Source organism: Scatophagus argus, chromosome 15, assembly GCF_020382885.2.
Source record: "Scatophagus argus isolate fScaArg1 chromosome 15, fScaArg1.pri, whole genome shotgun sequence".
In the NCBI taxonomy this organism is placed as follows: Eukaryota; Metazoa; Chordata; class Actinopteri; family Scatophagidae; genus Scatophagus; species Scatophagus argus.
In genome coordinates, this window is record NC_058507.1 from 8,829,988 (window position 1) to 8,972,206 (window position 142,219).

The following is a 142,219-nucleotide window of genomic DNA, read 5'->3' on the forward strand; positions in this document are numbered from 1 at the left end:
ACACATGACATGTGGTTCACGTGACAATGGAAACTACTCTCTCCCATGTTAGTCACTGTTTGCATCCGAGCTTTCCTGCCTGGCTTATGCCAAATTACTTAAATAGACAGTATGTCATTTTTTCCACTAGGGGTCTCCCAATCATCCATCCATCCATTCGCTCTATTGCTTATCTGTCGGGGGGGGTTATCCAAGGTGACTATGGGCAAGAGGCAGGGTACATCCTGGACTGGTAGCCAGTAAATCGCAGGTCTGACACCCAAAGACAGACAAGCACACATTCACAGGGGCAACGCAGAGTAGCCTAACGTGGGAGGAAGCTGGAGTACCCTGAGAAAACAGTGCACAACCACAGACGCCACTGCTGCCCTGTTTCTCAATCAAAACATAACAAAAGAGGCAAGCAGTGTGGGATCATGTGAGTTGTTATCTTCATTGTTAAACAACCACAAATGTACATGACAATGTATTCAATTTACTCAATGTACTTGAATTTCTCTCGGGATCAATAAAGTATCTATCTATCTATCTATCTATCTATCTATCTATCTATCTATCTATCTATCTATCTATCTATCTATCTATCTATCTATCTATTCACGCAACACAGGTAAAAATGTTCACAGACAAGTTTTTTTTTCCTAACTCTCTGACTCTCTTCCCAAAGTTACAGCAACAGATGACCAAATGGAGCGCACTGTTGACTTGAGAAAAATTACAGATTTCTCTATTGGTACTCTAGATACTCTATTGGAAACATCTGGGTGAGTGGACAACTCAAAAAAGTACATAACAAAGGTCTTTGAATGTAGAAATGTTACATTATTGATTGATTATATCTTTAAATTGAGGATGTTATTTTAAGAATCGCACCAAATAACTGAACAAATGGCTCAAGCAGCATAAAAATAATGCTCTCTAGTCAAAAAACTTCCCTCAAAGCAATGTACAATGTAAAAAAAAGCATCTTAATGGTTTTAAGTTTGACACTTCAGTTAAAACCCCCACGTCTCCTTTTTGACAGTGGGAAACAGGCCAGCATGGCTTACAGTACAGGATGGTGCATTCATGAACCCAGAAAGAAGGGCACCTTTGTGAGGAGGACGAGGAGTGGATGACCTCCTAACAGCCACTGGGTGGCAGACTGAAACACTTTCTGGATAAACGAGGTGCTTTGCTTACAAGTTTTGTATCATAAATGGATATGTATGCCACAAATGCGGTTCATTCATTACATGAAGTGGAAAGGAAGTCACAAGCACAATGTCTTGTTTCATCATCACTTTCTGGTCACTTATATCAGAAATAGCTCCTACAGTGTTTGCTACAATTAGGGAGCCAATGGTCATCTGTTGCAAAAGAAGAAGAGGACATCTTTTTGAGATAATTACCCTCCAGCCACATAGATGAGTTGGGTTCCACGGTTAGGTGCAGGGGGCAGCTTCCTCAATGTCATATCCTGGAAGATTTTAGACAGGAAGTCCTTACAGGAATTGGCCTGGAGTTAAAAGACAGGACAGTATAAATACAAGTATTTACACAAGTATAAATCTATAAAGAGAAGGTGACTGAGTTAGCAGTGAAAGAAATGAAATAAATATCAGAGAGACAACATTAGGTCATCTTTGTGAGCTCAAATCTCAGCTGTCCAGTAGTTTACCTTGCTGAGGATGGGGCAGGACAGGAGCTGGTTCTTTAGGAACTTAGGAGGCAGAGCGTAGATGTGAACCGCATTCAGGAGGGCATGTAGGTACTGGGATCTACCCTCCATGTCCCAGCGGACCCAGTCAGTGCAGGCCTTATACACCTGACGTGGATTTATTTAGACATATCAATATGTGGTTTGTGATGCAGATCTAGACATCTTTTGGCACAAGCTGATGATGTCATAGTACACCAACATTCAAAAAACTGCACAATATATAGCACTATTCTTATGCTTTGACCCAAACCATGGTTTCATTTTACAATTTGACAACAAAGAGGCAAATTAACAAAACACATAATAATATTAATAGAAAACAGGGTTTCAGAAGAAGCTGAACACACACTTTTTTGGTGCGACATGCCAGTTAAATATTCATTAGTTCAATTAATGTCACACACCTCAGACTCACAAAGCACCTTGAGACTGTCCTGACTAATGAGCTCCAGCAGCTGGCAGTGAGAGAGGCTGAAGAACTCATCTTCTTTAGTCACCTATGAAAAAGGGGACGGACAGATAAAGGCATGCTGACTGTGCAGAATTTAGTCCTTTTTTCAGATTTTAGTTTCTCATCTGGCTCTCTTTTCAAGTTATAATAATATCCAGTGAAGCATGAGTTAGTGGGTGTTAGTGTTAGAGTCAAGCATTGCAGATAAGACATCCACACACTTACAAAGGTAGTTTCCATCATTCCGGACAATGTACTGGCAGAAAGGAAAGGAAACCAAAGTGCCAAGTTTGGCTTTAAGACAGATCAGTGGCCACTGCATTCAGGGAACCTTTAAACACTGCAGCCGAACTGTTCCAACAGTTATCCCATCAAATGCACACTGTGACTAATTCTGTATGAACGATATAAAGCAGAGAGCTAACCAATGAAATGTGATTCTGAGGCATGACTAAGTAGAAATGCATACAAAATGCATATAAGCTGTATTGGTGTGTTGTTGGGTGACTTACTGCCTGCCATGTGCAGTCTGCGTACAGTCAATAAACATTTATAAGATGCAAAGACAGAACGAAAAGTTCTACAGCTGTGCTCGCTTCAGGCAGAGATGGCCTCCCAGTCTGACACCATTGCTAAGGTGAGCGCGCTGGGAGCAACAGTGGAGGAGCTGAGGATGAAGGACAGCGGGAAGCTAAATAAAAGCTCAGGAGAACTCAGTTGAGGATGTAAGAGCAGAGCTGGACCAAACGAGTTACCACGGTACGAAGATCACGCAGAGTAGGAGGAGAAAAAAAGCTGGTAGATTACAATGGGAAACAATCTGAACAAAAATGATCACAATTATCACTCTGGTGGAGGATAAGAGGGACTCTGGGAAATGATCTATGGTAACTTTACACTAATTAACATTTCATTTTTAAGGGATCAAGGCTCGGTAAAAACACTGAACGTGACATATTTGCTTAAACTTGTGTGTTTTCCATATTTGCACCTCACCTCATTGAAGTGTGTATTGATAAACTCTCGGCTGCGCTGGTGCAGCTCTGTGCAGCCGATGTCCTCCGCGAAACGGGCGATGCCGATGACGTTAGAAGGCACCAGCTGCTTGATGAGGAAATCGCAGCACGCTTTGGCCACATCCTCCATCTGAAACCTTGCAGAAAGCAACAGAAAAAGCACACACACAAAAAAAAGATTCATTCTTGTATATTCTCCTCTTAAACGTATCATTCAAATATTATTTTAAGGATTTTACTACTGTGAGAATGTCTTCAAATTTCAGCTGTGCTCAGTGACTCTGGATTATTTTTCCTGCACTACATGCTGTTGTTGTTTAAATGCTGTTTGTTCACCTCATAGCAGCCAAGAGAAGGTGCAGCACAAATTTCTCTCCCACTGTGATGTGGGAGGTGTAGGCAAAGTCTATCAGTCTTCCCACCACCTGGGGGCAGACATCGCGCAGTGTGACCTCTGGGGCGTAACACTCTCTGAAGCTGCTGGTGAACATGGCTCTGAAGTAGGGGCTGCAGGAGGCCAGGACCACCTTGTGCACCTGGATTAAAAATGTATTTGATGAAACACAAGCACTGCAGTTGCCATACTTGGCCCACTTCTATGAAGCCACACAAGCGACAAAATGCAGTAAAAGAACATTAAGCGAGTCAGAAATACATCTGAATACATAAAGTATGTAAGTATGAAAGTAAAATAATGAAAATAATAGTGAAATAATTATATTGCAGTATAAAATAAAGGTTTAATCATCTCCAATCAGATGGTAAAAAAAACAAAAAGCTGTTCAGTTCTTCCCTTCACCATTCCATTGTTAACATATTCAAACTTAATTTATTTCACTCTTCTAATTATCATTCATTAGTTCACTTTATTTATCATTTCTTTCATCAGTTATCTACTCTGACAATGCCTGGCCAAGATCTCTGTTAGAGAAGAACATAAATGACTAAGTAAAGCTTGATTTAATTATAATTAAATTAAAGTAAGTAAGAGTAATTTAATTAAACATCATTAAACTGACTGAGAGCTACCAAGATGGTGTGCAGATCCTGTCTTCATGCGTTGTTTCCCATTTTCCCCTACACATTTCCAGTTTTCCCAACGCCTACGTGAGATGAGACGGCCTGTGTTTAGACCAGTGATTGGTCGAGGGTTTGTGTGTGTGTCTGTGTAACAAAGCTTGATGAGGCAATGGAAAAATAACTGGAAGCATAACACACTGAGCACCAGCTTTAGTGAGCTGCTTTCATCACCAAACACCAGCCATTACATAGAGTCTATCATTTATATGCTGTGCTGGATAGTGCACACATTATGTTATGTTGAAATCGTCTAATCTCGAAGGCGTTTCACCTTAAAGTCGACCGACTTGTCCTTGTATGTAACATGCAGCACCAGGTCACACAACATCTCCTGCTGTCTGAATTCCTCCATGACCTTGAAGGATCTGGAAGCGTGGGTCTCCACCGTGTAGTCGAGATACCCCGACCCATGCATGGAGGGGACCGCGATAGCCGTGAAATCAGAGTCACATGTGGGACGTTTCTTCCTCATAGGGCATTGCATTCTGGGAGAATTCCAGATTTTTTATTTATTTAATAATTACCCGTTCAGTCTTACAGTCTGTTAAAGTTTTTGGTTCTTATCCCATTGGGGTTAGACTTTAAACAAAAGAAATTCCTTTGGTCTTTAGTTCATCAACATAAAGGCTCCAGTGAGCAGATATCCTTAGTCCCCCCATTTTCATATTTAACACAAAAATTCATTCAGTATGTTGACATGTCCCAAGAAATTAGTGAACAACGTGGACAGTGTAATCCATCTATCCATTGGTGATCCCAGCCACAGTCAGCAGGCAGAGCAAGCAGTCCAGCGGTCCAGAGAAAAAGCCAGATGCTAAGTGAAATATGTTCAGCTCAGATGTTACTCTGCTCAAATATGGCGGGTAAGCAAAATTGAAGACTGGTCCCTCACCAACAAGTCCAGGCTCCAACATGACTGACAGCCTCTGAATCAGGATCAGAAAGTTCCCAAACTGAGTCAAGTCATGATCATTAACTTGCTGTTGGTCCACATTTCACAGGATTCAGGGTTTTGAAAGAAATCCATTCTAAAACTTCTGAGTGTCCTCCTCAATCTAGTGCTCCACAGGGGGAAGAGGAAGTGGCTGGCAAATGAGTGTAAGATAAAACGTATCCTGGCATGGATCTCTCTTACCCCGTCTGTTGTGCAGCTTGTCCTGCAAAAAAAAAAGAAAGAAAAAAAGAAAGCAGACAAAACTAATTAAGTTAATAGGAAATATGACAGACTTTAAGTGGACGGTAAGAACGCTAATGGAATAATGCGAATATGTTGTTTTTCCCCTTGTGTCTGTCCGTGTGGGTATGTGAGTGTCACACACTTGGGGTTTCACTTCCTTGCAGCAGAAATAGAAAAGCCATATTCAGTTCAGCTGCTTTATGTTACAGCTCTCACCCGAGGAAATGGCCTCTGTGTTTTGAGTTCGGATTATTCAACAGAAAGATTTCCTTTAACAACTTGTAGAGTAAAACGTTCAAGTATTCGGCCTTTAAATGGGTAACGTGGGAAGTAAAGAAGAGCTTAAATAAATTCATTTTAGTTATTTTAGGGGCCCTGATACAGAAATAGAACCCATGTTCCCGCGCTTGATTAGACAAGGACTATTGAAGCCGCCTGTTCCTTCAAGTGTTGGGATGCTGTCTATCATTCTGCTCTCAGGTTTTAGCGAGGGCGATGTACACAGCACTCATTACTGCATTTTGTATGCAAAAAACTGGCTGGTCTTCGCTGTCTGTGAGACACGACAGTGAAGACCAGCCAGTTTTTGTTTGTTGTTGTTTAGTTGTCACCTTTTGTATTTGTTTATCCATAAACTTTCATTTCATTAAAGTTTCATCATTTATTGGAGTTGCCATTGTATTTAAGAGCCATGCTGGATTGGGCTTCTGGTCCACATCTGACTCAGTCTAGTGACCTCCAGTTAGCAGTGAGCTCAGAAGATCTGCTTTTAGTTTCTGCTGCTGATTTTAAATGCAGGAATGTAACTCATTCAGTTTCTATTTGTACCTGTTTAATTTTACTGTTTTGTATCTTGTATATATTTATATGCTTGTCTTGAGTAATTGTTTTATTCTGTATTTTCACTACTTTGCATCTTTTTATGGCTGTTTAAACATGCAGAAATGTTCAGTCAATACAAATAATTTAACCAATTTGTTGATTCAAAAAACTTTCACCTGGAGCCATAATAATAATAACAATCCATCAGTTAATTACGTCAGGCTGAAGTCACACATCAGATGGTTTAATAGTCTGCTTTTTTCGCTCTTACATTATAATTAACTGAATAATTTGAGGGGTTTTGGATTATTAGATGGACAAACTAAGATTTGATTATCTCAGCTTGGAACACGTGATGATCAAATGTAATTGCGTTTAAGATCAACTGCTTGTTCAATTAATCGAGAAAATCGGCAGAATAACAATGACAATGAAAATAGTCTGTGGTTACAACCTAAGGTCACAAGACCTCACAGAACTGGTTTGGCCGTTCAACAACAGGCTTTACAATCAGTCAGTCAGGACTAGTTCAGTTTCCTTCCTGCAAACACTCAAAGTGTGTGAGTCACACAGAAGAGACAGCAGCCGCTTGATAAACACAGACTGAAAACTCATTCATGCTATTTACAGCAACACAAGATGGATGTATGAATGTTTTCACATTCACACCCACCTGTCTTTCTTTTTATGTTCTGGGCAAGTAGGAAAACCACTTCCTGAAACCTGTTTGACTATGTCTTAACTAAGTAGATGTCTGGAAAACAAAACTTAATAAAAATTATCTGCCCCTGGATAGAATATAAAAGGTGCATCTGACTCTAATGAAGAATTAATTGAGAGTCTCATCAGAATCTTGTCAATTAAAATTAGTTGATAAAATGTCAACTTATGACGACAACTCGACTGACACTGGATTGCGGAGATCTGTCCAAATACATTTTAACTAAAGAAAAAACTAGGAACCACTACGTCAGCTGATATTTGTTTTTCGTATCATGAACATACTATAAATCTGGCATCTCTGTACTGCAATTTTATTTGGTGAATCTCCGGGGCAATACACCTCAAATGATCAACACACATCCATAAATGTGGAGGTCAAAAAGGTCACATTAAAACGATGCAGTTGCTGGCATCATTTGTAAGCAAAAAACAAACAATACAATTAAATACACCTATTTCTTATTATGCGTATGCTCAATTACTAAATTTGGGATATTTACATTTAATTTACAATTGCAGTCCTTGAGAATTACCTACAAACTCCTCAAATATAAGGCTTCATAAGGTTTCTGTCTTTACACACCACCAGAGCAACTGCACATCCAGCAAACACATGAAATATCTGCATTCCAGAGGGTCTCACGCTGCTACTGCGCGAAACACAACAAATCAGCAAGAACCGACTTCCGCTGTGCTGCCTGTTGAATACTGTGCATTCATCTGCGCAGAAACCTTTAAAATCAATCGCAGTAGATCCAGTGACGAAACTACTCGACCCCTCAAGGACCACAGGCTTCAATATTTGTTTTTCAGTACCTACAGCATCGATCAGATATTGTTCACCCAAATATTTGGTGTGTTGTACCAAGTAAAGCACAAAAAGTTTTATGGTTGTTTTGGTCTGAGGGAGTCCAGCTTTGCAGAGAGTTGCACAATCAGATCTGTTCAGCCTCGAGCCTTTTCTGTTGGTCATATGACCAAAAGTGTGAGATAGAAGGGGAGGGAGAGTGATACAGAGAAAAGAGAGGTTTTGAGGGCAAAATACAGTGATTAAGGAAAAGAAAAACAAAGCAACAGACGAGTAAAAGACCTGAAATTTAGCTGAAGGCATATTTATGAAAGAGAAAACAGTTCCGGGGGGTACTGAGGGAAGGGAAGCAGGAGTTATTCATACAGTAAAGCCACTCAGTTTTCCATAAAGGGCCATTGTGCTTGGATATATCAGCCTATCCTACTCTCCTGATCAGGCTTTAAGGGGGGTTAACAGTGAAATCCTGTGTATGCACAGTACTCAGAGCTTGGCTGCTATATAAAACATTGCTGAATCCTGCAGGAACACTGAGATGACAACGTGACACTCGTTCCGGCCAGTTTATTGATTTCAACTACAGGTTTCGAAATGTTTGACTCGGGTCCTGACCGATAACGCAGCAGGTGGTTGCAGTGTTTGCTTTTGTCAGATTTATTTCTCGAATGGCTGTTTGGAAGTCAGAAGAAAACCCTGCAGATTAGTGGGGTTTCACTGATGAAAATGTGTTCTGACTCAAGAGGCTTTGATTTAGTGATTTCAAACAGGAGACTCATGGTATCAATCAGATTAAAACGGGACACTAAAATATCATTGTAACTTTGATTTTTTTTTTCATAAGCTTTTCATAAGCATGCCCAGCTTTGTGCAGAAACTGAAAGAAGAAACAGCTGGCAGAGAGAGGCAGAGTTAACCATTTACAGACTGTTTCTGTTGGCAGATGGGCTGCGAACGCGTCAGCCTGCGGCGTCAGCTTTGACCTAAATGTACAACTTGCTACAGGACTTTGTAGAAGGGGGTCGAGACATCCTCGCTTAACCTTAGAAAATATGCTGTCTAACCATAACTGCTGAGCTGTAATGGCCGCACGTCTTTCGCAGTGTTTTGTAACAGCAGTGACATAAGCTCTTCTGCCCTGTCATCTTTCAGCTGCCCTGACAGCTGATTGAAGTCAAAGATTACTGATGGCAAAGCTTTTATTCCAATCAATAAGAGAAGAGAAGTATCTCTGAACAACATTGTTTGGGAGGTGAAAGAGTTAAAAAGAATCCACTGGAGACAATCGGCGGTTAGAAAGTTCAGCCAAGTGCTGCAAACTAACTACTGTGACCTAAAATAACAGTTGAGAGGGAAACCTTACAGTGGCACAATGTTGACTCATATCAGAAATACTGAATATGTAAAATGCAGATTTATCAGTAAAAAAGGACATTCTCTTGTTATGTGTGGTATAATGATAGCCAACATCAACATCTGGGAAAAGGCTGAGCAACTTGTGTATTGACGTGTATTGACATGCAAAGTCTCGCTCCACTGGGGCTTCGCAGTGTGTTGCAGTTCATTTTCCCATAAAAAAAGTTAAAGTAAGTAAAGTACAAGTTAAAAGTATTTTGTCACCTTCATTGATGAGTGATATTTTCCTGCAGGGATTTCAGTGACTGGTTTTATTTTATCTACAGCTGAAACCGCTATTTGCTTAATCATTTAGTTGACTGACAGAATATTAATTTGCAGCGAGGCTATTTTTGAAAATTAATAGTTTTCAATTTTCAAGCAAAAATGCCCAAACTTTAATGGTTCTCAAACGTGAGAATTCAGTGCTTTTTGGTTGTCTTAAAATGAAAGTAAGCTAAATGTCACTTAAAAATGTCACCTTGGGCTCTATGAAATTGTTGACAAGCGCGCTTTGAAGGCTAAACAACTGACTGACGATTGACTGATGAAGAGAACAATCTGGAGATTAATCAGCATTGAAATGCATTGAAATGCAACTGTTGGAGAATAACTCTTCCTCAACCAGTCAGTTAATGGCTTAAACTGTCTAAAAATGACAGAAAAATCCTCAAATGTCTAACTTACACTGATATAACGAAAGGAAAATCAGAAAATTCTCACAGTAAAAAAACTCTGGAAGGGAAAGTTTTGACACTTCGCGAATGATTTTATCTAATTGATCTAATCTGATTTCAATTGTGGTGCATTATTATTATTTTTTAATTTTTTTTCAGGAGGATTCTTCATAAACTTAACAAATGACAAGACGACATTTGACTCACGTAAAGGACGGCGAGCAAAAAGTTTCAATTCCCTTTAAAGAGTCTGCGCACTACTGAGGAAATAAGCTGAACGGTCGACAACAACATGAAAACTACCGGATATGCTCATCCTGTGCAGAAATACTGCTATTACCGCGCTGTGGTAGGAAGTACCACGACAAAATGTTACAAGTGCTGCCGTTAAGACCGCATTTAAACACACGAAAACCGCGTTTTGACATCGCACTGATTCCTTGAAAAGGGCGCGTCCACTCCGCGTGTAAAAGCGTCGGACACTTTAGACACTGTGACAGCTGACAGCAGATTCACTCACCTAAAGCAGCAACGCTTTCAACGGCAGCTTTTACAACTCCACGATCACACGGGAACACACGACCGCGGAACACTTCGCTGACTTTACGCACAACCAACCAACCAACCAACCGACCAAACCCGGTCGTTGGCTCAAGCTCTTTCCGTCCAGCGAGGAAGCCGAGAGACGCGTCTCAGGCTCAGTCAGACTAAAAAACGCGGAGCTGTGAGTGCTGCTGCTCCTCTGCGACGTCCAAACGCTGTGGTTATGTTGGTGGTGTTGGGGAGGAGGAATCTCTGCATCAACATGACTCTGCAACTCTGGAGTAGACAACACTGTGCGGGCAGTACGCATGTACGGAGATCTGCAAGGCAGCAAGTCAGGAGCAGCATTCCTCAAAATGAAACCGAGCCTCGACCAGGTGGGCAGGCCAGTGTAAGGGATTATGCAGCTGTTGCACTGCAGAAACAATAAAATGGTATCAGGAAAAGTTGGGCATTCCCCCGCCCACACACTAAAACACACACTCAGCAGAACACACTTTAGAGGAAATCCGCAGCGTTAAGGACGGAGTTTGAGTGATTCATGGATGGAAATAAAACAGGCTCTGGACCTGCCCATTTCATGTGATGAATCATCTTGGCCGAGCGTGATGTTTCTTCTTTCAGCAGGCGGTAAATCCTTCGAAAACATGCTGAACATTTATATAACAGCTGATAAGATGGCACCTCTTTTGAATGTTAGGAGAGGTAAAGTTCACATCATACTTCACACAGTATTCCCTTGAGTTCGACCATTCCGACTTCTGTCCAACTTTTGCATGTGGTGGAGAACAATCTGCACGAATACCTCATGAAGACCTGTTTCCTAATGAACACAGCTGGACAGACTCTGGCAGCTGCTTATGCAGCCACTCTGCAACTGCCAACAGTTTGTTTCGCCACAAAAATAGGAGAAAGAAATACATATATACAAAAGTAAGGAGAACATCTGCTCACACTTCCGATGTTAATTATCATCAATGTTTCCCTTATAACAGGCTGTATGTAATAATACAAATAATTGTGTGTGCTTTTGTGGTCTAAAGTTTGCTCACTGCACTGCACCACCTCCTCCAGGTGTTACCAGACAAGCTGGGGGTAAAACTATAGCTCTCCCCAGGGTCTCCGCTTCCTCCTCAGAAATCCCCTCAAAGGGAGGTGGCTGAGGGCAACACGCGAGAGGGCATCTATCAAGAGCTCCTCTCAAGTGTTTTTTTGGTGTCTACCTAAAGCTGGCGACGGTCGTGATGTTTGGAGCAGAATTATCTGGAGGAGTAATTCAGGTCTTCGTCGGTGGATGGAGTTTGCTGTGCTGTGCTGCTGGCAGCTCGACTGTGAAAGTTCATTCTTGAACTTTTAAATGGGGTGAAAAAGAGCAAAACCCTCAAACTCAAACTCCACCTGGAGATGAAGACCGTGAGATGAAGCTTAAAAACTTTGAACAAGCCGACACTGTAGGTGGACAAGGAGTTATTATTATTATTGTTTTGTTATTTCTGCGTATCTTCAGAATTTTTCAGATACGGATTATTATGTCCTTATATTAAATAAGCTATTAAAAAAACAAATGTATTATCTGGAAAAAAATACACTAGCACAAACACAGAGGTGTTTTTCTTAGCTCATGGAAAGTTGATGTTTTAGAGACACATGACAGTGATCTTAATTTTTGACTTCTTTGTGTTCTCTGTTACAAAGTCTAAATTAGTCCAGATGATCCTGTAGCGGCTGACTGGTCAGATTAAGTGAAAGAATTTGTTTGGCAAGTCAAGCATGTTTGTTATCAAGCAGACTTAAAGAAGACAAACACTCTTTCTCTGAACAAACTGAGAATGAATGACTTGTAATGTCAACCAATGAGCTCTGTGTCTTTAATGAAACACAATCACAAGCTTTTCCAGATCTTTGAAACCCACTAGCATTTACAGTTTCGATACGGTTTTCACACTTAATTCAAACCCAGGTGTTATGAAATGACAGCAGCTGTCTGCCAGTTAAACATGGGCGTGTGTTTTTTCACCATAAGTCTACATGTTCTTTTGATAACATTATTAACCACACTTCTAACACCACACCCACTGACGTCAAGAAACTAAAATCATTTGCAGATATGAGTCCAGGATTGATGAGTCGAATCATATTATATAAAGGGTCTGGTTCAATAGAATTTTCTGTATAGTCGAATAGATGCTAATTGTTTTTGTTTTTGACACAAGAGATGCTGGTTATCATAGTGGGGAAGAAGACTGACGAAAAACTAAGAAATAAGTTGCAATTTCAGGGTTTCATTTTGATGTAATTTAACATTTGTAGCTTTGGTTTGCTCAGATTTGTGTCCTAACTTCCTCGTCCTTCATGCATTCGATTTATACTCAGCACAGCACAGGCTTTTCACAGATTTTGATTTTGCAGTGTTTCTGTGGGAAGTTTTGTCCGTTCATCCGTTACATACACCAGCAATAACCAACTCTGCTGCAACGGAGCTATAACTGTCTCTTCTTAACTCACATTATGGACGATACACGCTCATTCACAGTAACTGGCTCTTCTGGCTTGTAAACATTTTACTGAAAGTGATTCACAGCTGATGATTCATGTTATGATACAGACTGAGAAAATGAAGGCGTAGTGTGTCTGTGCATGCACATGTGTTTCCATAAATGTTTTATATTTACTTTCTGTGCCTCGCAGACTGTAATATCTGACAAACTGTTTTAAGTCTCAGTCTTAAGCAGTTGTACACTGTAAAAATACTAATTTATGTCACTTAAACGAGTGCTTCCATTGAATTATCATTGAGCTCCTGCAAAACTGCAAAACCAGAGACATCATCTTTTATTTCTTCCATGCATTCTTCTTCCCTGTTAAAAGCTGTTGCCCTCATTACCTACAATGCATCTCAACCACTAACAGGTTGGTTGGAGATTTGGGTGTGTTACACAAGTAGCATCTAATGTAGCCTCAAGCAGAGTTGAGGAGTGGCAACAGACGTCTGGAAAGAGCATTTCTTTCCAAAGTCCCATCCAAATATTTTTTGTGTGGCGTAATTGCTAAACAGACGTTGAATAAAATCCAAAGTTTGCTTCTTAAAGTAAAGACATTCATAAGTAGATATCAACAGCAAAATGTGTTTAAATGATCAAAAGTAAAATATGCTTTTGTACCACAGCAACAGGACCCCAGCTGAACATTTTCCGCACAAACTGGAACAGTTTTGGTTAATTCACTTTTATTGTTTATTTGGTCAGGACTATTTAATGTTAGAGAGAAACATTTTCAAGAATGCATTGGTACTATGCCATTTTAATGGTCTATTATTTTATATTATTTTCTAGTACTTCTTGCCATTAACAATATGATTGTCAATGTCTTATATTTTTTGAACTGATCATGTGTTACATTCTTTCAAAGAGTCAAATCTGCTGCCTGTCCCAGCCTGTAAAGAACTCTGATAATTCATAAAGTTGCCATTCTATATTTACTCTTTTGCTAAATTTACAAAAATGTCTAATAGTTTACGAAATTACATCCCTCAATGTTTTTTAAATTTTTCATTTTCACTGTATGCAATTCCAAAGAATGTTGATGAATAAAGTACTACCATCATCATACAAAGTGAAAGGTATACATTGCTAGACAAGTTCAGATATTGTGGCCAAGATTTAACAAATTGTTGTTTTTTAATGTAATTATTATTATTATTATTATTAATAATTTACAAGTAAACTTGGGTGGGCAGCAGGGGGCACTTTTTCCCCATTCTGCTCTCATTTTCTCCTCTCATCCTGCCCTCATCATCTCTCCTCTCCTGCAAAAACGATCAAAACCAGTGCAGCCTAACACTCTTGTTATTACATTTGGAAGTATAATGCAAAGCGTGTGACATTGATTTGCAGGCCGTCTGCCCACAGCCGTCCAGCAACGGCTTCTACTGGGGTACTGCAACATCACTTGGACAAACCAAGACCATAAAGAACTGCAGTAAACTACACTGTAATACTACATCCATCCATCCATCCATTTTCTATACCGCTTATCCGTCAGGGTCGCGGGGGGGCTGGAGCCTATCCCAGCTGACTACGGGCGAGAGGCGGGGTTCACCCTGGACTGGTCGCCAGTCAATCGCAGGGCCAACACACAAAGACAGACAACCACACACTCTCACACTCACACCTAGGGGCAATTTAGAGCAGCCAATTAACCTAATGTGCATGTTTTTGGTGTAATACTACAACTGGTAGTAAAATTAATATGAATTGGTTTTGATTTTTGACGTTTGGTGCACAGCAGATTGTCGCAGTATAACATTTTTTTATATATTCATATATTTTTCATATTAATACATTGAGAGGGACGCTTGAAATACTCCATTTCATTAAAGGGCCTGCAAAGATAAGATATTTCTTTATTAGTGCTGCACAAAAGTCCACAAAAGTCCATTAAGAAACATCACAGATCAGCAGAATGTATCGCATGAGTATTCGGCAAGCAGAAGTCAGTGTTACATTATTATATGTTCTATTATTGGTTTATCACTACTGATGCATTAATGTAAGCAGCAGTTTACTATTTTGATTACTTTGTTGGTTGCTTGATTGTATTGCACCACTGGAGAGAGTTGTATTTTTTTGACAAAAAAAACTTTCACAGTGAAGAAGTGTGTAGAGATTTTTTTGGAGGAGCAATGCTTTTTAATTTGATATGTCTGTATCTTAAAGAACTTGAAATGAAATGCTATTGTTGAGGCAGATTTCCTTTGGTTTTTTTCACACCTGTGGTTACACCTCTCCCCCAGACATTGTGCTCTAGTCCATTTACTGCTACGAGGAAGTAATGAAACACAAAGTACAACAGCACAGTGACACAGCACAATTGTGGCCACGTTTCAGTTCCCTCATGCTGATTACTCTTCTAACCTCTTCTGCATCGATCTCACCTCCTTCCTCTGCTGCCTAAAACCTCCCTTTAATCTCTTTATTCCCTCATTTGTCTCTTTACACATTTCAGAATGTCTTGTTATGCTTCTCCTCTCTGTTTCCAGCCAGCACAGGGGAAGTAATGTGTGAGAACAGAGTAGATTATTCTAGGCATCAGATTATACGTCACCACACAAAACCACTTGTGCATGTCCTGCTCATACAAAAACACCTCGTTAGTTAGCTTCAAATGAAGAGCTGCAGTGAAAGTGCTGCTCGCTTTGATGGGTTGTGCTTAGAGGAGGAACTGCAGGATTTTACCAAACTTTGTGCCAGTGTGATAATGAGGTGAGAGGAGGGCACTTGACATCGTTAGCTGTGAATGTGCTGCCCTCTACTGTTTCAACACAGAAATACAGGCTCATGTGAAATGTAATTAAAGGGACACTCTGTCGATTTTAGTTTTTATTAAGATATTTCATACAGTTAACAAATAAAGTACATCAAGTACATCATACGTCTTTTCTATCATTCATGGTACTTAGGGGAACAGGTAATACTGGAACCAATAAAAATACAAAGAGTGTAACTGTCTTCAAATTTTCAGGTATACCTATGATTTGATATTATACTTATATTAAGTATAATTTTGTGTTAAAGTTATGCCTATGATCAGATATTTTTAAATATACTTAAATCAAATATATTTTTGAGGTAAATGTACTTTACCTGAGTATTCTCATTTCATTTTACTTTCAGATAAGGGGAGGTGGGAAATCCACCCAACAAAATATTAGAGAAATTAAAATTAGCCCCACCCTCACCAGCTGCTATATTAAAATGATATGTACACAATAATTACAATCCAATATTATGATATATACATTGTTCTTCTGCAGAATGAGTACTTTTATTTTGGTAGTTCTAATTTATTTTGATACTAATACTTTGATACTAATGCTGAGGTAAAATTTTTGAATGCATGACTTTTGCTTGTAGAGTATTTCTACATTGTGGCACTAATACTTCTACTTCAGTCAAAGATCTGAGTACATCTTCCACCACTGACCACCATGGCTACAATAAAGCTATGATGTATGTTAATATGTAAACAGTGTTGAGACAGAATGTAAAATGGCTATTAATTTATTGACAGCAATACTGACTGTACATAAAACAAATGTGAAACTGTCTTGCTGGTAGTTTTGAGTGCTATGGTGTGGTCTCAGTAATTAAAATGTATATGGATCACTTCAATAAATCAGATTAATAAAAACTGTAAATGTTGGGTATCAAAAAGAAAGTGACATTTTGTATTTTTTGTCAGAAAACCATTACAAAACATCAGAGGATTAAGAGTTTCTTTTCAAAAACTCTGGAAAGCTGAAAGTTTAGCCTTTCTAACTTGTTCTGAACATGACTATACAGACATTTTCACATTCAGATCCAAGTTTCAAGGGAAATTTCAGTACACTAAATGATTGCAGAGATGAAGATGCAGAGAAACAACAGCACAAATCTGTAAAAAAAATATATCTAAAAATACTTATAAAAGTAGCTCCATCAGTGTCATTTATGAAACAGTTTAATGTTGATTATGAACTTCTTTTTCAGCCTCTGCTAAAAAAATAAATAAAATAAAATAAAAAAAATACAGGTAGCCATGATCGACACAAGTAAAATAAATAAATAAATAAAAAGTGTTGTATCCCACATCAACAACGTGTCAACTTTAACAAAACACCCACAGCCTGTAGAGTCACTATTCCACTACCAGAACTGCAGGATTCCTCAAACAAGATCGTTATCTTCTCTTTCTTGGTTTTATAGCGGTTTATGCCTTGATGCGTGATGCCCATCACCGACAACACATTGGGTCCAGATGGGAGGCAGAAAAAGAAAGAGAGAGGGAGAGAGAAACAGAGGCAGAGAGATAGAGAGAGGGGGAGAGCACAGTTGATGTACATCTGTCATGCATTATTGCTGCGAATGCCAGCGCTGCTATCCTGGCTTTAGAAACTATGTGAGGAGGGGGTTGATGGGTTCTCCTTAAATCACAATCTGATTTCTCCTCCTCCTCCTCCTCCTCTTCCTCCTCTCCACTGCCGCTCCTTTTTAGTGACTATATCAACACACACACACACACACACACAAAAACATTGTCTCTTTCTCAAACATCGGGTGCTTTCTTTCTTTTTGCCTTCCTCACACACACCGACATGCATACACACACACACACACACACACACACACACACACACCACAATCCCCCCATGAATTCCTCAGGAAGGAGTCAGCCTTCTTCATTCCTCTGGACACAACTTTTCCTTAACAAGGTACTGACGGTCTTGACCTCCTCTTCAAACAAACCCTTCCCTCCAATCAGGGAGGATTGCAGAGCAGGGCTCAGCCGAGGCCTGTGGGTATTACAGAGGAAACGTCCTGATTCTCCTTGATTAGCTACTCCCTCCCTCCCTCTCTCTCTCTCTCTCTCTCTGTCTATATTCCCCCTCTTTCTGCCCCCGCTCTCTCCCTCTCTCCAAATATCTCTGTCTCAGTGGCTTTTGGCTCTCCCGTTGTCTCTAACTCAATCTCAAACTTCTCTTTCCTGTCTCAGTCTACTCACTGTATTTTCTTTCTCATCTTGTTGTCTCATCCATTCTTCTGATTATTTCCTTCGTTTGCTGTTTAGAGTTTTCCAGCCTCTTGATGATGAACTTCTTATCTATTTGTCATGAAATAATTACTCTTTAAAACCAGGTATGACTATCAAATGTGAAATAAGAACTGACCTAAGCTTCACCAACTTTTTTTTTTCAATTTTTTTTCCTTTTTTCTCGCTCAAATCTTGTTTTCCAACAGTAAACACCACAGGAAACGTTTCAAATAACTAATATTGATCTAGCAGATAACCTTCACAATAATCTCATTCATCCCTGTTGTTTATACCAATTTATGTTATTCTAAAAACGGTTATGGGCTACAAATATGTCTTTCTTATTGAAAAAGAAGGTTTGTGAGACTTTCAGGGTGTAATACTCATAGAGATGCACAATTTAAAATATTATTCAAATGAAGGAAAACCTCCTGTGGCTGCTCATAAGAAATTTGACTGTAAGACTGAGAGATGTGTGTGACAATCTTATGACTTTCCACATTTTACAGGGGCACTTTTTTTAAAATGTCACCTCAAATTTCACCTCATCAATCGCAGCTGAATATGACTTCCTTTTTCATCCAAAATATTGTTATACGGCTGTTAAAATAGTTATGTGCTCATTCATCTGATGGGTTCCCTAAAGGCAACAAACTGCAGATTACAGAGAATATGGAAGAATCTGATCTGTAACCTGCTGCAGTCAATTCTGTGACTGTGACTCTATGGAGTTCTTCTTTTTCTAACAGAAAATAAATGCTGTGTACAGAAGTCGTAGGTGCAATTATTTTTTAATGCCGTTATCTTAAGATTACGAGTTAATTATTGAGTCATCTTGAGATAACAAAATTTGTTTTCTCCTGATAACAGGTTAATTTATCTCATTAGCTGAGAAAACAAACTTATCTCAAGAAGACGAGATAATCAACCTGTTATCACAAGAAAACAAATGTTTCCTCTTATTCCTCTTATCTTATTATATAATGTTTATCAGCAAACAAAAGCCATGGCAGCTGGAAATGTCAGATCAAAGGGTACCCACTACTCCTTAATCTGATATTATTAGCTGTTATTGTGTAAATATATTTACATTACATTGATATGAAGGTAAACACTCATATTCAGATCAAATCACTCTTACAGCAGATGGCAAAAACTTTACAAAAAGTTCAGATGGTTTGCTTTAAACTCCTAAACCCAACCTACAGAACAGTGTGTTCATATCATAATCGTATCGTAATTTTTTCAATATATATTATCTCGTTATGTTGATATAATGGCTGTTTGTTTTCTTGAGAGGTAAAACAAACCTTCATCATGAGAAAACAAGCCATGCTATCTCAAGATAACAAAATAATTAACTTGAGAGCATGAGATAAGGACATTAAAGGCAGGCTAAAAAAAGCTAGAATGATCCCTGTAATTTTAAACATAGCATAGGGAAGCAGATTTATGCTTTGTTAAGGTGGTATACTGACTATAGACTCTTACTGTTATCTTGCAGATAGCATGATGTAATACGTTTACAGCCATGCTAATGGCTCTCTGCATGGCTGTACATCAGCACAGCTTTGAGCTAAATGCAAACACCAGCATGCTAACACACTTACAGTGATGCTAACAGGCTGATATTTATCTGGTCCAATGTTTACCATGCTTGAATCAAAGTCTGGGGATCATCAAAAACAACTACAACTCATCCTGAGAGGAACACAAGGGCGTGTGCTAAATTTCACCACAATCCATCAAATAGTTGCTGAGACTGACCGACAAAACGACATTAGCGCGAGCCGTGCTGCTAGCGTGGCTAAAAAGCTGCATTAGAAATGGAGTCTCGTCAGCTCTCCACAGAGAAACATCCTGTCAGACATGTGACATTGGTTTACACTTCATGCTGTGGCTCAGTTCAAATGGATTTAAGGCCTATTGTCCTTGCATGGCTGCCATTACTAAAGAGCGGGCTTCTTCATCTAACTGCAGCACTGCTTTAACTGCTCTCTTGATCTTTCTGTCTCTCATTGTCTCACTTTTTGTCGCCATCTTTGTTTCTGCCTCTCAGCACTTTGTCTTCTGCTCTCTGGCTGTGGTGTTTTGGATTAAGGACTGGTCTGGATGGAAGATGTGGTATTATGTGTGGCATATGTGTGTGTGTCTGACTATAAGCCTGTGTGCTTGTCTTTGTGCGTTGTATGTGAGCAGGAATGTGTGGGTGAGAGATTACATGTGCGTTGATGTGCGAGTGAGCATAAAAAATGGAAGACAGCAGCAGCATAAAGCACAACAAGCTGAGACAGTGACACAACATTTTCACAGACAGGACGGAGGAGGTGACGCGTATCCTTCATAAATCAACTATTCCAACTACGACAGTGTGAATAGGCGTCCGGAAAGTGACACAACAGCCACAACAGTGTCACGAAATTCTTTTCACATTTCCTGGACAGTAATGGCGGGGCACGAGCGGGAACTGCCCCTCGAACAAGAGTCCCCTCTGAGTGAGGAGAAAGGGGGACATTGTAGGCCGGGACCCAAAGGTCATCATGGTTGTTAGGTTCATACTCTGCCTGGACTCCTCCTGACTCACTGCTGGTCAAACCAGAGAAGTACGACCAGGACTAATGTGTGTATGTCTTCGGCCACCATTAGTCAAACATTAGTCACAGTGCCCATTTAGGTGATGAACATGAAGAAAGTTTCTGGCCTCCAGACACATTCTGGGACCCAAATGTGGATTTCTCAATCCCACTGTGACCTGATATGATTGCATTTCCTCTCCCTGCAGTGTCCCCTTCCACTCTGCTTGTCTCCAGGGTCTGTTCAAGACGCAGCGCTGTTAGACTGGTGGATTCCTGCGTCCTGCTGACATGCTCAACTGATACCAAATTTGTGCCTGAGGGAAACTCTTCCTCTATGGAAAAAAATGACTTCTGTGGAAAGGAAAGTTGCCCTCCTTGCCCTTTTCCTCTTCTTCTTCTCCTGTAGAAATCGATCTTAAGCTTCACTGGATGCTCAGTGCCGATTGGATGACGCATGATGGGGCATTTCACATATAATTCACTTCTATGTCAAGAAGCTCTGCCCATTTTCTTGATTTTTGATCAATCAGTCAGTTGGCTATAGATAGTCTTAAAAATAGTCCTACTTATTCTTCTGTTTCTGCTGAAAAATATTTCCCCCATAATCTATTTAATTTATCAACAATACATTCTGATTGCTGCTTAGGATACACTTTAGGTACACTAACTGCCATAGTTCTGCTGTAATTTGTGGCTTGTAGTTTCTTTAGTGGTTGTAGTCCTGCATGTATCTTTCCTGAAATCTTAAAAATAGCATGGATAATAAAAATATGTGCATTTATTAATTATTATTTTATATACTATGCAAACTTCCCCATGTTAGGACTATTAAAAGATTATGTTATTGTTAAATACAGATATTTCTGTCTTTATTTACCTGATGTTGTCTGCTCCTATGCATTTCTTTGCTCTATATTTAGTATAGGTTGTATTTTTCAACTTCATTAACTTATTATTAAAAATAAATAAAGTAACATTCCAGTTTAAGTTAAAAATTGTCAATTTGGCTCTCAAACACATTATGTCTCTTTCAAAGCTTTGGAAAGTCTGATGCACACTTTCAGGGTCCTGGTATTATGCACGGTTGCTCGCTGTCGCACTCTTATGGCTTACCGGGACATCTAAATGGAATGTAGCCATCCCTTATGTTATTATTACCACTTGTACTTTTCCTACTATGACAAGTGAAAATGTCTGCAGTGAAAAAAGCCTGTTGACTTAACTTTGTGGTCCTCTGATTGGATAATCCGTCCAGCATCTGCGTGTATATGGAACTGTTTCTTGTTTACATATTTGACAAAGGTCATCTAGACCAAAAGGTCATGTTAAATAAATATGAAATAAATCAGCAGTAAGTGAGACAGTTTGTGGGTTTTTTGGGACTTCATGTTTTGACTCACGCTTAGTCACTGTCTATTTAGCAATAGTGATCGTGATTTTCACGACAATGGAACTGCGAGCAAACCAAACAACATTGTGACATCATTGTGTATGTTAAAGCAGCCATGAAAGAAAAAGCAATTTCATGAATGTAGATCCCCTTAGAATAAACAACAGGGTCAAGTTTTATGTGAAGTATTACAGTAAAGCCAATCTCCACTTTAAAGCCACACTATGTAATGTTTACTGTCTAAAGGCTGCTTTCACGAAGATGTTTTGGACTGGTCTTTAGTGCCTTCCTACCACCAGGCTGAACTAAGAGCCATGTTTTCATAATGATCAGTGACACCTGCTGTCCAGTGGCACAAAATAACAAAAAACCCTAAAACAAACCAAAAACCAACAACGGGAAAACATGGCTCATAATTTGTGATTTGCTGACGCTGTGAGCAATGAGAAGAGAGAGGGTTTTTAGTGATGGCAGTAACCTGATGGAAATATCCAGCACAGAAGTCATTGTTACTGAGGTATTGCTCTGCACTTCACTTTGTTGAGATTTTATGCTACTGGGATTTATTTGTATTGTTAGACTCCTTGCTGAATCCTCCCAGCAAAATGTCCCTGTAATAAAAAGCCCCCCAAAAAAACCCCCAAAAATCACAACACAAGATGATAGAAGCTAAAAAGTAGCATAATAGAGCACATGTAGATAAGCCATGTGAAATCGGAAAAGTGACCCACTATCCTGTTTTGATGTGTGTAAGATATCCTACAGGTAACAGTACAGGCACTGCTGTGGCTAGTTTTTGGACCACAGATCATTTCATTTGTTTAATTTAAATCCTCACAAGAGCAAAGTGACATCCAGGTTCAACAGGGAGGCCAACGGATTTTGTCAATCAACCGCACAAATAACCCACTGAAAATATGGATAAGGATATTGGGGCTAGAGTCATAGCACAGTTTTATCAAATTTTATTATGTCTGAGTCAAACCTGCTAACTGAAAGAGAAAACATCACGACTGAAGTGCTATTAAAAGAGGGCCTGTGTCACATCCTTCACAGAGACACTTCAGGATTTGAAAACCTTTCCTGTTACTCCCAGCCTCCTACGGTGAAAAACTGTAGTGCAGAGACCTGAGGCATGGAAAGTAACAGAGACAGAGTGATTCAGTGAAAGTGAATGGGCCTGACTCCCATACTCATCACTGAAGGGGGGAGAGGTTGGAAAAGAAAAGACATGAAGGAGCAGTGAAAGGACGGAAAGAGGGGGAAATGACTGTGCGACTGTGTGGGAAGAGAGAGGGAGAGAGAGAGAGAGGGGAGGGGCTTAGAAAGTATGAACTTGTGTATGATTAAGCTGCAGGAAGCATTAAGAAGGGAAAAGACTGCAAACTGGACGCGGTATACTCACCCGTTTAGACGTTTACAGAGGACGAGTTGCCTTATGGCTTCTCAGAGGGAGACTTTTTCCACCGGGTCACACTTTTTCTAGCGCGCTCCTGCACTCCTGAGAGTTGTCTCGTTAATAAAATCCGGAGCATTCAGCTTGAACCCGCGCTGTTTTTCCTCTTTCCACTGTGCGTAATTTTTCTCCAGGATCGAAAAAAAAGAGGCGACATCACAACAACACGCGGACGACGAATCGGGACAGAAACAAAACCAAGTGTTGGAAAATGAAGACCTTCTTGGATATCTGCTTGATTTTCCTCACGCTGCACACTCCCGGCGTGCTGTCCTTATCCACACGTAAGTTGCACACAGATGTCCACCGATGCGCAGAGTCGTGGTCTCGGCTGGGCATGGGGTTTTGGTTTGGCTATAGGCTGCCTTTTTGGACCACTGGGATCAGTTTAAGCCATGTGTCACACGGAGGTCTTACTGTAAATATCTCTGTGTGACACTGTCCTGCTCTGGTATGCATGGGTTTAAAGGCAACAGAGGTGCCAAAAGTGGATTTTCACAAGGGTTCGTTCAAACGTTACAGTTAAACCACAAGCCTGTGATATGATCGATAAAATCGTTATTTCAGGGGGATATTAGTCAGTACAAATATTACAGATGCAATACAAGTCTTGATAAAAATATAATATCAATATTATAATGGTGTCAATGTGGGATAGGAGTATTACTCAGTGCAAACCTTCCAGAAACACTACAAGCCCCGATAAGGGCGTTATATCATATGGGATAAAATGACTTTACTTATTACTAATTTTGGAAGGACAAATATTGAGTAAATAAGGCAAGACCTGATAATAATATTACAGGGATATTGTAGTGATAATAAAAGAGGATAAAGCACTAAAAGGCTACGTTAACTCCTTTAAAGAGCACTGAGGATACAGGTTTTCCATAGGTGGAATAAATCAACACAGGATTATGTAAATTCCTTATAGGAACATATAAGACAGCGATATTTCCAGGGGGATACTCTATATGAAAATGTTTCCAATACAAATAACTCCACAGATACTTTCCTTACATGATTTACACAACAAGGGCTCACTTGACTGGACCCATTGGACTTCTGGACACATTCAAAAATATAAAACAAAAACTTTGTCCACTTGACACGCCGTGTTATTGATGTGCTCCTGCTGAAGTATATTGCTTGTGTCCCTGCAGAGAGGACTCATCTCCCAGAAGGCGGAATTTCAACAAGTCAGGCCATAATTCGTTTAACACATGGAGGGCAAGGGGGACGGGGGGGGGCTTTACGAACCGCAACAAAACAGTGACATCATTTGCTCAGGTTTTGGAGAATGTTAACCGGCAGCTTAATGCACACTAACATAAATAAATCAAAGTTATGTCCGCTTCCCCACGTTAAGTGGCTGGATTAGTTTTTATGGTGAGCTCACTGGCAAAGAGCAGCTCCTCAGAGAGGACCTCCTGTTATTCATCCAGTTTGAAAGGCGCTAATAAAAGAAAGTATACTTTTAGGGTCTTGTAGAAGACAATGGGCCTTGATCATAAGCTGCCCTGCTGTTTATTATAGGGCCTAATAGGTCATTACTGTTTTATTTAGTGTAATGATGGAGGGTACTTCCCCTTCATTCGGCATGCTGTGGTTTGTGTGGATGCCACTGAAATAAAACCGTTTAAATGTGGAATTTTCTTACTAACATATAATTAGTTTTTAGTGCCGCTCATAATCCTGTAAACGTTGAGTTTATATGTCCTGTTAGCGCATAAAGAAGTATTTATGCTGGATATGATCATTTAACACCAAATATTTCAGTTTTTTAACCTAATATGTCTCACTTCTCCTGCCTGCGCTCGCCCTATTCTGATTTAACGTTCGACAAGATAATCCCTACTCTCTCTATGAATCTATGTAAAAAAAAAAACAAAGTAAAGAAGAAACAAAAACAAAAAACATGCACTGCTGTTCCCTCGATCTCTTTTCAGTGGTGTTGCACAGCTCGTCATCACTAAATGTTGCGTGACTTCTTCAGCTTGACTCGTCCATGCTGGCCCCTCCAAACGTCCCACAGGTACATCTGTTGTAGAGGCAGACAGAGGAAAGCATTGGCTGTCTTTGGACTGATGCAGTAGTGAGTAAAGAGTAAACAGTTCCTCAGAAAACAAGAGAGGACGCCACAGACCTTTGAAGGCTGACAGCTTAAAGAAAAGTCAGACTTAAAGGCAACTGTGAATGTCAGCGGAGACCTCCGACTCTCACTGAAACCCAAATTAAACATTTTCCTTGCTCAGCTCGCCCCGTAACTCCATCCATGCCCTGCCCTGATCAGAGCTGTGCAAGCAGCCTCAGCCTCTCCAAACAAATAACACTTTACAAGCCATTTCCTCTAGCGAGTGTGTCAGACAGAGACAATAAACAGTAGTAATTGTGTCTATCACTGTGGTGTTTGAACTGCAGGAGATGGGGTGATGTTCAGGGGCTTCGCACCCCGCTCGAGGCCAATGCCCCGTCCTCAGTGCCTGGAGTACATAAACACTGATTGTTATTCAGCTGGAGCAGCATATTATTGGCTAATCACAGACTCCTCTTTAGTCCGCTGTATCCAGTGACGAACACAGCCGACCTCTGTGCGTGTGTTTGTTTGTGTTCATGTGTGTGCATAAATGTGTGGAAGTGGCAGGTCAAAGCTCCAGCTGGGCCTATGATATCAATACTGTTGAGGAGTTTCAGCTGATTCTTCAAAGGCAGCTCCTCCATAAAGGACCACACAATGTCTGTCAGCGTCAGCCTGCTGGCCGCTGAATAGTTGTAGCCCCGGGGCATAGATTTGTAGTGGTCTAACAAAGTGTCGACGCTCTCATTCACTCGCTGTTCAGTCAGTCTTCACCGAAGTCACCTCACTTACGCGTGTTCATCATGAGGTGTACACAGGTGGGCAACATTTTTACAAAACCCTCCGGTCTGCAGAAATAAACTCGCCCTCTAGATCGCTTCTCTTTATCTTCCATTGTTTTGTTCGCCTGTGCTCAGTGCAAAGACTCGTCCACGGTCGGCTTGTACGTTATAAGCCTTTTTTTTTGTTAAGGAGGATTTACATCAAGATGTCTTTTGCAGAGTTTGCAAATTACACACACATTATCACAACAAGCGAGTCAAGTTACACACACAGACAAAGTGATTAAAACATCCACAAATATGATTAAAAATTTCCTTTAAAGTCAGAGAAAAGAGTGCCTCGAACTGCAGCTTGTTTAGATGTCATTTGACAGTAAAAGATGATGAAAGATAAATTATTATTTAAATCATAATTTTATTTAGCAAGTTTCCAAGAGTTTACTTACTGTTTTACAGATTTAAAAACCTAAAACTGCAGGAAAAATAAGCAAAGTAAATGATTACTGTAAGCCACACGAGAAAAACAAACAGGGACAAGAACTGCTGAAAACAGAAATAAAAAAAAGAAATGAAAACAAAATTATGAAACCATTAAAACAGTTAAAATCTCAAAAACAAAAAACAGCAAAAATGCACTTTTTAAATAGTACTTGCTTTACATTATCAACAAAAAATTTTCTGTACGTTCCTAGTTTTCAGAAGGATTTTAAATTTTGAACATCTGACAGCATGAAAATCATCCTGCTGAAGCATAAAATATGCTTGCTAAGTAATCTGTCTCCGTGAATATTTCCTCAGCGTTGTTTTATTCTCATGGCTTTGTCACAGTTTCATCAAGTAGCGTCTGTTCTTTTTCCTGACGTTGTGTTCCAACATGTGAGATTTCAGAGTTAAAGTTTAGAATTAGTTTTTCATAACTTTCATGTTTATTTTACTTTGCTCTTATTGTTTTTGTACTGAAATAGATGATCCAGCAACATTTTTTAAAAACCTGGGTACAATAATTTGATGCTATATGTTGAAAAAGAGAAAAACAACCTACTTTTTTTTTTTTTTTTTTTCGACTCTGGCATTTCTGAAAGGGGTCCTCCGGCTATTTATGATGTTTCCATAAAGTTGGGGGTCTGGGTTGAGTGCCATAATACTGTATCCTACTTATCCCACAATGCAACTGTAAGGCATCTTTCATTAAACCTTCAACGTCTGGAAAACAAATTTTAGGCTCCACATCTCTTGTCTGTAATGCAGGCTTTCTGTCCAGCATTTGAATTTTCAAGAGTGACTTCAGTCATTATCAGGGTCATTTTCTGTCCATCCTGAGCCACAGAAGACCCAGCTGCTGCTTTCACATACTGAATAGTCCAAAGTGTAAATTTGTCTGAGGGCTCATCAGCTGCCATCCTCTAATGTCCATCTCCTCGTGCCCTCCAGATGTAGCAGTAATCTACCCCCAGGACCCTGTCCTTCGAATGGGGTCCAACCTGACCGCCAGTTGCTGGGTCCACTCCGACCTTGGCATCCACGCCAGCTCTCTGTTCTGGACGCTCAATGGTCAACAGTTGCCCAGCTCCCTGTATCGAGTGCTGAGCCCGACGAACCTCAGTGTGACACTGGCTGGACTCAATGCCTCTAGGCAGACGTCTGGTGACAATCTGGTCTGTCACAACCACAAGGGTCACATCCTGGCGGGCTCCTGCCTCTACGTCGGGAGTAAGTTGAAGATTGTCAGCAGCTATATTTGATTTTTCAGCTTGATTTCATTCACACAGAGGTGCATAATTTTTTATTTTTGCATGTTATTAGTATATTTATTTGGCCGCAGTTTTTTCAGGTGGGAACATGGTTTTGATTCTCTGTTGTTAAATGTGAGGGAAAGCGGTAAATTAAGAGTAGACCATGAGTGAGAGAAGTGGCACAACAAAAGGTGAGAGGAGTGAAAAGAAAATTGGAATAAAGGGAAACAACAAGGAGGCAGTGGGTTTTTAGTGTGCAGCTGTATTTTATGTTTAGTATTCCTGCCTTCAGGCCTGCGAGAGGCCTCCATGAGTGTGTCACTGTGCGACCACCTGTGTGGTCCATTACTCGCACAATCACTCACAGGACACGGGTCACAGGACATTTTACACGTTTGAACTTCTGCACTTGTGAGGACAAGCGTTTACATAATGCATTGCCTTGCCCCTAAATATTTCCTGGGTGATCTTGTCAATATGGTGCTTTTTAATAACCTTTGAAATAACCACATTTGCTTAAGGGGCAAAGATATGGTTCGACATATTGGGAAATATGTTTATTTGCTTCATTGCTGAGAGTTAATTAAAATGTCTGTTGGATAAATATGTGTGATTAATTTTAAGACTGGAAGGCTTTCTTCAGTCTCACTTTTTGCCAGCTTAAACTCCATGAAGTCGATATTTACAGGCAAGAAACACTTAACATTTTGGGTTTTGTTTGGATTACACAGAAAGAATACAGCGTGTTCATTATTGAGCTTTAGAGCTTCTGACTGGCAGGGGTTTTTTTTACCTTCAGAGGTCGGGCTATCTGTTTCCACCTGTTCACAGTCTTTGTGCTAAGCTAAGCTAATATATATATTTATAAAAATGTAACGCTATGAACCTAATAGTACCCTGAACACTAAAACCAGTCGCACCAAGCTGATTTCAATTTTTGCCTCATGTTTGTAGTTGTAGTGTATGCATACCAGTTGTGTTCGTGTTGTTTTTGCAATTTTTTTTTAAACTGGCATCACTACAGCACAATCTAACAGGGCAAAAAAAACACAAGCAGTCACATTATTAGACAGGTTTCATGCACTTGGAAGAAAACTTAATGATGCTAAAACTTAATGATTGCCAAACTTAATGATGGAGGAACACATGCTTTCGTTTTGTCAGACACAAACACAAGACAAACACACACAAGGAGATGCAGTCTGGATTGTGATCTTTGCGCGACACTGGTTTGAGCACCCTGTGTTCTGAGAGACGAGGAATGTTGGCAGGGATCCCAAGCCTGACCAAATCAGACCAGACAGTACACACACACACTCACACACACACACACACACACACACACACACACACACACACACCAATTAAGAAAAAAACACCAATTTCTGAAGAACATCACTAGTGGGTGAATTACACTCAGGAGGAAAAGGGCTGAAGTAATGGCTAGAGGTAACTTTGTACCTTCACTGACCTTACATCTTCCCTCCAACTTCTCTCTCTCTCTCTCTCACTTCTGTCTCTTTACCAATGTCTCTCGCTTTATTTTCACCCTCCCCTTTCTCCCCATCTTTCGATCTGTCCCCCTTTCTGTCCCAGTGCCTCCAGAGAAGCCGGTCAATCTGACCTGCTGGTCCAGGAACACCAAAGACCTGACTTGCAGCTGGGCTCCGGGTGGAAAAGGAGAGACGAACATCAGCACACAGTACAGGCTCAAGTACAAACTCAGGTATATACACACAGCTATATATATATATCTCAGAAAATCTGTCTTTTCGTTAAATGAAAGAACAACCATACAACTTTCTCTTTCTAACAGTGTTGTGACTATAATTTTCATCAAGGATAAACATAAATTCATTCATAATTTTTTGAAAGACTTACAATATAAGTGTATTTTTAGGGGGGTTGCGATACACCGGCGTTGATGATACCCCTGAGAAATGACATATTGACATTGTGTTAACAATACATATGTGATAATACCATGTAAACAATTTAGTGCATGTCTTACTTTTTAAAGGCTTCTGTGCAGTTATCATCACAGACTCTCTCCACCTCTCTCCACCTATTTGTCAAAAAGGAGAAAACACACAATAAAAAAACTTAAAGAGGAATTTAGCTGATAGCACAATACCATTTTTCAGTTCACAGTAGGACAGCAGCACTCCGATGCTAACATTACCCTAAACTCTGATACTGTGGCATCCAGGATGTACTTCATAGTGGGGGAATACTACACAGTAGATTTACCTGCCTTGAGCACCATATAGCCATAACACTTGGTCACTCCTGTAATTAGTTAGCTAGTTAGCTAGGTATGCTAACTGTTGCGAGAAAGCAGATAACCACTCTGTTAAATCAGTTGTTATTACTCTTGTGGTTTGGTTTTGGATTTAAAAAAAAAATGACCCTCCTACACCCTCCAAACTCTGTATACAGAATGTTGTGCTTACTACAGCTCCTTGAACATTGCTTCAACATGTGGAGAAAACCAAAGTTTGACAAGCCTGCCATGCTAAGCTAATGTTTGGGTAATTGGTAACAGTCACTTGATAGCATTTCTGAGTAGCCTAACTTGTTCTGAAAAGTACAACATGTGACTATCAGCCTGTAATTGAAAGGAGTGGAAAATAAGCAAAGCCACCGTTGGACTCAGATGGGTTAAACATCTATCATGGTGAGGCTACTGCGAATGTCAGAAACAGCATATTTCATGAGATTTTTTATGGTACTGAAACGCCTCAAAAACAAGCCAGAAACAAGCTAAAGCTGAGCTGGAAAAAGGACAAAATACCTTATCTCTTTGGCAGACTTTATTTCAAGAAAAATAAAATCTGCGTTTGCCAGAGGGTGAAGCCCTTCAGAAAGGTTCAATTTCATGAGAATTAGGAAAACAGGTTTTCATCTGGGAACGATACATTTTCAAAAATGAGTTTCAGATGGCTTGTAAGCTCTATTCACATTTTTTAATACTTAAATCAGCTATTTAAAAACACCAAAAGGGAACCTGACACGCAGTACCCGCAGGCATGCTAACTGAAGATCTTTCACTTACAGTCAGATTAGTGTAAATAAGGACTTAATAAAACCACAAGTGCCAGAAAAACTCTTAACCAGTAACACATTATATAAAAGATTTTATTCTGTCTTATTCAAGAATATTGATCCTGACAAGGTAATTTCAGTATTTTTTCCTTTTCCTCCCAGATGGTATGGTAAGGAGAAGGAGTGTGAGGATTACACTCACTCGCAGCCTTACTCCTGCAGCATCACTCGGGACCTACACCTCTTCACGCCCTATGAGATCTGGGTGGAGGCTTCCAACCAGCTGGGCCACGCCACTTCTGATGTTATCACGCTCGACATCCTAGACGTGGGTGAGTGTGAAAAGAAGTGAACTCTGACCTGCTGTTTTTTTAGAGCTTTGATGCCAGTGTCAATGAGGCCTCGGGGTATGATCTTAGTCAATAGATATCAACCTCTGGGCTTGAATAAACAAAGCAGTGTCTACCTGTGACCCCCATCACGCAGATCTACATCTTGTCTACATCTTGTGAGCAGTTCAGTCTTTGAGGGATTTTGTGTGATTTTTCCCTCTCAGATGCTTTATTCTTTATTCAAATCATCATCCAGTGACACTGTGACAGTGATAAAAACTTAAAAACACAGGAAAATTTAAAAAACAAAAAAAAGCAATCAAAGATTACAAAAGCTAAATAACAGGTTCTTGTTTTTCAGTTGTGGTCTAACTAATCCAGGCTAACATGGTCGTAGCAGGCTAAAATCATGTTAATTCTCATTCTTGGCTCTTTCAAAGCAAGGAATTGATTTGTTTGCTTTCGTATTGGTTAATTTAAAGGAATAGTTGGGCGTTTGGGGAATTGTCCTCTCTTGAGAGAAGTGACACCATTTTCATATCTCTGGGCTAACACTGGAGCAAAAGCAGGGAGTTGATTAGCTTAGCTTAGCATTAAGACTGTAATCAGGGGTTAGCAGCCAAAGAAAACATGAAAGTAGGCCTTCCAGCGCTTCAAAAGCATACTAATTAACGTGTTGAATCTTGTTTGTTTAATCCATGTAAAAACTTTGGTGTAACAGCAACAAGTTGTGGTTTTATAGGGGTTATGTGCCAGACATTTACTTGGCCTGCAGTGCCTCTCAAAGCGCCAGGCTAGATGTTTCCAGTCTTTTCCCCGAGCTCTTAAATTCTAAATTCTAAACCCAGTGGAGATCCAAAACTTTCCTAAGGACACCAACCTACGCTACAGTTTGGCTTAATGTGAATAAAATGATGCACAAGAAATCTAAAACATTTCCTTCAGATGTATGGAGCATCCCTAAAAACCACAAAGTCTTGGGTTTGAATATTCCTTCCAGTGTAAACATTTTATAGATTCCATAAAGAGCTGGAATAAGTGAATACAGACTTTCAGTGTGGGGAAAAGCATATTAAATGACCTTAAAGGGGAAGGAAGGGGGAAATTGTTGGGTGGTTCGTTTATAATCTAATGACCCCTTAGATTTATCTTGTGACCCACAGGTTGGGAACCATAAATGGATTCAGCTTTAGCCTCAAATGCATGTTGTTGAAATAAAACGATCACATCTCTTTTATTCCTACAGACAGAACATTGGCTTGAGTTCTGTGGATTCTGACTTTTGGAGAAAGTTGTTCACAAGTACCCATCCAAGCTTCATGCTGATAGAAACTGAGCAGTGTTCCCTTTTAAAGCTTTGTTATGTGGTTCCTTGAATGGCTTAGTGGGGTTTAAGCAAACGGAGCTTGCAACAAGACCTTCTCTATCCTCATTATCTTCGAAAAGTCCCCCCCACACACACAGACACACACAGACACACACTCGCACACACACACGCACACACACACACACATTCATGCATGCACCTGGACAGGCGTAGGTGTGTGACAAATAGGAGCGCCCTCTCTTTTGATGAGCTCATTTTCTTCTTTACTCATGCTCACTGGACACACACACACACAGAAAACACTCGCTATCCCCCTTTTATGTAGTGTTGGAATGTTCCAGACTGATCCTCGAACCTAATCCTGTCTCCGAGCAGACTGTAGACCCAGAGGCCCAAGGAGTTTGGGCTTTTGAGGCTTTAAGAATTGGACCTGAAATAATGCAAACTGATTAGCTTGGAGCTCTTCACCTGATTCGCTCCTAACACGCACCAAACTGTGTCTGGGAAATGTACTGAGAGAAAGCCATATAGAGTTTCAGGGGTGAACACGTCACTGGCGGAAACAGGCGTCCATCAAACTATAATCCCTTTCCGTTCCCGAATGCACGCACAGACACACACACACACACACATTCACACACCTGTTTACACACCCTGAAGGCAGGGCAGGACCCAGTAACAGTATAGAAACAGAGAGGCGGGCAGAGCGTAGGCAGTTTCTGGACTTGTGTGTGTGTGCGCGTTTTGTTTCCCCTCAGGTTGCCCTGGCCATTCTTTTCATTCAATTTTCCACAACAGTAGCAGGTCATAAAACGCAGCAGCCACACCTTGCGCAGAGCTGCTGTGAGTCACTCGCGTCTAAGGTCATGTCTAATCAGTTATGAAGGCGAGGTGGTAACACCTACAGTTTTCTCTGCATTCCTCAGGCTCGGGGAACCCTCTGAACCGAGGGACTAGAGGCAACTTGTACTGGCATCTGACTCTGAGATGAGGATGAGTTGAGGAATGACACAACAACATGTTAACGATGATTCATCTGTAATTTGTCATGTCTCATTGACTTTTACTGCCAGATGTGTGTAATGTATACGGGCAACACGTTTGTTCTTATCAGAGGACAAATAATTTTATTCTTTCTTACATGTGCCATTTAAAAAAAAAAACTCAAGGACTATTCTGTGACAGTTGTAGTTGCAAGGAATAATTGTCTTGAAAAAGCAAGAATGAAGTGATGTAATATCTTACTCTCAAAATAACTGAAAATATCTGAATGCCATTCATGTAGAGCAAATGATTATGAAGTATGTTGTCAGGCTTTAATCAAAAAAGTGCAAACAGTTATTAAAGTATGTATAAAGTACTTTGGATCCTGGTCCTGCTCTCAGGCTAGGCCCAAGCATCCTCCAATCAGAGGGCAAGGAAAAGGGCAGTAGCCTCTTCGTAGCCTGAGGGACAAAGCTCAGGCAAAAAAAGTCCTTAAAACAATTGCTGTTTAACTGCTGTGATTGCAGGAATAACTGGACAAGTAGGAGAGACAAAAGTGTGGTTATTTCTGATATTTTGAGAAAACAACTAAACTGGTTATCAGCTTCCATACTTAAATGTCACTTAATTAGATATACATAATGTTAACTAATTAATCCTATATTTAATTTATTTTTAATTTAATTTATTATTTCACTAGTTAAGCCTAAATAATTTAAATAATTAAAAACCACTGCATTTCCTCTGTATTATTATCATGCAGAGAAAATGTCCAAGAAAAATGTATTCAACAATTTGAGTTAATTGTAGTTTATCTTCACAGTGTTTTTCCATCTATTTGCATATGACTTCAACCTCAACTCGCTCCACTGTGTTAAGATATTTTACAAAGCTTTGACTTTAATTTTCTCAGTTTTACTTTATGACTGTGGCTGCCATCATTGGGCTCCCACTTTATAAATCATCATGATTTCAGCAAGAGTCTTGGTTCTTCAAAACACTGGTGGCCAGAAACAAATCCTCTAAAACTCCCGTGTCAACTCCCACTTTGTCCCTCTGCTGAATCTTTCCCATCTTTTTCTTTCCCCTGGGTCACCTTGTTTGTTTATTGGTAAGGGATGACATTATGAAAAAGAACTGACGTTAATATTGAAACAGTCTCTAAAAACCCAAAACAAAATGCGAGGGAAGTTAAAATAATGGTCTGTCACCATATGTTTGTTTGTCGAAAAGATAATCGTTTTCAGATGAAAAAACCCTCTTACAGCTCACACAAGTCAACTCTTCAGAAACTAGAAGGCATTCAGAGACCACAAACCTCCGCCAACGCTGAACAATCCTTCAGTGTGCTGTTACACATAAAGACATCACTCCTGCCGCCTTAAATAACAGTTGAATGGATTTCTTGACCCTGCAAACAAAACTCTAAAATGTAGGAAGAAGCCCCTAAGCTATGAATTTTTGGATTAAAATGATCATCTGGTCCAGCTGTCCACCAGAAGTTTATCATCAAGTACTGAGGGTAGAAATATTCTTGTTAATGGCTGTAATAAATTAAGATATTACGCCGGTTCGCGGCTCTCATGAAATCATTGTTTGTACGTTTGAGATTTTACTCTGATTGAGACATTGTAGTCACACATACAAATCTGTTTTGTCAAAAATAAACAGAAATTCAGCAGGTTGTTTAGCATCTCATCCACTCAATCTTTTTAAAGACATTTACTGAAGCCTTGAAGCTGCCTGGAGCTACAGCGTCTTTAAGCTCTTTGTTTTGGTCTAGAAAACGTCATTTCCAGCAGCAGCGGGCAGCTGTTTTCAATGAAACGGCTCTAATAAATCTGTACAAAGTTAGCGACTATAGCTGGAGAACGAAGTGGAGCGTTTAGCGTCTAACAGGCCAGATTTTTCCCTCTGAAAACGGAGCTGCAATTTTGGCCTTACACAGACATGACCCCAAATGAACGATAGTGTTCCTCTGTATTTAAATTAGCGACTGTTAACATACGTATTCACAACAAGCTACAAACAGGAAGTGATTTTCAGTTTGTCCCATAGGCTTCAAAAATCAAAGTTTTTTTATTTTGAAAGGTTACTTGTCTATACTTTTAGTGTTTTTCTTACATGTTACTAGTGGCTTGTGATGCCTGACTTGTCAGAAGAGGATGTGATGGGATTAGGGTTACAACCAACAATTATTTTATTGATTCACTGATTAATTTGGTCGCACTTTTAGAAAATAGTGAAAAGTCCCACTCACTTTGGCTTATTTTCATTGTTTCATGAGAGACCCTCTTGATAAGAGCTTCTTACATAATAATTTCTTCCATCTCCTCTTCCTCCAGTGACCACGGACCCTCCATCAGGTGTGACCGTCAGCCGTGTTGGGCAGTTAGAGGACCAGCTGAGTGTTCGCTGGGAGGCCCCGCCCGCTCTCAAAGACTTCCTGTTTCAGGCCAAATACCAAATCCGCTACAGACTGGAGGACAGCCAAGACTGGAAGGTAAGGGACAAGGACACCCAGTTATGAGGACATAAATCTGCTCTCTTTGTCTCTTCCACGCAAACAGATACATCACTTCTGCTCTCTCCCAGCTGTTTCTCATCCTAACGCTGTAATCACCTCTAATCTAGTCTGATTGAGGCCTCCTCTGCCAAGAGGAGAAGTCAGGTTTTGATCAGGAGAAAAAACACAGGCCGGAGCCACTGTGTATACCTCTGTTCAGACTTTTAATGAATGAAAAATACAGTGTAAAACCTTCCTCCATGCAGATGGGGCTTCACTTGAGTCCTCTGGGTACAAGTGAAGATTCTCCAGTAATTAAGGGGGAATTACACAGATGTAATATAAGCAAGTCTTTGCTCGCAAAATGGAAAAAGAAAAGAAAGGGAGTGGAGGGAGGTGACGGAGGGATGAGACTGTTTCGGAGGAGGAGGAGGAGAAGAGAGAAGACTCAAATCCAAGCGGCTTTAAGGGTTTGGTGGTGAAAACAAAACGCTGTTTCCCTCTGAACCGGCCCTAATCATGAGGTCATCCTGAGGAATGGAGGGATACATCTCAGCTGTTAATGTCTTCAATATGGCTGTAAAGATGCTCAACGATTTGGCTTCCCCACGTCATATCATTAGCCCTCTGATGCCTGTAATTTCCATGTTCTGTTTTCTGTTGTTAACAAGTGTTTACAGACCGAATGCCAGAGACAAAGTCGGGACCATTAGACAGCATTATTAACTGCGGTGTCTGGACCATTTCTTTCTATCTATTTGGCCGTCTTTATTTTTGCCAACTGTATATTTTAGTACCTGCACGCGCTCCTGTGTGTGTTTCTCAGCATGTGCAGCCCTGTAATAAGTAATAGAGAGCAGATTTTACCCAGCAGGCATGATTACATGAAAATATTTTCATAAACATGCTGATCAGGAGCTACTAAACAAAGATGTGTGCATGCATGTTTAGGTCTGTACATGGTTTGCGGTTGTGTTTTCTACGTCTTGTGTCTGCTCTTTGTTTTAGTTTTTGCCCATTGGTATTTAATACTGCGGTCAGACCTCCAGTGCTCAACTCTTCTGTGTTTATTCTTTTTGTTTTTTTTTGTTTTTTTCATGTAGGTGATGGATGACGTTGGGAATCAGACATCTTGTAGACTGGCTGGACTGAGACCTGGAACAGTGTACTTTGTCCAGGTATGGTTTGCTGTGGTTATGCATGTGTTGACGTGTATGTAAGTCTTCCTAAGATTTGGTCTGGTTTCATAACGTTGTATTTTGTCCAGGTTCGCTGTAACCCCGTGGGCATCTATGGCTCTCGCAAAGCTGGGATCTGGAGCGAGTGGAGTCATCCTACTGCTGCATCCACACCCCACAGTGGTGAGCACACAATAATTTACTCAGAAAGCATTTTTCCTTTTGATCTCTGTTTCTGAGAGCCTTTTGGTTCATTTTAAGAGACAACTTGTACCACTGTTCTTTCCACACTGCTGGATACTGGCAGCTGTGCAGAAGATGGTGCTGTTTTAAACCTTCTTTACCCCTCCTCCCAGGCTTTGTTTTGTATTGTATTGGCAGTTGAATCAGTCAAATCACATAATGAAATGAATAAAAAAAAAATCTAATCTGATTAAGGCCAAACCAATTATGTGCTCTTTTAGCTGGAACACAAAGGGCTTTGCTTGTGCTGTTAGCCCTCCTGGATGCTATAAATCTGTGGCTACCTGCAGTTGTCTCTCAGACTTGAAACAATAAAAACGCAGAGTAAAATGTTAGAATAACTGATAGGAATGATGACCTCGACTATGAGAACAAAATATGAGTTGTTAAAAAACTTGAACATTCTTTAAGTGTTTCTCAGAAGTTTCCATGAAAGCCTGGCAAAAGTACCAGACTGACCAGCCTGAACTTTTCATGGCTAACACTGGCACACACACACACACACAGATTACATTATTCACTGAGCATTTTCTCCCTTCTTCTTCTTTGCTTGGTGGTTACTGTTCATTAGATTATTTGTTTAAAACAGCATTAAATGATTATATGGTCACCTGAGGGCCGCAGAAACAAGTTGAGAAAACATGCCACCGTCTATGTTGATATAATGAACTTGTTAGCAAGAAATTGCAAAAAATATATTCTTTACACATCCATCAATTATGGATCCATTTAACCATTCATTTGGAGTCGTGTTTCCGACCACCACGCTAATATTCATTCTCTTTTAGCTCTGTGTTTGGTCTCTACCAAAACACTGGCTCTTTAGCTGGCAAATGCACCACTACTTCCACCAGCTAGTCAGTCACTGTGTCTGTCGGCTTGCTGTGGTCGAAAATGGTGCTATGAGAGCAGTGAGAGGACCAGTAAACGTTGAACTGAAATTCACTCTAAAGCTCTTTAAATCCAATATGATAATATATGAGCCTCAGGGGATATTTTACTGTGGAATGAGGATTTTTGAAAGCAGGCCTTTTTACTTGTTTACTTTAGTCAGATGGAGGATCTGAGCATTTCTTCCACCAGTGCAGCTATGCTAGATGTTTCAATAACAGAACACCAAAGCCAGGCTAATTCCAGTGTCTCTCTCCCCTCCCCTTCTCTTGCCTTCTCATGCAGAGCGGTTGATGTCGGGCTCCTGTGACCCAAAGTCCAGCGGGGACTCCAACTCCACCCTGCGGAGGGAGCTGAAGCAGTTCTTCGGCTGGGTGCGGAAACACGCCTACGGCTGCAGCAGCATGTCCATGAAGCTGTATGACCAGTGGAGAGTGCTGATGCAGAAATCCCACAAAACTCGCAACCAGGTAGGTAAGCATCACTAACGCAGGGACACACAAACATATTCAAATAGTCGGACACAGACAGTTTGTTTCATAAAAGGTGATTTGTGACAGATTTTGTCTTTTAATTTAGGTTCTCCAAGGGGATAAATCCTAGCACATGATGCCTTTTCAAGCAGAAAACAAGTCAAGAAAAGAACTGAGTGAGTGTGTTTTTGTCTGTGTTTGTGTGTGAGAAAGAGAGATATGATATACGGGAAATTAGCAGATATTTTGCTCTGGACATTTTGTGTGAATACCAGCCATGGCCATGAGAGGACATCCAAGAGAAAAAGCGTGGGGTTTTCTTCCGGGCGACATGGGTCCTTTTTGACTAAAAAGGTGCCAACAGGAGGGACTGGGAAGGCAGACTCGCCATGGACATCCTGGTGTCATCATTAGAAAGGGACTTTTACAGACTATTCTGCTTTCTCAAAGGACGGTGTAGCATGAAAAACTTGGTCATCAGCTCAGACATGAACCTGCAAACAAACAAATCAAAAGTTGCTTGAGCGTCCAAAAGTATTCTGTACCTTGTTTTTTTCCTCCTGTGGATCCAAAGTGCCATCTAGTGGCTATTCAGACTCCATGGATACCCACAGCTGTTGCTGTGGTCCTGATGTAAAAAAGGCAGCAAATTATCATTCAGTATTTCTAATTCATGCTTTGTTATATAAGTGGTTAAAGTGCGAAAGTAGTTTACCCAGCGTTCATGTGTTCTGAGTGACAGTATGTGACTGATGACGTGATGGTGTTTGTGTATGGAAGACGTTTCATTGCCTTTATTTTTGTACTGAATTGTACCAGCATATTTAAAACTGTATAAAGTTTTATTTCTTAAGTTATGTTTAGTTAGTAAAGAAATATCAGTGACTGAAGTTGTTTATCAAGCTCTAATGTTGTTCTATAAAAGTGTTGTCAGAAACTCGGGGGTTTGGTATTGAGTTGTGTGCACACCACAGTAACAAAGCAGACACAATGACCAACACACCTGCAGTTATCTCTCTATGACCCTCCACGGAGTATGACTTCCTGCTCGACATCCTGAAAGAACTCAACCGACATATGAAAAACAAAAAATATAAAAATGTAAAATGTAATTTTCTCTCCATACTCCACTTTAAATAAGTAGAATTACGCATGCAAAAAAATTGTGTGTCTTACATCAATATTAACAATCTAATATGATGTGTCTGGTCAGTAATTTTGATTAACTTTGTGAAGAGATTCTACATTTAGCCATGAAGACAAAGTTGCATCTCATTCATGTAGTTTGTTATTCCCTGACCTTTCATTTAGCCCGATCATCACTTTTATGCTGTGGTGTATTTTAACACGAGTTTAAGACTAAATCTTCATCTTTTAGTATCTATGTATTTGCTGGGGACATCATTATGTCTTTATCATAGTAGGGACGTGACAGGAAGCAAGGGGAAAGAGAAGGCACAACACAGCAAAGTTCCCCATCTGGACTCAAACCTGGGACACCGTGGCTCATGAAGATACCCCTTAATTTATTATTTTAGTAATCAAAAAATTTTAAATCTGCTGACTCAGATCTGCTTCAAAGTGCACAGAGTGATAGATAAACATGCTTGCTTATCTACCTATCTAGAACAGGTCAAAACTCCAGCAACACTTGCAGTACAAAGAGCAATTTTGTCATGAGACCTGTGTTTTTCAGCTGGTTTCATCATACTGCGTCCTCTGGCTATTTTCCCCTTCTACATGCACCTTGGAAGCAGGTGAAGTCATGCCAGATTCACTTATTTAAATATCCAAACTCCAGTTTAGGGAAATAATATGCAATACGTAAAAATCTCCAGTGAGTTAGAACAAATTTTCCTGTGGATTTATTCAAGAATCATCACAATTTATATTCATTAAGCCAAGCTTCAACTATTCTAGCAACCACAGAAAAATGGGAAAAGTTAAATTAGCAATTTCCTGGAGTTTGCAGAGAATGCGTGTGAATGGAAATGAGTGTGTTGTTTGAGCAGGAAAACCTTCACAGTCTTACATTTGGAAACAAAATGACTGACCACGTGGTGGCGCTACGTGCCTCTAAATCTGATTGTTTTATTTTTTTGAGGTCTCTGAATCTCTGAATGAGCTCCTGAATGAGCTCCTGGACAAATATGATTGAAAACCAGCTTTGGAGAGGACAAAAACAGCTGACAGACTTTAGTCCAGGCTCCATCTCATCCCACTCCCACCAACAACACAACGTCTTCACATCGCACACTGATTGCTTCACTGTCTCGCTGTTTATTGGGGGAAATTTAAGACAGTCAAGTGCTTCCTGTCAGTGTAGTCGGTACCTCTCCTGCTGGTGACACAGCAGAGTCTCATAACCAAGTCTGTGACCGCTCAGAGTCCCTGGTGCTTAATATTTAACCAGTGTGGGGTTTATGTTGGTCATGGCTCTGCTCTGAGGGTTTTAGTTACCTCTGTGTTCAGAGAGCAGATTTCTACCTTTGTATTTGCCAGTTCTCCTCAGGGATTTTCTGCCACAGTTGACACTTTTCTGATGCAGTCTGGGTGCAAAGCAGTCAAAGTAGCCCACTGCAGAATATGGTGGAGTTTTCTCAAGGCAGTAATCATAACATTTCATACTGTGACTACTGAACAGAACTTCTTTCTGTCTTATGCCTGCATGCTGCTACATGCTTTGTGCTATTAATGATGATAAAACATCAATGTGGCTTCAGTGGGACTATTTTGAAAGTATGAGTTTTGAAGAGAATAATGTAGGCTGATAGTTTATTGATCCACTTAAAGGATGGTGGTCAGAAAAGAGGGAGGGCTACTTCATTTATTGCTCTTTAAAAAAGCAATAAATGTGCTCTTCGACCATAAGCCGAGCCCAACAGGCCTGTCTCTATATTTCATTTTACTTCAATTTTATTTTTTTAAGTCATTGAATACCACTGGAGAGGGTCTTACTGATTTTATAGAAAGTAATCCCTTTGTACAATCCCTTATGTAATGAGATCAACTGTTTAAATTATCTTATGAAATCTGAAAATTTACCTCTGAAATGTCGTGGATTTAGTGTAGAGTAGTGCAAAAGAGAAATACCACAGTACATGTGAAGTACAAGTACCTTGAAACTGGACTTCAGTCTATAATACTTATCATGACTGCTGATAAATTTTAGCTTTTAACTTCCACCTGATTTACTGGCCAGTAAAGGCAGGGACGAATGAGTGAGAATTTTTCAGTATTTTAAACCTCAAAAGCTTATCTTATTTTCTTTCTTCGACGTACAATGTAATAGTGGGCAAATTTTATTACTCACCAGTAGATTTTCATTACAGCAATGTTTGCTTGTCGAATGTCTACTTGCAACAGAAGATCAGTGTTAAGTCCTTTCATTTTTAATAGCATATGTGCACAGATGCTATTAGTTACAGCACACATATTGTTAGTTGAGAGGTTCACCACACATACTGCAGTGCAGCTGGAGTAACCCAATGCCCTGGAATAGGATGACAAATGAACTACTCATTACTAACATGATTAGTGTTGCAGCGGTTTAAATAAGCACTTTCCCTGTGAATCCTATAAATTAATTATTATTATTATTATTATTATTATTTTGCCCTAGTTGTTTTATTTGTTTTCTTGATGGAGTCAACTTTTTGGTCCTGGTTATGAAAACCTTTTGCCCTGAGGGGAGCTTTTGGAAGAGGAGGTGGAGAACAGGTTTGGGGCGTATCTAGGGCCTCGGTCAAGATAGGGTTTCTTCACCTCATGGTCATGTATAATTCAGCGCAGGAGGCCATGGATCACCTGGAGAGAGTCACTCGCTCACACACAGAAAAAAGGAAGTGTCTGAAGTGACAGACGACCCAAAGAGGAAGAGCACGGGAGAAGAAGAAAGAGGCTGGCAGAGCATGCAGGAGGTGGTGAAGAGAAGGCCGATAATCTCTGCTAGGGAAAGAGGTCAGTTTAAGAGGGCTGTAGGCCTGTGTGTGTGAATGTGTGTGTGTGTGTGTGTATGCATCCACATGGACTATATTATAGCTGACCTGTTTTTGCTATGAAATTACACAGCTCCACGCTTGTTTGAGATTTCTACACTGTTTAGAATCCATTCCCAAACAAGCGGAGGGCGAAGGTTTAAATGCACAACCATAGAAAATAAGTCAAAGAGCTCCATATGGAAATCATCAGAGACTTTACAGCTCGAGCCGGAGAACGGAGGGAATGCTATACTGCTGCTCAGAGCTGAATCTGTTGCATCATTTTCATCACCTCCGTCTCCTTCTCCTCCTCTCATTGTCAGGCCCAGGACCTGGACGGTACGCTCTGCCCCCTACAGTTGGATACATCAACCATGACTACACCAAGCCCAGCAGCCCTGCCTACTCCTTCCACAGCCGCATGAGCAGTGCCAGTGAGCTGAGAGTTAACTCACAGGGATCCTTAATGTTTTGTTAACCTTTTCACCAATTTAAAGGTGTCTTTGGATCATCCTGTTCTTGTGTTTTCTGCAGTGGTCTCTGTGGACTCCAGCCCAGGACCACGGTACCACATTGACGCCAAAGTCACCCGGTTTGGCCGCATGGAAACCCCCTCCTACTCCATTTTGGGCAGAGGGAGGCGCATAGGGAATAAAGGTATGATAAAACACAAGTAAAAAAAATGTTAGAAATGTCTACAAGTATAGTACAAGTATATTTATTGACTTACCACGGTTCAGTCAGTCTGCTCGGCCTTCATCAGGTGTATGGTGAAGCATCAGAACAGCTGCATGTACACAGATGGTGTATTAAATAAACATCTCAGGCACTTGTTCTTTACATGAGTCTTGAACTCCAGAGAAAAATAGTGCACTTTTTACTTCACAACATTTGTCTTCCAACTTACTTACTTTCAAAATTAAGATATTTGTATATACAAAACATTAAAGTTTATAAAATATCATGTCTTGTTATAAATGAAGCTACTAAATATGCCATATGCTGACACAATAAGTATTTCATGCAAAAACATTTCATGTTTCCAGCGTCACACATGTGAGACTTTGCTGCTTTTCCTTTTAATTATTTTCCTTTATTTTCCATTATTTTGGAAGTTTGTGTTCTCAGGTGGACACAACAAATGTGAAGGTGCTGAATAATTGTGGCAGCATTTCTCACTATATTCAGAATTTATACAAACCATAAAAATAAAAAATTTAAAAATCGGTCAGTTAATCCATCCATCCATTTTCTATGCCGCTTATCAGTCAGGGTTGCAGGGGGGCTGAAGCCTATCCCAGCTGACTACGAGCGAAAAGCGGGGTACACCCTGGACTGGTTGCCAGTCAATCGCAGAGCCAACACACACTCTCACACTCACAGGTATTGTGGGAGGAGAAAACCCAATCAGGCACAGGGAGAACATGCAAACTCCACATAGAAGGGCCCAGACCGGGATTCGAACCTGGAACCCTCTTGCTATGAGGCGACAGTGCTAACCACTGCACCACCGTGCCGCCCCCCAGTCAGTTAATTAATTGGCAATTGATCAGCAGATATATCAATAATAAAAATAATCATTTTCAGTCTTATATAGAAATCTTTTCTTTTTTTTTTTTTTACATCAATGGGTAATAATAATCTAATGATTTAACAGACAACTTTCCAATCCGTTTCTATTCAAAGGGGAGAAGTTCCAGACTCCTGGTCCGGGAGCCTACAGCCCAGAAAAGGCCCCACCCCTCAACGCTCACCACAGACCGCCGTCCTTCACCATCAGCACCCGCACCAGATACCGTTCTGTGGATGCTGTACCTGCACCCAACAGGTGAAGACAGCGAGACGGAACGAGGCTAGTGGCATCACTGCTTTTTTCACTGTGTCACAGAGCTTCATTGATGAACAAGAACGCTGTAGTTTGTATTTTTAGACAACCTCATGTATAATCTCTTTGCAAACCAAATGTGCAGCTGTGTATTAGTTCAGCAAGTGTGATTTTTACTTCTGTGTGAGTAATATTGGCTAAAAACTACACTGTTCACCGATTTTATATATTATTTAGCTCTTTGTACATGTGTTGTTTTTCCTCTTTCCAGCTACAATCTTCCTAATCTGCTGGGCTGCCAGGTCCCTAATAAACCCTCCAGTTCCAGATTCAGCTTCTCAGGCCGGAGGAAGGTCGGAGCTCCTTCCGAAGACCTCTCCATGAGCCCGGGACCGGCAAAATACAACAGCACCAACCCGGACATTTACCGCCAGCGCCAACCCTCCTTCACCATGCAGAGCCGGACTAAGAAGCCTAATTATTCCTCTGCTAATCCCGGCCCTGGCATGTACAGCCCAGAGAAGTTTAACATGCACCTCCCCAAACCACCGTCCTACTCTCTGGGTGTCAGACACTCCGAGTTTGTCACTCCACTCGTGGTGGATGTGGTTGACTGACTTGAGTCAATACAAAGGCCTTGTTTTTATTCATTTATTTTTTGCACAAATGTTGGCTGCCACATAAAGATAAACAGATGGTGAAATGTGTCTTAGAAGGGATTATGGCAGCCTAACGGTGTGGTTATTATCAGTTGCTATAAAGACCGACTCAAACCAGCAGTATTACAGAAAAGATAATAAAAATGTCTGTGGAAAAGGTGGCTGTACACTGTACAAATAATATCAATTTATTAATTCATAAATAAAGGAAAATATAATAAAAATATCATAGAATAAAATAAAAATATAATACTGCTTGCATTGCAAAACAACAAACAAGTTCAGTTTCACTTTACTGGTAGCTTAAAAGAAGACTGATAAATAAAACAGGAAGTGAGAGGAGGCAGCTACAGTCTTGATCTCGGTATGATGATTTTTACAGGCAAGCTCCAGTCACTGCACTCGCCCAGACCCAGCAGCTCCTTGGCACACACCTGGAACAGGTAGGGCCTTCCTGGTGTCAGCCCCTTCAGCTCAACCTTGGTGCTCTCAAAAGGCCCCAGCTGGAAGACAAAATTTAGATGAGAAGACTGATATTAAAAATTATTTTTAAATGTGAAGCTAGAGCCTGGCTTAGCAGAAACACTGGAAACAATGGGAAACAGCTAGCCTGGCTCTGTTTAAAGGTTAAATACTTAGCTTTACTTTTAGCTCAGAACTTAACGACAAAGTGAATGTGTGCATTTCCTAAAAATTTTGCCACGTGAGCACAGTGTGTCATTCATACGAGGAGACGAACTCCTTCCCAATAAACATTTGTCACTTTAAAGTAAGTGTTAATGAAAGTTTTACAATTCATAACATTATAAGATGAATTATTGTGCATTTGTTTACTGTTAACACAAATGTGTCATGTGACTGAATACCTCAATGCTTTAAATGAAAGTAAAAATAGATTAAACACAAATAAGAAAAACTTCCAACTTCCATTTTGTAGTGAGAACAATTTCTACAGACCACGGGACTTTCTCAAACATTTTTTGAAATTGCCTGAAAAGTTGACGTAATTCTGAGCGTCCACGTATGGTATCTGTGTGAGTGTAAAACATAACTTTTTAAGTATGTAAATGACATAACTGCTGCTGCATGCAGGAGTGTTTTGACCAAGATTATTCTTACACTGACAGATTTCGGGATGCCCCTGTTTTCCCACTGGTACAGTATCTGGTATTTTAGGGGGAGGATGTCCAGGTTAGTCCAAGTAGGGGGAGGGGACCACTTCATCAACAAGGTTCTCTTGTTAAGAGGGGAAACCCGTACGTTTACTGGAGGATCTGGTTTCACTACAGACAGAAAAACACAGAAAAAGAAAGAAAACAGCAACGACTGCATTATTATATTAAAGTACATTGTCTCACAGTCTTTTTACTGTCTCTGCATTTTTAAAATGGATTATTTATAATTTCAGTTCTCACCTATGTCCTCCAGCATGAAACTTGATAGATAGGAGCTGCTCCCGCCAGAATTAACTGCTGTGATGTTGATGATGTAGTCAGTGAGGAGTTTCAGGTTGGGCAGGCGGCAGTGCCAAAACTAAAGATAAAGGATGATATGTGAGATAATATATATTATTTCTATTTTAAACTTTATTCAGATCTTTTTTGCCATATATCATGTCTTAAGTTTTAAGAAATCTTTAGGATATTAAAGTACTTGCACCCTGCTATCTTATTTTTTTTATTACATAAATTAAAAAATAGGAGTAAAAGAATGCAATAAAACACAGATAGGCACAGGAGCTACTTATTTCTTTTATCTCATGGCATACTGCTGACTCACAAGACGAACTTGAAACTGGCATGTGGCTACAACTCAAAATTTGAATGAGGGGGGTTTCCAAAACTGTGACCACCATGGAAAAGGAGTTTAGAGTTCAATCAACACCACAGCATAGAATCCTGACAAATCTGACATTTTTTTTAAATCATAATATTCACTAAAATCATTATTGATTGGTTTCCTTTTGCCTAAAAGTAAACTGAGTGCGTTTTGGAAATCTTCTGCAAAGATGAAAACAAACGGTACCCATTGAGATGAGGACAGAGATGCTGCAGTCGGAAATGAGGACGAGGAGCCAGGCTGGATGAGATGGCACTGCTTGGTGTCCAGCTGTCTGTGTCTCTCCCTGACACACACATTTACACACACATACATGAGCTCCTTAATGACACCTGACAACTGGTGAAAAAAAAGGTGTCAGTGGTCTGGAGGTGTGGTCTTAGCTTTACCTGTAGGTAGCAATGTAGTGCGTTGGCGGGGAGTGAGAAAGTTCAGGCCAGGAGCATATGGTCAAGTTTGGATAACTCGCACACCAGCAATGCACATTGGCAATGGGGGGAGGAGGTGAAGGAGCTGGAGGAGCAGGAAGAGGGAGTTATACTTAATGTACAATATAAACCGGACATAAAACAGAGCAAATATTCATCTGTTTGATTCTTCGGTGAGGTTGTGATTTAGTATCATATCCTTGCTTATTCTGCAGTTCTCATTTGCTTAATTCCTCTTTTCGTCGCTTACCAACAATGATAATAAAGGGAAAAAAACTGACATAAAATATTGGTGTAATGCTGACAAAATGGCAGGTATATAAGAATCTAAACAAAGGTGTGACAGCAGCGTGGCAGACAGATTGTTGTTGCATATTCGTTTCTGAAAATCTACTACTTCTGAATAAAATCATCACTATTTACTAATATAGCACTTTTCAAACAAATGCTAAAAGTGCTAAATGCTGAAAACACTAGCAGAGGCTTTGTGACACAGAATAAAAAGACAATACTACTACAAAAGTAATACTGTGCTTTCTGTCCTTGGATTAGTGAATATTTTCACAGGTTGATACTCACGCCCAGATGTTGCAGTTGCCCTCAGTAGGTCCAACGCTTGGACTCCAAGAACACACATGAGGAGGATCACAGTGACACACACACCTCTACTACCCATTGCAGCACTTCTGGCAGGAGAAAGTATTACCAGAATGTAATTTCCTCAAATTGATTTGCAAATATTGCAGCGGAGCCTAAATTATGCAAGATCCCGACCGCTCTGCTCTACTGTTCTACTGTGCTGCTGGGTTTCTTTTGTTAACGGTGTGTCCTATTCTGCATGTCAAAGTGCAGAGATAACAAACGACACAGCCCGCTAACGACCTCACTCTGCTCTCTGTGTGCTCAGGCAGCAGCTGATCGGCACTTTAAAAGCTGCCGTGTTCATAACGAAAGAGGAACAACGAGGGGACTGATGCGAGCAGGAAATCCTCGCTCTCGGTTTCTGTACGTAACACACCAAGAAACTTAGTGCCACACATGATTTGATATTGTATTTAAACTTTTTTTTTACATGTAAAAGAGTGATATGCAAAAAGACATTGTTTACAAATGTTAAAAAAAACCAAACAAAAAAAGAAATTCTGTGTACACAGTAGTTGTAAAAGTGGTAAACAGACAGACAGTGACAGCACCTGTTAAGTGCCCTCAGGTACTCTCCACTGCACAAAATAAGACATAGCAGCTACATTATTGAAGACATACTGTACATAATGATGTGAATGAATTAACCCCTCTGATCCGGGTCTGATCCGGGTCTGATCCGTCCACCTCAGTCCAACCTGTCAGACGTTTTCTCGGTTGTCTCTGTGAGTCCACGCCAGTTTCTTGGCGCTCCACCCTGAGAGGGGGCCAGCGTTGAGGTTCCAGCCCACGGCGGTAGCTCCATCTCTGGGTACGCTGACGCTATGAAGCACCCCTCCGCTGGAGGTCCGCAGGGAGGTGAAGGCTTTGCTGATCCAGCTGTTCTTTCCTTCCTGGAGCTCGCTGGTCAGGACTCCTCTCTGGTGCTCCAGCTCCTGTGTGAGGATGACACAGAGGCATGTGAGAAATACAGAAGAGAAAAAGTGAACTTTACTTTGTAAAAAAGTTAATTTCAGTCCATATTTGTGAAACCATACTGTTTACTTTGTGAATAAAAACTTGTAATATTATATTGATTGTCTAACACAGATTAATTCCTTAGGAAAATACAGTAAGCGTATTAAGAAAATCCACTATATAGTACTTAAGTAACATATATATATATATATGTATATATATGTATATATATATATATATCAATGCACTAATGGTACACTATCTATTTTTTACTGTGCTGACATACTTTCCATCAAAGTAGGCCATTATGAACTATTAGTATACTTACATTAATCATACATCATATGAAAGTCCATTGTAACACTACTAATTTTTTTGTTTTGTTTCCTTTCCTTTTGTTTTGTTTTGTTTGAGTATACAACAAAACTACATTTGAAGTAGTATCAACATACTTACTTTGGGTAGATTGAAATACTACTAGAGAAATAAAGTGGTGAAACACAATTTTAATTTATTTTTCCAGCACTTTAATTTAGCACCAAAAGTAATAATGTGCTTCCAGCTAATCAGTCCTTGGATGCTGTTCTTCAGCACCAGTGTATGGACTCCGGGGAGTCCTGTCCTATTTCTTCACACAGGCCTACATTTAATGAGGATGCTTCACATCATTGGACTCTGATGGCCAAAAACTTTCTCTGTTGCTAACCTCAGTGAATATTCTTATACAGCTGAAGTCGATCTCTCCTTGATGAATTAAAGTTGGGCAGGCGGTTGAAATAATGAGTTTATTAGATTAGGGGCCAGGCAGTGATTATACTCCCAGGAAAGTACCTACAAGTACAGAAGTTGGTGTTCGAAATTTCCTTTACATTCCTGCAGATATTAAAGTGACAATGCATGATTAGCTGTGGTGATATTCCACGCTTGGCTTCCCAGAATTTGTTTGACAGAGTATGTATGTGAATATGGGTCTGGCCTTACCTGGATTTTGCACTTGGCTTCCACCATCTGGAGTTTGGTCTGAGCCAACTCCTGTTCCAGCTCCCTGATCTGTGTCTTGAAGGCCTCCTTCTCCTGGAAGTCCCGCTTCTGCTCTGTCTCTTTGGGACTTTCCTCATTCTGGTCTGGTTCAGTCGTTCCGTTTCCCTCCATCACTGCCGAGTTCTGAGCTGTGGTGGATGGTTCAACTGAATCTAAGATGTGTTGGCAGTGAGAGCAAACCCTCACCGCAGTCTGCAAAGGGGTTCAGTGAGAATAAAGGGCAGAATATGAGACCCCAAGACCCCAAATATAACATCGAGGAATTAAGAAGCACTGACAACAACACTGTCGAGAAACTGAACAACTTAACAATTTTTGAAATGGCTGAACAGACTTTTCACAGGACTGTAAAAATGATGCCCTGTAACACATTTGGGTTCAGGCTGATGCATGACAGCAGTGCAAAGAGATAAAGGCAGAAAGTATGACCGTAGAGCTCTATGGGAAGATCACTGTTCTTACCTTGAGTGAGTCCAGCTCTTCTCTGTGGGCGGCCTGCTGCCTCTCCAGACGGTCTGTCAGCTGAGAGCAGATCTGAGCAGAAGAAGGAGCACCACGATCATTAAGCATCACTGTATTCTTTATTCCTGTAACATTTATGAAGTATTTCCTAAATACGCCTACCTGTTTGTAGTCTGCAATAATACCCGACGACCTTCTGACCTCCTGCTCAGCCTTCTCCAGCTCTCTGCGGAGCACGTCCTTCAGCTGTGGGAAGAGAAGAAATCCTTCACTCATGCACGTCAGCGATTATATTTGACCTGTAACGGCTGTGAGGTGTCATAAAGTCACCGGAAGCATGACTGCTATCTCACCATAGCAGCTTCCTCCTCTTTCCCTCTCTTCTCCTCTTCTGTAGCCTGTAGTCGATGTCTGACGTGAACAAGTTCTTTGGAAAGTTCGTCCACTCTGTCCTCTGCCTAAAATGAACATTTTGCTTTAGTTTTCATTTTTGTGACACACATGTAACTACGACCTGACAAAACAACTGTACTGTATAATTTATGAAATAATTCATCCTTGCTCAGAGAATTTAAATACATGAAAATGAAACAATTATAATTTTGATCAGCTCGACAACAGAATATCATTAATTGACGTTTTCTATTGACTAGTTGACAGTTTCTATTCTAATGCCACAAATGTTTATTAAAATGCTCCTAAGAGCCCTTCAGCAGGCGAGTTTACATTTTTAAATCAAACCCTTTCACCCTTCTTGTGAGGGGCAGCTAATCGCACCTTGTCCAGAGCGTTCCTCAGGGCGACCTTGCTGGTGATCAGTCTGTAGGCGAGGTTGTCGTTCTCCTGCTCCAGACGGAGGCTGGCCTGCTGCAGCCGAAGGTTCTCCTTCTGCAAAACACAGAGAAATCTATCAGGGTCTGTAGCACACAGCAGGAGACAAACTTCAGAAATCATTTTAGAGAGAAATAAAATGTGGCTTTAAGAAAAGTTATTTATCGTCTCAGAAATGAAGGTCAAAGACAGAAAGGGGATTTGGAATTGGAGGAAGTTAAAGATCTCAGACCAGGTATTTGTCCAAAGGGTCTTCTTCATCATCCATTATTTGAAGCCGGCTTTCCCTCAGCTTAGCTTTCTTTGTTGGGACCTGAGGGGACAGAATTGAGGCTAATAAAATACAGTAATGTCACATTTCACTAAGCTGGAGAATGTAATCTCCCCCAAACAGATCTGGTTCCAGATGCTGCATGGGCATGACAAATCAAGAACAGGCCCCTAAAAGGAGATCAAGATAGGAATAAGAATGAGATAAGACAGAGTTTTAGCACATTGGGGAATGGTAATTTAGGATACACAAAGGAATAATAGTAGAGAGGAGGATTCTTTTTAAAAGCTGAAATGACAATTTCCATATCATAAAGTATCTAAGATGAGCAATCAGAATTCATTTTCTTCTATTTCCAATTTGTCAAGCAGAGGAATGCGTTTGTTGTGTCCTGCTATTAATTAAACTAATCAAAGCTTAGTTTACCTTCGTGGTTTAGCTGTCGATCTTAGTTGTTGTGCTATAAAAGTGAAGTGGAATCTCATGTAACTGAATGCAACTGCGAGTCTTACTGTGAATTTAGGCTCCGTTTCAGCCACCAGACAGGCCAGGATCTCCTCTTCACTCATCTGCTCCATAACATGGGCATCACAGGCCATCATGGCGGACACCTCCTCCATCATCTTGCCCAGATATGCAGCCCCGGCAGCTGCTAACACTCACTCAAACGCAAACAGTCAGAGTCTTTGCAGGCTGACTGCAGTGACCAGTTTCAAATGGGAGCAATGGAGAAAATCCAGCAGTAGCGTTGGCCCAGCTTGTCAATATCTCTTGAGCGGATCAGAGACGTAAAATGAGTTCAGAGAGATGCAGCTGGTTTGTTTTTTTTTACTTTCTGTGATGCAGACAAGAAATGAGTCCGGCAGGAGAGTATGAACAGGAAATATCAAAGTCCAAGTCGTCCCGACACAACAAAACTCTGCTTTATGGTCCAAAGGTGAATAAGAGAAAGAGATACGCCAACAGGTAAAGTGAAGCTACACATCTAATAAGTAGTAGTCAGAGCTGCTTAAACACAGTGTCAGGCGAAGGAGCGTGTGTTACAGGTAAATGGGCAGTAACAGGTTCAACAGGGTTTATATGGGACCTGAGAGTGTGTTTGAAAGAACAACAATCTAAGACACACCCACTACAGTGCTCACCTTTCTTATCACCGCACCTCTCTCTCACACACACTCTCACACACACACAAAACAAACCTGTTTATGATCCCCATCTCTCTGATACAGATTTATTTGGTGATAATAAGATTCCACACTACTTTTCTTTAAATTATGCACTTTTTCATTTTCATCCATTTTCTTCCACGCCTTTTGTTCTCGCTCTTACCCCAGCTGGCACAGATGCTGCGTGAACCTGCCAGACTGCCGACTAGTCAATGATGTGGTATTTGTGATATTTCACCTCGGGGTGTGAATGTGACACAGGCCCGCCAGTCTATAACTGTCACGGGCTGAGCAGCCTGACAGGAGAGCAAACGGGTCCAGCAGGTAAAGTGATAGAATACCAAAGCATTGATGCAGAATAACAAAGAGGATTCAGCACCTCCGCCCGTAAAATGACTCGCACCCCCCTCGTGTTTTCAGTCTCACTGCTGCGTCATGAGTGCAGTTTCTCTTCTTGTCACCATTTGTCCTGAAATCTCTCAGTTAATTCTTTTTACGTCCCTTTTCCTGATGACAGATCAGTTTTAATTTCTTTCACTTTGCTTTCTCTGAGCTTCAACATGCTGCAACGTCTCACTTCCATGTTTGAGCTCAGTTTTTATTTGAATTACTTCACGTGTCTCTATGTGGTTTCAACAATTCCTTCTGTATTTCGGTGCTTTCTCCTTTTTGTTTTCTTCATACCAGAAACTGTGATTTCAACATCTCGTGCATTTTCGGGTTTGAGTCACTGAAAAAAAACCCTCCAGGCAGATATAAACATTTATTCCTCATCAAAAAAAAAAAAAAGGGAACATTTTTGTGAAACTTGGTGGATTTTTCTAACTGTATCAGGGTATCCCAAAACTTACTCTGGTTTCATACAGAAATATCTGAAAAATACAATTTTCAACAGTCAGAACAAGAATATGGAACCTAAAAATAACATGTTGGTTCTGATACAGCAATGTGCTCTTTGTGGTGCAACAAACTGGTCATCACAGAACAGGTGAGCACAAAAAAACTAAACCCCTTTCACCAAACTTTGGGGACCACATTTGTTGAGTGAGTATATTGGCTACGCAGCAGTGAACACCAATGTTTAGTAGACATCTAAATGAACAAAAATAAATTGTTATTTTACAGATATAATTTAACACATCTGAACAATGAGGGGATGCGAGGTGAGGAAAGTTAGAAGATGTGATAATGAAGCTCAGCTCAGTGGAAACAACGTGATGTGAGAATAAATATCTTCTATACGTCTAATAATCTTTAATCTGTTAAACTAACTATTTTCTTTAAAACAAATTTTCACATTTTGGTTAAATTTAAGGACTAAGACTTAAGGGTTTCAATGTGATTTTCTCATTCCAAATGTTCCATTTTCTTCTCATTGTGTTCCTCTGTGTATTACAACTGGCAGGAATACAGAGAAAACTCAAAATGGAAAGATACACTATATAGACAAAAGTATTGGGACAGCTGGCAGCTTTGCAACTATAACAGCCTTTACTCTTCTGTGAAGGCTTCACACAAGCTTTTGGAGTGTTTCTGTGGGAATTTCTGCCCATTCAGAGCATTGGTGAGTTCAAGCACTGATGTTGGATGAAAAGGCCTGACTTGCAATCTCTGTTCCAGGTCATCCCAAAGGTGTCGGGTGGAGTTGAGGTCAGGCTCTGTGTGGGCCAGTCAAGTTATTCCACACCAAACTCAACCAACCATGTCTTTATTTATGGATGTTGCTTTGTGCACTGGGGCACAGTCATGCTGGAATAGAAAAGCACAAACAGTTGGAAGCATAGCATTGTCCAAAATGCCTTGCTATGCTGAAGTATTAAGATTTCCCTTCACTAGAAATAAGGGGCTGAGTCCAACCCCTGAGAAACAGCCCCAGACTACATCAGAGCTCAATAATAAAAAGGAGTGTCCCAATACATTTGTCTATATAGTGTAATAGAACATTATGGGGAAAAAAAAAACATTTGGCACAAACTTAGTAAAACACACCTAAACCCTGACATCCCTCACAAAAACTACAATACTCCTTAAAAATATATAGATTCAGGCATATACTGTGGAATAACACTGCATCGCTTTCACTATACTGTATACTGATATAATGGCTTATAAGATACAAAACTTAAGCTTCAAGATCAACAAAGTATGGTACATGATCCCAAGTATCTCAGTCCTGTGAGCAACATCTTTCCTTCAGCATTTCTTTTCATCCATTTCAATCTGTAAACATGAAAATGTTAAATACATCGACAACTCAAATGGAAGACACTGCAGATCCAACCGCCTTTTGGCAGTCTAGTTTCATATTACCAGACATGAAAAAACAAAACAAAAACAAAAACAAAAAAAACAAGCAAACAAAGTAAATTCATAATTTTCCAGCAGACTAAAACTAGACCTCTTGAAATAACTGCTGCACAAAAATATACTTAACTTGCAGTTACTCTTGATGTGTTTCATTTGAAAGAAATACAGTTAAGCTCCATTAGCAGTTTCTGTGGTTGGCAAACAACAACACCTAATAGAAAAACTGTTAGCCCTCATGTACATTAAGCTGAAGGGGATTGGGGGAGGGGTGGTGGGTTTCTTAGGCTAACTTTGAGTTAACGCCAGCAAGGGACAACTGAAACTAAAGAGATGCTGGTGAATAAGTGACCATATTCTGTATATTCAGACTGTAAAGAGCAAGCTACAACAGACAACAGCTAACACACAATAATCCTCCAGATGTCACCTCCTAGCTCTTATTTTATTTTACTAAAACTATGATGCAGAAAACTATGAATAAAATAAATATGTGCCTGGCCATACAGCCAGAGAAAAGGATTTCCGAGGCTTTTCCAAACCTGCCTTGTAGTGATGGCACCTAACCTACGGGTCAGTAGTTGACCTGTGGGCAGTTTCAGGTCAGCTTACAAAGAAATATCACAGATCTGGACTGGCAGGTCAATAAGTGACAAAGTTTAGATCTTCCCAAGGAAGGAGAGAGAAAGATAAAGGAATGAGAGCGCCCTGCTGCTTCCAGCAGCGTAATCAGCACCTTGGAAAATTGTCTCTGTCCTTGGCTCAATCCTCAGTCCCGACAATCGTTTGAATGTATGTAATGCATACAGTTGACGATTTGAGGATGGGGTTCAGGTTTTGTGATTAGCACATATTTTCTGGGTTGGGCGCTGCAGACTGGCTCTCATTATGGGTTGGCTGATATTTAAAAACCCCGAATGGAGCATTGCTACTGCGTTAATTTTATATGAGATTATTTTACAAAGACAAATCAACGTAACTATCAGTGCTTGGGAAGTTTGTCACATTAGAACCATCAATAATTAATCAACGATTTATATGTCAGCCTAGTCTGTATTTTTTCTTCATAGAGACATTTGTAGACTTCAGTGTTTCGACAGAGGCTGAATATCCTGAAAATCTGTGTCCTGCATATCTAATCTAATTTGTAAATAGCAGCAGGTGGAGCAGAAGTAGAAAATTTGTTGCCATTTATGGGTCCATAATTCACAGATACTTTTCCTAAAACTTGAAACACAAAGTTTCCACGAACGATCTATGTAATTTGGTGCTGATTATAAGACAACTGAGACTTTGTTCAACTACTCTCCTAATTAATTAATTGTAATAAATTGCTAGCGTCACACACACACAGTTTTTAGTCATTGCTAACAGATCAGCTGAACATGCAAAAAATCTGTAGCATACAACTTAAGAAACTGTGTTTGGCAAATAAAGTTACCAATAATAAATCAATAAATACTAAATATCTATTTTGGTTCAAGCCAGATATTCCTATTTTTTCTACGATTAGTGCTTAATTAAATGGTTACATCCAGAAAACTTCCAAGGAAATTATTAAGTAAGTGAGTTATTTCGTCTTATTTTGATTCACTCTAATTTATTTGGATTGTGGACTAATCATTTAAAGTAGTTTATTTTTCCAGAAGCTTTAAATGATTAATCGGTCGTCAGTCATTAACATGGATAATGAGCATTGCTTAAAATTTGCATTGCTAGCACCTACACAAAAAAAATCAACTTGGCTGTCTGACCCGTTCGTGTTCATACTGCATAACACATGTTTACGTGTCCCTGACCAGCGTCAGATGTGGCTTGAATGACTGCATCAGTCCAGGTGCGTTCACACCTAAATTTAAACTGGATCACACCTGAGATCCAATTACCAAAGACAGATTTTAGTAGCACATGTGAATCACATGAGGTTGCACTATAGTTCTGCACCATTCGCTGATAAAACACTGTTTTATGCTGCTGCATGCAGCTCCCCATGGGTTTGGTTCAAGGATTTGCTGCCCACACAGAGGTTGTGCCAGTGGGTTCAGTTTATGGGTCACTCCCATGGATGGCTGAGTCTGGAAGCTGTAGCAGAAGTGAGAGAGAGAGAGAGTGTGCGTGTGTGTGTGTGTCTAACTGTGCTGTATTCTAATCCAACACTTGAATTTAGTCCTAAACAAAAGGGCCTGTGCCAGATGTGCTAATGTCAGGCATGTGTGAGTATGTCAGAATGGCTTCCTACACGTGTGGGTGTCTGTATGGTGCAGCAGAGGTCAGACCTGGGTGCTGTAGGGGCGTGGTGGGGGAGGGAACATGTCCGTGGGACTGTAGTAACTCAGAGGCGAAGAGCCCTGTGGGTTGGCAGACAGCGGAAGGGAGACAGACGGGTTCTCGTAGTAGGTGTGGAAGCCCAGCCGCTCCCCTCCGTTACGCATGTTGTCTGTGAGTCCAGAGCGGTGGGAGTACGGGGAACAGGTGGGGCAGTGGTTGTGGTGAGAACCCGAGTCCAGCTGATCCAGAGAGACGGGGTTGATGGCTGTGCCGTCCATGGCGAGGGCGTTGCAGGCGTTGCAGGGAAAGTGAGAGAGAGGATCCGCTCCCACCACAGAGCCCATATCCACCTCAGAATCATTCTTCTTACAGCAGTAATACTGCAGAGGGCAGACAAAGAAGAGAGTGGGAGAGAGCAAGAGAAGTAAGAAGGAGGTGCTGGGATTGAGTACTTACTGTATTGTAAAACAAAGGCTACTGCAATGTGGAAATCAAGGCTATTAAAGGAGAACTTTGAGATTGTGGGAACTAAGCTCATTTGCTTTCTCGTCAGGAGTTACATGAGAGACCGGATACCACTCTCATGTGTACGTGTTAAGTGCAGAGCAATTGGCCTTGCTTGGCATACGGACTGGAAGCAGAGAGGAAAAGCTAGCCTGGCTCTCTCCACAGTTAAAACAACAATCTATTTTTCTATAACAGCACAGGGACATCCAAGTCTTATCATCACAGTGAGGTTGCCAAGCAAACGACTAAAAGGCTCCAGAGGAGTACAAATAGTCACACTTCACCTAAACCCACAAACTGTCTTTTTACATTTCTGTTTATGTAGCGTTTAGACAAACAAAATAAAACTGGTTAATTAGCGAGCTGGTAGGCAGATTGTTTTAAACTTTGGAGAGAGCCAGGCTGCACTGTTTTCTCCTGCTTCAAGAGGGAGCCACCTATTGCTTCTATGGCCCATTATTACGAGACCCCAACAGTCCTAAAAATGTCCAGCTGGACCAAAAGCACATTTGTATGACGGCCTGTTGTCCCCTAAAACAAACTGCTCCAAAGGCCCGTTGTTTCAAAAATGCAGACTCTACAGACATGTAGGAAAGAACAAAGTCAGGCGACCTTTGTCATCATAGCAACAATAATCAACACCCATTTTGTTTAGGTTTAGGCACCACAACCACTTAGCTAATTTTAGGAAAAGATCCTGGTTTGTTCACGTCATTTAAGTTACCGATTTAATTTGGTGACAGTAGTATGTTTATGTTCAGAACAACAGGCTTTCGGAGCAATGGGCTTTGGGGGCAACTCAGACTCAAAGGAACCTCAGATTTCATTAGCTAAAACACAAAGAGAAGCAAAACTGAAACAAATGAAAATAAATGTACTTATGATGGTTCCTATCATGAAATAATATTTGAAAACTATTATATCCATACTGAACATAAATAATTAGATGAGGATAAGTTCAGTTTTAACAATCTTATTTTCACTTCAGTTTCATGTAGTAATTGATAAATTAGAAAATATAATTACCACCCTTTAACACTAATTTCCTTCTCCATGCATGCTTTGAAGTTGGTCTAGATAAAGTCTTACACACACACACAGTCGTTCCATCACTTGTCTAATCCTAACCCTTACCTTAATCCAACTTAATATTTAATGATTTCCCACTCAAGTTCCCATTGTGGGGACTTGAGTTTTGTCCGAATAAGTAAGGCGGGTCCCTACAATGTGTTTGTGCAAACAGATTTTCGTCCCCACAACTACAGGAATACACACACACACACACACAGTGACGCAATGATACCTGGAGTCTACAGTAACAGAGCACTGCTACGATGCACAGCAGTATCACCCCGGCGAGAATTCCTCCGGATATAACAATAGTTCCCGCTGACATTCGACCAGCTCTCCATTAAACCCTTTGGAGGGAGAAAGACAGAGATGAAAGCAAGAGAGAGACGGAGGATTGAGGACAGAGAATATGAGGGATGAAAGAAAGAGAATGAGCCTATTAGACATCTCGGTTTCAGCAGTGCTTGACATCAAACTTAAATTTACTGCAAACTATTCAGCATACTCACGTCCAACAAAGGTTTCTATAATGCCTGCAAAGATAACCAAAGCGGGATGAATTAGTAAATCCATGTAACATCATGATGTAACCTCAACTGATGAAACATGTTGTAACTTATCGTGCAGCTGTTATAAGACAGCTGGGCTACTTTCAGGCCTCACAGATACCGATGAAGGATAATTCAAAGGAAAAATACCACAGACCTACAGAACAGAGATTATACAAGTCTCTAAAACTCTACAGGAGGGATGAACGCCTCTCATCAGATCAGTACCCCTCTTGTGCTTATGAGCTGAAGCCACATTTATGTCATAGTGTTCAGATAGTGTAAAAGAAAACCTGACCACATCAGGGTCTGAGTTGTCCGAGTCAAAGACAGCAGGAGGGTCTGAGAGCTATGGTATGTCAAGCGCTGACACTCCATAGTGGTCTTTCCACATAAATAACACCCACCATTAACAATAACCCAATATTAAAACTAATGTAATAAATTCTATGCACAGTGCAGAGCTAGAAGGCTTTCTAAAAGAGAAACATCCTTCCCGCTAAACGAGAACCAGCTGTTCACATCGTTCCACTCAAAGTCTGCCAACTACAAAACATTACAAACATTTGAAAAAAAAAAAACTAAAAAAACAAAAACATTTAACCTGGAGGAACACAGAAGCTTCTAGTCTATAAATGCCTTGATATGATATTTTGTGTTAAGGTGTGACTTTGCTGTTTTAAAGAACCTTCTCGCTGTGAGGCAGCAATGCTAACCACCGCACCACAGTGCCGCCCCAAAGGTAGCCAATTACAGCCATCAAATGATGTGACTACAAGGCTAACAGTGAGGCTAACCAAGCTGGAATAATACAAGTTTTTCTTCATTAGTGTGCTACTACTACTTATCTCGTTACATTATGTTGTCTGTTTAAACCGTTCACAAATGATCAAGCAGGCTGTTCAGAAATTAGTACAGTTCAGCAATCTTTGTGTCACAGCGAGGTTGCCACACTCAGAAGACAACTAATACACAAGTTTCCCAAAATATTTACATGTTTCTTTAATTCGCCACCTCTCCATCATCTTGTGGCTAACAACTTGCTGTTTTCTGTTGTTATGAGCTGGGGGAAATATAATTTCACCCCTTGATGAAACAGGAGCCTCTGAGCTCTAACAGAAGCGATGGGCACTTACATTAGAAGACAGTGGGAGATGCAGAGATGGAGGAGTGTGAAAAGGTAGGAAACCATGACAGGCCTGTGGAGTGTTACTCTCAAGTCCTCCTCTCACTGGAACTCCTGCAGGAAAATGAAGAAAAACAGGACTGCAGCTCATGATGGGTGTCATTATGGATTGAGCAGTTTTTTCAATTAATCAGGTGATTCTTTGCCAATAAAAGGTCAAAACTAGTGACAGAAGTTACCCGAGCCTTAAGTGATCACGTGTGATGATGATGCTGCAGATTTAGTTTGATAAAACAGTTGTACACTCAGGATGCACACAGATCATATATGCAGTAGAAAAGCCAAAGGAGTATTCAATTTATAACAGCATGAGAGGCTGATCATATTTGAGAGGCTGGAGTCAGCTTGTGGCTGTGGGATTTTTACACAAGGAATCACTTGAAACTATAATCTGGTGATGAAAAATGTAAGATTAATCAAGCTGTTGTTTCAGCCCAAACGTGTATCTCACACCCAGTGTTTCTTACGGAATCTGATTTCACAATACCATAGACAAATATATGCACAAATGACATCACTGGACATGATCTTAAAAGCAGCATCTGAAAAATGTGAGTGAAAATTCCATTAGGACCAGCGAGCATGGCAAACAAACACTCAGGATGCATGTGGATCAGCATACTGAATGCAGCAGAGCCTGTAATGTGCACACTTACCATATGGCCAGTGTGTTGCATGCATATGTGCAGCACAAATTTCAGCACACTTAATCTGATTCGTTGGCGCATCTCCTGTCACTGTGACTAATTCAAAAGCATTTTTCAAAGCTGCAAAGATTATTACCATCATATTATTTCCTGGACGGTGAGACCTCAAACACAACCATCAAGAACACAGTGACACTGCATTCATTAGAGCAGTCAGAACTCACATGGAACTTAAGGCTTTAAGAGAACAGGTGAGAATGCATAAAATATCAGACAGACGTGGGGTAAATATATAGATACACACAGAAACACTGCCAAACTACACTCAAGTGTGGGGATTTCTATATTCTTCTAGTGTTTGCTATGAATCATGGGTCAATCAAGAATTTCCCTCCAGGGATAAATAAAGGAATTCTGATTCTGATTCTGATTCTAAACAATCTTAAACAAATAGCTCTGATTGGCAGAGTCGCACAGGGGCAAAAGCGGTGTAGCAATGAAAAGACATCAAGAGTCTGAACATATAATTATCTCCAACAGACCTTATTACAGATCTATCTGATGGAAAGCAATAAATAAAGCACGTACAGGAGAGATGAAATACGTGTGCAGATGTTTTGATTTCTTTCTACTGACAGTCACATTAAAACGCAAAACGCACAACGTAAATATTAACACACTGGGAACGAATGGCCTTTTATATCACTATATATAAAGTATGATTTTGACATTAATTTAGACTAATTTATATGGTGGAGTTACTCATTTTAAGCACTGCTCTTAGAGTAATTGCAACACCAGGCGACTTTGTTTATCTACTGTTCAAGTTGATTAACTAAAACACCCAGACATTTCTCAGTGGAGGAACAACATTTAATTATCCCAATTAAACTGATGAAAAAATGTCAAGAGTCTTTCTCATTACTGGTATATTAACGTAATTTTCTAAAAGCTATGAGTCACCCAGGGCTGTAATTTGCAGAGGATTTCAGCCTTATTTCCTAATGTAATGGTGTAAATGTTCTGGCACTTGTTGCATTGTCTCAACTGTCAGATCTCAGCCAGACAGTTAAAACAAACGGAGGTTTAGGGTTGGCTGGTTTGGTCTTCTGCCTGAGTGTGGAGCCACATGTTCTCCCCCCTGCCTCCTGTCAGTTCTGTCAGGTTCAGACTCAGACACGGAGCAGGTCAGGATAAGCGCAGACTTTATTAATGACTTCCCCAGGACAGAGTGAGAATAACATAAAAGCTACAAAAATTACTCCTAAAGAGTGTCTGCTCTAGTAAGTGACACTCCGCTATGAAACCTCATATATCTCAAAGGAGATAAAAAAAAAGAACTAAGGCAAGAACTATACAGGTCAGCCTAAAACAATAAAGAACGAAAAATCACTCTCAGATGAGGAATACCTAACTGAGAAAATATATAATCTTAAAAGGAAACCAAAATCACTCCAATCTATCAATATATCCTAAACTAAACTAACCTACACTATAAAAGTCACAACAAAAATTCACTCTGTTAGAGGACAAAACAGGAACAGAAAACATGGCAAAGACAAGGCTGTGGCTGAGGAAAGGCTGGAGTGATCGCACAAGGACAAAACACACTGGCACAAGACAAGGCAAACGCAGACTATCTGAACACTTGGAGGTAATGGGGAACAGGTGGATACAATCAGGTAATCGGGGAGACAATCAGACTGAAGACACATGAAGGAGGGCAAGTGACCTGAAACGAGAGGAGAGTAACTTTTCAAAATAAAACAGGAAATGACGAGACATAAACCCAAAACAAGACAATACCTCGCCGCGGTGTGACAAGTTCCAGCCAGAGGTTTATTTCCTGCAAAGTTTACGTCGCGTACCCCTTAAAAATTGCGACAGTATCGGATTAGCATCATAAACATGAACGTTTAACACTGAAAGCACATGAACATCTGACCCAGTCACAGAGAGAAATGTGTGTGTGTTAAATGAGCATGCGAGTCTCCCTCCCACACAGCTCATTCGATGCAGTATCTTCCATTGCGTCATCGTACTAAATTATATACACCACGGGCCACGATAATGTCGTTAAAAGCGATGTGAAGTCTCTCTCTCTCTTGCTCCCCATTTCTCCATCTCCTCCCTTTCTAGCTCAGTATTTTACTTCACCTCCGTCCTCCTTTTTGCCTCTCATTCACTCCTTTAGCCATTTCCTCCTCTTTCACTACACTGTACATCACTCCCTCTCCCTGCTTTTTCATCCCCCTTGGCTTTTATGGCATGACAAGACTTGTGCTATACTGCTGAAGCCACTATGGTACATTTATGCAGGAGTTACAGCCTTCTCTGATGTATATTAACACAGACAAAGCAATGGAGTCTCTCCAGCACCAAAAATAAGTGATTTTGACTAACATGCATCCAAATTATGCTAGAAAGGGAGCGTTGAGGTAATGCCTCAGATTGGAGAGTTTCCAACAGACTGGAGAGACAAAGACGCCAAGTGACAGAGGTTGGGAGACTCATCTCTAAGGCTGTCAGACTACCTTAACCAACGCAGTTCATGACTCTCAGCGGGTTCAGAGCTGTCTTATTCAGCTGGGAAACACACGCAAACACACACGGAACAACCCTTAGATCACCAAACAACTCAGTGCACTGAGAGGATCTGCCAGAAATCCCGTCAGTTGCTGACTGGGACAAGGGACGGGGATAGAGGACGAGGAGACAGTCTCAGAGGAGACGAGAGGCATGTGATTGCCACAACACAAAACCTGCTTTAAGTAATTAAGCGTGCGACTCCCAGGTGACCAGCAGACTCCTGTTAGATGTGTCTGTCAATGTAAAGTAAATGATCCAGTACTTTGCTGTACAAGAGAAAATTGTATCCCTGAGATTTGCAGGGATTCTGACTGGAGAACAGCAGCAATGCCAAGTGTCTTGCTGTTTTGTGTGTGTGTGTGTGTGTGTGCGTGTGTGTGTGTGTGTGTGAGAGAGAGAGAGACGAAGAGAGAGAGACAGGCTCAGTGAGAGGAGTGAGTTTGTCTCCAGTCTTCCATGACTAAAAGTGATTTTATTGCTCGTTCACTGCTAATCTGTATCGACAGCAGGTGTGTTTCCATTCACGTGTTTATGTACATTTTCAATTTGAGCAGCAGGGTGGAAGCTTGAAAACTAAAGGAGAGATGAGGAGCATGTAACATCCCTCAAATTCATACATGAAGCAAACAAACGTCTGTGCAGTATTTGAGGTTTTGCTGGTTCTTTTTAAATTCCATCATCTCACTGTGCCGTCTTCCTCTGCATTGGTTTAATGACACCTGGAGAATTAAAGCCGCCAGTCGTTTATAGTCATGAAGTGCTTAACCTCTAACGGTAGTAGTGGATGCTAACACAGGTTAATTCCCTTTTTTTCTTTTTTTTTTGCAGTTGGAGCAAAGGGAGCTAAAGGGCATCGCAGTGTCACACGACTGGTCGATTACTTCATTTGTGCGTTAACAGGAAATTAACCGGCAAACATTTTAATTCATCATTTCAGTAGTGGTGTTTCAGCAAAAATGCAAACGCATGCGACTCAATTAGCAAAGAGTGACTGAGGGTTTTGTTTCACATGTTAACAACTTGGTGGTGCAGTGGTTAGCACTGTTGCAAAAGAGTTCCAGCTTCAAATTCTGGTCTGGGCCCTTCTATGTGGAGTTTGCATGTTCTCCCTGTGCCTGCGTGGGTTTTCTCCGGGTACTCCGGCTTCCTCCCACAATACCAAAAACATGCACATTAGGTTAACTGGCTACTCTATATTGCCCCTAGGTGTGAGAGTGTGTGGTTGTTTGTCTTTGTGTGTCGGCCATGTGATTGACTGGCGACCAGTCCAGCGTGTACCCCGCCTCTCGCCCGTAGTCAGCTGGGATTGGCTCCAGCTCCTCCCGCGACCCTGACGGATAAGCGGTATCGAAAATGGATGGATGTTAACAATTTTGAACACAGAGAAAGACTGAACACTGGACTGCACATTAGTTTGTGATGCTAATTTTATCACCCAAACATAGCGTTCAGATCCAGAAATGTGCCCCCCCACCCCATTGATTGGTGAGATGATTGTACCTTTGTTCATCACCATCGAGTTTCGACATGTTAGAAATGTTGAGAGAGGTGGAAAGGTTTCACCCTCCACTTGCAGAACTATATTTAGCAGTTTTGTCGTCTCTTGACACAGTGAAAAGGGGGAGATGAGAGGCAGCTGAGAGAGGTGTCATATTTTAATTCGTTGTCTCTGTGGGAAATGAAGTGATCCTCGCAGTCATCCACATGCCAACCCACAGAAACACACAAGTGCAAACACACGAACCGCACACACACACACACACACTCTATCCATAAATGAAAGTTGGAGAGGTAAAAATACTGCATCCCTCGCAAGCTCCACGTGGGATGATGTGGTGATGATTTGTGTTTTGAAATTAAGAGCTTCTTCTCCCATGCGAGCGCTGAGTGAAGCACGAAAAGCAGCGAAAACTCTGAAAGGGAAATTTAATTGGGAAACCAAACTTCATCCGCAAGTTCAAGGAATAGTTTGACGTTATGGGGAAACATGCTTATATTCTTTCTCACTGGGAGCTAAAGGAGAAGATTGCTACCAGTTTTATATCTTCAGTATGAAGCTGGAGCCAGCAGTTCATTAGCTTAGCTTAGCATGAAAACTGGAAACAAGGGGAATAAGCTGCCAAGCTCTGTTTATACCTCGTTCTTTTTGTTTAGCTGTAACCCAAGTGCAAAAACGACACATTGTGGTTTCAAGTGTGATTAAGTCCTTCTTGGCCAGGAGTAGTGACCTGCTGGGGTCTTACAATCAGCTGAGACTGCAGGAAGTGTCTCACTGAGCCTGGCTAAGAAAGAACACATAAACCTCAGATTTTCTTTGGATGAAGCCCACTGGCTCTTTTGAGTCTTTATGTTGAGCCGTCTCTCAAAAATGTCAGAAAATAGTGAAAAACGCACATCATGCGTTTTCTCAACCTAAGGTGACGTCTTACAATTTGTAAGTTTGTCTGATGACAGATTAAAAAACAATTAACAATGACATGACACAGTGAAAGCCAGCAAAATCTCATATTTTGAGAACCTAAAATAAGCAAATGTTTGACATTTAAGATAAGCCTTTATTGGTCCTGCAGTGGGGAAATTTTTGCTTGATGAATGTCTTAAACTAATTTCCTGTTAACCAGCTGAGTAACCAGCTAAGTAATCAACATATTGTTGCAGGTTCATATTTCCATTTGCATTCTTCTAAATGTCTCCTGGAAATCACTTTGGCTTAGCACCCTTGTCATTTTACTTTTTCTTTCTTTTTTTTTTTACAGTATTTTTTACAGCTCATTATCTTGTGAGGCAGTGAAATGTAAATGATGCTCATTTGTGTTTAATTTTAAGGTCTCATTTAAGAGGAAATTTGCTAGAGAAGTAGATGAGTTTTAATTCATTTCAAAGGGAAGAAAAGGAGAAGCTGAGGGAACGATTTCACAACAGAAGAAAAGGAGCCCTTAAACAGAGAGTGAGGGAGAAAGAGAGCTGGAGTGAGAGGCTGGCAGCACCTGAGTGGCTCCTTGATATATCCATTCTTAAATAATGATATGAATATTTCGTTGAGGTGGCCTCTAACTTTGCACTGGAAATCACAGCAAGGCCTTGCAATTTTAAAGCCCCAGGGCTTCAATTATTCAAGTATCATTCCTTTAACAATATTTTTCCATCACAGGGCAATTTAGCCAGGTAGTAAAATTGGGACTTTTCTGCCTCGTTCGCCTCTGAAAGCACTCATCTCAGCGTGTGAGGAGAGCAGCACATCCACATCTAGGACAGAGACACCCACCACTGGAGGGAACAAACACAGCACAGAGTGTGTGTGTGTGTGTGTGTGTGTGTGGGGGGGGGGGGGGGGGGGGGGGGGATAGAAAGAAGAGGGGGAAGGAAAAGCGCATGATTTCATTTTCAAATAGTCTAAACGGGACTAGTCATTCATTTTTTCCATGTGAATGACAACGCATACACTCACTCAGGGTCTCCTTTTGTGTTTGGAGGGGCTACCAAGTGTCTACCAAATTACCTCACTGTGATTTATTTTGGATCATTTTTTGGTTGAATAAACTCCTTGTATGCACTGCACATGGCTTAAACTCTGTGCAGATGATTGCCCCCCCCCCAAAAAAAAACCCACTGGGGAAAACACTGAAACCCAAATGAGCTGTGGCAAGATCCCAGATGAAGAGCTGAAACACAGGAGAACATGCTCAGTTACGCACTTAGCCCAGAGCGAGATCCATGAGGTGCACAGATCAGAGACGCAACACGAACAACCTTGTGGCAAAACTGTACAGGTGCCTACCCTTTGTCCTGTACCGGTCTGCCATGCAAATAAGCATGCACACACGTCGTACCTGTAGAAGAAGTCACCATCTGGGGGACCGCATCCTCAACTGCGCTGCAAAGCCCCCTGGGAAAGCAAAAAGAGAAAAGACATGACATCAGTTGTAACCGTGATGACAAGGAGATGCCTCGGGCCCTGGCGGTGACGTGGTCAGCACTGCAGCTCCAGTAAATGAGCCTGTTTGTTTGTCAGACTGATTAGTCTTCACTCACATCATAAATTCATTTATTAACCACTGCCTCATCATTCACCGTTTATCCACCTCCTTAGTCTTCTCACTTTGAGTCGGTGTACAGGTTGTAACATGCAACAAATTGGCTTGATTGCAGTTTAATGCATCTATTTTTGTAGCCTGGATGAAATTAATTCCACAACACAGAAAGAAAGAAAGAAAGAAAGAAAGAAACTATGCTGCATTAAATCTGTTTAAAACTGTCCATAACCATGCAAGACAAAGTAAAGATTTTACGGTGCACAAACTGCATTTCTGTTTAAGTATAAAGCAAACAGCCATTCACTATATTGAATTCTCATAAATGAAATAAATGGAAGATAAAATAAATAAAATGAAAGATAACCCTCTCTTAAATCGATTTTCTCACTTTACCGTCCAGATTATGTTATTGATTCCGGATGCACATCACTGCAAGTCAAACTACAGTGTAAACGACCACTTGGCAGGGTAAAAACGGGAATTAATACTTTTCTGACATGCACATAGCCAATATTTTAATTGAACTGGCGTCTGGAGGTCAATTTAGCGGCTGTTACATCACTGATTAGCCTCATTTTCACTCAGTTAAGCAGATATGTTGATGCGCAGAGGCGTTAAGTGGCGCACGGACGGTAGTAAAGCCAACATGTCTTACCTCTCCGGCTGAAGGAAATCTCAGCAACCTGTTTGAGAGACCCTAATTTTATATAACTGCGGTCGGTCCAGGATCGTACGCGGCTCCACACGCAATAAAGTCCGGTGATTTTCTCCCCAGCGCCGGTCATTAAAGGCGCCCTGAGCCCCACTGTGCTCGCTCTACAACCGGAACCATCACGTCATTATCCGCCGTCGGTTATCCCCTTTTCCCCCAGGTTCACTCACAGCCAGCTGCCAGCAAGGGCCTGTGGGAAATCTCATGGCATCCTCCTCCTCCTCCTCCTCCTCCTCCTCTGTGAAGCGCTGGAGACGGATGAGACGAGGCGGCAGTCCGGCTGCTGAGTGTCATCGCTCCGCATGGCCGCGTCCTCAGCGTGCGGCTCCCCCCCGGGGGCGGTTTGGCACCAGCTGCCGCCGGTCCCGGTGGGGCGGGGTGGGAAGAGCAGTAGGGGCGTGCGACGGTATCAGGTGTGAATCGTGTGATATCACTTTACCGGGAGAGTGGGAGGGAAGGGGGTCGTCGCCATCCTGAGATGGAAGCGTAAAAACTGGTGCAATAGTACACTGAAAGGTGGAGGTTGACGGTGTCTTGTTGGAGGAAAACTGCAGCCCTGAGCGTCTCTATGAAGTGAAAAGATTTTTGACTGCAGCGAGCCACTTGAATGACAGAAAAAGATAGAAATGTCATGATGAAACCAGTACCTGCCTGATAAATTTCAGGCGTTATTGAAATAGCTCGACCGCCCCCGAGTGAACAGCATATTCAAATAAATCTAGTAGTGGGAAAAAGATAAGTTAAAGTAATAAATAAACAGTAATACATACTTTTTAGTTTTCAGGGAGGTTTCACCGGTGAAACACAGAACAGATTCTCACCTGAAGCTGCCCAGCATAAATCAATGTTAGTGGTCTGTCTCAGCCATTTTAGAAGAAACGTTTGGGTTGCCAGGTTTGAAAATATCTCTCATTCATGTTTATCCCCCTGCAGTGGAGGACACTTTGCCTTATAGGTTTGTAATTAATCAGACATTTACATTAACAGCTTGAATTACTGTAAACGCCCTTTAATCACTGAATTATTACTGACTTGGTAACTTTTGCTGATAAAAGTCGAGGCGTGTTCATAATGACTTTATGTATTGCTGAGGAGTTAAGTTTTTAAATATTTTATTAAGACTGAAGATATTTAGGGGCTTAGAAAGCAAGAAATTCATTTGTAAAAATTAGTTTATGCCTACCTCGCAAACCAGAAAGTTGATTCCTGGTAGACTGGACTATAAGGTATGGATAACTGATTTATTAACAAGTTCTGCCTGTTGAAATCATAATAAGAGTGACCACACGCAGGTCTGTGTCTCTAAAAGACAGCCGATCACTGACCTCTCGAAAAGGTGTGGACAGTAAAGTCTCAAAGGAAAACAGTTTGGCTGAGGACACGCTGCTGTCCATGGTGCTGAAGTTCACTATGCGAAAAGGGCAAACATCAAGTCTAGAAGAAGAAGAATCAGCTTTATTGACAGTATATATATTTTTACACACACACACTGAATTCGTCTTCTGCATTTGACCCATCCTTAGTTGAACTCACCCGGCAAATTAAAAGCAGTGAAACACACACAGGAGCAGTGGGCAGCATCAAGCCCCCGGGGAGCATATTGGGGGGGTAAGTGCCTTGCTCAAGGGCACATCAGCTGGCTAATGGAGGGGGGAGGTCAAGCATCTCTTTACCTCAGATTCATGTACCCAAAGGATTACTTCATAAATCTTTACCTTTCTAATTCCTTAGAACAACCAGAGCCAACCCTTTCACAACGCCTCTGCCAACAAGATCCATTTCGGCCATAATACCCACATAATGAGGAGATTTAGCCGGGCTACATTTGTTTAAGTATAATCTTGATCCAGAAAAGTGGCTCATCTCGTTGGCATTTCTCTGCCTCTGTGTCTCTCTGGCTAAGTTAAGCTAGCTTTGTGGCAGGGGGCTGATGAAGGCAGGCCAGTGGGGAGCTCCAAGATTACTGCTCAAATTGAATAAAGGAGTCGACACATTACAGCAGCTTAGATGATACACCCCACTGCACTGGTTAATTTAAAACCGGCACAGTGCTGTACGCCGCACACAGAAACACACAAAGCACACAAACAACATGCGTAAACCCGGCCAGCCTCTTCTCCTTAACACCAGCTTTTCCTCCATTTACCTTCCCTCTCATTTACTCCGCTGCACACGAACACACACACAAAACGACTCACCAACCACTCAGCATGGGCCCTGCCTCATGACTTGAGTTCATTATAGCCTTGGCAGGGTTCCTCAGATGAAATTAGAATGACAACAGGAATGACACAGAGTGTAGCAGAGGAAAGTTTACACAGGGTGAAGTCGAGAGCGTGTGTGTGCGCGCGCGACGAACAAATCTAATCTGCTCTGATTCATGGGCAAGCTTGTCTGCATGCATTTGTGATACACTTCCTCTTTGCGTATGTACTCAGTGTAAGAGATGGAGACAGAGAGCCAATGAGAAAGAATGGCTTCTGACAGCAGAACACAGCATGAGCGCAACTCTCTGGGACAAAGTCACAAAGCCTTTCTTAGCAGGACCACCAGTTAGTGTTGACAGCACAGGCTGAGTTAATTTACTGGCAGTACTACTTGTGACACAGTTACATACTCCAAAGGCTGAATTATGACTTCCCAATCCAAGTGCTGGGACATTGCCGCTCTCAGTAGCACAGGCAGACAAAAGGGGAAAAGCTAATCTTCTAATCATCGTTTTCCTCAAAGCCTCCGAAAACAGCAGCGGATGTGAAGTTGCCTCATTATTTGGCAACTGTACATTTGGATCATTTAAATATTTTTCATTCGCTTTTTATGTAATATATAGAGATCAGGGGATGTTAAGCTTTCATGCCAGTGCTAGCTAGCTCAGGGGGATGTCAAAGTTGGTTAGTGAGTCCCCTGAAATTTCTCATTAACTACTGGATGAATCACAGTGTAATTTTGGACAGACATTCTGTCCAACTTTTGTTACCCTTTTCTATTACTCTAGTGCCAACATGAGGTTAAGATGTGTGATTTTAAGAGAATTGTGGCAACAATTATTGGATGGATTTGCATAAAATTTGGCTTTGACATTCATGCTCCTCTCAGGATTAACTCTAATAACTTTGGTTATCGCTTAACATGTCACATAGAGCCATCAATGGGTTCTAATTTTAATTTGTCCAATACTTTGGTTAATGCCCAGAAACTTGCATGACTAATGGCCGATCACCTCCAATTGTAATTTGTGTTTAGTGCTATTTAGGAAATGCTAAATTAAGTGAGCGGACATTAGGAATCTCTTTTCTAAGAAGCTGAATGTGAGAAGTTTTTTTGCTGAAAAGAGAAGGTGGTCTAAATGTCTCACTGCAAGCTCAAGATGAACTGTGAAGTCTTTTATTGCTAGTGACAGGCAAAGATTGTCTGCTGCAATACAGTGAGGTGCGGCAACAAGGAGAATATAGCTACAGTAAACCATGTTATGGGCCACCAGTAAAAAACACACAATGGATTTATTTGTCAATAAATCCCTTCTTATATACTGCACCTCTACAGAAGAAGACTTATGGAAACATCACATGAAAAAGGCTTTTACTCTGAAGTAACGAAACTGAAGATTTAAGGCTGAGTGGCAGGTTACAGGTGTAGAGCTGAACGGTCAACACTCTCCTGAAGGCCAAGTAGTCTTCAAAAGTGTTTTCATAAACACCAAAACAGTCCAGTACCTCCTATGGCAACTCTGAGCTCGCCAGATTGAAACATCATCAGACTCCTGGAGCGCAGAGTGTGAAGACAGATTTGAAAGGAGTACTGAAGCTAAAACACGTTTAGTTTACATTCACAGAACGCATTTTGCTCATCAAAACTGCAGCATCTGTGCTTCGGTTTAATATGTGCAGCGTGTCCTAGCCTTAATATCCTGCTCTTTCCACAGAGGAGATGAAGGTATAGCTGATCAACCCGGGAGGCACAACCCAGATCACACTAAACTCAAATCTAATTAGATCTGTTTGTCACCACCAAGAAATGCTCTGTGGGACTGTACTGTGCTGCATGCGGCTACCCAGAACTCGTCGAGTGAATTCCACATTGTATCATTAAGGACTGTAGCAACACCATCAATCCCACAGGTCAATTTCTACTCTCTTTTTAGCTGGGCTTCTTTTATTTTTTATGTTTCTCTTAATTCCAGTCCAGTTCTCTTCTTTTAATTTCACTGTGCACCACGACTATCCCATACATCTACAGAATACTGTGTATCTCTCAGCAAAGAACCACAAGCAACTGTAATCTTTACCTAACTTTATTACATGACGACTTATTTTTGCCTCCAGTGTCAGTTTATAGCTGTGGTGTAATGACAACATATGGCCAAAAGTATGTGGACACACTACAAAAAATGTAAAGCACAGGCAGCTGTAACAGTGGCTCTGTTCCTTTACTTGTCCCAGAAAGCGTCTCCAATGAGCTATAGCATCTACCAGGACCCTTGAAGTGGCTCACGTGAATGGAACACAACCGTCATTAATGTTGTTAATTACACTTGTGTTTTACAGACTTTGACATGTAAAATGTTTCCCTGTTGACATGGTGGGGCATCTGCTGGAAACATAATTTTAATGGGACAGAAACACTGGTGGAAGGACAGTTTGCTCTTCCCTGCTGAGGCCGCTGCCCCCGCGACCTGGACTCAGATAAGTGGAGGAAGACCAGATGAGACGAGAAACGCTTTCCAAAGGGGGAACAAACTTCAGCAGACCCGTGTCTTTAGCTCTCACTGCTTTAAAAACCAGCTTATCACGCAAAGTAATAGTATGGGACTAACCAGCTGACAGATGACATTAGCGACTAAATAGTGAGTTTGCAGGTTAAACGTTGTTCTTTGTCTTCGGGATGCGCCAGTAGGCAAATGTTTGCTTATAACTTCATCAGCTTAAAACGATAAAAACCAGATCTTTCACTTGAGCAAATATACTAATACCACACGATAATAATACTCCACCACAAGTAAAACTCCTGTATTCACAACCTTACTTAGGTATATAAATATTATCAGGAAAGTCATTGTGCAGTAAAATGGTATTGGTCAGTGTTTTACTGTTACTTATACTGTTTTTTGCTAATCCAAGAGTGATTTTAAATTTTCTGTTTATTTATCTGAAACGGTTGGAGAATTCTCTCAACCCGTAAAGAAACACAATCCTTCAATTTATCTAAAACAATTCAAACTCAAAATCACCACATCTGATTGTAACTGACAGGAAGAGGATGAAAAATGAAACCTGCACTGTAACCAGAAACTGTAGCTGTATAGTGGAGCAAAAAGTACAATATTTCCATGTAACTGAAACACTAAAGCAAAGTATGCCTCACAGAGCTTGTACTTTTGGCTTGCCACCCATTGTACAGATAGCATAATTATCATTATATGTGAAGCTGCTGCAGGTGAAGACTTTGCTACAGTGCGAGGTTCCCCTGTGGGCATATTAGTCAGTTCTGCTAACACGCTCTGCTGTGCTGGGCACCGGATTAGTTTTTAATTACGTTCAATAGTGCCGAGTGTCACCAGCCACCAAGGCGAACACGATGTCGGCGGTAACAACCTTTTCCTCGGGGAGAGTAACGCAGAATTTCGACAGAAATTAAACCCCTGTAAATTAGAGAGCTGTGCCATACTGAGTCACCTGCATGCAAACACTTCTGACCTCGCTGTTTTGCCACACAGTGGATTAAGTACTGGGTCGTGTCAAAAATGTAAAAAAAACAGCGAGAACATAAATCACTTCCCACTGTGCTAAAGAAAATGCAATGAAAAGGAATTTCAGACTAAACATTTCACTACTCTGAGTGTATGTTCACCGACGTAATACGTTCAAGCTTGTTTTAAGCAGTCAAATTACATTCAATCACTCATCACTCACTGATTTATTTCTTTTGTCTCACACCATGAGCCAGGTCAGCTAACAGGAGTAGCGCACAGCACAGCTTGGAAACCAGCACGCAATCACTCGAACACACACATCTGGAGTTCAAAGGACTCTGAATTTAGGCAGTTTTCACAGTTGATTTGTGTTTCTTACATGGCGTTAAACTCAGTCTGGGCTCCCACACAAGCAGTGGAAAAAGTCAGATTTGGAGCTGTAATAGCAGCTGAGCTCGGAGAACCAAATAAATGAGAATTTGATTCAAAGATTTTCGGTGTGGGATAGAGAAATAGATTGAGCGCTTCCACACTGTCTCAGTGTCTGACCATGTAAAATAACGGAGCGCGAGAAAGCAGAATAGATTGTTAAAAAAAAAAAAAAACAACCCAAAAAAACTAGATCACTTCCAATCTTTTTGCTTAAGCACACAGCGTGGGTAAAATCTACAGCCGGGCCCCTCACACAGAATCTTTGTCCAAAGAGGAACCAGAGCTGTTGAGTCCCTGAACGTGGCTCAGCGAGAGGCAAAGCACAGCCATCTGTGTGGCTCACAGTCTGGGGTTATTCGAGTATCTTGTGATAAGGAAAGAGAGGCAGGCCTTTAGTGAAAGCAGGAATGTCCATGATGGCTACCGAGCCCGCCATCTTGGGTGAGGCGGGAAGGAAAGTGAGCTTAGACACCTCGCCGTAGGTAGACCCGCTTAAATCCTCCTCTTTGCCTTCTTCTCCGTCTCGCTTTTTAGCACCAGCCTCCTCGTCATTCTCCTCAGCACCAAATCCAACCACCTTTGGGAGACATGGATACATTCAGTGTGCTGTTACGTGCACACGGAAGTGGAAAAAGCTAAACATTCACTGACAAACAAACTCACACACACGCAAAAGGCATAAGCTTACGTGCACACTGAGTTTGCGGCCGTTCTCTCCTCGATGCTCTTTGAACCAGGAGATCAGCTCAGCCCTGGTCATGTGCTTCAGAGCCTCGATCTAAACACACAGAAACACTGATGATGAGAAACCTCAGGGAGGGCTGAATGGCAGGTGTGCTTTCTCTGACAGACTAAAGCTACATTAACAGTGAATCAGTGAATCGATGAAGTGAGAGTCATCACCAAACTTTAGAGCTTCTTTTCGCTCTAAAGTTTCTTTACTCTCCACTCTGATCAAACATTTTTGATAAAAGTGTCAACAGGTGATTTTTAGCAAAAAAAGAAAAGGATCACACAGCCGCCAAATGGCAGACAGAAAAGGTTTTTATTGCTGGTGGATAAAACATTCATTACATATGTCCATCAGAACTGATTTTTAAAAACATGAGAATATATCAGTGTTATTATGTATATAAAATGATTTAACATAATTTAGTCTTATTTGAAGTCAGCTCTGCCATAAGATGCTGTCAGAAAGGCTGTATGCACAGCCCGCTTTCGTACAGCACCAGGGTTCAGGTCTGTTTCTGGTGTTTGACCTTGTCTTACAAAACTGTAAAGCTCAACACACACAGACATTACTGTCATGTATTTTTTTGTCTAAATGTAGATTAAGGTTAGGTTTTTTCATGTAAGGGAAAAATTTAGACTTACCCCTAAAGGATAAACACGATGTGTGAGCATTCGTCCATCTGTCTGATGATGTATGTGTGTGTGTGTATGTGTATGTATGTGTGTATGTGTGTGTGTGTGTGTCTGTTTTATCCTCACCTCTCTGTTGAGCCTGTCAAAAACATACTGCTGTGTAACCACCTCGGTCCAGTTCCTGTCCACTTCCTCCCCGAGGTGTGTGTCCTCACACTCCTTCAGCTTCACTAAAGCAGTCACCTGCACATAACACACACATTTAGTACACAGGGTTTCTACACACTGTTCTGACTTCCAGTGCGTGACGTGTGCCTGGGTCTTTCATGGTCACGAAATGTGTTGCTAATCCACCACAGTAACTTGAAAAACAACTTCTGACATTTCTAAAACATTGTGGTGATGCAGCATTTGCTGGAACTTTTCCATAACAACAACAAAAGCACAAATACACAAAAAATAAAATCACACACACACACAGACCTGAGTATTAAAGGCCTCCTCAGTCAGCGAATTGAGCTTCTCCCCAAATGAAGCCAAGAACTCTTCAATCTTTAATTCTACCAGCTCGGTACTGAGAGAGAAAAGTTCATGAGAGGTAAGAGATATATTATAGGCTATAGGGTTTTCATTTGATTCCTTTAGTCATTTATCATGTTCTCTGGCTTCTCTTTCCAGGGCCTGATAGATAAACTGTAGTTTGTGTCTGGGTGAACAGTAAGATCAATCACACCTTGGTTTTGGGAAAGCGGTTAAGATAAATCATATCTTGCTTTTGGGCAGCTGAAAGGCTTGTGTTGCAGACTCACTTGAACTTGGTGGCTTGTGTTTCCACGGTGACGGAGAAACCCAGAACGCCCGAGGTGTTTCTGCAGGTGGGGTAGACATGGTACCTGTGGAGGGATGCATGAAAAAGAAAAAAAAAAGATGGGAGATGTCAGAAACAGATAAACAACAACAGATCAAAATAACATGAAAAAGTTCATTACATTTGCCCACAGTTATTTTTTGCCCCTGTCCCGACTGTCTCTGCTTTGCAGTCTAGAAGAAAACCAGCCTGGAATTTAATCATAGAGCATCTAACAGGAGAGACTATTTGTACTGTGAATAAAGGTGAAACAAATTGTTCCAAGCTAACTACAGGCTTAGACATTACTAGCATGCACACACATGTGCATCAAAAGTCCACCACTTTCTTAACAAGATCAGCATATGCTTCATCTTCCAGAAAGCATAATAATAATAATAATGCACAGTTAAGACAGAGACATGTAGGAAGAAGTCAAAAAAGGTTCATATTCAGTTTGCACAGAAAATACTTGATGCAGAAAAGATATCAATTTACATCCAAAGACAAGAGAAATAAGAACACAGACAAAGAGAATTTGCTATTTTTTAAAGACACAACATAAACAAATAAAATTAACAGTAAATAAATGACTTATCACTGTGGGTGAGGTAAAATATGACAAAAGTTTTCTCTAAAAAATCTACACCGATTTTTTATTTTGGCCCAGTGTCAACACGCACTCACCCCAGAGTCTCTTTGGTCCGGAGGAAGTCAAAGCAGGGCTCCTCCATGTGCATCTGAAAGACAACAATGACTCAGTGGAGGATGGAAGAATGACAGACTTGGTGGAGGAAAGCAAACAAAATACATCAGCACTCACCACCATCAGTTCCATCAGTGTGTGTTCCCTCAAGGCTTTGGGGCCAGACTAGATAACAAAAAGTGAAATAATGTGCATAAAATAACTCATGCTAACGGCCAGAAGAGCTGATGTGCTCCAGATGTGGTACCTGGTAGTAAACGGTGACCTCAGAGTTGGCATCTCCCTTATTGAGTGATTTGACCTTACAGATGAGGTGCTTGAGAGGAAGCTCCACTACTCTGAACATCACCGGCACCTCTGCTGGCAGCTTGGAGAACTGCAGCTTTCTATCAGAGATTACAAAAAAAAGGGACAACAGAGCAAGAGGAAGGAAAGGACACAGAGAACAAAATAGAAAAGGACGTAAGGAGAGGAAGAAGAAGGAACAGAGCGAGAAAGTTTGAAAGAAGGAAATAAATATGAAGTATAAATGAAATACAAATGAAGAAGGTTAAAGGGGAATGATGGACTGAACAACTGAAGCAAATGCAAATTGCTGCGCTTGGCGGCAAACAAATCCATTTGATTGTATGGTGCTGGTGTTGTCATTAGGGAGTGAATTCAGTCTAATAGCAGACTTACTCTGTGACATACTGCAGGAACTGTTTTGACTCCTGGGGAGAAAACACAATAAAGCTTAATGAACAGGTAGAGATAAGAGAGACAGAGAGGATACAGACAGGAAAAGACAAACATCAGAACAATGTCAAGTACACTCAGAATCAACTGATGCAAGTACACGCATGAACATTAAGCGATTCATTAACTAATAAGCTAATTTTGTTGCTAATCAATCTGCTTGTCTGAGTGCCGCCTGTCGTCCACTTACAGCGCTGCTGAAGTTGCCCTGAACCAGTCCTTCAGCGTACAGCTCGGCCTTGAATTTCTGGCAGAACTCCATCAGCTCCTCATTGGTCAGACCGGCCGTCAGAGCCTGATACTTCTCCACCATGGACCAGCGAGAGTTCTCCAGGATCAGCAAACGCACATCCCTGAGAAAGAGGGGAGGCGAGAGGGTGGGGGGCAGCAAGAACAGGAGGTTTTTCCATTCAGGGCTATGTCACATTTCACCACTAGAAGGCATTACAGACTCAAAGATGAGTCAGAGAGTAAGATGTAAATGTCAGAGGAAAAGAAAAAAAACAAAACAAAAACAAAAACAAGAGGTAAACAACTCACTTGCTGAGTTTCTCAGGTTTAATGAGGATGTTGAAGTAGGTTTTCTTGAGCTGTTCTGCGAACATGCTGAAGACATCAGGGGAGGCAGAGAAATCAACCAGGTGGTCAATGATCAGGTGGAATAGCAGCTAAAGAGAGACAGGAAGAGAAAGGCAGACAGAATAACAGTCATCATCATGCACGAAGACAATGAAAACACATCTGCATGTGTCTCTGTCTAGAATAAATATGTCACATCACCTATGTGCAGCTGGGCAATTTTTTTACTGATCATCTGTTTAAAAGTGCTTTAAAAACTGAGCAGCAAGAGTAGTTGCATAGAAATGACTTCTTAAGGGAAAAGTTCTACATTTTATGAATTATATGTATCCACTTTCCTGCCAAGAATCAAATTAGAAGCATCATCAACATCAACTGTTTTTGTGGTAATTAAACAAATGAGAATGTGGGTTTTAGAGGTGCCGGTAGTTAGATTTTGTCACCTTTTCACAGTCAGGCTAGTTGTTTCCCCCCGTTTACAGTCGTTATGCTAAGCTAAGCTAGTTGTCTGCTAGCTCCAGCTAAGAGTGGCATCAATCTTTTCATCAGACTCACAGCAAGAAAACTAAGAAATATGTTTACTTAAATGTCAAACCATTTCCTAAAAGCTTTTCTTATCATCATAATGTTTGGTTGCCAGGTTGTGGCAAATACCAAATGGTGCATTTATTCCACCCAATGTACAGCACAAGATTTCTATCTAACATCCTTTATATACATGTAGCCACTGGGGAAAAAAAGTCTAAACCTTTTAAGGCTTTGTCTAGCACATATACAGCTCTCTGGTGCACATTAAGGATATGTACCACTATGAAATACTGCATCTCTTTCATAATGTACAACTGAACACCAAGTTTCCAGAAATACAGTTTGCTAATCAAGTGTGTTGGTGTGTTTTGCATTCACTCACAGGCAGTTTGTGGTTAAATCCTTTGACCTTAATGACCAGGCCGTGTTCACCTGCAACCAGTTTATATTCTAGCTGGGCCACTTCAGCCTCATAGGCCGGCTCTGCAAGGTTGTGGCCCAGGATGTTGACCAGAAGGTCAAACAAGACCACACTGGAGGAGAAGAGCAGGAAAAAGAAAGGAGGAAAGTAGAATAAGGAAGAGCCATAGAGGAGCAGTGAAGGAAAGGATGAGTTGCAGGAGAGAGAGAAAATGAAAAAGTGGAAGGATAAAACCAACGTAAAATGATGTGGGGAATGACAAAAGGTAAGGAGGAAGCAAAGAGGAGGAGTTGAGTGATGAAAAGGGGATGAAATTATAAGAGGGAAAAAGAAACAGAACAGAGGAGTGAGGGATGGCAGAAAAGAAAGACATTAATCAGTGTTGCAGCAAAAACAAACACTGCTTTCACAAGGTCATACTTGAGCCTGAACTCACTTCTTAGCAGACTGCTGGATTACAGGAGAGATTATGTGGAATCTGATGTAGGCTGCAGCGGGAAAAAAGGACAAGCGAGTGTCAACACCACCCTAATGATATTAAAAGACTTTATGGAAACATCTTGCATGCTAAATAATGCACAGACTACAGGTGCACACACATTCCCCCATATTTCACCTTTAGGGATTTTGAATTTGTTGTCCTTCTTGTACCACAGGCAGCCCCTGTCGCTGTCGGCTATCCGGACGGGGAACTCGGTGTCTGGACAGTCAGAAGGCTTCAGGGTGAAGTCAGTGGCTGAACAAATGCACATAAACAATAAAACATAATTCTACATGGTACAATCTCATAAATAATGTGTGAGCTTCAGCAAGTTAGTACCTCCAGTTTGGGACAAACAGGCAGGTAGTTTTCAAAACTGTTAAAAATGTCACCCCTACTCCCCCATAAATGAATGATTCAATAACCCTTGGGCCAATAAGTGAAGATGCATAAGTTCTCCGATTTGGCACTGTGGTGCCGTTGCCTTCCAAACTTTATAAAACAGACCACAATGCCAAAATGCATCAGCTCTTAACGGTGTGGTCAGAATTAGACCAGATGAGCCTCATTTGTGAGGTTTGAGTTCAAATCTTGACCTTGAACTTTAATTAATGTGAAGCAATTAGCCCAGTCAACACAATCTGCAAAGGTAACTGGAATTGTTTGATATGATGAAGGATTGGGGCTATTAATGTGATAACGGCTCCTGTTCTGGAAGGCATTTTCACCTCTGGCACATTACACAAGCTGGTTCTGTGATACAAGAAAATGATGTCACCTTCATTACCGGTGGGTTGATTATTATTTCTAAAAGAGAGGAAGGGTGCACCGATTTATGCCAAAGCTTATTTACGGTTTTGGGCAGTACCCCTGCATGTGCAGTGGTATATGTAGTCTCTCCAACTCTGCTTGAGACTGGTGGCTTGAAGGATCATTAGCCACTATTAGCAAAACACACAAAGATGAGTGGAGTTGCATTGGGCGAAATGTAGGCAACAGGTTTTGACGGGTTTTTAGATTTGATGTGTTTTCTTTAGTGTTTATTCTGTGATTCAATTATTAACACAGACAGTTTCAAATGACCCGAATGTCTCTCTGAGTGTTGATTAGGGTACACTTTCAACAAAGGCAGTGGTATCTAAAACCATCATGTTGACCAGCAAAGGCAGAATCACCAAAGACTTTTTCCTTTTGTTGTAAGAGCTGACCCGTGTTAACTGTCAAACTGTTAAGCTAAGCTAAGGGAACATATTAACTTTATAATTTGGGACAATAAAAAAAAAAAAAAAAAAAAAAAAAAAAAAAAAAGTGAAATGCCTCAAATTGCAAAGTGTTTCTCTGGACTGAATTTAAATTAGCGAGCAGCAAGTAACAAAAAACAAAACAAAACAAAACACATATTAAATCAGGACAGGATTAAAATCACTGTACAGCATACGCAATATTGAAATCACTCCTCATCTTCTTGAGAAATAAACACGGTATTAGGTTTGGATTGAGTTTTATAGATGACAGAATCCGCTGACCGAAATGCACTGCTCCTCTTTGGTCAATATATCCGATTACTGTTTTTGCTGGATGGATGAGCGGAGGGCAAAATTACAAACCGCTGGAGCAAGTCTAACTTCTGATCATCGTATCGGACACTTTTCAGATACTTGCTGGCCCACAAACCCCTTTCTTGGCCGCAGTGCCAAACACATGATGTTTATTCACCCACCGATGAACTTGTTTTCGGCAGGAAGGTGGAGGTCACTGTTCAGCTCCAGGTTCCCCGTCCACTGCTCCATCCACTCCTGCTGTATGTCTGCATGAAGGCAAAACATCTGTTAGCATGCAAGAAATACATGCGGTTTAGATTCAATTCACAAAAATTAAATCTTGGTATTCTTATTTGTTTATTTTTTGCATTTAAATGCTGTTCCAACAGTATTGTTTTGCACCTAAAGAGACAGAGATAAATGCTGGTGGTTCTACTACTGGCTGCCTGCATTATATCAGGCTGAATATCACCACACAAGAGGAAAAAGACAATGTATTCACTGAATGCCTACATTGTGGGAAGGAGCTCTTACACTGAGAGCAAACAAATAAACACACACACACACACAGACACACACCCTCCATGCTGTATTGTGTGCCAAACCACTTCTCCCTGAGGGGACACTGGCCCTCATGTTCCGGTGACAACAGCATCAGGTTGGCTTTCTCTGGGGTGAGGAGGGACAAAGCTGCACTGATCACCTACACACACACACACACACACACAAACACACACAAGCAAATAAAGTCAACTTTTCAGCAACAAGAGCAAAGTTGTTGCTTTTTCTTTTCTTTCTTTTTTTTTTAATCTTTGTTCTAAATTACTTGTTTATGTGAGAACAATTTTGGCTGTCAATCACCATAAGAGACAGCAAAACTGAACAGAGCTGAGAGTCATCAGAGGAAATATGCAAAGCCACAATTAGACCACAACATTTGACGCAAAAATAACATCCACCAATCAAAGACAGAGTAAACAGCTCTAGCAAATACATTTCTGTTATATAAAGCTATAAAATCAATCGCATATTGACAGAATAAATATAACTAGATATTTCCACTTTTCAAGTGACCCGTTTCTTCATCTAAAAAAAAAACAAAAAGGAAATATTGCGTTTCAGAATAAAAAGCCTGAACTGGTTTACTCCCTGAGCTACTGAACTACTTACTTCTGGGTTGAACTCAAACATCAGCTGATCTCCTGTCAGGAAGTCTTCTTTAGGGAACAGCTGCATGTTCTCACAGATGTCCTCGACGTACTCTATGGGGTCAATCTGACAAAGAGGAAATTGTCCTCAGCACTAAAAACACAATGTTAAGCTGAATCTAACGTAGCTGCACACAAATATTTGGATTCTTACTTGCTCTTGATAGTGAAACTCGTTCGCTTCAATCTTCTGAATCTCCTCATATATTCTGAATGCATGAACAAACAGACTGATATATTACTTTTTTTCATCCCAAACAGAAGCTCAGATGTCACAACATCCACGCTCCTTAAGACAGATTAGGGAACATAGCAAAAACAACAAATCTATAAATCAAAACATGAACAAACACCCAACCAAACACACACATCACATTAACTTGTCAATATCCAGTATAAAGGAGTATTAACTACCCCCTGGCTACAATTTACCAAAGAGAGAGACAGACTGAATTCAGAGGCTCTGTTTGAATGTTTTTTTTTTCTATGCATCTGTGTGTGTGTGTGTGTGTGTGTGTGTGTGTGTGTGTGTGTGTGTGTTTGTTGTTCAGTGAGGCTGCATTTGTGTGTGACGGTGCCTTTTCTGGGGTCCGAGCGTCTGCAGCATCTTCAGGTACTGGAACACCAGATGAGTCACCTGTGAAAGACCACAACCACACAGGAATTACATGCTGTAACTCAAACGTCCTTCAGCTTTTTAAAAGAATCATTAAAAAGTCCATTTTGTTGGTAAAATTACTTTGAAATGCCTCTTTTTTTGCCAATAATGATGGGGGTTAAATGAAACACACTGTTAAGTTTTATAAACCATACCAATTACACTGATGCGAAGCACAGGCTGCCAATGCCACTGACTATTGTTATGTGATTACAGTCATTAAAACAAGCTATGATAATTATTTTAAAATGTGTCTTCATTTAAATACTAAGCAGAAAGTAATGTGCGTCTTTATTCGCTGCCTTTTAGGAATTCAAACATGTAAATGAGAACGTCGCCTCCGCTTGTGAATAAAGAGTACTAATTATTAACTGTGAACAACAGGGTCGTCAATGTCGACCAAGCGGTGTGTCGGAGGAGAAGTATGGCAAAATAGTTGCCATGGATGCAACAGGTGCACGCCGCAGAGACAAATTTGTGCGGACATCAAAGTGGCATCAATCTACTCGTCGGACGCTTGACAAGAAAGTGATGAACTATTTCTTTAAGGGGCTGAAGGTTTAGAATTCAAGAGGTGCAAAAATCTATTAGAAACATTAAAACATACAAACCAGAACAAATGATTACAAAGAAAACCAGACGTTTTAAAACTTCTGATCTTTTCTTGTTGTGCATTTCTTTGTTTATGAGGATTTGTTTTTTCAGCAATATTTTTATTCAAATTTTCAACTAACTTTCGACGACATAGAAGCAAAAGTGCTCTCGTGCAGTTTCTCCGCCTTTCAAAAGGGTCCCCGGATTATTATATCCCTCTCATAAGTACTGTAAGAAGAGCAGGTACATTTATAACCCACCTGCTATGTTCATCACATTACCGAAAACTTTAAGTTGTCATCCTGGTAGCAAGTGAGCCTCAGGTGTGCCACACACCTCCAGCTGACATAATACCACAGATATGCCACTTCCTCAGAGCACTGTGCAGGCCACATTTGACCATGTTTTTCTCCCAAGTCAGAAAAGTAGAGCCCTGTGATTCAAACAACTCCAGGTTCATCCTCTCCAGAAGAAAAAATGAGCGATGAAGAGCCCTTGATCACAACATCCTCAAGGCCACTGCAGCATTTATACTGCAGAAATAAATGCGAGTTTGTTGACTTGAAACATCTATTCACATAAGTACTTCAGATTAGAAAACAGTCCTCCTGTTGAATAATAGCCGACTTCCTCCCTGTTTAACAGAAGCATTGTCATAGCAACTGATAACACAGACCGCTTCCTTGAAATGACCCGTTGTATTAATAAAAAACAAGACAAAGAAGCCAGCTGAGTCCATGCAGGGTACATCTACCTTACACTGTTACCAGCATCTGCTGAACATACAGCCAAGATTCCAGTGTCTGCACCATCTAGACTAACTTACAAGAAAAACAGCGATGCTCTCTACCATCTGACAAATAATTTAGGATGAATGAACTGGAGATGAATGTGTAAACCTTATTTTCTGTTCAGGCCAGAGCTGCAGTGTTTCCATGTATCCAAATATAAAAGAAGAATAAAGACAAGGAAAGTAAAAAGTGAGATATTTTCTTTACCTTGCAGAAGTTTTGGAAACCTTCATCAGTGAGGGTGATGGAGATGGAGAAGATAGAGTAGGTGCTGTTTTGGTCAAAGCCACTTTCACTGTTTCCTCCAAACAAAGCCAGAGCCCAGCACCTACGCACGCATGCACACACACACAGAATGGAGAAATAACATGTATAATTCTGTTATGCATTCATGCTGCCCTGCATGCATCTTTTGATTCATTTAAAAATGAAAAGCAACTCAGAACAGCACATTTGAAATCTTCTCGGACTGGAGTAATCCGTCACAGCCAACATCACGTCTGCTTTTATCTGTATGAAGAAATGTTCTGGCGGTGAGATGATGGACTGAAAGGCAAAGGTTGGTTTGAAAAGGCAGCACTGCATTGCCAAACATGTAGAAACGATGTTGACTGTGATGGATGACGCCGAGCGAGTTTTGAATCTCGGAAAGTTTTCACGCTGCACTGAAATGAACTGAAGCCAGCAGTGGGGAAAAAATACACAGAAAAAGTTCTTCTGTTGTGTGGTAAATGGACTAAAAACTGCAAAAACTCTGGTATGATCCTTTCAACTTCAAGGCATCTAATCAGTAGTGGTCAAACCACTATGTGTCTGTGTGAGATGGATGCGAGGGCTGGGCGATATGACCCTGAAGTGATTTCACAACCTTACAGGGTATTTCTGTGATAATGACAAAATACTGAGAAATATTTCTGGTTTAGAGCTCACGATATCTGCTGTGCTCTCCTCACCCTCAGCTGGGTGCTTCTGCTTGATGTGGTGAAATAGGTTTGCCTCCTTTTAGTGCTTCCTGCCCTTCTTTCACATCTCTGTGGTTTGTTGTACATCTGATCTTTTGGGACTAAACCACTTCCACGCTACTGAAGTTGTTTCCCTTTTTGGAAGATTCTTGTTGTCATGGCAAGACGTCACTATGCCAACAAGTCAGAATATTGACATCACCACAATGATGCCCCCCCCCCCTCCCATAACAAAATAAAGAATGTACCCATATGACCATGACTAGCACAGCCCTTATGGACACACAGGAAGACAGACCATTTTTCAATTTCACCGAGGGGCGACAAAAATGGCCCAATTTCAAAGTAGTCTCTCGGCCCCTGACGTAATGATTGTCTGAACTCAATAAAAAACAACCACTTTACTGCTGCAGCAGTTTGTTTCGACTGGGAATTGAGACCGAGCACGCTCAAATTTCACTGTCGTCATTTATCAACAATTGGAAACAGCGCACACAGTAAATAGGAATATTCTATCAAATGCTCCAAGTGGTGCTGATGGTAAAGGGACTCTTGGATGAGCTCTTGGTACTGTGGGACTACACGGGGTTTGGCGAATCACTTTGCCACTTAGCAACAAGAGGCTGAAATGCTCTCGTACAAACACATCCAGGGATGAGAAAGTATGAATCACATCGTCAAGTGGGCTGGCAAAGTGTATATATTGAGGATTGGCCTCCAACACTCAGGACTCGTTCAAAGCTTCAAAAAGCTCATGTATACCCAGCAAATTGAAGACCTTTTAATTGGGGATTGGAGTGCCCTCGAATCAGAAAAATAAACAGACAGAGGCGATAACACTCACTTCTTCCTGAGCAGTGAGAGGATGCTTCCTGTGCCTTCATGACCAATCAGCCAAGAGATGTAGTGGAGAGGCTTCACTCTGAAAAGAGGAGGGAAGAACATGAAAAGGAGAAACAAAAAACATTGATGCAATCCCTCTACAATCAGGGCAAAGCAGGGCATCTCTTGGCTGGTCTAAGTCTATGTTTATACGAAGAGGCTCTCGCAGGAGAAAGGAGACAGAGACATGTGGGGGAAAAAAAAGATGGTCTGCTATGTCTAATTCTGCATTTGTGTGTATATGTACTGCGTATCTGCTGTATGGAGCTCACCTGTAGTATTTCTCCTGAGGAGGAAGGGCCCACGTGATATTTAAAGCATGAACTTTCCTAACAGGGACGACTGCAAACACACAGGCACACAGTGAGGGAAACTCCGTGATGCATTTCCTCAATACTTTTGGCTTGTGATCCGTTAAAATAAAGCTGAGACACCACAACATCTCATTCGCTTGTGTATGTTGAGACACTGTAAGCTCAGGTTCAACCAAAATTATTTCTTCCATCCCATGTTGCTCTTTTTGAATGCCTTTTTGAGGCCTGAGGAGGCGAAATTATGAAGTAAAGCACAAGAACAGATGAAACTCCTCAGATTTATTTATTCAGTGTTTGAGAAGCACTGCTCTACAGAACCACCAGAGTACACCAGATGTGTTCAGTTTTCAGAGGTGCACAGTGAGATTGATCAGTACCTCTGTAGAGCTTGTTAAAAGCCGATGTATCAAAGGGATCCAGCATATCAGAGAAATCTGGCTTGGGTAGATCACTGTAGACACAAAAACAGAATTATGGGAAGCAAGAGTGATGATACTCTATCAATTAAACAACCCCTTAATGTCACCACATGCCACTGAACACGTCCAAAACCCACCAGGATCCTTCTTCATGACTGTAAAAATGTAATGTTGGTCAAGAAAACAACAAATAATACAAGTGTTGCTGTGTAACTGCAGTGATTTCTAAAAATGTCTATAAAAATGAAAATGGCAGGGTTACATAATTTAAATGATCGAATTAAAGGCTGGAGGTTATGTGGTTTTGAACTAACAGTGATATGTATGTTTATTTTATTAAAAAAAAAAAACAAAAACAAAAAAATCCTGCTGCAGTAACTCCTGAAGCAAACATGTAAGAAAGCACTAATTTAACTCATTTTAGGGAGAAACAGTCCCTTTCAGGTGTCCTGTCTGAGAGGCAAAAAGAGCCGAGAATGAGACGGAGGGAGGCTTGACATTTACATTTGAGCAGAGACTCGAAAGGATATTCAGTCTCAATCTACATAACACCAGCACCTCATCACAGTGACTGAGAGCCACTTCTCCAAAACTCACTTGTTAGGCACCTCGCTGAAGATCTCTCTCACCCACTCCTCCAGAGTGTCCAGCTTCTCTAAAGGACAGACCGAGTGAGGGAGGATGAATTAGACTTTGAGTGCAACTCAATAATTCTGGTTGAAAACTCATAACTGGGCTTACTGTTAGCCCCGCTCATATAAGTGAGAAACAAAGAAAGAAAAAAAAACATATTTGGGAATATTAGGAGGTTCCTGTCCTGTTTTAATATTGGTGGTGGGGCAGCCCTTTTTGTTTACACACATTTTAATACTACTTATGGTCATTTTTTCTGCAATAACCATTCAGTGGAAGAATCCCTCTTTCCCATGTGGGATTAATAGATAAAGATGCATGCATGTTTTTCAGCATGATTACTTTATCTCACTGATGAAAACCTGCCTGTTCACCGAGCCCTGTCCTACAGTAAGAGCAGTATCAATACGAGGTAAGGATCCGTCTCACATCAGGTCACGTTCAGGACACAAGAACACTTTTCTTCCAGCAAGCATTCTTCGCCTGAGGAAAAGTACTCCTGCCTGGCGCGCCGTGTGAGATCAGATCGTAATTGAATGCTCACAGCATGATGTAAAAAAGTCCGGTTACTTGAATTTATTTTTTCATAAAACAGCATGGCACGGTGAATCTTTTCAGCCCACTTTGTTTGACTGTCCTGTAAATGGGAGAAGAAGCTGCTCAGCTTTCTGCCTATAGAAATCAATACTTGTGTAGTTTGGATGCGTCTGAACGTGTTCTCGAAACACACAGGTACCCACCACAGGCGTCGCGAAATCAAGCAGGAGTAAATGTTAAAAATGTCAGCTTAAAGCTAAACTTTCTAAATCAACAATGGATCAAACGTAGCGTGAAAGTAATCTGCTAATATGAAAAACCCACAGAGAATTCTCCTCAGGCCTACAGAGCGTTTTAGTCGGTTAGCTCATTGGCTCATGGGGTCTCAACCACCTTGATTCTGGTAGAAAAGCTAAAAAAAAAAGAATTGCACATATGCTGCTCAGCACAAAACATCAGACAAAGCTAGCCAGTCGGTGAACATAATGGAGCAATTTAGCAGCTAAACAGTCAGATATTTACCTCAGGAGTTGGTGGAGACCAAAAAGTAAGAAGCAGAGTGAACACTGGACTTGGATATTAATTTGGGGGGGGGGGGGGGGGGGGGCAAAAATAAGACTCCAAATGAGTCTTGTTCCATGTACACTGGATGTCTCAGCTACATAAGGTGATATGTCAACATTGTGTTTACAGCCCCAAAGCAACCAAAGTGAGTTAACCCTGTTTTAAAATGGCCTGCCCATCAAAATGACTGCAGTTAAATACCTTGTCAAGAGACAAATTTTAACTTCATATTTCCCAATTAGTAGTCAAATGTTTTGTTTTCCAAGTGAAAAGGTGGTAGCATTACATCTTTGCCGTTTGAGCGGATCAGGAAATCAACTCCTTTTGCATCACTTTACCAAGGTTTGACTCTCTAGCTGAAGAGCAATTGAAGATGTTAAGTAGCACTGGAGGTTTCAACAGGAAAACAGAAGGCAAATAATTCAGCTCATTTATAAGGACGACTTTCAGCACAAATGCCAACACGAGTCATTATTTTACTTGTACACGGTAGTAAATTATCCGTGTAATGTTTTGCTGTGAAAGCCTGAATAAACATGTCGGACATTTTGTATCTGAGGCTGTTTTGAGAAATATCGAAATTTGAATTGATTGAAGAATAACTGACCACAGTTGGCTGAACATGGATGGATCGTTATCAGAGCTGCGACTAATGATCGATTTAACTTAAGATTTGTTTTTTGTTGTTTTTTTTCAATTAACCAACTCATTTGTATGACATTACAGAAATCGATTTAATTTCTGTCAATATATTAACAGGCTGGTTCTTGATGTATAATTAAAGAAAACAGATTTTTCTGACCTTTTGACTGCACAGCCAGAGTCATATAGTGGGCAGAGTAGTGTTTCTTCCAAAATGCTCTCAGTCGCTTATAAACATTGATCTTCTTCCTCTTTGGTTCCTGCTTCAGCGTCTCTGCATTCCCTGGTGTTTGTCACAAGTCAGCAGTCAATTCAGCGCTACTATAAAACACTGTAAAAAAATGATCTACAAAGGCAGGGATATCAGCAAGAAAAAAGGACACTTAACATCTGTCTCAGCGCTCCTGTTTGCTATTATTTCACGTACCCCAAGGAGGCCCTGCGTGTATTAGGCGTCCCAGCGGTTGTGTTTACCAACTCACCCCAGCAGAACTTGCCCATAGGGTGCCCAGGTTTGGCCAAGCTGCCAAACAGCATCTCCTTCCTGTGGGAGTCCGACGGCTTAGCCAGCTGGTACTCTAAAAGACAGAAGGAGAGATAGAAAAACTTAAGACAAGACGGTGATCACCAGTGTGCAAAAGAGCCGCATGAGGAGAACTCAATTCGATAATGCAGCCCATGAAATGTTTAACTTTAAGTACAACAGTTGAAATTTAACTTCTCAGCACGGGGGATTGAGGCACAGAGACTCACCGCTGTCGACGGCCTCTACCTCCCTATCGATGGCGTCTCGGATCATCAGGGGGCAGATGAAGAACTGAGCCCACCTAAGAAGTTGACAGGACAGACAGACTATAATCGGTTGGGGGGGGGAGGCAAATAACAGCCTGTGAAAAAGGACACAGGTGAGACTGGGACATTCAGATGTAGACTGCAGACAACAGAAGAGTGGTGGGAGGCTGATTGAGCCTGTAATGTTTGTCTGTAATATCCTGGAACTCTTCAGATTCTGTGGCATGAATGGGAACAGTTTTCAAATCGCACTTCAATAATTCATTATTTTGACAGGCAAAAGCGCTTTCCCCACTGTATTAAGACAGTAAAAGTTTCGGGAATTGTTGCAGTGGATGATCTTGCTCAAGGACAAGTTCATCTCTGAAATGTGACGAGAGGCAAGTTGCTGCAGGAAGACGTTGGTGTAAATGTGAGTCAGAGATGGGGAGAGTAGTTTGGAGTTTACTTAGAAGAACTGCTTACAAGAATTTATTTCCAAAGTCGTGGCTGAATATTTAGCTGATTTTAACAATCTAGATGAGGCAACAACTCATCTTCCATGAGATTTCACAGCGAGACTTCTCCTCGAGGGAGACCTGCGCTTCTGGTTAAACAAAAAGGATTTTTCTCCATAACAAAAAGGACCGTCTCTGTAGGGATCCTTCCCATAATGCTGTCTGACACTTAGAGTACCGATCTCAGCCTGTGAGTGGCAAAAACAAGCACTTTCAGCGGATGTAACACTGACAGTTGGGAGTTGCCCCAAAGGATAACACTGAAGCCATTACAGCCACGTCGCAGCGGCCAGCCGAAGAGAGAAGATTCTACCTAACTGATCTACAGGATCATTTACAATCCAAAATATGTAAACATAAGGCCCAGGTTTTAAAATATCGTAATTCTTCTTCTACTGTTATCAAAATAAAGCATACAATTAGGTATAATTTTTAAAAAAAAGCGTAATACCAACTGTATCAACGGCCTCACACTTGTTTAGATTAGAAGAGTTGATATGGAATGAAATTAGGGTTGACACATGCAATAACACTTGGTTAAAATGCTGTTTACTAGCAATGTGAAATGGGGAGCGATTCTTTTACATTTCTTAAAAACAACACAATAAACCGCTAAATTACAAAATGTTATTTTAATGACGATTAAAATTTTAAAGGTGCGTACAACATTATCTGGTAGATCACTTGTTCAAAATATGCCTTGTCACAAAGTGCCCAATAAGCTATCATCTTCTAGTATGCATGTAATAAACGTCTGTGTCTGGATTTATCATAATAAGCATCATATGATAGTTGTGGAGAGTCCACTTCTTAAAAGCAAAAAAGAACCTCTGATCCTTTCGCACCTGTCAAGAGCCTCTTTGAAGTTTTTCCTCTGGACGTCAAACTGGAAGACGGTCCTCTCGCAGTCGGTGGAGGCGTTGTCGCTTCCACCGTGCTTCTTGAGGAAAGCATCGAAGCCATTCTCTGAGGGGTACTTCTCACTGCCCATGAACACCACTGGGACACCATGGAAAAACAGTCGGGGCGAGAGAGAGGCAGAGAACTGGTTGTAAATCAAAAAATAAAATAACATAAAGGAAAACTCAACAGCAGCTGCTTGGTAATGTGCCTTGCATTTGTGGTTTGTCTTTTTATGTGGACAGCTGGCCAAACAGACAGCGTGGAGTTATGTTTCCTGCTGAGCCGCAACAGAATTTGATAGAACATTTTTCTCCAATATAGCTGTAATAGATATCTCTAAATGTTGCTGTTAACATCTTGTGACAGCTTTGATGACAGAATGTAAGAAAGAGTACGGCTATCTTTTCAAACGGACCATTTAGGAACATGTTCAAGAGTCGTATCAGTAGAGGAGATAGATATAACAGTTTCTGCACTGACAGTAGCATCAAAACGCTGGAATGCTATTCAGAAGATGTGCTCCATTTCAGAAGAAGAGAGCAACTTTTTGCTTTATTTCTGAACCAGATAAAAACCTCAATGCAACAAGGTCCTACTCATTCTTTGTTGCTTGGCGGAAGATATTTTGGGAAATGTCAGAAATTATTAAGTTGCGTAGAAGTAGACAAAACAGGTTCAGAAAAAGAGGGTACATTAAATAATTTAAAACAGCAAAATAACTGACATGCATTGAATACTGTTGCTGTGTTTTTCCTTGTCCAAATCCAGGCAAAGAGTCTAAGGGTATGGGATGTCTCATGTTAAACAAGACTATGAGGCAAATTAATCATTCATGAATTTTGGCAATATAAATAAAACCGACATGTATTGACTTGAGAGGTGATGGAAATCAATATGAGAGTATCCGTGGAAGAATAAACCCTTGACCAAGCAAAGATGAAAATTTCCTTTTCTTGACTTGATCCTCTCTGGTTGACTACTCACTGTGTTCCAGAAAGTGAGCGAGGCCGGGGAGGTCACTGGGGTCACTGAAGCTGCCCACTCCAACACACAGCGCTGCTGCAGACTGACACACACACACACAGCACGCCAAGTCATGTGTCAGTCTGACGGTGCACTTAAAGGATAAGTCTAATGTTTGTTTGTTTTTTCGTACTGTCGACAAATCCCATAAAAGAACCAAAAGCAATTCCTTATTCCTCTGTGCCACAGACTTTCAGTTTTGCTCTGGGTGATGTGTTCCTGCTGTGCCTTAAATACTGATTTATTTTTAGTTAATCCTACATACACCGTCCTGCTGCCTTAAAATACTCAAACCAAATCTGTGACTGAAAATAGTCCTCAACAAACACACTATTCACTGCAGTTTAAGCACCGTTTGCTAAAACCCTACAGTGCCCAGGCCTTATAACCACTGCTTAACAATGAAACATAGTTGTGACTGTTTTTTAAAAGTCTTACATCTTTTGTAGGAACTATTGGAAACAGTGCAGGGGAGTTTTAGTGGGTTGTCCAGGTGTGTTATTTAACAGCACTACCAACCGGTTTTCCAGTTTGTGCTGACAACTCTTTTTCATAAACAACATCTGCATGTTTGATTTTACTACAAACGTCTTTAGTTTCAACATGACTGAAGCTTTTTTCTCCTCTTTTCTGAGACCCACATCTAAAAACATCTTAGTGCTACCTGTTTCTCTGCATTTCCTTTCTTCTTTTTCCCCTCATTGTCATCATCTTCACCATCACTGTCATTCTCATCATCGTCGTCATCCTCCTCAGACTCGTCCTCCGTTTCATCTCCAGACCCACTGTCTTCCTCTTCCTCTTCACCTTCATCTTCTCCTTCTGAGTCCTCGTCTTCGGATGCTGCCGGGCCGCTGTAGTCTGAGATGAGCAGAGCACGCAGGCCGTTGTCCAGCACGATGTACCTGCGGGGAGTGAAGTCAAAAGGTGAAACAGCGCAGGGAGTTTTGAGTAAGAGCGCAGCTTCACTGAGTTTTACAGCTTTCTTTGTTTGTTTCTTGCTTTGAACAGGCTGTTAAATCAAAGGTCTCTTTGCAGACTACATCATATACCCTTTGAGACTCCAGTCCTATGCTTTTCCATTGCAAAATTTCTCTGTGTGTGTGCTCCACAGAGGTTTCCGGCACTGATGTGTGTGCTTATAGCATGAAATCATCCCATTAAAGCACAACAATACTGTACTGCTTCAGCTAGAAGGGAGGCTCCATATCATTCTTGGATCTGGGTTAGTGGATCTGGGTCATTTTCTCAGCACTTTTAAACTCATGAATATGAGCAAATAGCATCCTCACATATGTATTGCTGCACGAAAAATCATATTAATGACAAAGACTGATAGTTAAGTACTTTGTACAAACTAGAGGAGATAAATCATGCAACAGAGCTACACTACACTGCATAATTTAAATACTCAGGAGAATCGCTGGTGCAAAAGCTTGATTTCACTTGTGCAAGTAGAGGTGTGCTTTACCTGTACTGTTTGGGGTCACTGGGGGACTTGATTATCTCGCTGTCTCCAACATTGTCCTCTCCTCCTCCTCCCACTGCTGCTGAGTCCCCTGCAGCCTGGCTCTCCTCCCGGGACACCGGGTCTATATCTTCTGCTGAGGCTCCTGTTTGAACTGAGCCTGAGGACTCACACGCTGGGACGTTTCTGGATTTGTTTGTCTGCGGCATCCTCGGCAGAGATGACGGGACTCTGGCACTGCGGGCTGACAGCGAGGCGCGACCATAAACAACAGGACAGCTCGCTGTCACCGGTAATTTACTTCTCAACACGGCAACACACCGTGTCAGTCTGAACGCTGCTATGATGAAGACCCTCCCTGACGGACGAGCATGGAAAAACAAAAGCTCAGTTACCAAAGGGATCGAAACAACGCAGGTTTACCAAGACTCTCTGTAGAAGAGGCCTATAGGTTTGAACCAGAGCAGATTCTCTTTCACACACACACACACACACATAACACAGTTCACACACCAGCCAGCGCTCCACAATACAGCTATTCACAGGCTGTCTGGTGGTTTCGTCCTATTCAGCTAGATGTCAGCTAAAATACGACCACGCCAGACGACCCCAACCAAAACCTGGACCTCTCATCTGCACGACAAGACTTTAACACAGCGACACAGTCCACCAAGAACCGTAGTAATACGTAGTAATAAGAAAAAAGGACTAGAGTATCCTATAACATAAATGAGCACTACAGGCTACAAGAAGAATTTAATGTCAACAAATGACAACACGTGTTGTTTCAATGGGTTTTATCGGGTTCGGTTAGGGGTCTGGTTCAAGGCAAACCCGAACCGAGACTTTAACAACTACTTCATGAAGCCGGTGCGATAAGAATGTATCCATACCTTCCTTCCTGCTGACAGCACAAGGGCCTCAGTATATGTGAATACTAGCGTCTCACCCAACAAGGAGCGCCGTGATTCGCTGAGAAGATTCGGCGCTGTATCATTCTGTCCTCTGATTGGTTCTCGTGTCAAAGGGGCGTGGCTTGTGCGTCAACACGTGTGCGCCGCGCAGTCAGGAGTGGTTTAGATAGAAATACGGAACAGAGGCAGCGACAAGTAGCCACCTGGATGTATCCTGCAGCTGCTAGCCATCTGTTCATGATTATGATTGCTAGATTGAGAGTGTTCAACCGACCACTTGTCATAGCCGGTAAATGTCATAATTGCTCGTTTTGTTTAATCTCCTCAGCCAATATAACAGATCAGAATAGAATTGGATGTGAATTGTCTTTGCAGCTAGCCACATGACAGCCGCAGTGCTCCATGGAAATTGTACCCCACACAAGCTCTTAATGCACCTGTAAGGACCCCCAACAGGGATGATCGGTTTAAGGACCGCTAGGTGGCAGACATAGGCCACGGGGGATGTTGGGCAATTTTAATGTCCAATTTCTGAGGACGGTGTGGGATTTAGATGCTTTCTAAGCTCCTATTTGTCTTTCTTTCACAGAAATTCAAGGGCTTTCAAAACACATTTATAAATGGGTCTTTTAGATATCAAAGTAAGGCAGCTGTAAAAAAACAAAACAAAACAAAAATTAAACAAAAACAGCAGAGCTTTTCAGTTTACTTTAAAGCAGACAAAAATTGAGTGAAAGCTGAGCAAGATGTGAATAAACCTCAGAAGAGATTTTAAAGTAAGGATTATTTTCTAATATCAGTGATATGTTTGCATCAAACCTCAAATCAAAGTCAGATGTTTGAAAAAAATCTTATCATGAATAAGCCACATTGACATTTGTCCAATGCCCTTCCTCAGCCTCCCTTTTGCAGCGTGTTGGCATTTCACCCCTGTGCTGTGCCAATATGTCCTCCCCCTCACTCACCAACTCTCTCTCTGTCTGAAGCCAATCTGATTTGCCCCTGGGCTTCTGTCGGCAGAAAGAGGTGATAAACACCGCAACCATGACAACCGGCGAGCCAGACACACGCCTGAGTTCCTCTATCCTAATGGCTTTACTTGGCATCCTCTCCTCCTTTAATTCATCAAGTCCAGCCTTCACCTGAGCTGATATTAAGACACTCGGGACCGACGAAGGCGGCGTGGATCCGTTGCACTTTGAGCCGTTTCATCCTCTTCTTTTAAGATAAACTGATGGTAAGTCTATCAACATGTGAGATGAAACAGCGTAGACGCTGAAACCTCCACATTGCTTAAAAATAGAGCTCTATTAGTCACTGAATAAATATTTCCTCAGTCTGATTAACATAAATGTTAGCATATTGATTCCTCTAACATGCTCCAAAGCAGTCAGACAGAATGTGAAAGTGCTCAGCTGATTCCACCCAAACATATCCTATTGATCACTAATGGAGCCCTTGTGAAAACACTATGAGTGATGTCTCCAGAGCAAAGTTCTTGGACTGGGCACACAGTGGAAGCGCTGATGTGAGTAACAGAGCCTTTGTTCATCCAAAGTTGCAAGGCTATGGTGATAGTGAGGATAAGAAGCCATTAGGACTGTGTGAAAGTGCCTTTACATGCCCCACCACGTGAAAACTTTCAGAGCAAAAAGGCAGGCTTGAGTTAGTGATCGATTGGACAGGCCTCTGAAAACCACAAACCTTCCCCTTTAACGCCAACACATATGCCTTTTCATGGCGAGGTATATTGTATTAGTGAAGCTGCAAATGTGAGCCGTCATAATTCCACATTTTTTCCGCTTTTGTGCCCCTGTCTATGGCTGAGCCCAAATTGAAGTTCAGATCGGGCACCTCAGGCCTCCCCAGAAAATATGTCTGAGCGAAAGTGCAATGTAGAATGCAGCCAGCTGAATCATTGTAGGTATTATGAATTTGTCCCCCTCTGTCAGCTTCCCGTAGAGTCATTGGAGGCAGCGGCATTGACGAGAGTCTTTACCTTAAGATTCCAATGGGGCAAGGTTCCCGGAGCAGCTGATTTGAATACTAATTAAAACAGGAGATTTGATTAATTAGCTCAACGGTGTGTATATGTGTGTGTGTGTGTGTGTGTGCGTGGTCGGGGGGGGTTGCTAGGCTCTCTCTTTGTGGTATATGTGTGGGAGTACTTGTGAGTCACGGTGTATCTTGTGTGTAGTTATGTTAAATGAGGAGGGGGTGTTATACGCCTGTGCGTGTGTGTGTGTTTGTGTGCATTCACGAGCCTGTGGCTAATCCTGTGAATCACTAGTGTGTCTCCGGCATGTGTGCTCGTGTGTGTGTTTCATGTCTCCCGGGAGGCTTGTCCTTGCCTGCAGTACTACTGTGTGAATCAGAGGTGAGTTCTCTGGAGTTGCCCTCTGCTTTAATCTGGAGCTAATGACAAAACCACCTGCCCTCCCTGCCCCCCACCCCTTCCTCCCTCATATCTATAGATACAGGGGATATCTGTTGGCTCTCTCCCCTCTCCTACCCCCTTCCTCCTTCACTGCACGTCTCGGCCAGCCCTCACAAACCCCCACATTCCCATTGCTCATTGCCTCCCTTTCACTCTCTCCCACAACCAACCTGTAATTTTCCTTTTCCTCCTTCCCTACTCTTGTCCACTTGCTTCTACTCTTTCCCACAGAGTGCAGGGTGCCCTTGCCCGCCTCTCTGATTGCCTCATCGCGCTCTGTAACTAGAGACTGGGGGCAATGTGGGCCCCAAAGAAACCAAGACACGTGTTAAGGAACAGTGCAGCAGTATGTGAACAATGTGTAGCTTTAAGGAGTTTTTCTGACCCACAGATTGGCAGGGGAGAGGAACAAACCATGTTCTTGCTCCTGTCAGTGAGTGTCTGCCTGTCCTCGAGTCTTGAGTTTGCACTCTTTCGTGCATGCAAGCCAGTCCCCGTGGATGTCTTTTGAACAAAAGCAAAATTTGAGAGACCTAAGCGATGACCACTTCCTGCAGTCTGTCCATGGCGGAGGAAGGAAATGGAGAGAGCAGAGAAAGGTAACCAGAAGGGAAGAATCAAAGAAATGAGAGAAAGTAGGAAGAAAGGATGAATGAAACAGAATCTTAGTATGATCTGTCAGAAATAATTCAGATGGGAGGAAGGAAAGGGCTTTGGAGAAGGAGAGAGCAAAGAAGGAAGAAGGCAGGACTGGCTTAAGTGAAACAGCATGAAACCCCATTCATTTCAGCACTGGACAGCTCCATAGACACCACTAGGCCAGTATAAATAGATCCCCTACTTTAGAGGCCCCATCAACGCTCCAAAAAAGTGCTTTATGTGCTCAGAGCGGCTCCTGCCCCTAGAGACCAGGCACACACGTATCTGATGGTGCCTGATAACCATCTTTTCTCAGTTCCTCTCCGTTTGTTTTCTTAATTTAGGGAGCCTCCACGGTTCAGCGACAACACTACGGTGAGGAAAGCGGGTGTTTTTCTCCTAGATTCTCCGTCACGGGGCATTGTTACGCTCTGAGGTAGACAATATAAGCCTCAGGTCTGGGATCACATTGCCCCTGCCACAGGTCTGACATCACCAATCACAGAGCTGGAAATGATATCTCGGTGCCAAAACCTTATTTATATACATCTGCTACGGCCCTGCATGTTAGAGGTGCCTTCAACATGCGTGTGTGTCAGTAAGTAATCTCCACAAATGCATGCGTGCATGTGGCTGTGCATACAAGCCCTGCATCCACCAGCCTGTTTCCATCGCAAGTGAGCGTTAAGTAGCCTTGTGGGGAGGCTGTAATACATCCTAATGCACCTGAGAGCCCTGAAATCTATAACCATCATCTACATCTTCCTGATATTACTGGAACCGTCTCTGTTACTGTTTCTGATAGGAATCTCCCGGGAGAGCTTTCCTCTCCACTGCTGTAGGGAGAGGTATGGTAAGAGAGAGAGAGAGAGAGGAAGAGGAGTGTGTATGAGGAAGATATGCACCTCTCCATTTCCTCAAGGTGATTCACCTTAATGCACGCTGAAATCAATGTGAAATTGAACTGAAAATTGAACTTTCAGCTCAGTAATATGGAAGACATGTTGTTATTAAATCTTTTCCTATAGCCATGAAACCGGCTGACTGATATTTGAACGCTTTTGAATGCTTGTTTTCAAACACTGTGCCCTTGATGAAGACCCCGCCATTGGTCCACTGGGGACACCGGGCTTCACGAGAAGCCTTTAGACGGTGTATTGATGGAGCAGCGGCCACCTATAGGCTGTGATTGGCTTGTGTTGGTGGGGGGGGGGGCTTCGTAGCTCTCAATCCTCATGGCATCTGTTGCGTCCACCACCTCCATTTGGCAAGACAGGTGTTTTGATACAGGCCGCGCAGACGCCCAGGCCTCCCTGTAATCTCCGCTGTTCCCCCTCATAACAGTCACCACAGTTTTTTCCCGACTGATGCTGCGTGCGTGCACTTTCTCTCGCGCGCGCGCGCGCACGTGCGCGACGAAGCCAGCTGGCACGAGTCGCCATGGTAACACACACCGGTTTCACGAAATCCGTCGGTGCTTAAGGGCAAGAGGAGAGATGAATAAACTAATGAGATTATAAATTATTGTCGGTATAGCTGAACAGTCGGGGTATTTTTTACCAGACTGCACACGCGGGCAACGTGAGGAGAAAGTTTATGGGGCCCATTGTCTGTGACTCTGTTGTGTCTTCTGTAATCTGTTTAAGATGAGGAACTGAAGTGGCTCCTCTGGTGAGGAGGAACCCACCCTGCGCGCTTTTATGCATCATATCCAAACTAGCACTTGCGCGCGCTACCTTATTGCATGATTAATTCCTGCTCCTCCGTTCCCCCCTTTTTCTCCTCTATGAATTACCCAGTTGTGTTTGAGATAAACAGAGCATTCTCCATCACTATACAGAGTACAACTCCGCGCATTGCACGCCTGTCCGGCGGTCCAGTGCCGCAGCTCCCACGGGCTGCACTGTGGAGAAGCGGACCTGCATCCTAAAGCCAATCGGGGTTTTTTTTTCTTTCTCTCTTTCTCTCTCTCGCTCTCTCCCGTTTTCTATCCTCCACCTCATTGCAGTCTTATCACGTACCCCCCCTCCCTCCCTCCCTAGCTCTGCACCCCCCCACTCTCTCCCTCCCTCCCCATCCGCCTCAGCCTCTACAGGAGAGGAGAGAGGGAGAGAGAAGAGTGCGGCTGAATGTGAACGACATGTCGACAGCCAGCCTCTAAAGTGTTTTCTCGGTCGTTCCCAAATTCTTTGGCGGCGGACTGAGTGAGTATTACCCGCATTCCGGCTCTGCTGAACGTCGCTGTGTGGATCAGAGAGGCTGGTGGGGGAGAGACAGACAATGGGGAATGCAATTGGATTGCGTTACTCTGCCAAGGATTTTCATACATAGCCTGGTAAATGTCTTAATAGGTTCTGTTAATGACTAGGCTGTTTAATTGGTCATGGTTTAATTCCACTAACTATTGCAATTTGTGTGCTGTAATGTTAGAGGCTAATTGATTTTCTTGGCTGTGGGCTATCCAGGCTGATAGCCCCATACATTTGATCAGTGATGCTGCTTCTTGCGGGTCTGTGCTGGGAGCAGGGGCCCATGTAAAAGCCAGAGTGAAGCTTTGGTGAGGCTCCGTGTGTTCTGACGGACAGAGAGGACGGAGAGGTAGACACTGGAATTATGTGACATGAATAATATGGTGAAGAATAAGGAGTGACCGTCATCTCTGGGTGGCTTGCGTCAGTGTGCAGGTCTAGAGGAGAGAGGGGGAAAAAAAACTCAGAGAGACTCAAGAAAGACAGAGGAGGGAAGCCACACCTGTGTCAGGCCTGTTTTCAGATGGACATGGAGACAGACAGATAGACAGATGGAGTTTCCGCTGTGCTGTCACCAGTCAACACTTAAGTCCTTTCCTTTCTTGTTACCATAATGATGCGGAGCTATGTCGACTGCTGACTCGTCCACTCGGCTGATTGGAGAAAGAGGCTTGAGTGTTGAGTGTGTTTCTTCTTATTAAGGAGGGATGGCCGTCCACCAAAGCAGAATCTAACAGGAGGGATCACAGTGGTCTATCTGGAGCAAGTATTGATCTTCTCTATACGGGGGGGGGGGCTTCGCTTCCAGCAATAAAGAATGCATTTTCTTTGACGAAGACGAAGACCCACTGGGAGTGTGAATGGGTTGTATTCTGTATTGTATTCCAATTTGTCAAACACTATTGAGCACGCTGGCCTAGACTGTGCTATGTTTCTTACATACATGCTCCAAACACCTAAACAAATGGCTGAACATTCCTCATCTTTTCTTCCCACTTGTCTTCGTGCTTTTTATCGTAGGATTTGTAGCAAGAAGAATTGCAGCATTACACTGGTTTGTTATGAAAGCACACACTCATCTACACGTGTCTAGCTACCTGTTTCTGTGCTTGGCAGGTTATAAAAGCACACTTTTTGGATATGGTTTGACCTTTCTCACGTTGTTTTCAACACACACACACACACACACACACACTCTGCTAACTTGGCTCCGGTGCTGCTTCTCTGTGAGGCAGGCGTACATTGTGTGCAGGGCGAGAGGAGGGCTTTGATGTAATCAATATCAGATTTCAGCTGTTTCACTGTGAGCTCTCATCCCGAGTGGCAGCCTTGACTGACTTCTTACTGCTTATGCAATCCCACTCCTCTCTCCCACCTCACCCGTTTCCTCTCCCTTTGTACCTACTCTTTGCCCATTACTCTTCCTTTATCTGTCTGTCTCTCCTTTAGTCCATTCTGTCACCTTGTTCCCATTTTTTTCCCTCCTCCTCCTCCTCCTCCTGCTCTTCTCATTTCCACCTCTCCCTTCATCTTTCCCCATCATAATCATCTCTGTGATTGCTCTTCCTCTCCCGGGCGGTGATGTTTTCTGTGCTGCCTCCTTGTCTAACTCGCTGATGCCAGATTATTGCTGTATGATTACAGCTACCATACTATGATGATCATTACTGCATTTCGCATGGCAGTGTTCAACACTGTATGAGCAGATCGAGATGCTTTATCCAATTTAGATCTTATTAAGACTTGAGAGGACATATCCCCATGCAAGTCTCACATCTCAGCTGTTTTATTGTTTTTGTTTTTGTTTCCGTCATTACTCCAAGTCCGTTTTCATTCTGTTGTTATTGCAGTGCCGCTGTCATCACTATCACCATCAGTTCACGTTCCTGCCCGTCATTGCACCGCCTTCACATCACCCCTTTTGAAAATTTTGAAGAGTTTGGATTCGCAGCGATGCTTTCTCTCCACTGTCATTATCACAATAATGATCATGACAGGACTCGATGGCTGTTGATAAGCTAACATACTCTGCTGATTGATAAAATGAGGTATTTTTTTTGCCTCATCTTTCTGATCTCTGACTGCCGTTCATCTGATTAAATGGAGTACTTCATTAGACAGAAACATTATGAATCTGATTTGCATCCACCCATATTCATATTGCTTACATTAAAACAACACACGCGTGACATTTCAGCTTCACCGGGCATTTGAGAGTACAGATGAATATATTCATCATCTCACCCCCCCCCCAACACTTGTCCAAAAAGCCACTCTGAAAAATGATAAAATGTGATTCACAGGTGGACTAACCCACATGTTTGCCTTTGTTTTGCATGTTCAATGTCAGAATTTGAATTTTTAATTCAAAAGCAATGTCGTAGCAGCCGAGAGATTGTTCCACTTGTTGTTTTTAAACCAATATTTACGGCTTTGATGAACCGTGCAAATCCAAAGCCTTGTTTTCCTGTGCTGAATGCATCTCACATATGTTTATGTTGGTAGGCTCCGCTCATATCACTGCACGCTGTGGCCTCCACTTGGCCTATACATCATTATTCCAATGTAATGTAATTCTTCCCTCATGGCACTCCAGTCTGTGTGATTTAACTTTTATTTTCTGACTGCTTTAGTATGCCTGTGATGTATCATCAATCTGATTCATCCTGAACTGACTTTTGCTGTGTGTGTGTGTGTGTGTGTGTGTGTGTGTGTGTTAATGTATGCATGTATGGGTCGTGCCGTGCCTCGCCATGCAGTGCGGTGAAGGGCCAATGCAGGGCTGTAGCCCCAGGCTGCTGAGCTGAGAGGGAGAAGCAGGAGGATGCAGTGGGTCGCTCTGGCAGTGGCCCTGGGGTGTGTGTGTCTGTCCTGGGCGTCACACACCCCCACCCCTACCCCCACCTCCACACACACCCCTCTAGTGGACAACTCCGAGGAGGAAGTGGATGAGCCGTGCTTTGAGCCATGCACGTGCGAGGTCAAAGAAGGCGTGCTGCACGTGCACTGCGACGGGCGGGGCTTCACTAATGTCAGCCAGGTATCTTCATCTGCCTGTGCACATGGAGCTGCACCACACTTTAATGCCATTTAACTCATTAACATAAAGTATCTCCCAGTCTAATATCCTGTCTCTAATGTGGCTTATGGGTGTTTCTAACTCCTCAATTCATGTAATTAATAAGATAACTAATCAGACCTCTAATTAATCATTCAGGTGTCACACTCGTGGGTCCGCCCTTTCAAACTCAACCTCCAGAGGAACTCTCTGAGGCGTCTCTATAGCAACGGGTTTCTGCACCTTGGAAACGCAGTGTCGATAAACCTTGGCAACAATGCACTCCAGGACATCCGAGTGGGAGCTTTTCACGGGTTGGCCAAACTGAGACGCCTATACCTCCACGAGAACAAGCTGGAGGTCTTCAGAAATGATACCTTTGCTGGCTTAGAGGCTCTGGAATACCTCCAGGTGTGCTTGAGAACTTAATCCATGCTGATTTTACATGACTGACAGGTTAATGACAAATTCGCACAAGATTACAGTAGATAGAGTGGCTATGACAGAAATTGTCGATGGCTAGCAGGTGGCCTGTGAGAAAGAATCTTCTCAAGATCTCTAAGTATTTTCAAAGAGGGGGGCACCTCAGCTTTCCGGCAGCATTCAGTCTATTTTTTTTTTTCAATTGCTGCAATTACATGTTCATCACATTTTCTCTTTTACCTGCAGGCTGACTACAACGTGATCAAACGAATTGACAGTGGTGCACTGAGGTTCCTCTACAAGCTCCGGGTTCTCATCCTCAATGACAACCTGATCCCTGTCTTGCCTGCTCATCTGTTCAGGTTAGAGTCTGATTATTTTACCGCAAAGCTTTTGAATAATGCCGGGACTGATCTGTAGAAATATCAGTGTCAGGCACAATTAGCCACTCTGTACTGCTGTTGAATTAATGTTTCAGTGGAATATTATTTCGTATAAAAAAGAGTGATTAATCATCAGATAAAAGCAGATTTCTCAGCAATGGAATGTGTGAACCTTTATTTTCACTTACTATCACATTGTTCTTTCATATAACCTAGCTAACTATCCCTCCCACCCCTCCCCCCCCCCCACCCTATTTCAGATCTGTGTCTCTGACTCATCTGGACCTGCGGGGAAACCGTCTGAAGAGCCTGGCATACGCTGGGACCCTGGAGTATGTTGGTCGCTCCCTGATGGAGATACAGCTAGAGGAGAATCCCTGGAACTGTGGCTGTGAGGCAGTGCAGCTACAACAGTGGCTGGGTCAGATCCCCTACACGGCTGTAGTCGGGGACGTTACTTGCGAATATCCCTTCCACCTTCATGGCAAGGACTTGAGGGAAATCCCCCGCAAAGAGCTGTGTGCTGACCTCCCAGATAAAGAGCTACAAGCAGTGGGGGGTGGTCCATCAGCAGGATCACAGCCCCAACATTTGCCCCCAAACTCAAAACACAACTCCCACCCTGGGCGAGTCAGGCCGACTAAACCCTCCTCCATGGTCCACGGCTCCCGTCAAAACACTCATACCTCCTCCACTTCATCATCCTCTTCCTCAGCCGAGCGTAAAGACAGGGAGAGGCACCTGAGGCCGACTAAAAGGCCTCGGCCCTCCAGAATTTCCCCCACACCACGTCCCAACCAGAACCCCCCAGTGGCTGGCTACCAAACACGACCCCCCATCCCCATCATTTGTCCCCTGGGGTGCACCTGTAACCTGCACATCACAGACCTGGGCCTGACCGTCAACTGCAAGGAGAACGGTTTTCTCAATGTGTCTCAGCTCACTCCTCGGCCTCTCAATGGCCGCAAGCTGTACTTGAGTGGAAACCTGATCCAGAGGATCTATCGCACAGACTTCTGGAATTTCTCTAGTCTTGACCTGCTTCACTTGGGGAACAACCGTATCTCCTACCTCCAGGAGGGGGCCTTCTCGAGCCTGACAAGCCTGAGGAGCCTCTACCTCAATGGGAACAACCTGGAGAGGCTCAGCCCGCACATGTTCCTGGGGCTGCAGAATCTAAGGTGGGATTTTTATTTATTTATTTATTTATTTTTTGGATAGCTCACAGACAAACTCATATACTCAAACCACATGTCAGCTTAGGTATCATGACATTTTTAGTGTGGGAAAATTAATTTCACTGTAATACTAGCATAGCACACAGCAGAACCTTTTGATTACTGTTATGTCGGAGTTTGATTGAAATGAAAGGTGCCCATTCTCTTCCCGGAGTGTCATTTTTTTAGTCACGCAGCCTGCTTCAGTTGAGGTGTAAGCCTGGTATGAGTGACAACGTGAAAATTAATGTTTTTTTGTATTTGCTTACAGAGGTGTTGATAAGGCGGTGAGACGTCTGTATGATGAGGAATTAGCTTTTTTTTTTTAATGAAAAAAGGGTTATTATAAAGAAGGAGTCCCCAGAGTGATACGTCTGTATCATTGTCAGCTTAAGCTTACAAAGATAATTCCTCTGCAAATAATGTATATGGAAAATATCTACTGTCAATGACTGTATTTATTCAGCAAGTTAAACACTGTGGTGTTTGATTTTTGATTGAAGATAAGAGGTCAACTTTCATCCCCTGCTATATGAGGAAGAGAGGGTTTGTGCCTCAATACGTTCATATTCAGAACATCTTTTAGCCTTTGGTTTTCGGCTCCATGGCTTCTGTATGTCGAGATAAGGTTCAGAAGATCTACACACACATTCATTTAACCATTAATCAATAATAAAGATCCTATCAGGGCATTCCAAAAGTCTTCCTCTTAACCTCTCGTTAGCCTTTGTTAGTGAGTCGAGGGCGAGAGAGCGGTATATTCAAACCAGACGTCTATCACTTATTTCAGCAATGGAAGTATATGGGATAATTGGCATGCAAGGAAATGTCTCCAGTCACGCATAATTATTCCCCAAGTTCTCTCTGATTTCTGTTATTCAAGAAAAGAAAACTTGAAAATTGTCTTAAATTTGACGTGATGATCGGACATTCCATGGAAAATATAAGTAGTCATTTATTCAATTATAATGCTGGGGTGCTGGGGAGGTAAATTACCTTCACATTACTTCAAAATAAATTCGATTTAGGCATGCGGAAATTCAATTCTGAAGTCAAAATTGAATTAAAACCCAAGTTAAGACTGAGACATTCAAAGAGATGATTTTGACTTTTTGTGCTGTAATATTGCTTGTGTTGTCATATATCGCCAAGCACTGATCATGCCACATTCATCCTCCTGTTTCCTAGTCTATCCTCGGTTGCTTATACAGACACTCTGTGACACTGTTCTCTCCTCTGCTTAGGTACCTTTATTTTGAATATAATGAGATACGTGAGGTTGATCCGGGGACCTTCGACTCCATGCCGTCCTTGCAGCTGTTATTCCTCAATGCGAACCTACTGCGGAGCCTTCCTCTCGGTGTGTTTTCTGGAGTTAATCTATCTCGCCTCAATCTGAGAAACAACCACCTTCTGCAGCTTCCTATGGTGGGCGTGCTTGAACACCTCACTGGATTGGTGCAGGTTGGTGCAAATCTGTTCACTTCATGATTTTTTTTGGGGGGGGAGGGGGTGTTCAGTGCACGTGGATTCTTGAGAAAATGATTCTGATCTGTTAACCTGCTCGTGTGTAAATGAGTCAGTTACCTGGCATGAGGCTTTCAGCAAATTTAGGCCAAATAACACGCATTTTGTTGAGTGACAGTGACAGGCTGAAAAATGGAGATTAATGAATTGGATCACCCCTGTTGGTTTACTAAACGAAAATGTGCATAATTATACAGAGTATATTTGTTTCAAATGTCAGGCGATGAGATTAAAATAACTAATAGATTGCCAAGACACACTACATTATCACAGCTTGAGGAAAGAAACAAAACAAGCTGAAATCTTGGATCAAGCCATGCTTGCATTTAAAACTTCTGGCAGCCCCTGATCTCTTGGCCTCTGGCTCAGCTGCGGTTTTCTCCGTCATCTGCATCCTCTGTTGTTTTGAGAGCTCTGCTGTGTGCATGTGGGACTATGGTTGTGCCTCAGGTATTCTAATTGGAAAATTGCAATTGACTCAATTTGCATAAGTGGTCTTAATAAATCAGGAGCTAAAGTGAAGAAAGCTGAATCCCTCAAGTTTTTTGAGCATGGCTGTAATTAATGCACCTCTTAGTAAATAGACTGTATAAGCTACAGTATGTGTTAAATTCGCTGTTTGCGTTAGTCCTTACCTCGCATATTTGACTGCCGCATTGTGTGACTGGTTGCTGTACAGAATGCGCAGATAAGGAGCGAACCTGAGGTATTATATTTTTTTCATCCTGCCTCCTCTCACTTCAGCAAATTTAGTATACCAGGCTTTTCTTAGACAGCCGGAGTACTGTAGAATGAGGTAAGGTGGGTGTGGATTAGCCTGAATGTCATTGTGAATTTCCATTTTACTTTGCTCCGTGAAAAATTCCCGATTCTAGGTAGTGTGGGTGAGGCTGGCAGTTCGGTGGCTGTTTCTGAATGTTTGCTCAGGGGAAGGACGACAGTGGTTTATGGAGGAACCATGTAGAAGTGTATTATGTTTTTGTGCTGTTATACGCCTCGGATGTCCAAGAGCATTAAAGCATTCACCAAATGGAAGTACGCTGTGGGCCATATTCATAAAGCCCAGTGGTATCACCATTGTAGTGCTCAAAATCTGTAGCACAGTAATTGAATTCATTTATTTACCAGGGCTGTTATTACTCTGACAAAGCCACATTAGCGCTGCCCGTGGACTGCGGAAAATAATGTGACAATGATATCACCTGTTGACTTAGTGCTGGCCTGTTCGAAGCCGGCGAAGTGGGAATTCTGGGCGCTGGCTTGTGTTTTTGGAGCCAGAATTTGCACAGTAAAATCAAAGGGCAACGCAGCAGGGTGGAGCTCACAGCTGCTGTTAAGAAAAAAAGCAGTCCATTTTGATAATCATAAAGCAGCAGCATGTATAGCTTAGAGTCACTGTCGCCATCAAGAACAGGATTAGTCCGACAGCTACACCCACTTACATGCAGTGATATTTTCGAAAAATACCTCCCTAATGTCACTGTTGCTTAAATTAATCATTAGTGAGACATTACAAAGGAAATCAGCATTGCTGCCTATAGTTTCCTTGAACCTAGTGTATTAATTGCAGCTCAGGAGCAAGAGTCTTCCCGTTGAAAACCATTGAAAACAAGTTAGGTGAATCAGCAGCTGAAAATAAAATTGCAAAAGTGCAAAAAGTGCACTTTTGCAATTTTATATACTGATTTCAACGTTTCACTATTATTTATTTTCACTAAAGTGTCCTCTAGTGTATATTTATTCTTTTTATACTCAGTATTTCGTGTCATAGTGTGTTTTATTGTATTCAAATATACCGGCCTGCTATGACAACCTAATTTCTCCTCAGGGATGAATAAAGTCATCTATCTATCTATCTATCTATCTATCTATCTATCTATCTATCTATCTATCTATCTATCTATCTGTATTGAAGAAACTTGCCCACAGCCACAGCTCACCTTGTGCAATGCTGCATAGAAAAACAATGTGAGCACCGAAAAGACTGATGAAAACAACACAGTATTCACTCCACAGGGGCTGGTTTGACAGGAAAAGCGTTAAATGCCCAACTAATATTCACCCGACTGTCAGTTTTACTTGACTCTGCATCGCTACTTTATCAACCTACTGTACTCTACAGTTTGATTGAATCGGTGGATAATTCTTTAGTCTCTGAGGGAATAGTTTGACATTTTGGGAAATACACTTGCTTTCTTGCCAAATTTATGTGAAAAGTCTGACAACAGTATCAAATCTGTCTTTTTGATACGAGGCTACAGGCAACAGCTGGTTATCTTAGCTTAGCAGAGAGATGGGAAAAAGCTAACCTGGCTCTGTGAGGGTAACAGAATCCACCTATCAGTGCCAAAACAAGATAGTTTCAGACCAGAAACCTGGTCTAACCTAACTTACTAGATAAACTGTGATGCTGTCGCTTAATATGTCTTATAAACAATTAACAAATTGTGTTTTCTGTTACTGAGATCTTTGACAAAAGTGATTCATAATTCACAACTCAACTTTCTGCTGTCAGAGGAAGTTTAATCTTAATTAAAGCTTGATTAGTCAGTGGTGGGGCCCTTCTGTGTGTAGTTTGCATATTCTCTCTGTGCCACAAGCCCAAAAACATGCATGTTAGGTTAATTGGCTACTCTACATTGCCTCTAGGTGTGAGTGTGTGCGTGTGCGTCCGATCTGTGATTGACTGGTGACCAGTACCCCGCCTCTTGGTCGTAATCAACCGGGAAAAGCTCCAGCGCTCCCCGTGACCCTGGTGGATAAGTGGTATAGAAAATGGATGGATGGATAGTTAGTGGTGCTAAATCGGCTAACAGTTAGCCAGCAGCTGGGACAGTCAAATCATGTTGTGTTAAGCATGGGCTCCATAGCATTAACACTCACGTGATTAAAAAAAACTCAACTGATCCACAGAGTTGATTATAAGCACTGATGTCCTCACCAGATCATATTTAGTAATTATTTTAAAAGATTAATTCTTGCTTCTCTTGGTCATTATTTTCAGCTGGCTATCCTATATGTAGTAAATATCTCCTGAGCATAAAACAAAGCAGTGGACATGTTTATTGACCGATAATAAGTTGTACATTCTTGGAATATCGGCCAATAATTCACTTAAAACTGTTGGGCACAGCAAACAACACGACCACTACAGTTGTTTTAGACGAAAAGACGTTAGCTCGGTAAAGCACTTTTAAATTAAAGGCTTGTAGCGGTTGTGGAAATTGACCAGTCTTCTGGCAAGCATACTAAGGTATTTTCTATTTCAGGACAGGAGATGGACTTTAGTGTCATTGACTGTCCATTATACTATTTGTCATTTAGTAATTGCCAATAAAGGAATTTAATAACACAACATGCCGGTGCACTGTGGGATGATTATTCTTGCAAAATAAAGGTAGGCTCCGAAATAGTCAGACAGTCTCATTAGGATTTTATTATGTTTTTTAAAGGGACATCATCTTGTTATACTTACTAAAATATTGATTCCAAGTATATAACACGCCATGCTGTGACAGAGACACTGTGACCCACAAACTTTGAAAAATACATTCGTATGTGGAAAGATAATAAATTGTAGTATTGGATTATTGGTCATGCTTTCCAGTATTTTTGATTTACAATTTAAATGGCCTTTTAAAAAAGACTTTACACAAGCTTCTGTCCTTGGGCATATTTTGTTTGTGTAGTGTTATATACAGGTAACGGAGCAAACATAGTCCTCGTGTCACATCTGCATGCTTACTTGGCACTTTTCAACACAATTCAAATGTAGAAAATCCAGATATCCAATACAGCAGCATTAAAAATCAGTGTTTGTTTTCCCTCAGAATAAAAGATCAAGGGCTTCTTTCAAGACTGTTCGGCAATCACACAGAGGTAGAGATTTCTCTATTGACAATGGACTCAATGGACCAGAAACTCTTGCGCTTTGCTCTTTGCTATTGCTACCACTCTTTCTCCCTGTACATTAAACACAAACTGCTGGATAGAACAAGTTCATGCCCCTTCTCAAGGGATCGCTGAGGTCGCTCCAGGAAATACTGAAAATCACTATTTGAAGGTAGAAGCCGACGAGGCAAAGGGAGCACAAGTGCACAGTGAAAGCATATTACAATGCTTCAAAAAAACATACGCTCCTGGAATGCACTCAGCATCGCAGAGTGATGAATTGAAACAGTTTAAGAGTATCCACGAGTGAATTGCTTCGATGCACACACTGTACCCATGAAGGCAATTTTCCAAATTACATATTTTTCAGAAAAGTCTTCTAAAGATCTTCTAATGTCCTCATTTCATGTTCACTCTGTGTATTATTCAAAAGACAATGAAACACATTCATCAGTATGGAGTAGGCTTGGCAAGCTGAAGCTCAGGGGCGTCTTGTCACCAGAGACTACGGCAAAATCCCTGCACCAGAACTTCCAAAACCTGCTTATATTGACTATATTTCTGGGAACTAACTGGAGCAGTTCTGATGACTGGCAGGATATTGCTGTTCGGGCAAAGTGATCAATTATAAGACACATGGCTAGCTGAGAACATCCTGAATTTATCCCCTGATGTGATTTTTTTATAGCTCCCATCTAAAATTTGGACAATTATTGCTTGATCTTTGATCTCTGTCGTAATGATAAAAACCCACAAGAGCAAATTTACTTTTCTGCGGCTAAATTATGGCAGCTTCCACCCAAAACTGATGCCATTAGTCAGACTGAGTATAATTTCTGACATAAGAGGTGTTTTTTTTGTGTGTGTTTTTCATGTTTTCTTGAAAAATAACACCACAAGTGAATGTTGCACAAAACTGTAACATTTAAGCAAGACTGTAAGACTCTGTTGATGATACATTATCATTAACATACTGTTTGTAAGTGGAACGAGTTTACTAAAAGCCTGCACATTCACAAAAAAAGAAATTGTAACGGTTTCATGCACTTATATTTACTCTGCGGCTAGCACCTGTCAGGCTAACTGAGGGTCTATAATTTCCCTTCACAACAGCACTTTGATTGACAAGCTGACAGCAAATCACACACTAGGTGACCAGGCGTATAAGTTGTAAACAGTGTTGGACATGTTGGACAGATGCTTGCAAAAGAGAACGGTATAAAGCCCTTGGGATCTTTGTGATAGCAAAACAATACCTGGAATAAAATGCTTCAAGAATTTCAAGCAGATGGAGCATTATAGTTATGAAAGTCATGAAACTGCAACAAAAAGAAGAAACAAGCTGACATTTTGGTCATGCAGTGTTTACCCTAAATGTCACCTTGTTTTATTTTTTTTTGTGTGTGTGCGTTTGTGCTGAATTACAGCCCAGTTGTGTCACGATCATGCTGAAACATGGAAAACTGCACTTTCGCACTCATTAAGACTGCAGAAGAGTGTTGTTTTTACTCACCCGCTCATTACAGTTATGTCCTTATCAAAGCCACACCCAAAAACCCACAGTGGGCTAATGCCAATAAAGTGAAGGAGCATCCTGTTGTGTGGTGTGAGACACGGGGAAGCAGTTGCACTATGGCTCCTGCAACAGCAGTGCTGAATCATCTCAAAAGGCATCCATCTATTTCTGCAAGCCAGGGAGATGGCCTAACCAAATTAGCATGACAACATTTGTGCAAGCCCATTGGAAGTGTGACAGAGAGAATATCAGCTTTCATTGCCAAAGTCATTGCTAAAGATATGGAACAGATCAGTTCTGCAGACAATAGTACGTGATGTAAGTGATTTCCTTTGTGCATAATCTGCTTTAGCCTTTTCAGCGTGCGGCAAAGTGAATATGTGAGTTTGTTTTCGGACTAGCTGGCGAGGGGAAAATGGATTTATGCACATACCTATTGGATTATAGCACAAGAGAGAGTTGCATCATATTCCTTCTGTTGTTAAAAACGAAGTGCTGTGATACTCGAACATGCTTGTCACACAAAACCTGCCGGTGAGTTTTGTCAATAACCACTTATGTAAACTCTGAGTGGTCTTTATTGCCAACCGAAATATTTCTATAACCTGCTGTAGTGCTTGTGTGAACAGGTTTCAGAAAGAGCACTCGTGGGTGGTACAAGTTGATTCGGTCACTGCTCATATCCTTGTCTGTTTTTGGGATTATATCAAGCCTGTGCGCACCCATTCAGGAAATGCAAGCACTTCAGCGTTTTCATGACCCTGTAATGACATTATTTACATTAATCAGTACTTTACATCACCTGCATATTTCACAAAGTCATTTAAATACGCTGGCCATCTTCGCAAGCAGTATTCAATTATGCAAATGCTGAAAAACTAATTCTGAATATATTCTAGCAAGTGAAAGGCAAAGGTGGCAGGAAAACATAATTTTTCATGTTGTCGTCTTATTAGAGTGTTAGTGAAAGGTTCAGTCTTGAGCACAAGAGACAGAGACAGATTTATGTATCACAGGGATCTCAGCCGAACTATCTGTTTTTGTTGTTTGCATTCCGCAAAGTGATTCATGAATTTACACTGCATGGCAGACCAGTAATCAGCATACTACTGCACAGTGACAACAAGCTGGGTTGTTATGTGTTTCTCCAGGTGGACCTGCAGCAGAACCCTTGGGAGTGCAACTGTGAAGCAGCTCCACTCAAACGTTGGCTTGAGGGGCTCAGCGCAGTGGTGGTGATGGGAGAGGTGGTCTGCCATTCCCCGGAAAAGACCAAAGGTGTAGACCTTCGTTCCCTCTCCATGGAGCTGCTCTGCCCTGAGCTGGAGCCCCAGGAGGACCAGGAGCAGGAGGAGCAGACAGCCACCTCCACAGCCACAGATATAGGTGTATCGGTTGGCTACCCTGGTGCAGGGCAGGGGCCCCTGATCCCTCCTGGGAAGGATTCAATCCCTCTGTCGGTGTTAGTGCTCAGCCTGTTGGTGTTGTTCGTATCGGCATTCTTTGCAGCAGCGGCACTAATCGCCTACGCCCTGAGGAGGAGGGACAAGCTGCCGTTCCGTCGCCAGGGAGAGGTAGACTTGGCTGGCATCCAGATGGAGTGTGGAATATTCACAGAGCAGCCGCACCACCACCACCACCACCATCACCATGGCCTCCCAGAGACACCGCCACTACCTCCGCCCGAACACAACCATGTCTACGACACCATCTTGCCACCGGAGGCTGCCTCGAAAGCTCCTAATCCTGCTGCAGCCTCACGTATGTGTAGCAACCCCATCTACAAAGAGGAGCAGGATGCAGCGGTGACACAGCGACCACAGCAGCAGCAGCAGCAGACGTTTGCAGCTTCCAAAGAGAGTGAGGAAGGGTACTGTTCTCCACCAGAGAAGGAGAGGGAGTGGACCCTGGAGGTGTCCTCATCCCCTATCAATACCATTACAGGAGCAATGGGACCGCTCGTCGGCCTGCACGGGAACGGCATCCTCTGCCCCACCGTGATCGACAGCCAGGGCCCCACGCCTAAGGTCGAATTGGTGGACTGCCTCTTCAGACTCCCTGCCCCAGAGTTCAGAGACCTGCCAGACAGGTATGCGAGGCCTCCGCCCCGCTACCCTGACCCCCAGGACTCCACACAGGATGCCAGATCTGACCAAACGCTTGTGGTCACCACCGCCAGCTCCACAGCAGGCAGTGGTAGCAGCAGCCAGAGTGAGCAGGGAGCAGGAGAGCAGAGAGCCAGACTGAGGACCACACCAGACTACATGGAGGTGCTGGACCGCTCTTACCAGTTTTAAAACTCCACTTTCTCCTCCTCCTCCTTCTTCCTGCTGCCCCTCTCCTCTTGTCTCCTCATCATCTCCCTCTATGGTGATGAATCATCCAGTAACAATGACTCCTGTACAGAGGCTGGCGTGGTTTTGAGAGGAGCCTGTGGGGGAGCGGGACTACTCTACACACTAAGTTTATTCCTGGATAACGAGCTGAGGTCAGTCTTTGTATTTTCCCCACTTCTGGCGTATAGGATGGTATTTGGCAAGGATTAGCTGATCCCAGATATCTGCCTGGAGGCAAAACTTCAGCTACAGCAACTACAGAATTTTCCCCTCCTTTACGCCTCACAATCATAAAGCACCAAGGCTCCGTTTTTTCTTCTCGGCGCCACAATGAGCAGGAGACAGCGTGGTGGTGGTGGTGGTGTTGGTGGGCGTTATTGTTCATATTATCACTCTCAAAAGACCTGCGAGGAGGAGAAACACACCAGCTCTTTGCAACATCAAACACAGAGTCATAAACTGTAACAGCCGAAAGGTGTGGAGCGAACTGGGCAGACATGTAAGATGGAGACAATGCGAGAGGGAGAGAAATGACTGAAAACAGCCAAGTGCCTTAGCAATGAACAGCCAGCAGTGTGGTCAATGCTTATTTTTCTATGAATACAGATCTATTTATCTAAACAAAGAGGTTTGACTACCAACGGATGGGACGCTGATGGACAACTGAGACTGAAACCAATCAAAGCCGCCGAATAAATGCATTCCCTGGATGAGCCAAAAATAATGATATACCCAGTCAATATTGGAGTTGTTTGTATGCAGTTCACTTCGTTTTCATCTCATCCAGTTAACTTAATTTGCTCACCGGGTTGAATTTTAACAGGGCTAGATGAGGGACTTATCCAGGAATAGTTGCTTTGCTGTGTGAAATTTTAAAATAAAAGGTTCTGGTTTTATGGAGAAAAGGATACAAAAATATATTTTTTAATGCAAGACAACACAAAGGAAGGTCAAAATACAGAAGGACATTGTGGCAATGGATGCATTTTGGATTTCTTAATTAGCCAGACTTAATGTGGCTGCAAGGACCTCTGCTCTACGTTTTCTTTCATGGGACAAAGACACAGAGGTTATTGTATTGATTTTTAAGTATTTCTCAGAGGGAAATTGAATGGCTAAAACAAATATGGACAAAAAAAAACAAGACGTGAAGGCTTTTTTTCTTTTTCTTTTTTGTCAAAGACACTTCTATCAACTATCAATTATTATCTTTTACGGAGGTACCTTTTTATGCTTTCATCTCCTACCAATAGTAGAGGCAGTTGTGAATATATTTATTCTTAGTTTTTGCGTGTTGAAGCTCTCCTGTAAGGGATCATGTTATATTAATGTATAGGATGATTCTGCATCTGGTTCAGCCTTCTTACCGCCGACCCACGAAATACAATAAAGGGTGCTACATAAAAAAAAAAAAAACCTTTCAATGGCAGCTGATGCGGTTTGTGGCAAATTGACACACACACACACACACACACACATGCCCTGACCCCCATAAATGCATATATCCACTGCCTTAATAGTGCATTAAAGAAACGGCTCGAGGTGGGCTAAGCCTGTAATCTTGTCCACGCAGCGTGTTGGACAGATGAGATGGGACTTGAGCAAAGCTTGGAGCCTGCAGGGTTCCTCACACACTAAAGGATGGAGATAGAAGCTAATAGTGTGAAATCTACCACATTAAAGGTATAAAATCAATACAGTTTATTTGTAAAATAAGGACACGTAAGGCTGGTGGTCCCCGGGGCCAAGGTCGGGAATTGCTCCATCTCTCGCCACTTCTTGTTTCTTTCTTAATGATTTTCTCCGTCGTCCTTCCACTCTCGGCTCTCCATCTGATTCTCTTCCTCATCTCGCGCTGTTTGCTTTCTGGCTTTCTTCCTCTCCTCTCCTTCTCACCTTTCTCCTTTGTTCTTTCTTCTCTCCTCTGTGTCTCCTCTCTCCCTCTCTTTCTCTCCCGTTGCTCTGGCTGTCAGCTCAGCCTCACAGGACAGGCACAGAGAGATGCTGTTCTATATGCTGCTCAACACACAGGTAGCTCGCACTGAAGTGTGTGTGTGTGTGTGTGTGTGTGTGTGTGCGTGCATTTTCTTTCTGCTGTGCTCTCTCCATCCTTCGGTGATGAGTGCAGTTCTTCAGACGCCTCCTCACTCTCAGTGTTCAGAACTCTGTTGCACAGATAATCCCCCTGTGGGTGCGTTTGAGTGTGTGTGTGTGTGTTCAGAGGGGTGTGTCTTTTAGGTGTGTGTGTGTGTGTGTTTAAGAAAGTGTGTGAAGCTGGGTGTTTGTGCAGCTAGTCGAGGGTTTGTCTCTGTGTGTGTGTGTGTGCGTGACGGAGCCTTCGTCCAGCCTTAATCCTCTAAGCTGTGTAGTTCACTCATGCCACATCAGCCTCATTGTGTCTCCAGACAAAGAAGCCCAGTTAAAACTAAATGCCAGTTAAAGCCACAAACGACTAATTATAGCATCATTCTCTTCCTCCTTTTTTCTCTCTCTCTTTCTCACTCTTTAATGCACCCGTCTCACTTCCCCGTCTGATTTTTTGCAACACTTTCTGTCCTGGACTCGTTCCAGCTGCGTGTGTGTTATGCACTTGTGTTTCCCTGTATGCGCGTGTATGCGTCTGTGTGTATGTGTGTTTGACTATCTGACAGCTTTGCCATGGTTCATGTGTTTGGGTCCTGTCAGAGCTGTCCTGTCACTGTGTGAAAAAAATCATTCATTTCCCAGAGTCGAGGATGAAAGAGTCTTTAGACTTCAAACGCCTTTGGGCCTCTGTGGCTTAGATTGCCTCTCGCTCTTCCTCCACCGCTGTGTCATTTATTTCTTTAAAAAAAAAAAAAAAATCAGTGCGGCTGTGGCGTTGGTTAAGTAGAGATGGCAGAGACATGGTAAGGAGCTGGACAATTAGCCTGATTAAAACACTGTCATTTTGCATAATAGATTTAGCCTGAGCTGCGTTAGGCGGATCCTTTCTGAGTGTGTGTGTGTGTGTGTGTGTGTGAAGGCATGAAACCATATTCTTCTCTGCATAAACATGCAGGGTATTAAAAATGCACAGTTGGGCATAGTTTGATGTCAGTGAAAAGAGATCTATTTAAAAGTCGCGGTGCATAGCTGCAGAAGCTTTGGTGTTTGGGCATGACAAATAGTTGTGGTGATGCTGGTCATCACTCACAGACACACACACAGGCACACGTATAAACATTTACATCATCATATCAGCGTGGCAGACGCGTGCACGCTTGCAAATACAAATGCACAAGCAAACAAAGTCCATTTAAATATGTACACAAACTGTACGTACGGGCACACATGCAAACACACGGTTGTCTGCTGCAGCTCTGTGATGTTGTTTTGTCGGTCTGCATTGCAGTAATCGGCTCCACTCTTGTGCTCTGCTCTCACCCACAGACAATCAAGGGCTCTCAATGGACAACATCAGCAAGGGAAATACCTACAAAGAGAGAGAGAGAGAGAGAGAGAGAGTGAGATGAGAGAGGGGAGGGTAAGGAGGATGCTGGAAGGAAGAGGATGATGAGAAGGTAGGGAGGAAAAGAGGGACTAAAGAGGACAGAGGGAGATTTGAGGGAGGTTGGGCGGAGATGAAAAGAAGGGGGGAAAGATCAGCGAGCGGGTGTTTCCAGGCTTAAGGCGGCTGGAGGACTTGTTAATTTGTGTGTGAGAGGAGAGTTACAGTAGGTAGTGAGACAGAAGGGCTTACAGTATATGTGTGAAACAGACACTGTGAATCCACGCATTTCTGGCCTCCCTTGCGCTCCGGCACGCCGCCCACGTGACCCCACTGTAACTGACTTGGAGCTCAGTTACAGCTACAGCGAGAAGACTGACGATTTGTCTGCCTCCTAATGTAACATGACAATACTTCTTTACGGTGGCTTGCAGCAAAATGGCAGATTATTCGGCATGTTGCTAGGTGTTATTATAATAAGCTGATATGTGTCTGTTACTGTGTCATTCTGCTGTTGCAGTAAGCTGTTGTGGAGACACTAAGATGGCAGGGACCGGGCCTGCCTGATGTTGAAAACATCACATGAGCTTTACGGGCCGTACAGTTTCAAAGTGTGTGTGCGTGTGTGTGATTCTATATCTTTGTGAGTTTTAAGGTTTGTAGATCAGAAACAGACAGAATAAGGAGAATATGGATGAGAGGAGGGAAGAAGCAGGGCGGGTTTTTCTTTTAGTTTTTCTTTCTCCCTGATTTTCTGGAAAATACTTTTTGTAGAAAGTGGATTGCTCTGAACAGATTTCCACCCTGATCGAAAAAAGGTTTTGAGTTTCCTTCAGCAAGAAGACACACTGTTCTCCTCAGGTTTCTCACAGCGTTCAGAAGAGAAAAAGAAGGGATGTCGATGACCTGCTGATGATGCATACCTGAGACCAGCAAGAAAACAATCCTAGATCAAACTGAATATGTTTTGGTTTGGTTTTTTTGTTTTTTTGTGCTGCAATCGTGTTTTCAGTATCTGATTTTCAATTGGATATTGGTATTTCTGTATCCAATTTTCCGCTTTTTAAACATTCACTACACGAATTACTCGCTGGATTGAGAGCTACAACAAAAACCACAAAGCCTCAGGATCAGTGTCTCTCTGAAACAACTATGAGACTGCGCTGATTGCACCATAAATTCTGATTTGTGAACGTGTCTCCCTGCACTTGTTTCCTCCCCTGTCGGGAGCGAGCCAGGAGCAGAGGATTAGAGCCTACCTCAGCACTGGAATGCCTCGTGGCTGCTATAGCACAGCTCCCATCACTTCGTAAATACCCCAGCTGGTGGTTTTAGTATTGAGAGGCAGTGGGCCACACAACTGTCGACTTTGCTCTTCATTTATGATAAACTTAAGTCGGCCTTAATCTCCGCCCGTCGCCGTGTGTTGAACCAGTGTTTGGAACAACATGTTTATCTGGCGGGGAAGGCGAGTGGAGTGGGAGCCAGGGGAAGGCACCCGTTCACAGAGATAACCCAGAATATCTTCTCTCCCTCCAAGTGCCGCTCTGAAACGGCAGAGTGCAATTGTGTTTGTGTCTGGGTGCAGGGGCGTAACAGTGATTTATGGGTCCTCTGCTCAGAGGGGAATTCTGGGGCCTCTTTTTACTTTGTCATCACTAAAGCTATGGCATCAAACGTCTAAATCCACCCAACCAGGATGCAAAGTTGAACACATTTTGATTTGGTGCTCAAAACTAGAAAGATCGTTTTCGTGCTACCCCGGTGGCACTAAGCTAAGACTACACAGGGCCTGGAAACAATAACATGAATATCTGCGGGTTTATTAAATATCCATGCAAAGAATAGTAATATACTGTACATTTTGAAAGCATAATTTTAATTTTTTGTTGTAGAGGTACCTCAATAACAAAATTTCCTGATGGAAAAGCATCATAGAGTAGAGAAACAGACAGGAAGTGCGGGGAGAGAGAGAGATAACATGCAAGAAGGGTCCCCGTGCAGCCGCATTCAAACCTGAAATGTCATCGTTATGTGATTCTCATCTAAGCCACGGTGATGCCCTGAAGTCAGTGTTTTTAAACACTGTCTCACACTCTTTCTTATACTCATACACACAACTGTTGGATATACTGGTGACAGATTTAAAATGCATTCAGTGCAACAGTGCAATAAGAACATTGTCTAATCTGCTGCTGTTTTATCAGCCCATCCATCATAATGTACTAACAAGTCAATCGACTGAAAACACCGACATCAGCTGGAGTTCAGCAAACATTAGTTAGCGAACCACCACACACACAAACAAAATCATTAAAGCTGCACCGATCAATATTTTTATATTAACAACTGGCCTTATGACATTGTGTAAGTGAGGAGGAGTTGCAGGTAGTGATTTATCACCCGTTTCTATTCTCTCCAGCTCTATAGAGCTTCTCACCGTCTTTCAGCTCGTTGTTTTGGTTTTATGACCCACAGCTTTACTGTTTTTCATTCACTCTCACAGCTCTCATTGGTGCGCAGCAGCAGCAGCTGTTTCCAGTGAAAAGCATCTAACAGAGCCTCTGTACTCCACCTGCTCAGCAACATACCGCAGACACATAAAGTTAGCGACTTTCTGATGAAATGAAGCGGAGCGTTTAGCAGATGAGAAACCAACCAGCCAAAAACATATTTTGATGCTGCTTTAAGCCCCAATAATAAACCAGTCCTTTAAACAATCAGAGTGATATTCTGGCAGACAAATTTTTAATAAATCAGAATGAACTCATTGGTTAGCCTTGACTTGAAAAGAATGAAAGAAATGGAATGTTATACAGGTACTGTCTAAGTCTTCACAAAACTGATAAATTCAGGAAGAAACGATGATTCAGAGCAAATTCTCCCTCATCTCTTTTATCTGTTAAAATCACCTGTATTGTTGCCATTTTAATGAATTTAATGTAACAGTTAATAACACCATTTAATATTAAGCAGTGATATTTATACATACTTGACCTGAACCTGTAATATGTAGTTAATTAATTCCTATGTTAACATTTGAAGCTGTGGGTTTGTGATGTTGTTTAATATCAAATGTTGCAGGTATTCATAGTATCAAGCCAACCACTTGTACATTTAACAGTTTTAAGAGTTTTCAAAAGTATGTCAAGAGGAGACAATTTAAGAAAATATCTTGCCTGATTTTATTACTTTGTAACACGAATGGTGTATTTCGACAGTTTGCCTCGCCGTTGTCATTAAGATGAAACAGTCGCTGCTGCGAAGTTTTAAAATCCTGTGTAACTATTCCTAACCGTGGTGTAGATATTTTGGAGCACTGCGCCTTTTATTTATTTGTGGCTTAAAGATGATTTCCACCAATCCATGTTTCTAAGAACCAGAGCAGTGTGAAATAGGAGTGTAAAATCTTCATAAATATACACTTGGGGATGACAAAAGGCATTTTAGTTCTGACAGTTTAGGAGCTGTGGCTCATCCCAGGGAGCTGCTGTTTATATGAATGCAGGCATAAGAGGAGGCGTGTGTGTGTGTGTATGTGTGTGTTTTTGTTACTGAATGAGAGCTGGTTGGTACGTGCACGTGTCACTTCTCCAGCCATGGAATGAATCAGATCTGCTCTCAAGACTGTGTACCTCTCTCCAACGGGGGACTCGTAAAAGAAAGCCCTACATGAAATCCATTATGCTTAATTCCCCAAATCCATAATACCCTCAGAGGTCTTAATCTCCATCCCATTCTTATATAAATTAGCTTCCTCGTCTCTGGCAGACAGAGCTTTCTGAGTCGACACCAAATGCCCAGACCTCTCCGCTCTGAGTTGGGTGGAATCACTGCGGCTACAAGAAACAGCCGTGATCCGTCTTCGACCGCAGCACCTTGAAAGAATAGTTCGACATATTCGCCTTCTGCCAGATGAAAGGAAGAGAGAACAGACTCTTATATCCATTCAGGGTCTATGAGGATGGTTTAACTTAGCTTAGCACAAAGACTGAAAGCAGGGGGAAACAGCTAGCCTGGTTTTTTCTAGCGTTAAAACTAACTTCTCTTTTTACTTACAGATTAAATCAGTTTTCTGACATCGTGCCCCTCCACCCCCCCAGACTGTTTTTGCCAAAATAGCTCTTAGCAGTTCTTGTTTCGAATCTTCCTCTGGACGTACAGACAACCAGGCTATGTGAGGAAAACTTCTCTCCTCTGATTTCTCAGCAGATTTATGGAAGTTTATTCCTTCATCGGAGATATTGATAGCTTTGGTACGTGTAGTCAAACTGAATGTAAAAACAGATATCGTGTACGTTATGAGTTAATGCTGTTTTTGAGGGAAACTGTCGATCAGATGCTATGAGGGACGGTTTTTAAAGTATCATATTGCCTCCATAAGATGCTTCAGCTGCAACTGCTGACCACTTCTTCGAGCTGCCAAAATCAACTTCCTGTTGTTTGAGTCCTGCCATCCTGGTGTTCAGCACATGTATGAATGAATCGCTATTGTCAACAGCGTAGCTCCTCTCACTGGTGGCTTCGTTCTAATGAATAAAAGGCTTTTTTGTTTTGTTTTGTTTTGTTTTGTTTATCAGACAGGAGTCAAGCTGGTCTGAGAGTAACATGAATGTCTTCACTGGTTGGCTTCACATTCAAGGTTAAATGGTCTCATGTCTCATTGTCCTCTCCCCTGTGACGTTGCCAGTGAACCCTGAATACCCTGTTGTCAATCCAGCTGGGATTCACAATATTTTACCTCCTCATTAAAGCTAATTAAAAGCCACACACAAAAAAAGCATAATCTGAAAATCCAGTGGTGAATAATAAGCTGCTGATCTGTTAACCTGGTGTGCAGTGCTTGTTTGTAATGGCTTGGACCAGCAAGACGCTGAACATACGAGCGAACTGACGGCGGCGCTTGATGTCGACCAGACTTTTGTGAACTTTTGAACAAAATATTGTGAGTTAATTATTGAGCTTTCGAGGTGCTGTCAGCGAATGGACTGAGACGGACTATCTGCTTTTCCCCGCTGCCAGTCTTTGTGCAAAGCAAAGCTAACTGGCTGCTGGCTATAGCTTCATATTTATTGCATAGACATGAGAGAGGTGTCAATCTTCTCATCTAATGCTGCCAGAAAGTGAATCAGCAGTTTTCCAGAAATCTTTTAACTTTTGCTTTGGGGGTGGGTAGATGCTGTCAGCTCATTTGGGGAGAGGGCACTCTCTCACTCGCTCTCTTACTCTTTCTACCAGGAAACAAAATGAACTTGTTATTCTGAGGGCACGCACAGGGGGGGAGAGAAAGCGACACTTTTTGTCAGGCTTAGATGTTTTTTTGGCCTCTAGTTTCCTTTTTGTTTGGGGCATCTGTCATAGGCTGTTTTCTCGAAAGTGTTCTGGGATGAGGATGAGTGAAGCGCTCCAGTGTGTGTGTGTGTGTGTGTGTGTGTGTAAAGCGAGATGACTAGGGGCGATGCACCGCAGTTTCGAACCAGGAAATAAAAACAACATTCCAAAGAGAATAATGCAGCAGGAGGAGGGACCCAGTTCTACCAAGGTCCCCTGGCATTGCTCGCTAGCTTGTGTACGTCTGCGTTCCTTTACCAGCATCTCTGTGTGTGCTGGTTATGTACACATACTTGTCCTCCAGCACAAGAATGAATCACACACACACACAGTCACATAATTAGTGCTGGGTCCCCATAGTGGCATATTCCAAAGATTCTTCTTCACATTTCCAAAGAACACAATGTTTTTGCTTCTCCCTTGTGTGACATTAATCAGGGGGAAAGACTCTTAGTGTTTTTTAGCACATTTTTTTAACCCCTCTTTTCCTGCCTTGCTGAGTCTCCACTCGCTCTCCCCTTAATCGCTCCTGCTTTCAAACACCTCCCTCTGTAATTATTCCCTTCCCCTCCTTCTCTCCCCCATCCATCCTCCCCCTTTTTTTTTATTATTTCTGTCTCCTTCGCCATCCTTCCCCCTTCATTACTCCTTATTTAATCTCACTTCGTTTTCACTACGCCCACCTCTCCTCACTCCATCCCTTTCCCTTTTTTTCCCCCCCTTTCTCTTTCCTCCTCTGTCTGTCTCTGTTAAATGGGAGCAGTGACCCCATTACGGAGCGTTGGTGTTGCGGAGCAGAGGAGGAGGAGGAGGAGATGGAAGGAGGAGCAGGAGGAGGAGAGGATGGGAGGATGGATTACATTCCGTGGGTTTGAACCGGGTGATTAATGAACGTCGCCTCCGGAGGGTGTTATCCCTGCTCCGGACCAGCAGGGACACCACTGGGTCACCTCTGGTCACACACACACTCAATGCTCTGACACAGTGCGCACGATTGCTTGCACGCTCTGCAAACACACTGTAACACACATGCACACACCTCACGTACCCGTCACCGCTGACATTATCATTAACAATGGTGGGACAATGGGATCGGGGGCCACAATAGCAAACACAACCCAGAGGCTGCGAGTGTTCACAGTTCATGAGCTGGATGTTACACAACCTGCTGCTGCTGCTGCTTGTGCAAATTTCCTCCTGAGGCTGCTCTTTCCTGCCCATTCACTTGCAAATATGTAATTGATTAATTTGATGACTTGATTAAATCCTCACTCTAATTTTTAAATCTCAATATTGAATGTACTCCTCTTAGGTTTCTTAATGATCAAGCGAAGCAGAGCAACAAACCTCAGTCAGTTTGTCAGTCATGATCTAACTTAGTGGCCTATTATCATAATTGGATTGTAATATCTATCGAGCTGAAATGATTGCTTGCTACAGTTATTGACCATTAATCAGTTACCGACAGAAAATTAATCAGGAATAATTTTAATGATTGTTTGCCTTTTTTAAAGCAAAATTCTCATTCCACATTTTCATTTATTATTCACAGGTAAACCTTGTAAATAGGCCACTCATATTACATGGGAATCAAACAGGGCTGCTTCTTCTCAGGCAGGAGTCAAGCTGGTCTGCACGTGACATAAATGTCTTCATGTGTTGTCTTCATGTCTCGCCGTGTGCTGTTTCTCCTCCTCCTCCTCCTCCTCCTCCTCTCCTGTGACGTTGACAATTAACCCGTGAGCAGTACAGACTCCTTTGGCCCTCATTTTCTTCACTTCAGGATTCAGAAGTTAAAGCGAGCAGTTAAAAATTTTGTCCATGTTGTACTTTTTAATGTTGTTTTGCTGTCTGAATGACACTTGCTAACCTGAATACTGATTGTTTTGCTGGCACAGAGGTACTCTGTTTACTGACGTGACAAAACATATTCATCCGGCTTTAGTTCCACTTCAGGTCCATCTAATCGTCACACCCCGCGGTATGAGAACCACTTGTTCAGTTTATAAAATGTCAGAAAATATTGTTGCAAGTCCACAGTATGCAGTGAAGTCCATATATTGCTTGTTTTGTCCAAAACCCAGCACATTTGGTTCCATAATGACATTTTGATCAGAAAATGATGATTAATTGCTTGTCAGCATTTTTAGCAGTTAATGCTCTGATGACTAATTATTTAATCAACGTCTTCTTTCATCACTGCCAATCACTTAAAAGCTTAATTATATAAGTAAAATTACATACGTCTTGATTACAGTGTTGTTTTGATGAGAGAAGAGGAATTAGAGTGAGACTGTAGGTGTTTTTGGAAGGTGTAAAACCTCTGTTTCAAAATGCTTTTTGGAGTCTACTGGGTTTGCCCTCATTTTTATTTTCCCCTTTCATTCCGTCACTCCACGGGACGCCCTTCTTCTGCCTCTCCCCCACTGTTTCTGCCTCTATAGAAACAGCTCTTGTATACTTCAGCCACATGTGGACAGTTGATGGCAAAATGAATTTCACTCATTCCCACGATGATGAGAGACGATGGGAGACCGGGACACTGCTGATGTCGACTGCAGTAGTTGAAGATGCTGCGATAAATCATTTCAAAATATATTAAGCCATCCACATCTGAATTGAATGCTGCAGCGATCTCCATTCTGTGTTTTTCAAGCTCAACAGAACTTATGACAGTGAATTTGCAATTATAAGTAAGATTACCCTGCACCTTTGCAAGAGGTTAGAGGGCTGCAGATTCCCAATTGCTGAATCGAATAAACACGCTGCAAAGTACTGCAAAACTGCTCAGCTGAGCAGACTGAGCAGAACAGAATGTGTTGCTCTTTTCCACTCATTCCTACCCAGAAGCACTTTTCAAATGTTGCAATGTAAATGCAGTATTAGCACATCCACAGCTCCGCATGTAGGCCAAGCCTGTGCCTTCTGTTGTTCAAATAAAGAGCTCGTTATAAAGCAACAGATGCATGACATCCAGTTTTTACGAGTTGTCATGTCAGAGTTGATCATTTTTAGAAGCTTCTTTTTCTCTGCTTCGAAGATCTCTGTTTTTACGTCAAACTGCATTTCTCTTTATTCGATTATTGCTGTAGCACACCTGACTGCCTTCAAGCCCCTCTCATTTCAGCCTCATGGAGACACTGAACCGTTCACTCTGCTTCGCCCTCTTTCCATCTGCCTCACTCGCACACTCGAGTGAGGCAGGCGCACACTCGAAAGTCGTTCTCTCTTGCCCGAGATCAAACGGTGTATCCAAAAAAAGGTTGAATTGGAAACTGAGCCCCTGTTTACACTTGATCACGGAGATGAGCTCAGCCCATTCGCACCAGACTGGACTTTCATTTCCTTTAACTGATCGCGATAATGCACCGAGCAGCACAACATCTGGTTACCTTCAGAGTCCTTGGCTCAGTTTCCAGAAAGCATCTTAGCATTAAATATCATCTCTCGTTCCAGTGTTCATACATTTCAATGCACAGAAGCGATGCTCATGCCAATGTGCTTTTTGGAAGCCCTGAATGAGGAGGAGTAATTATGAGACATTTTACTCTGAGCAACAGTTTAATTTTAGAGCGTATGTTTTGGCAGGGCTCCGTCATTTCTTTCACCTCTGACATTTGCTGTCACTGGAATGTGTTTATCTCCTCGTATGTATTCACAATGTTTTCGTCGCCCTTCTTCTGAGGGATCACATGCTGAGTGAGGCGCCCATGCTCAGTATAAAGCAGAGACGCAAGACAAGTCTTAAACTTAACAGCAATATGACCGAATAAGTATGTATCTTATACATGATTAATGGGGGAATAAAGGAGCCACAATGATACAGAAATAATTTTCAAACTCAAGACTGTTTTAAAATGAAACAAAAACACAACAAACAATTTTAATATTTTAAAATCCAATATGCACAGTGATATTATTCAGTTGGGTGCTGTTAAAGTGCATGCAAAGGAGCAGAGCCAGAAACAAAGCTCTGTGATTTGCTGTCCTGCACTTTGGGAGAGCAGTCTGTTATCGCATATGCACAGCATGTTGCTCACTCTTCCAGGTGCGTAAAGTTAAAATGCTTAAACCATTGGCATATATAAAGATGGACGCAACTTCTCCACTAACATTGTACATCAACAAATCCAAATTATCTATCCGTTTGTAATCTGATGCCGGTGATGTCATTTGGAGCCAGAGTCTGGCGTACACAGTGGTGGAGCCACAAAGTACCTAAAACAAAAGAAGGTTTCTATTCACACATTCAGCAGATTCAGTTGTGTTTCTGGTCTTCTTATCAAAGATTAGTCCAAGATTTACGCTGCTTTTAGTTCTGTTTTTGGATTCCTGGGAGAACTAAAATGAAACCATACAGAATTAAAATGGGCTCTCTAGTTATGTGTAACCGCAGTTTGGTGATGTTTCTGTGCAGGTTTAAATAAATGTTGATAGATTTTAATTTGATCTTAAAGAGTTATTTTTTTTAAATTTCAAAAATGCGTTTAAATCTATTTGTCTGCTGACAGTCATGGAAACTTTGTCAAGAAAATACCACATAGGTTTCAGGCCAGCAAAGATGGCAATAATAAGGCCTCTTTATAAAAGATTTAAATGGTTCAGCTACTTACTAAATACTTTATATATGTGTTGTAAGCCATAAATTGAAACAACTTTAGGATAGCCAAGTCATTAAAAAAGTCGTCGTTGTTGTTATTCATCCAGCTTGCCAGTTCACCAGTAAGATGTTCACTCAGGCGTACAAACTTGGTGGCCGAGCCCATGAGTTTGTATCAGTGTTTAAGCCACACTACCGTCCCATAGGTTTCCAATGCAATGGAAATGTTGTTCACTGCTCCGAGATAACATTCTGCTTGAAAGAGTTCAAGATAACAGTGAGTAAAGTTGACAAACAGCAGATATAATTTGACAGTACGTTTAACTACAAGACTGTGTGGCTATTGAGCCACGTCACGGTCCTCAAATCAACAGCAAGATTTTCATGAATAAATGATGAGTCCGTGTGTACTGTCAGCCACAGCCGGAGAGTTGAACAGGGAATGAGATGTAAGAATGGGATGGGATGTGAGCTTGGTCGATTTGTTGTTAAACAAACTGTCAAATTATATTTACAAAGGCCAACATGTTATATTTTATATTCAACCATTATATTTGTCGACCATATGCAGTGTTACTGACTTTGAATCTTGATAGATTTGTCCTATTTGCTGCGGTAGTGCATAGGAACTTTATGGGATGGTAATGATTGTTCCAGGTATTAGTCAAACCCTTTTGTGTCGTCCATTAACTCCTGATAACTGACGTGTCATATGGCAGCCAATCAGAACTGAGTATACAACCAGACTGTATTATAAAATCTGAAAATTATCAGTTTTCAGTACATGTTCAGCAGACTTGTTGGACAACATTACAAATCAGCTACCAAAGAGGAAAATGTTAACAATTTTAAGTTGACAATCATTTAACACGTCTGGCATCACAGGAAGAACTGCAGTGGCATTAGCTCAAGGCTAAGTTAACACCAGCAGCTGAAAGCTCCAGTCTGCCTGAATGTGTTTTTTTTGAGAAGCTTTTAAAAGTTGTATGTAGTCTTTTCACATACTTTACATAAATATATATATTTTTTTGTGAAGGCTAAGGTCTTTGAATTCCCTGAATGCAAAGGTTATAACTTTTACCAATCCAATGGAAGCTGCACTGAGGCTGACAAAGCTTGTTGGGTTTTGATTCAAATGCTTGGTGGAAGCTAAACCACTCTTATTTTTTATTTTTATTAATAAGGAGTCAAATATGCAACAAATGTATTTATTACTCAAATACAAATTGAGTACAACTTGAGGGTCTTGTGTACCACTTATGTGAGCAAATTAATTCCACACTGAGTTATTCATCTCCCTGTCTCTTTCTGTCTATCCACCTCTGTGCTCTCACATACAACTCACTAAATTATCATTGTAGGAAAGCTTATTGTGAGCTATGAACTTATGAATCATATAAAGACCTTAAATTTTATTTACAGAGGACTTTTCATTACCTCCACCAAGGATGGATATCTTTAAAAAATGAAATGATTTTCATTAAGCTTGGAGAACTGCCTTTGGTGAAGAAACTACCAATTATACAATGGTTAGGATTATTTTTTTTAAAACTGTAAGACTGCTTGAGATGAGGCTTGAAGGCAGCTGACTGTAGGATAAGAAGATCATGTAAAATAAAAAAGCTTAAATGATGAAAAAATGACTTTCAATACTCAATTATTATAATCCACATTTTAGCCATGCTAGTTTTCTTTGTGTGTGTGATTTTTACTTTAAGTGATGACAATATTGCTTCACCACTTTGCTCCATGTAGATTATTCAACAAGTGCAGGATGGATCGTAATAAAATTTTGTAAAGATATTCACGGTCCCCAGAGGATGAAACTGACTGACATATGACACACTAAATTAATGCTAGCATTTAGCGCAGAGCACCGTTGGGTCAAACAGAACCACCGAAGTGGATGTGATGTGCCACGTGACATGAAATCCTTGACTGTAGCCTGAAAGCAAATGATATTCATGTGGTGAACTGATTCATCTCATGCCTGGACTGCACTGAGATAAATTTGAGTGCAGGGAGGATTGTGGTGAACAAAGACATGAGCAAAGGCTAAGAAAGGCTAAAAGCAGTTCCAGTGGACTTTGGAAGCCTCGGTATGGGTTTAAAATGTCATACTAACTTCCTCTGTTTAGTTTTGTTTGAGGAAGGTGTTGCAAGGCAGGTTGAACTCTAGTTGGTGTTGAGGTTTGTGCTGCAGGCGGGGGCGGGATGGAGCCGTGGCTGGGAGGTGGAAAGAGATGAGGTGCGGCACCTGAACCTCATTAACCCTCGGTTTATTTTTTTTTATTTTCTTTATATTCCCTCGGTCAGTGTCAGCAGTTAGATGAGCCTGGTAAGAGTGAACAAGATGAGCTGTGGGAGCAAACACCTACTGGAAAAGAAAAAAAGTCTCTTTATATTACAACTAAAGCGTCTGCTCGTATTCCATTTTACAAGTCGACGTGGCTCCCAAAAGGCAAAGAGAAGTCTGTCCCTTGACTGCTCGCTGCATTGCTAAAGAGAACAAGCACCATTGTAATAACTGTAAATATTATATTACCATACCTTTAAGAATACTATGAGTTCATGTTTTATTGATGGCATGAGTTGCTCGCAGCTTACATTAAGCTGATCCTCACTTCAGTGTGTAGTAAAAATTCATAAATATCATAAATATTTGGGGTAGAATGAATGAAATGTACAGAATAATGCCTTATTTTGATGTAACTTACCTAATTAGATTTTGTGTGGCATGATTTCATATCCTGAACATCTAATTATTATATTATATTATTCAAAAGGGAAGGTAGATAGATAGATAGATAGATAGATAGATAGATAGATAGATAGATAGATAGATAGATAGATAGATAGATACTTTATTGATCCCGAGGGAAATTCATGTCTCTTCCCTTCTGAAAGAATAATTTATAACCTCTTAACATTTCTGCTTTTGTTTCCACTTCAAGGTTGTTAAAATCACATTATTCCACACTGGTTATCATATATAGTATTCAGTATTAAGTTGTTCAATATATTCAAACCCAAGTTACTGTTATGACTGCACATTTTAATAAAATGGAAATATTTCCTTGTGATTCATCTCATAGAGATTTCTCAAACTGCAGCCTGACAAGTTTGGTTTCTGTTCAAAATTTTGGGATTCCCACCAGATTTCAAAATAAAATTCTGAGGATGGTTTGAACAATGTTTGGCTGCACAGCATTCTGCCTTTATGTCTGGCTCACCAGCAGGCAGCTGCTTGGCTAATGCCAAATGCAGAGTATGCAATATCAGTATGCAATACTGGCCCTGCCAGACAGACAAAAATAAGCAGCAGGACACCACATTTTTCCATTTAAATCCAGTGTAGTGTGTCATAATGAAAGACGATCATGACAGCATCTGCTAGAAGTCATCACTGCAGGTATCAGGTCTTCCCTCACAAAACCTGCTCGAGGCATCACGTCTCCTGATTTGTGACGCACCATCTTTGTTGACAGTCAGACAACTGAATGATTATTAAAACTGTTAATGACATTAACACTATAATATTAATGTAACTTGTGTTAATGTGTGGAACGGATTTCAGCCAGATAATGTATGCAGGTCAGGTTGCCAGGTGTGACCTTGTTTTGGCATAGTGACATAATGAAAGACAAAAAAATATCACATAAATTTCTCCCCGCATAACAGGTTAAATATTTAATAATTTCTTTTCCTCAAGTCTTTAAGTGTCACCTAATAGAATATATTGTTATTGTTGTTGTCATGGCAAGCTCAGTTTAAGGATGGTCGACGATGAGGTTGTCTGTAACTTTACAGGCTCACAGGAGTTCTCATCCCTGCATTAGCAGCTCTAATTTACTAGCATTAAACATCTTCCCCATCCAGCTCCTTCATAAAATATTAGGTATTTTAATGATGGTCAGACACATGAATGTATGCGCATGTACACACTCACAATTCCCTCCACCGCACACACAACTGTACATACACTTTTAATGACAACCAAGCACTAGTATTCCTTTTAATATTCATGCCTTTTACGTAACCTTTACGTAACTCTGGGACATGTGTACATGTTTCTGCGTGCGTGTGCATGCTCCATGTGCGTGTGTGTGTGTGTGTGTGTGTGTAGTTTAGGTCTTTTCTCTGTAGTTTCCCTCATTATGAGAAAGCTCTTTAATGTTTGTCTCCCAGTGGAGAGGGGAAGGGAGTGTGAAACTGTTATTGCAGAGAGAGAGTGAGAGAAAAATCTAAGGGAGGGAGCCAGACAGACACTCCTGCTCATGCGGTATGATCTCTCAGATGATGACACCCATATTTGCCTCTCTAGCGTCCGTGTGGGCACCTACGCTCACGTATGCGCTGATGGGGCTCGTCTCTGTGTGACCTCAGCAATATAGTTGCCGATGGCGGAGGAAGAATGATTGGGGTGTTTTAGTTAAGAGGATAATATGGATCAGGGGGGAAGGTGAGATGGAGGAGGTAGAGGGGGGAGGAGGACATGAAGGGAGGAGGTGTGAGATAAGAGGTAGATGTGTGGATGAGGGGAGAAAGGAGGGGGCAAAGAGGTACAAGACGGTGAATAAAAGGGGCTTAGGAGGGATGATGCAGGCAAGGGGAAGGCAAAGTCCCATCAGACTCTGACTGTACATAACAGTGACTGGAGAGCCCTCAGGGCTGCATGTGTGTGTGCATGTGTGAGTATAGGGAGGTTGTACATGTGTGTGTGTGTTTGTGTGTGTCTGGACATGCTCTGTTGGCCACTGATAACCCCACAGCAGAACTGTCACAGTCACGCTTTCACTCACAGTCACAGCAGTGTGGCCACAGTCTGTGTGTGTGCGTGCATGTGTGTGTGTGTGTGAGTATGTTTGCGTCCATCTGCCTCCCCCTGTCGCTGTCTGCCTTCCTCAACGTCAGTCTGTTACTATATTCCCTGATACCTCTCCAGTATCAGAGGCCATGATTTAAAACAGCTCGGTGGCTGCATGGGGAGGCCACAGATCGGGAAGAAGGAAGGAGTATATTGCACAGCTAACAGGAGCCTCGTGGCCATTACTCCTGCACAATAGCTGAGCAGCCAGCTGGAGTGCCAGGAGGCGTCTTGGTGGGCTGTCACTGGACCAAAACAGAAAACAGGAAAGAGAAGTTGTTAGCTGTTTTACTACTCACTCAGGGCTGCTAAGAAAACCTGTGGGGGCCCAAATGCCTGGGTAGTGATTTAACCTGCTAGAATATACAGGGAAAAGATAACATGATAGACATGTCTCCTCTGATGCTCCTTTAGTGGTTATATTTTTAGACAGGAGGTATTCTCCTCTGCGTGCCTGATGAGTCTGATAACTCAAGGCAAATGGAAACTGTGTATGTGACATCATTAAAGAGAAAACTCTACCAGCTGTCAGAGGTCCTCTTAAAATAATTTCTCTCCCCCGAGCCTGAGGGCAGCTTTGACACAGTCTGCAATTTTCATGTTCACAAATATTAATAGCAATGAATATCAACAGTTTTGACAGATCTTCAGCAGTCTGCAATCTCTGCTGATGTTAATATTTATGGTATGGTGTTATTATTCTGCAAATTAATAATTAAATCTGAACAACCTGTAAAAACAAAATTATTTATTTGAATTTGATCTAATACGTTGCATAATAATGGAACAAAGGTTTTAGTTGAGTTCAGTTGACATTTTGAGAAGGAGGACATTAAATCACATGCAGCTACAAAAATGTCAAGGATGACGCAAGAAAGGCAAACACTTATTTCCACTCTGAACTTATTGTTTTCTATTCAAGCTTTACCTAACCGGGAAGTCTCTTTGAATACGCAATCTGTGTTTCGAAACACTTGGCCAAAATGGCAGTGTTGCGAAAAAGTCACATAAAACAAGACCAAGAGCCTACAGACACGATATCGGCTCTGTGAATCTGTGGTTAGGTGCAGATCCCAAGGCAGACATTAAACATTTTTCACACATAAACACAACACTTTCTGAAGGTTTTGTTTTGAGGCTGTTTTGTTTTGGTTTAAAGGATGAATTTCTTTCTCAGTGCAGCTTTTAGTCCCCTAAGTTGTAATCACATCTGCGTCCTTAGGTTCAGCAATACATTTAGCTGTGTGTCAGCATCAGTATGCTAATGTCGTCTCAAAACAAGTATAATGTTTATCATGTTCCCCATCTTAGTTTAACACGATAACATTTGGTAATTATGAAATCTAAAATACAGCTTGAGGCATATTTAGTGATAAACCAATGTATTGCACAGACTGGAAATTGTAGAGGAAAACCTGTTCGAATTCATTTGGTGGAGAACATGAATGTCCATAGTTTGGTGTCCAGAACTCCTTGAGATATTTCACTAACAACCAAAAAAACCTCTCATTTCATGGCTGTGCTACAAAAAAAGAGGGGGGGGGGGTCAGAGAATCACCAAAGTCAACATTTCATCATCTTAGGACCATCAGTGTCTATCCAAAATGTCATGGTGATCTATCCTGAAATATTTCAGTCTGGTTCAAAGCGGTGGACCAGCCAACATTTGCCACACACCACTGGCTTGGATAAAAATGAATTTACAACATTCATATACGGCGTATACATAGGGCCTGAGGGTCAATACATGAGGGAACTTGACAAGTAGTTAGAGGAAATATAATTGCTTTGGACATCAATTTGATCTTGTTATTTTTTTTTTTAATATCCTCATTAGATCCTGATAATGACTTCAACCATTTTACCGACTCCCACGTAATAGCATTTCAAAAGTGATTCCACTCTTTAGGCATTTAAATGATTTCGATCAATTAAAGCAAGCAGAGAGGCCTAAGCATGCTGATAATTCACTTGACAAACACAGAGGCTTCATGTGGAGGGAACAACAATAAATGCTGAAAAACCTTCACAGTGTCAACAGTCAGTTTTCTCCGCTGAGCCCAGCAAACCAACTGTGTGACTTTCATTCATTTCTAGGTGCATTATTTGGGCTTGTGCATTGTGAGACAATGTATTGATTGTCTCAATACATCGTGAGACAATGTATTGATTAACATTGTTAGCTGCACTCACTTTTGATTTTGTAAAATTGGTTACTTAGTACAATAGGGTCATACAGAGAAAAGGTTTTGACTGTGTTTGTGGTGTGATTCTGGGGATGGCTGAATTGTTTTGTCAGTCAGTCAATTCACCCACTTTGGACTGAAGAATCTCATCAACAACTACTGCAGGGTTTGCTATGAAATTGTCAAAGACATTCATGTCCCCCAGCGGATGGATCATGCTGACTTTTGCTGTAGTGTTACGATGAGGTTGACAGTCGTGTCTTATGTATACTGAAATGTCTCAACAACTCTTGGAAAGATTGGTGTGAAATTTTGTAGCGATATTTATGTTCCCCTTGCGATGAAATGTCATAACGTTGACTTTTCTAGCATCATCACAAGGTCACTTTTTGGCAAAAATCTCTCTCACGTCAACCTCAGCTGTATTTCATGTTTAGTGCTACTTAGCAAATATTAGCATGATATCGCACTAAAGGTGAACATGGTTCCTGCTGGGTATTGTGAGCATGTTAGCATTTATTTCAAAACACCACTGTGGCTATTGTTCAGTCTCAAAAAGCCATTTGAGGCTGAGCTGCTTGGCTGTACTACATCTGTGACTTTAGACTGTAACCTTAGTATCATACTGCATGTAAGGACAGAACAGTTTAGTATAATGTAGTTGGTTTTCCTTTGTTCTGTGGCCCCCATCACATTAAATTATCTCATGTCTTGCTCTGCATTGCACCAAATGTCTTCCAGTGTTTCTGTCTGTGTGCATCATTTTCTGTGGAATACGTAAATACCATGTCATGTCACTGGATATATGGCTTCAGATGCCCTCCTGTCGTGCCTGTTTAATATTCATGGTTTCTTTTTTATCAAATTACTTTAAATGGCTTTGCTTTTTTTTTTCTGCAAACAGAAAATAAAAAGAGGAGATGCAGTCCCTGAAAACTAATGGTGGGGATTTTAAATAACCTAAATTAACAAAACATGTGATACCCATGAAGACATCTCATTTTAGTGCAGTTGCAAACTAGAATTTCTAGTTAATATCATCTCAACCAGATTCTGTCATAGGAATAAAAAAAAGGTCTTCGCTTCCCACATGACAAACACAGACTGAGCTCGATGTTTTCAGAGCTACCTACGAATGTCATCTGTGAGGAGTATTTTACATAGAGGACAAAGACTTGTGGAGAATGCGTCACTGAATATCGCAAAGTCACACTTCAGTTTCCGTACTACAGAAGTAATTGGGTTTTTTTGTACTGAAAAACAGTCTTTTTTTTATTTCAAGTACTCACTCATCAACCAAATTTGTCAATATAAAGACGGAATAATGAAGCATTTTGTCAGCTTGAAAATATCAAACTTTAATGTGCTGTCAGGTTTACAATAAAAGCATAATTGCAGTTTTGACAACACAAAAGGAATGACGACTGGAGAATCAGACTGCCTGGCAACATTCCCACTTTGTTTTATCTCTCTGGTTTCAATTACCTTTCTGATTATCTGGTGATTAATCTGGTTTTATTTTATTCTTGCATGTTTAAAGTAGTTCCAGGTTGCTGAAGAAATTTGGCATGTTTTACAGTCCACAACCACGGGTACCTCAACATGATTTGAGAGATGTTCATGAAAGCTACTTAAATGTTCCCACTTTATTTTCCTTGTGATTAATGACCAGTAAAAAGGAAGCATACAAGAGATTCTAATAAGTCTTTCTTTTTTGCAGGCTTTAATAAAGTGGTAGCTCAGGGAAAACTGCTGTCTGATTTTTTTAGTCTTTTTGGTAGCAATCTGATCTCATCCTGTGCTTTCAGTGTTTCTGCTGACAGTCCTCATTGTGTTTCCTGCTCTGGCAGGATTAGTGACACCATTTTTCTCTTGTATTATAAATCATCTTCATTTCCGGAGTTTCAGTACTCTCCCATGTTCCCAGGCCACTTGACAAAGCATCCCAATGTTTGCAACAGCTCACTGATTACCAAACAGCCTGACAGCCCAGTGGCGGCGGCACAGCCGGACAAGTCTTTCGTGCTGCTCTGCTTCTGGTCAGAGCTCTGCAGGGCTGATTGTTGAAGAACTGCGAGACATTTTTCAGCATCGATGGCTGCCAACTTACAAATAGCTCCCTGTAGACCGAAACTGGTGGAAGGTCAATTTAGTAGATCAAAAGGACTCAACAGGAGCAGGCCTTGTGCCCCTATAATTTTGTGGGTTTGAATCTGTTTCCTGACCTTTGCTGCATGTTATCTTCTCTCCACTTTTACTGCCTCTCCTCATATCTATTCTGTGCCTCTCTCCGCTGCACACCGTATGCATTGATACAGAACGATTATGAAAAATCATAACTCACACTAGTTTGAGTTAGAAAGATATGATTATAAAGAGTTTCACTGAAAACACAACTACTTCTTCTTCCTCTTCTTCTTTCTGGTCTCTGTTATGGAGTTATTTCAATGTTTGTGGCTCCATAAATATAATTTTGTCCATTTGTCAATTTTAAGTGACGTGATTGGAGGGAAAGTGTATTTTGGAGATCGTAGGAGGCAGGGAGTCAGGAGTCAAAACTAAGAGAGGGTGAAGTGTTTTTAGAAGTCCCATTTTTATCTCAGCTGCACAGTTTGTGATTCTTCTTCTTCTCTGTTCTGCTTCATGTAAGAACTGGATGGAGATATACTGTATCAATATTGTATTGATGGCAGGATCTAAGACCAGATATTTTGTGTCAGTTTGGTTATGTAAGTGATGTAGCCTAAATTATGGCTTTTCCTGGTCATAAATGCTAAAACACAAATCAGGCTGGATTTATACTTCACTGCCAGATGTCATCCACTCATAATGCCACAGCAGCACCAGACTGATTGATCGTATATTGTACAATACGTGATCAGGTCATGTCCTGCTTTAATTAGACTATGTTTACATTCCTGCACTGTAGTCCAATCTTTCACTCACTTTCATACAGTGTTGTGATCATGTTTGACACAAGGACTGCAGTAGAGATGACTTGACTGGATTTGTGTTAAGACTAAGTTAAGGCTATCAACAATCTCTCTGACTATCAACAATCTCTATCCAGCCACCATAGCCCTTATGTGTACACCCACCAGCCACAACCTTAAAGTCAATGACAGGTGAAGTGAATAACATTGATCATCGAGTTACAATGGTACCTGTCAAAGGGTGGGATACATTATGCAGCAAATGAACAATCAGTTGTTGAAGTCGATGCGTTGGAACCAAGAAAAATGGATCTCAGCAACTGTGAAAAAGGGCCAAATTGTGGTGGCTAGACGACTGGTAGCTCCATAAGGCAGCGGAAGGCAGACATTCAGGTGCAGTGTGGTGCTCTGGGTCGGGTTCCTGTCATTTATGTGAATGTTACTTTGAGATGTGACACCTACCTATGCACTGTTGCGGGAGTACAACCCTTCATTGAATCTGTACTTCATGATGGATACTGGCCTTGTTCCGCAGCACTGCCACACTGCATAAATTGCTTAGGAATGGCCTGAGGGCCAGAGCTGTTTTGATGGCACAAGGAGGACCTCCACAATATTAAGCAGGTGATTTTAATGTTGTGTTATCAAGTCAGGTTCTGAAGACAACCACATTTGGTAGTGTACTTCCAACATCCAGTTACAAAGGAATTGTTGTTAATTTCCTCCTGTCTTAAGTTGTTAGAGGTCTGATCTCAATTAGTTTGTCTTTATCTGCTTTTTGTTTCAGTCTAATTTTAGTGCGCTCCCCTACAGTGTGATACCTTTTTCTCTGTTTTAGCTGCGCAAGCTGCTGTGTCTAAAGAAAACACACTGGAAACTGTCAGCGTGTCAAGCAGATTGCAAGGTGGTGTTTAGCTGGACAAGGACTTCCACCCACCTTATGTTATTTCCCATTGAAACGGTATTACTGCAGTGTCATGGCAGGTCAAGCCCGTGATGTCCACTCTGCACGCCAGCAAGTGAGGCGCCAGGCTCAGTGCCAGCAGATGAATGTCCACCAACAGTGGGGTAAGCATTCAAGGATAAAGATCTGCCTCTCGACAGTTACCTTTAAATTCATACAAGAATACTCCCCCTCACCTTCTGCGGACTGCGGAGACCATACTGTTATCTGCAGCTGCAGATTTGGCCATGGGGCTGAGAGGTGACATCTGGGATGTTGTCTTCTCCTGTGGTTCAGCTCATGGTTTGTGTGGGTTGGTTATCTGATGACACCTCATAATCCTCATAAGTATCCCTACATGGCGTCTTGTACAATGCTTAACTTTGAGGCTTTACAGTGGATTACACTATGAAATAGGGTCGGCAACCTTTCGGTTCTTAATCTCTACAGTATGAGTTTTAAAGGGACATTTTTGCTTTTGGAGGACGCACTTTTCCAGTACACTACACATGCATCTAGGAAAGCTCTTTCTGACCTGTAATGTATTAGCTAATAATTAAAATTTTATATATTTCATTTAAGCAAAGCTGTGAAGTGCTACATTTAATTTTCATAGTATGTCATCCCATTATTTTTTTGCAGTTAGGTACCAGTTGTTTCCATTTGCACATTTTAACATATACATCCTGAACAGCCAATTAAGGTACTTACACTTTGAAGTAATCTCATTTATGTCTGTAATGTGGATTTTAAGTTTAAACAGAAGAAATAGTATTTTGGGAGTTTATGGTCATTTCCAACAAAGAGTTAAGTTTTTAAGTTCTGTGTTTTGTTGCAACAATCTATATCGAGTGCAGGGAAGGGAAAAAAGGCTGAATGCTGGTGGATACAGCGATTCCCAAGGCTGCCAGTGTTGTAGGTTGACTGCTCCTGAGTTCCTCTGGAGGTGTGAGTGTTTAAAAAAGCACCGAAAACATTCTGCCGCTGTGAAAAATCGCTTCAAAGGGGCATTTCAGCAGTGTTGACTATGGTAAGGTACGTCTTAAAGAAAACGCTTTCTTTCCGTGATGGATCTTGGTAGAGGTGCATCCAAAGAAGACAGAAGAGGCAATATGTATGAAAATGAGTAGAGCAATGTTCCAAGTGCTTCAATACCAACAGAGAGGGGATGTTGTAAAACTCTACCACCTGAATATTATTGCTGTGGGACACATTGCTCGTCATAGCTCCCAGCAAGCCTCGCAGAATTAAAGACTTGTCTCCCTGCAGCAGGAGCAACGACAACAATAAAAACACACAGAGAGACACGGATGCAGACACAGACGTTTGTAATTCACGTACACACGGGCAATAACACGCATGACCAAATACATATCAACATGTGCACTCAGATGGTCATACGGTGCCATGCACCAGTTGACCATTCACTACATCCCGCCCTGATCTGATATTAACAAGGTTTCAAATTCAAGTGTAGTACAAATTTTAAACCATTTTCCAGAAATTCAGCTAAAGAATTCCATCCGCTTCCATAATGCAAATATTATGGGTCAAGATATACAGCTGGTGGTTTTAATTATCCTGTCAGGTGCCATTAAAACATTGTAGAAAAAGGGGGACACAACAGATGGAGGAATCAAAAGAGTGCCAGTCAAACCTCAGATGGTGAAAAAAACGTGAAAGAAATCGTGGTGTGTAATATGTCATGTATGTTTCTTTCATGTATTAATCGGAGAGTCTCGTCAATTCACTCAGATTAGATGTTTGTTGTCTGCTGCTACTTTTCTCAAGTCTCCTCAGTGCAGCTTCAGTGGGCGTCATCATTTTTTCACTGTTGAGACTGTTTTGCATTTTGCTTTTACCAGTTCGATTTTTTTTTTCTTTGTCATATTTTGACCGTTTAAAAAATAAATCTGGGGCTTTCTTTTTGAGCAAACTGAATATGCAGACACAGAGAGGTGGATGGAAATGCACTTGTCCAATTAGCATCTTAGCAACAGTAAGGCACCACAGGGCTGTCAAACTCTGGATTTCTCCGTGTGACGATGTAATGTGCATGGAGCTGTGAGAGAAATACTCCGCACTTGAGAAGTGTGGAGGGTGGTGCCTTTCCGAAGCCCAAAACACAGGAGTAAAATTGTAAAGAGTGGGTAAAACTGTCTCTTC

General features: G+C 41.6%; 8 protein-coding genes across 20 annotated transcripts in view; 3 read left to right on the forward strand and 5 right to left on the reverse strand.

Moving 5' to 3' along the window:
• Positions 1-10,807, reverse strand: part of keap1a (kelch-like ECH-associated protein 1a) — a 16,463-nt gene extending 5,656 nt beyond the window's left edge. Inside the window, exons 1-7 of one of the 3 annotated variants that reach the window (XM_046413226.1) lie at positions 10,369-10,806; positions 4,521-5,406; positions 3,506-3,705; positions 3,150-3,306; positions 2,107-2,199; positions 1,661-1,807; positions 1,392-1,498 (exon numbers count right to left, since the gene is read on the reverse strand). In XM_046413226.1, the coding sequence (XP_046269182.1) occupies positions 1,392-1,498; positions 1,661-1,807; positions 2,107-2,199; positions 3,150-3,306; positions 3,506-3,705; positions 4,521-4,733 (917 nt within the window). In that variant the 5' untranslated portion in view covers positions 4,734-5,406; positions 10,369-10,806. Of the gene's footprint in view, positions 1-1,391; positions 1,499-1,660; positions 1,808-2,106; positions 2,200-3,149; positions 3,307-3,505; positions 3,706-4,520; positions 5,407-10,055; positions 10,185-10,368 lie in introns of those variants that run through there. The other 2 variants (XM_046413227.1, XM_046413228.1) reach the window with 2 other exon arrangements.
• Positions 10,808-23,220: 12,413 nt separating this feature from the next.
• On the forward strand, positions 23,221-39,890 carry crlf1a (cytokine receptor-like factor 1a). 3 transcript variants are annotated; one of them, XM_046413229.1, is made up of 9 exons: positions 23,221-23,666; positions 27,673-27,951; positions 29,571-29,700; positions 31,182-31,351; positions 36,008-36,165; positions 37,272-37,346; positions 37,436-37,529; positions 38,766-38,950; positions 39,041-39,890. In XM_046413229.1, the coding sequence occupies exons 1-9, from the start codon at positions 23,594-23,596 to the stop codon at positions 39,074-39,076; spliced, it is 1,200 nt and encodes a 399-aa protein (XP_046269185.1). In that variant the 5' UTR covers positions 23,221-23,593; the 3' UTR covers positions 39,077-39,890. The 3 variants fall into 3 exon arrangements, with proteins under 3 accessions (XP_046269185.1, XP_046269188.1, XP_046269187.1); XM_046413232.1 differs by having other exon boundaries at positions 23,223-23,666; positions 38,766-38,954; positions 39,060-39,890; XM_046413231.1 differs by having other exon boundaries at positions 23,224-23,666; positions 39,060-39,890.
• A 2,742-nt stretch (positions 39,891-42,632) lies between these two features.
• odf3l2a (outer dense fiber of sperm tails 3-like 2a) lies at positions 42,633-45,375 on the forward strand. The gene is made up of 5 exons (XM_046413237.1): positions 42,633-42,913; positions 43,257-43,367; positions 43,468-43,590; positions 44,620-44,761; positions 45,030-45,375. Exons 1-5 carry the CDS (start codon positions 42,865-42,867, stop codon positions 45,373-45,375), a joined length of 771 nt encoding a protein of 256 aa, XP_046269193.1. The 5' UTR covers positions 42,633-42,864.
• Positions 45,376-45,425: 50 nt separating this feature from the next.
• ebi3 (Epstein-Barr virus induced 3) lies at positions 45,426-48,577 on the reverse strand. 2 transcript variants are annotated; one of them, XM_046413236.1, is made up of 6 exons: positions 48,264-48,577; positions 47,646-47,769; positions 47,443-47,542; positions 46,833-46,950; positions 46,543-46,700; positions 45,426-45,920 (listed from the first exon to the last, which is right to left on the reverse strand). In XM_046413236.1, exons 1-6 carry the CDS (start codon positions 48,358-48,360, stop codon positions 45,765-45,767), a joined length of 753 nt encoding a protein of 250 aa, XP_046269192.1. In that variant the 5' UTR covers positions 48,361-48,577; the 3' UTR covers positions 45,426-45,764. The 2 variants fall into 2 exon arrangements, with proteins under 2 accessions (XP_046269192.1, XP_046269191.1); XM_046413235.1 differs by having other exon boundaries at positions 45,430-45,920; positions 46,537-46,700; positions 48,264-48,574.
• A 155-nt stretch (positions 48,578-48,732) lies between these two features.
• LOC124072078 (rab GTPase-activating protein 1-like) lies at positions 48,733-52,922 on the reverse strand. Of its 2 annotated transcripts, XM_046413233.1 has the most exons (8): positions 52,401-52,922; positions 51,850-51,930; positions 51,564-51,674; positions 51,140-51,244; positions 50,949-51,032; positions 50,787-50,858; positions 50,265-50,516; positions 48,733-49,261 (listed from the first exon to the last, which is right to left on the reverse strand). In XM_046413233.1, the coding sequence occupies exons 1-8, from the start codon at positions 52,509-52,511 to the stop codon at positions 49,028-49,030; spliced, it is 1,050 nt and encodes a 349-aa protein (XP_046269189.1). In that variant the 5' UTR covers positions 52,512-52,922; the 3' UTR covers positions 48,733-49,027. The 2 variants fall into 2 exon arrangements, with proteins under 2 accessions (XP_046269189.1, XP_046269190.1); XM_046413234.1 differs by lacking the exon at positions 51,850-51,930.
• Positions 52,923-56,752: 3,830 nt separating this feature from the next.
• On the reverse strand, positions 56,753-69,558 carry LOC124072081 (protein FAM163A-like). 2 transcript variants are annotated; one of them, XM_046413240.1, is made up of 6 exons: positions 69,091-69,558; positions 68,005-68,060; positions 60,889-60,992; positions 59,714-59,737; positions 59,437-59,551; positions 56,753-58,006 (listed from the first exon to the last, which is right to left on the reverse strand). In XM_046413240.1, exons 5-6 carry the CDS (start codon positions 59,527-59,529, stop codon positions 57,629-57,631), a joined length of 471 nt encoding a protein of 156 aa, XP_046269196.1. In that variant the 5' UTR covers positions 59,530-59,551; positions 59,714-59,737; positions 60,889-60,992; positions 68,005-68,060; positions 69,091-69,558; the 3' UTR covers positions 56,753-57,628. The 2 variants fall into 2 exon arrangements, with proteins under 2 accessions (XP_046269196.1, XP_046269194.1); XM_046413238.1 differs by having other exon boundaries at positions 68,864-69,558.
• Positions 69,559-74,814: 5,256 nt separating this feature from the next.
• Positions 74,815-96,165, reverse strand: LOC124071635 (nardilysin-like). 2 transcript variants are annotated; one of them, XM_046412350.1, is made up of 32 exons: positions 96,028-96,165; positions 95,138-95,492; positions 94,331-94,571; positions 93,628-93,709; positions 92,586-92,739; positions 91,205-91,278; positions 90,934-91,029; positions 90,612-90,734; positions 88,673-88,730; positions 88,034-88,107; positions 87,615-87,684; positions 87,305-87,382; positions 85,706-85,826; positions 84,034-84,092; positions 83,610-83,664; positions 83,418-83,522; positions 82,827-82,950; positions 82,427-82,513; positions 80,842-80,961; positions 80,662-80,713; positions 80,187-80,337; positions 79,238-79,365; positions 78,888-79,050; positions 78,641-78,672; positions 78,207-78,345; positions 78,077-78,124; positions 77,941-77,993; positions 77,216-77,299; positions 76,890-76,980; positions 76,533-76,649; positions 75,730-75,819; positions 74,815-75,618 (listed from the first exon to the last, which is right to left on the reverse strand). In XM_046412350.1, exons 2-32 carry the CDS (start codon positions 95,341-95,343, stop codon positions 75,394-75,396), a joined length of 3,300 nt encoding a protein of 1,099 aa, XP_046268306.1. In that variant the 5' UTR covers positions 95,344-95,492; positions 96,028-96,165; the 3' UTR covers positions 74,815-75,393. The 2 variants fall into 2 exon arrangements, with proteins under 2 accessions (XP_046268306.1, XP_046268307.1); XM_046412351.1 differs by lacking the exon at positions 96,028-96,165 and adding an exon at positions 95,648-96,020.
• Positions 96,166-96,205: 40 nt separating this feature from the next.
• Positions 96,206-117,123, forward strand: LOC124071636 (SLIT and NTRK-like protein 3). 5 transcript variants are annotated; one of them, XM_046412352.1, is made up of 8 exons: positions 96,206-96,337; positions 97,035-97,285; positions 104,133-104,413; positions 104,591-104,842; positions 105,101-105,216; positions 105,498-106,418; positions 107,699-107,918; positions 114,540-117,123. In XM_046412352.1, the coding sequence occupies exons 3-8, from the start codon at positions 104,198-104,200 to the stop codon at positions 115,683-115,685; spliced, it is 2,871 nt and encodes a 956-aa protein (XP_046268308.1). In that variant the 5' UTR covers positions 96,206-96,337; positions 97,035-97,285; positions 104,133-104,197; the 3' UTR covers positions 115,686-117,123. The 5 variants fall into 5 exon arrangements, with proteins under 5 accessions (XP_046268308.1, XP_046268311.1, XP_046268310.1 ...); XM_046412355.1 differs by having other exon boundaries at positions 96,220-96,337; positions 97,069-97,285; XM_046412354.1 differs by having other exon boundaries at positions 96,227-96,337; positions 96,947-97,285.
• Positions 117,124-142,219: the final 25,096 nt, after the last annotated feature.

Bases quoted from the DNA above. Each gene is read 5' to 3' on its own strand.
- crlf1a (XM_046413229.1), top strand. From the start codon at position 23,594: ATGAAGACCTTCTTGGATATCTGCTTGATTTTCCTCACGCTGCACACT. The intron at 31,352-36,007 runs GTGAGTGTGAAA...CTCTTCCTCCAG, and splicing joins GCTCGACATCCTAGACGTGG to TGACCACGGACCCTCCATCA. The intron at 37,530-38,765 runs GTGAGCACACAA...CTTCTCATGCAG, and splicing joins TGCATCCACACCCCACAGTG to AGCGGTTGATGTCGGGCTCC.
- odf3l2a (XM_046413237.1), top strand. From the start codon at position 42,865: ATGCAGGAGGTGGTGAAGAGAAGGCCGATAATCTCTGCTAGGGAAAGA. The intron at 42,914-43,256 runs GTCAGTTTAAGA...TCTCATTGTCAG, and splicing joins AATCTCTGCTAGGGAAAGAG to GCCCAGGACCTGGACGGTAC. The intron at 43,368-43,467 runs GTGAGCTGAGAG...TGTTTTCTGCAG, and splicing joins CAGCCGCATGAGCAGTGCCA to TGGTCTCTGTGGACTCCAGC.
- ebi3 (XM_046413235.1), bottom strand. From the start codon at position 48,360: ATGGGTAGTAGAGGTGTGTGTGTCACTGTGATCCTCCTCATGTGTGTT. The intron at 47,543-47,645 runs GTAAAGCTAAGA...TGTGTGTGTCAG, and splicing joins CACTACATTGCTACCTACAG to GGAGAGACACAGACAGCTGG. The intron at 46,701-46,832 runs GTGAGAACTGAA...TTCTGTCTGTAG, and splicing joins TTTCATGCTGGAGGACATAG to TGAAACCAGATCCTCCAGTA.
- LOC124072078 (XM_046413233.1), bottom strand. From the start codon at position 52,511: ATGATGGAGGAGGTGTCCGCCATGATGGCCTGTGATGCCCATGTTATG. The intron at 50,517-50,786 runs GTAAGAACAGTG...ACCCCTTTGCAG, and splicing joins AAGAGCTGGACTCACTCAAG to ACTGCGGTGAGGGTTTGCTC. The intron at 49,262-50,264 runs GTAAGGCCAGAC...ATCCTCACACAG, and splicing joins AAGCCAAGTGCAAAATCCAG to GAGCTGGAGCACCAGAGAGG.
- LOC124072081 (XM_046413240.1), bottom strand. From the start codon at position 59,529: ATGTCAGCGGGAACTATTGTTATATCCGGAGGAATTCTCGCCGGGGTG. The intron at 58,007-59,436 runs GTATCATTGCGT...TGCCCTCTGCAG, and splicing joins TCTGTTACTGTAGACTCCAG to TATTACTGCTGTAAGAAGAA.
- LOC124071635 (XM_046412350.1), bottom strand. From the start codon at position 95,343: ATGCCGCAGACAAACAAATCCAGAAACGTCCCAGCGTGTGAGTCCTCA. The intron at 94,572-95,137 runs GTAAAGCACACC...CACTCCCCGCAG, and splicing joins AGTGACCCCAAACAGTACAG to GTACATCGTGCTGGACAACG. The intron at 76,981-77,215 runs GTGAGTCTGCAA...TTTCTCTCTCAG, and splicing joins ACACAAGCCACCAAGTTCAA to TACCGAGCTGGTAGAATTAA.
- LOC124071636 (XM_046412352.1), top strand. From the start codon at position 104,198: ATGCAGTGGGTCGCTCTGGCAGTGGCCCTGGGGTGTGTGTGTCTGTCC. The intron at 104,414-104,590 runs GTATCTTCATCT...TTAATCATTCAG, and splicing joins GCTTCACTAATGTCAGCCAG to GTGTCACACTCGTGGGTCCG. The intron at 105,217-105,497 runs GTTAGAGTCTGA...ACCCTATTTCAG, and splicing joins TTGCCTGCTCATCTGTTCAG to ATCTGTGTCTCTGACTCATC.